We start from the raw sequence: 144,179 nt of genomic DNA on the forward strand, positions 1-144,179 counted from the left end.
GTGAATAGTCAGTTAATTTCCTGCTCTGAAGATGGTTCATCGTTAAATGCCCAAGGTTCAGCTAATACATGTTGTTTCGTTTGACGGCATGAAAGGGAAAAGTGGAATGGGAATCTGCCCATACATTCATTGTCATCAAGATGTTACCACATGTGGACAATAGACGTTGACACCCAAGACATGCCGATATATATCAACACATGTCGAACATAGAGGTAAGGACCTAGCAGTCTGTGTGTTTACTTGTGTGTGTCTGTTACTGCTGTGTCTCATGTCTTTGTGAAACGGGAGTTGCTCAGAATTTGTTTGATCAAGGTTACAACATTCAGGGCTTCAGTAAAGCTTTCAATAAGTTTTTAATTTCCGTATTCTTGCTACAATACTCTTTGAACAGTCCATACTCAATGCATATGCGTACAGTATTGAGTCAATGCAAACAACGAAAAGACAAATGAATATCTCTAATTTTGAAGAAAAAAAATGCAATACAGTGTAAAATTTCCAAAAGTTTCTTTTTCAAGCGCAGCCTTTCGAGCACAGCAATTGCTTTCACACCTAATATATTTTGCTTGATTTCATCTGGACATCAGTGATGTTTGTGTTTCAGATGAATGTGAGCACTGTCTAATAAAGCTCTTCGGCGTTCGTGCATTACTAAAACATACCAATCGATTCCAGGCTTATGGATGACGTTAAGAAGTGCCCTTGGTGATTTGAAGAAACGCGCTCGTTACCACACGTTCCTGATTTTCTCAACACAAACAACTACCAAACCCAAGAAGGGGTCAATGTAGTCAATAATATATGTGGGCTGTGTGAGAGCAGGATGTACTGTGAAGGGTCTGGGCAACGACGGAAGACCTTCGGGATCAATCATTTCCCAAAACACCTCTACATCCTCCGAGGGAGGAACTGTTGCAATCGGTTTCAATAAGACAAGCCAATTACGGTCATTCAGCCTGAAAACTTCTTTTTCTGTAAGCGATGTGATGAGAGCTACCGGAAGATCCGATTTCACACGAGTGTGACCTCGTAATTCATTCATGCGGAGATCTTGGCACCAATAGCAGAATGCCTTGAATCACGCGTTTGGTGTTTCCGTGACTATGTGCTATTCAGAAGTGGCTCTCACGAACCAACACCATCTCGTTATAGTGCGTACTTCAGCGTGGAGGCATCACTGACACCAATACCGTGTGTGACCGTCTTGCACTCAAGTGTTTATCTTAAAACATTATTTATGACTGTTCGAAGGGGTCAGTTGGATTTTGGGAAAGCCTGAAGAAATGGAGATCTCTGACGCTCAACACTTTGGTAAATCCCGCAATCACCTTCATGGTGCTAACTAACCTAGAAACATTAACAGGCCAACAGGATTCAAACCCACAAATTACTGCAGTGCCTCAGAAAGCTGGGCCACATATTTTGCCATACCCATGGAGATCATATATCGAAGCCCATGAGGCCAATCACTGGAATGTCTGGTCGAGACTCGATGTGTACAGACTACCGTCATATTGCTGGAAAATTGCTGAGTGCAGCGATAAACAATAAAATTCCCATTTGGCTCTATGTTTACCATCACGTGTGCTAAAGAATTTTATAACAAATGACGCACACATCTTAATGGCGTTTAGCGTATATGACCTAATCTTAAGATTTCCCAATTTTGCTACATGTGATGCCGTCAAGGACAATATTAACCACAGTTCTAGGCAATGTTACACTGAACCTTAAAGAATTGGAATCCAGGGAAACAAGAAATAGCAAACTGTCAGTGCCTCAATGGAACCAGATTGACATGGTGGCCTGTGAACTGTTCTTAACATTTTTAGTGTTGAGATGTATGTTCAGTGAACTGTTCTTTACATTTTTAGTGTTGAGACCAGATTGACATGGTGGCCTGTGAACTGTTCTTTACATTTTTAGTGTTGAGATGTATGTTACACACTGACACATGGTGGCCTGTGAACTGTTCTTTACATTTTTAGTGTTGAGATGTATGTTACACACTGACACATGGTGGCCTGTGAACTGTTCTTTACATTTTTAGTGTTGAGATGTATGTTACACACTGACACATGGTGGCCTGTGAACTGTTCTTTACATTTTTAGTGTTGAGATGTATGTTACACACTGACACATGGTGGCCTGTGAACTGTTCTTTACATTTTTAGTGTTGAGATGTATGTTACACACGGACACATGGTGGCATGTGAACTGTTCTTTACATTTTTAGTGTTGAGATGTATGTTACACACGGACACATGGCGGCCTGTGAACTGTTCTTTACATTTTTAGTGTTGAGATGTATGTTACACACGGACACATGGTGGCATGTGAACTGTTCTTTACATTTTTAGTGTTGAGATGTATGTTACACACTGACATGGAAGGTGGTAGGTACATTGTGTAGTAACTCTCAAACAGAATCATATGCAGGTAAACTAAAGTTAAACCATTATGTACATTGAGAGAATTAGTTTATCATAAACGGTTTGACTGGATAATGTTAATACACCACAGTGAATGATTGTAACCTTTAAAAAATCACTGTCCATGGTTTACTGAGTAGGTTCATACCATGATTCGTAACTAACTGGACATGAACTAGTTTGTATATGTCACAATTCGTTATTAACAGGACATGACCTAGTCTGTATATAACACAATTCGTAATTACTAGTAACTGGACATGACCCAGTTTCTATATGCCATTATCCGTAATTAACAGGACATGACCCAGTTTCTATATGCCATAAACTGTATTTAATTGGACATGACCCAGTTTCTTTATGCCATTATCCGTAATTAACATGACATGACCCAGTTCGTATATGCCATTATCCGTAATTAACATGGCATGACCCAGTTTCTATATGCCATAAACTATAATTAACTTGACACGGCCTAGTTTGTATATGTCAAATCCGCAATTAACTGGACATGATCCCGTTCCTATATGCCATAATCTGTACTTAATTGGACATGACCCAGTTTCTATATGCCATAATCCGTAATTAACTCTATATGACCCAGTTTCTATCTACCATAATCCGTAATTAACTGGACATGACCCAGTTTGTATAATTTAGAACATATTTTCTCGTTAATTGTGAAAACAACATGCACAGACACAATCAGCATGGAGCAGATGAATTGGCGCCTTGACACGAAGACAGGCAAGGTCTGTAGGTCAAGGCGCTACCATTGATTCATCAGACAGCAGTGTCACCCATGAGCAAAGCATCGCCCACCTCCCTAACCTGACGGCACGAGATAGCCCTTTGGTACACAAATACCTATGTTTGTTCTATATTGTTTGAATTTATACACTATCAAGTTTATCAATATACACTGTCAAGTTTGAAGTGGTATTCGTTTGGGCGGATTTTCAATTATGTCCTTCACGAGCATCAGAAATCCTATTGTGCCATTCTACAAGGCCAGTGCCTCTCTTCCAACCTAATGATGCTCCCATACCTGGTCGGCAACGGCCGTCAATCTGCCTCCTTCATCTACCAACCCTCCTTGTGACAAATGTCTTGTGTAAAAAGTAAGTTGTAATGAATTCGTTAAGATCTGACGTATAGCTTTCATTTTGTTTAATAAACGTCCTCCTATTTGATCAAAAACGGGTATGACCGACAGTAGGTAAATTAACTGAATGATCTGAGTGCGTGATAGGCATACATTTGAGGAGTAATATATGAAGCAAGCATGGCAAGCAAAATAGCAATGTATAGATAAAAGTATGGAAGGTTTTTTAAATCAAATTGCAGCTTTTAATGGGGGGTTATACTACAACAGATTGCGATGTCCGAGTGTATGAAAGGCAATATAGACTTTTGTGACCGGTTTCAGTTGTTGACTGGCGATTAGCGTGTATTGCTATCCAATGTGTATAGTTGCATAGACACACAATAAGTTCCAACATGCTGCCGGGGGGACGCGTGATGAATCTTCACACAATGGATACAATAATATTATACTGTATGTCTTTCCCTCTAAAACAAATACTTTAGAATGTGGTAGATATAAAAACACTTGGTAACTCAAAGCTACTAGGGGCGTTTCAAAAAGCTGCGATTTGGAGTTGAGTGAGTGAGTGAGGTAGTTGGCTTTTACGCTGCTTTTAGCAATGTCCCAGCAATATCACGGCGGGGGACTCCAATGAGCGTTAAACATTGTACCCATGTGAGGAATCGAACCCGCGCCTTCAGCGTGAAGAGCCAACGCGATTTGGAGTTGACTGACAGCATTGCTAAATGAGGATTACCTGGACATTTTACTGAGTAGATTATTTATAGTATGTTGATAACTAATCTTGGTGTCTTCTAGCGGAATTGTTACTCAAACCTTACATATAAGGACAGGTCGTTTCTTTGATTAGTCTATGCCATACAGATCACATCTGTTCTTCTTACCTCGATCGATTAATTCCTAATGAAGGTATCGTCGTGTTGGTAAATTAATCCAATAACGTGTTTACAGTCCATTACCCTCATTGCAAAGTGGCAGCTACACATACGAATTACTTTTACTGAGAAAGTATGTAGCGTTCAATGCTTTGTTTTGCTAGCTTTAAGTATAGAGTGAACAGGACGACAAGACCTGCTGGATGTGTGTCGAGTCACTTGGAAGTGTCGGTCTTCTCATATATAGCTCAATCGATGTCTGTTTATAGTCACTTAAAGACATGACACACTCTCCCCGTGACATCCTGTACACATGTGTACGAACTTTTATAAGTTCCACATTTATGTGCACAGTTTCTTTGGCTGTCTGTTAAATGTTTTATTACTATCATGTAAAATCATTTTGTTAACAAGCGTGAATTTATATATTTATACACTGTTAACCATGTTTGCATGTGCCCGGAACAGTCTTTCCCGCTTGACCATATCCTTGTATTTCACGTTCTCTTTCGTGAGGTGTTAACCTCGGCATCTCTGTCCTCGTTTCACAATCGTTAGTGAAGCAATGAGAATCGGTTCTCATACACCCGCTTTTAATGTCACAGTCAGTATGATTTCAGAATGAAATTCGCGCTTTTTTCATGGATTGGCTGCATGTTGATGCATTTTGGAATTAAGAGTCATACTGTGGACAGGAATTTGTTTCTAAAGCATTTTTTCAACTGGACATGCCCTTCGACGTTTGATGCGTAGTATATATTCTCGATGTCCAATGTTAGAAGAGCTTCCATGTTATTTTGAAGGAATCATTAGCAAAGCTATATCCAAAATTTCACATATGTCGGTAATGTGGTTAACGAGATATTAGTCATCACAACACATCGTTTTTTTGGGGGGGGTACCAAGATAAAGAATAAAAAATATGGGGATCGTGAGGCTGGAACATGGCAAAAGCAATTTGTTTGACGTTTAGAGATAATATGTAGAAAAATAAAGTATAAAAGCAGCTGCATTTGTATAATTTTCTGGGTGATGCTGACTACTTGTGGGACGCCCCTCGTATGTAGCCACTGTGAGTAAATTTTGAAGACAGTTTCCATGCAATGAAGTACAGAAAATTGGTGTGTTTCTTTCTGTATGTTTTCCATTTACCGTTTCTATTTTTTTATTTTTTTTGTTGCTGTTGTTTATGTTTCACTAAACTTCCATTAACTAATCGACACACGCATGAGCTATATTGAGGTATACTCCATTCACATCTTTATTATTACTGGACCGTCATTCGTATTCATTAAGGAATGAACAACAAAATTAATTATACCAAAGATGGGGGCCAAACGAGGGATGCCAACAGTTAACTGGCGTTGAACGTACATATGCTCTGTGCCTCATGCCTTACGAAGGAGTAAGTATATACTCCAAAATGTTGGGTACCTCATTATAAAGTTGACAGCCACAAAACTCTCTTCCTTATGTATATCGCTTCTAAAAGCCATTCAAAGACCCCTTGGCGGGTAATCCGTTAGTTCCGCTGATTGTCTTCGTAGCTTCGTCGAACGTTTGCAAAATGTCTGCAAATTACTCGTGTTGCCAAGTAAATGACTTTTTCGTGGTAGTGTAGCAAATGCAAAGTTGTTGCTGATATATGTGCTAGCGCTTGTTTATGGCATACAACTCCCTAATATAACTAATGTTTGTGAATGTGTGAGGTTTAACCCGACTTACTTCAAACCAACACTTCGAGTTGGTAGGAATCTCGGTAGAGGCGCCGTCCGATGTTTCAGCTGCACTTCAGACTTATCAGTAAGTCAGTTGTCTTTACGTTGTTTATTAAAAGAAATTATAGAATACTGTAGAAGTAAGAAATAATTAAGTGGGGTTCTTTATACTATTTTGAGTAGCATACTTCAGTTATATACGGGAACTGCACTTGAGCAGGTCCTTCATGTTTCTTAGTTTGCTGAAATACCGTAAAGCGAAGGAACGAATCCACAGTTAGAACCCACAACAGCGGACCTGTGATTGGCAAAGGTATGTAACTCCCAAACCAGTTAAAAAAAGATTTAATGATGTGATGGAATGGGTCTGACACAATGTTTCAGTTTTATCACAGCGTGATAATTTAATGTGGGGAGGTAGTCCAAAATGGTGAAGCCAGTGAATGTTTATCACTCTGTTTAAACCCACAAGCAGAGTGATATAGACTATCAGGGATTCGAACCCACATCAAGAAAGACAGTGGTAAGGGAACATATGTCTTCTGTATCCCATACCTTTAACACGTTCATGGTCCTTGTAATTAAAAGTCGAATTCTGTTATATTTGTTCTTTAATGCTTTGTTACACATAATATTGGCCATATTATTCATAAAGCAAATATAAAATGGCACAATGAGATAACGTTCACCTTTTCCCGCACGTCGTTCCAAAGCTAAGCAGAATGAGTTAAAGTTTCAAACCCAAAACAAAATTCATCATTTCTTACTAAGTACATGAACACATCCGAAAGGCGTAGAGAGTAAATGTGAACTTGCAATATTTAAGTATTGCGGCTGTATATGATACAATAATACAACCTGTGTATTATACTGAAGGGTAAAAGAAAGTATACAATTAACCCTTGGATTTTGAAAAGTTACAAAAGTGAAAAGGTATGTAAACAGTACTCATGAAAAACTTCGCAAAATCTGTCGTCCATCTTGATGTTGCTACTCGTATCAAATACATCACCATCGAAATACCAGTTCTTGTTGTTTCAGTTTTACCCACAATCAAACAGTGGTGTATATCTTTTTCGCCGACTGTTTATATTCTCAACAAATGTAATGTGATCCAATGAGATTATTGTTATACACGATCAAAGGGATACTATTCATCAATAACTTAATGTACACTGACAAATTTTAAATCAATACAATTTACAGTATAAATAGGGCAAAATGAAACGCATGTCGACATAATTACAGTTATCTGCTCTTTCTTCCTCTTTAACCGTTTCTCTGTCTGTCAAAATATGGAGAAGTAAGGGGGCCTGCTTACTTCTCCGTATGTTTTCATTCTTTAAACCCTAAGAACAATGTTGTGTTGAACCAGTTATGGCAAAGGCATACAGTTAAACGTCCTCAGTTTTGGTGACAAAAAACCCAAACAATGGAGTCTTGCAGGCTCTTAACAGGTCTATACATAGGCTGGGTGACTGTTCACATCTTTGGTACAAACGGAGCACATGAATCCCACTTCTTTCAAACTTTTCCTGAAGTTTCTACTGAAACCAATAAATAGGAAGAACTTCACTGAACAATGTGAGTAGGAGATGAACAGCAGAAACAGATGGACCAATGCTGCGGTGTGGGACATCTGTGTCGGTGCATTGGTGCTGTCCCGGAGAAGGTAGTACAACCTCATGCAATGTAAGGGAGCATTCATTATTAAAAATGTCGTTGAAAGGGCAAATAGCATTTTTGTCACTCGGACTTGTGGACTTTTTATACATCTCCGTGCACTGTCTGTCCGGGGGCTGTTTTTTCTCCATCGAACCGTATTGGCTATAGAGAATCCCATGGCGACGAGCATGAACCCTATACTTGACACCGGAAGTAGAAGCGTCACTATGGAATCAACGTAGGTGAACACAGACACCAGGAAACCAAAGTCCGGGTTCTGATCACACAGCTGTTGGTTATAAGAACTCGTCCTCACATGAGTAGTGATCACAGTAACACAGTACATCAGCATGCCAGCGGCGGCCAGAATAACCACAACAGCGCTTGCGCGGTTCTTTGTACACATGACCTTCACCTTCATAGGGTGGCAGATCGTAATGAAGTTCTCCACCGTTATACACACCATATACCACGCTGAGAGGAAGCTGCACACATAGGTCAGGTATACGAACAGCTGGCATATACCCTGCATATGATTGATTCCAAATCCAAGAACTTCCAACCACACTGAAAGGAGACACAACAACGTCCCCGTGTCTGAGATGAGGACAGCGAGGACGTACACGCTGGAGGAGAGGCGGCGTAAATCCTTGCCCACGAACACCATGCAGGATATGGTGTTCCCCACCAGCCCCGTGAACACAATGATGGGCAGTATGAAGGTGTTGAGAATCATCGCGATGCTGTATATCAACATCTGTTCGGCAGGCATCGGTGATGTTATGTTTCGTGAACTGTTCATAATGAGCGTTAGGAGACACCCCATTGCATTTTAATCTCACTCTGTGATTCAGTCACTCACAATGCCTTCACATGGTTCAGATATGTTTCATTTCTTTCCATTCCGTAAGTCTGGCATATTCCTGCAGTAGATGATTCCGACACAATGTGGACACAGCTGAGACGCTTAAATAATCAACACAGGATCCGTTCCAAATTTCAGCTTACACAGTTGAAATCCTGGCTGGCTAATTGAAGACAACACTATGCGATATTTGACACGCTTGCCATCATATAACTTAATATTCCAGCTTCAGAAATGAATAGCACTCGCTTCTGTATTGACAAACTTGCAATTTCAGTTAAATATAAACACTCAAGATTAATGGAATGTCCTTTGACATCTCGCCAGATTAATTGCAATTTCCACTTGCAATTCATCCGTTCTTGCATCTTTCACTGAGTCGCTGTGCTGGAGGAGAAATTTTAGACACGATCTCTCACTGCCATTATTTCCCGACTTTACAATGAAATGTTTCCTGATATTTTTGCTGTATTTTTTTAGGTAATACAGCAGACTTTTGTTTGGAATTTGATAAAAATCAATTCAATATTTATGTTATGGCGCGTATTCCATATAGAACTTAGCAACGACTGACATTTTATAAAATATGTAAGAATTTCAATTTCAATTTCCAATCTTGTGCAGATATTATGAAGACAGAATTCTAAAATTGTGGCTTTAAATGTGAAATGTAAGGTCTGTGCACTGCTGAAATCACCTTACTGTACCGACATACATGTAATCAATAAGGTTTGTTCTTTCTTTCAAGATGTTTTCATACAAGTCAGATTACACTTCAAACAGACTTTATGCGGTATATTAATATTTAGCCAACATTTATATCAAATTTCATGTTAGACAGAAATTCTAAAAACTAGCATGTCGCTTCACGTCAACGCCGTGAACATCTTGACGGAAGACATCATTGGTCGTCCTCAGGGACAGCAGATTTGAAGAAACTCGAAGAGTTTGAATAAGACCTGGGACTAACACCTTGAACAGAACCTTGCATAAAGCGTTTTACTAACGTGTTGGTCACAAGCCATGAACAATTCCTTGATACACGATACGCCCCTTGTACACGCTCCTGAAACAAATTTCTTGGGCACACTCCTTAAATGAAAACCATGGACAAATGCCTTGACCATATAAGTAGGTCATCTGAAACAGGCGTAAAGAAACGACGTATTTTTGGTTCTTTATCCATATTGATTGGAAAGAATCTTCATGTCCTGCAAGTAAGTATGAAACTCCCAGTGAATTATCAGTAACTGATCACGTGTTTATTCCGGACAAGGAAGTACTATGTTCCGTACTAGAAGATGAGGTAGAAGAAGTTCAATGGCAAGTCGTGCGTTAGCTGTTTTCAGGACGACTACAAAAAGGTTTTACAAAACACCGTCTTGAGCTATTTTCTCAAGCGCATACTTCAAACACGTTTTAAGGATACCAATCGATACCATTATTGTTCCAGTAGAGCTGAAATGCAAATGGTTGTTCCTTAACAAACGAGAGCACCTCATCACGGTAGGCTCTTCAGTGTATTGACATAAGTTTCCAATTCTCTGGTCCTAATCTGGTAGAATTGTTGCAACACAAACGTCACTCGCTCGTACAAAGACTTGGTTTTGTTTGAATGTCTATCGCTGCACTTGATTTATTCGTCTTCATGTAGTGTATTGGCAACCATGGACCGTCTGGTGAATGTATTCCGCTATAATCAACACTGTCATTTGCACTAAGCACAAATGTATCGACTTTGGAAGCTTTTATCCAACAGCCAGAAGTCTCCCCTTGACCCTAACACACAACACTTGCGAACCACTTCCACGCGTGCTTAATAGGCCGCGAGTTGAGTTGTTAACCACGTCGGAAATACAGCACTGGGTCATTTCTGCTTAACGTCGGTGACTCCGGATACAGGTAACAGGACGATCACTGTATCTAGGGTTGGCTGCACATCAAGCTCCATCCGAATTGATTGATGTCTGGAAGGTGCGTCTTCCTGGTGTTACCTTAAAAACAAGAGTTAGTAATACTAATTATTCACTCACATAAACTATGTAATCGGATCTAGGAAGAAATGATGTGTTACTGTCACCGTCACCAGACACTTCTACATGGATAGAAAATGCCTCATTCTAAATATTCAGAGACTGTGACTTGCTGATGGAGTTTATATTAGCAAATGTATGCTACCAACTATATCAAATAGATTGTGGAGGGATGGCCTGACTACCGAACAATTTGTTATCAAAATTAGGTACATAGTACAGAGGTTATACATTAATCTCTTTTTGCAGAACAGCAATATTTTGATTGGTGGCAAAATAGTCTTTCACAAAAATTGGGAGGAAAATGGAATAACATGCTTTAGAAATATTGGAAATGGTGACGACAACATGCTGTCGTTTGAAGAATTGAACTATCAATACAAAATTGATGGTGATTTTCTTACATACCAAGGTCTTAAAAGAGCAATGTTTGAATATGTGAAAAACAGAAATTTCACTTTCACCCATGTTGAAAACATACTTGCCTATCCTATTTTCCCCTTTAATATTTCCAAAATAGTTAATAGTAAATATCTCTATAAATCACTATGCCTATTTTGTTTTAATAAAACTAAGGGCCAATTAATATGGGAAGAAACATTGGACATCGAATTCCAACAGAATGAATGAGAAAATATCAATTGAATGGCTAATTGATGTACTCAAAGTGTTAATTGAATATGTTTCCAGCACAAGATAACTCAGAATATTTTTCAATTATTTTCAAAGACAACTAATATTTATTGCATAAGATTGGATACGTTGATTAACCTGTATATCCCTTTTGTAAACAGGTGCCTGAGATTATTATGCATGTGTTATATGATTGTATTCATTCATTCATATGGAACGAATTGGCTAAATGGTACGAAAAGTTAGCTGAAGGATACATTGATTTAACACCAGAAATAGTATATTTGGTCTCAAGGGGAGGTCTCTCTCTTCAATGGTGAAACACAATATTTACACTATGAGCAGAAAAGGGGAAAAAACAATTTTAAATGTATCTAGAAATAAATATTTAGATACTATCAGGCATGCAAATATATTGCCTTTACAAATATTAATCAGCCCAAATTCTTTGCATTTTGGCCCTCTTTCCACACATTAGACGCACTGTAGACTTAATTTTTGAATTGTTATTTTCAGAGAATATGTATCTTATGTAACATTGATGTATACCTAGCATCCTATCAAATAAGGTTAAGCCTGCAATAGCCTCACTACATAAACATATGTATAATATTATGTATGTATGTATGTATAACTATGTACATGTACACATCTGACGGGCAATAAAAACATAAATAATAACAGTATATACTGAACATCATTGAAAACGCACCACCTGTATTTGTTTGGATTTCCAAGAGCATAAATGAGCAATCGGTGTAAATTTTACATACTTTTGTAGTCCAATGATTGGTAAAGAAAAGAAACAAGAACCAATCCAGCAAAACAGTGAAGTTTTAATTCAGCTGACCATGAAAGAAAGATGGGGTCAAATTGGAAAGTCAGTAACGTGTATGACCACCGTTAGCAGAAACACAAGCTGTGCAACGTACGCGTCTCCTCATTGAACTGATAAGTCTCTGAATAATGTTTTGAGGCAATGCATTCCATTCTTGTTGCAAGGCATTCGCAAGTTCCCTAAGGTTGTTGAACCCCCCACACCATAATGCTTCCTCCACCCCACCGATCTGTTTGCACAACACAGTCCTGATGGTAACGTTCTCCCCGTCGACGCCATACCCGTAGACTCCCGTCAGCATTTCGCAAGTGAAAACGTGACTCGTCGGAGAACACAACACCATGCCAACGTCGTAACAACCCAAAACGATGCTGTTCAGTCCATCGTCGGCGTTCACGGCGATGTCTATCAATCAGGATGGGTCCAACATAAGGGCGTCGACACCGTAATCCTGCCGCACGGAGACGGCGTCGGACGATGGAAGCACTGATCAAACCACGTCGGCCTTGGACAGCGTTGGCGGTTCCCGAATATGGCGCCGAACAATGTCTTGATCTTGGCGAGGGGTGGTAACACGTGCCTGGCCAGGACGTTGGCGGTCCCTGGTGGTTCCTGTTTGTTGGTATCTCTTGGCAAGTCTTACGATGGTGGAATGATGGCAACCAAATCGTGTGGCAATAATCCTGCTTGATGTGCCAACCTGCAACATGCCCAACGCCCGTTCTCGTTCCTCTGGTGACAATCTTGGCATTGCAAAATAAACTTTACTTGCGGAGGTACAGCTAAAATGAGAACGTTTTTTTGCCAACGGTCATTTTAATTTTAATGATGTTCAGTATATAATTTCATAATCACGGAAATATTAATGAAAATCAATAATCGCAAAGAAACTATATGACCTTAGTTCACATTTTACTACGCGGGATTGGTTTGCCACGATTCTTGGCACTAATGGCGTACTTTACAGGTACGAGTCTTCTTGTAGGTTCTGAAAGAGGCGAGTAGTTACGAATGTTTGATTTGCACATACCGTCGAACGGACCAATCAAAAAGCGTGTTACAAACCAGCCTCACTATCACACAATACCTGCTCCATTGATTGTCATGGAAATTCAACATGAAAAAAAACGTGACTGACACACGAAAGAAAGCCGTCAGATATCTCATGTTCATTAAAAACCGGAATTGGCAAGTTCTCTGTTACCCATTTTGTATTTATTGCAATCTCGACGTTTTGATTGGTTGGCATAATAGTAGGGGGAATCGTAGGTGGATGTTTTGATAAACCCTGGAATGGATATAGTGTTTAGAGTTGGTTTATCGAAAGGCGAGCCCTAGGGGTGCAGAGGGAGCATATTGTAGCATCACATCTCCATAGCCTACCGTTTCTTTATTATTCGGTTCCTTCAGTCAAGTATAACATTACGATGGTTTGTCTCTATGACAGGCCCGACTCGACACAAGCACCTGCTCTCGGCTCTTACTGTAATGACGTTAATTAAACGACGGCGCCGGTTGTTAAGTTTGGAGCTGACAGGGCACTGGCAATGTTTTGATGTGTACGTCGCGTTGGACGTTGCTCTACATTTTGCTGACCGTGATGACATTAATGGAAACTGTTGAAGGGGGCGTTAAGCCCAAACTCTGTTATTCCCTGGCCCAAGGATTGGAGTGGGTGAGTGAGTATTGTTTGACGCCGCGGTTTGCAATACCCTAGTCATATCAGGACGGGGCCCACCAGAAACACATTCCACCTATGTGGAAATCGAACCCGGGTGTTCGGTATGTGGAGTGAACGCTTTAGCTACTAGGGTACCACCACTTCCCACTTATTGGGAACAATAAGAATATGCAGGGGTATAATTAAAGCCATTGCGTGTACAGTTTCAACTTGCACTACAGTTTTGAAATGAAATTAGAAGTCGGTGATCGTTTTCAGAGATCGCGTGATGACATAAGTAAACTACATCCGTCAATCGACCCAACATTACTCGTACTCAGCAATATCCCATCTAAATGACAGCCGTCTGTAAATTATCGAGTCTGGATCAGAAAATACAGTGATTAACATCATGAGCATCGATCGCAGTTGTTGTACGATGGCATATATCAACCAAGTCAGCGAACCCTTGCACCCAGAAGTCCAGGACCTATACGCTGATAAGTAGATATATAACATCAATGACCAGTTCAGTTATCCTCAGGGCCTGTTCGATTAATGCGAAACTGGTTTTGGTCTCTGAAACTGGTTTCTCCTGTTATAAACGGTGAAACTAGTTTTTAGTTTTATAAACGAGTGGATGGTTTCACCATCCGGTTTCAAAATGAATACAAAATAAATTTCTCAGCTACTATATATGAGGAACAAATTGAATGACAGCATTACCGAAGGTGATATTTTTGTGGGTCATTTTATCAGGGAATTAACAAATAATAAAGAGATGAGATGCTTTTGGAGGTAAATATTTGCGTATATGTAATTATACTGTTACAAGTAATTATATCTATACAAGTTACATAGAACACTCATGTTCAATAGACTGAGGTTTTAAATAATATTTTCCAAGTTCTCAGTTGATTTTTATCATTATTTTGGTTACAGAAACTACTGCTCTTTTTGCCACCAAGATCAGCTGAACTTCGTTTCCGCCATGTTTGTTGTGAGAGATCGCGAAACCGAAACTGCGAAATCTGCCTCGGAGATGATTTCGAAGTTTCAGAACCCAGTTTTAGGTTTCGACATAACCGAGTGCATGGTATTCAAGAAACCAAAACCGGGTAAGCCCTTAATCATGATCCCAAACCAAACCACCCACCAAATCATAGTTGCATAAATGCCAGATAAATCACCTCGTGAAATGAGCACCAACTGATAACTGAAAATGATTAAAAAAAAATATTTTTTTAAAAATGATAGGTCATTATATTGTAAGAACATCATTTATTGTTCACAAAATTCAAACTATCAAAAGTTAGATGTCTAGGAGAAGATCGCCAATCATGATTGGGTACCCATGATTGGCTAACCTAATTTGCATAAATTGATCATCAAACTTACTATACAGGGTTTTTTCTAAAAAACTATGTGTTACTGGAAATATATTGTATAAGTATTATATTGTGATAAACAACAAAACCTGGCCACTATACAACTTGAATACAAATCTTGTAATCTACGGTACCGTAACTCTACCATATATATACTGAGTCAAAAAAGAAACTTCACATTCTTTCTTCAGGGCACTATAAAAGAACAAGAGATGGTAAGATGGTTAAATTGTAATTATTTCATTGCTGAGATCTGTGGGATGTACTCGATACAATGACAGTGCCATAATCAGTTCCATTAGGCTACACCGCCGTTCCAAAACATGGGTATGCAGAATGTCAAGTCACAAGAATAAAAATGCGAAATGTCTCAGTTCAATATCGTGTATGGCCGCCCCGTGCATTCACCACTGCCAAACACCCTCTCCTCATCGACTGCCGGATGCTTGTGAACACGTGGTTGGGGATTCTGCGCAATTGCTCTTGCAAGGCAGCGCCAAGTTCCTGCAAATTCTGAGGTTGGTTCCTAAGACCACGAAGCCTTCTCCCAAGTGCATCCCAAACGTGCTCTATTGGATTAAGGTCAGGGGACCTCGATGGCCAGTCCATGACGTTGATTCCAGCGTTTTGAAGGAAATTTCGTGTCAACATCGCGGTATGCGGCCGAGCATTATCATGCTGGAACTGTAGACCTGGGCCATGAGCCGCCATGAAAGGAACGAGTTCAGGGGTGAGCACCTGGTCGCGGTAAGCAGCAGCTGTCAGGTTTCCACGGATGACCAGAAGTCGGGAACGGTTGTTCCCACAGAAAGCACCCCACACCATGCAACTTCCGCCCCCGAATCTGTCGACTTCCTGTACACAACATTGGGCATACCGTTCACGACGTCGTCTCCAGACTCTATGCCTTCCGTCCGCGAATCTGAGGGTAAACCTGGATTCATCGTTAAAGACGACTCGATTCCAGTCTCTCTGGGTCCATCGGAGGTGACGTTGGGCCCACAGCAGACGTTGACGTTGATGAAACGGCGTCAATATTAGCCCACGATATGGACGTCGAGAATAGAGATTGGCAGCCCGCAACCCATTTCGAATGGTCTGTGAGGTAAGGACAGTCGACCTCTAAACATCTCAGCCCTGGTTCGTGTAGCCGGCAGAAATCTGTCACGTAGGTGACGTAGGACGATTTGACGGTCTTCTGCTCGTGACGTCACACGCTGACGACCCGACCTTGGGAGATCAGAAGTGGTGCCAGTTTGTTGTAGACGACCTCGAAAGTCATACACAGTACAACGGCTGCATCCCATTGCTCTTGCGACGTCAATAACTGATCTTCCCGCTTGCAACATGCCAACGGCACGTTCACGTTGCACATTTGACAATCGTGGCATTTCAAGTACCGTTAGAACTGTGGTTTCAAAGTGTTTTTTCAATTCTTGAGGCCAATGCAAACACGTGTATATGAAGAAACCTTCGATGCGAAGATCACGTGATCGACTGCACCTGCAAAACCTGATTTGGCACTAACGTCATTTGCACGAGGAATGGATGGGTTTGAGTGGGTTTTGCTAACGTTTTTCTAGAGTCAACAGATAGGGATCCCATTTTGGATACATAGATGTATCATCAGAGAAAAATTATTCATTATTTTTCAAATTACATTTTGTGAAGTTTCTTTTTTGACTCAGTATATATAGAAATTTAGAAAAATTACTGGTGAAATGTTGCTGTTCTATTACACAGACTTACATTAAAAGATACAATAGAGATTAACTTCGTTTATTCGTTTCTTCGTTTCATTCATTATTTAAAGTACACACAGTACATAAACACAGTGAAAATTCATCCACACTGTAATCACGTTACCTGTTTAGTTTGATGTGGAATATCAACATTCATAAGCCAATTCAAAGTAAATAATAATTTAATGTTTAGAAGAGTCGATGCCATAACTTAAAATCCATAAAACTGACTTACCTGAGTAGCCCTGATAGTGTGTGGTCAGTTCTACTCAGGTAAGACAGTCACTGGACAATCGTGCACATTTCAATCACGCCACTGAACAAAATGTCCGTCATGACATGTGTTTTGGCACTTGGATGCCTGCACCAATATTACTTCTGGAACCAGTGGATGGTACGTAACTATTGTGTGTAATCCGAGAAAATAGATGCTGCTGCTTTGGAAATGAGGTCACGTAGATTACATAACGTAGATTACACAGACGTCCTTCAGCACCCACCAAACGTTTAAAGTGTAAAGGAAGAGCATCTCCTTCACTTAGTTATTACTAACTAACTGGTGCCACTAGGTGTACAGCTTTTATCTAATGGTGGTCACGTAGATTACACCCTTAACAAATCTGTAGAACTTTAAGTCTGTGAAGTATCATGGAGAGAAATCGGCTGAAATTCAGTGGCTATGAGATTGATAATGTATTGTCCCAACATAAAAATGTAAATGAGGAATACTATCTAATGAATACATATAAGTTTTATAATAAGTGTATGGTCATTTCCATGAGGTAACGGAGATTACACTTTTTTGAGACATCATATTAAGCATAAAGTCTAAAAAAATTAAACCTTTATGAGTGTGTGAGTGATTTTAGTTTTACGCCGCACTCAGCAATATTCCAGCTGTTGGGCGGCGGTCTGTAAATAATCGAGTCTGGTCCAGACAATCCAGTGATAAACAGCATGATCATCGATCTACGCAATTGGGAACCGATGACATGTGTCAACCAAGTCGGCGAGCCTGACCACCCGATTCCGTTAGTCGCCTCTTACGACAAGCATGGGTTACTGAAGGTTCATTCTAACCCGGACCTTCACGGGTCTAAACCATTATGAAGATAGGAGAACGAACCCTTGACGTGAGGTACAAAGACTTGAACCACCAGGCTACACCATAACCCTCTCACTGAGAAAGTTCACTAATTTTGCTCCACACAGTAAAACTATATATGTGCTTTTCTGACCACAACATGTGAAATGCATATTTTGTAAGCTCCATGGCACAATATTACAACAACAACGAGTGTATACATCTGTGGCGCGCCATTTACACGCATTAAAGCCTGCATATATTATTTACGGTATTAAGTTTAGATATTTTACATAAATATTGTCAAACTGATCTCGCACTATTCAAGAAACTGTGGACTTATCACATTTCGCTTATTGTGAAAACACCTAGGTAGCCAAAAATATTGCCATTTCAAAATACTCAAAACAGAAAATGACAAACCTACCTGTCGGTCACTGTGATCGGTTGGACCTCACATGGTGATTGCCTCATGAATGACTGACGCCCTACTACTCACTGCCTCTATATATAATACGGTTGACACTGGAACCTAACTTTGTCCACTCCTTGAAATGCGGGATCCTGTTGATGCATAGTTCCTATGCACTCTTGTGATCAATATAGCTATCTATAGAAAATATTGCGGAATGGACGTTCCGGCTGACGCTGATTGGTGGAAACAGCTGGAAGTTGTTGTGATTGGTTAATATAAATATGCTGTTATTTCCGACTAATTTCACGGTCCTAGTACGTGTCTTAGAACTGCATTGTTGAATTTATTTGTGTAGGGTACCTGTGTTCTGATAAGCGAGAATGACATCGCAGATCTAATCATAGATCGCTTTGTCGGACCTGCTTAGTAATGTAAAATAGCGTGACAAATCCATACATACATTTTCTCACTTATCAATTGTTTCCTATTGTCTTACACTTCAGTGTATTTAGGTTGTGTGCACTGAAACAAGTAACTACACGGACATTTACTCAGTTGATTAAGAGGAAAATATATCCTCATAGAAAGATTAATCAATAACTTATGTTATTTACAGACATGGCCAAGTGCACTTCAATGGCCCCTATTATTTCACTGGAATATAAATGCGGAAGAATTTGAGCTTCTTCGATTTTACTTCTTTATATCGTATTACGGAAGAAATGAGTAGCTTTTCGTGTTCAGGTTCACGAATGCCTGATAGCGTGTGCAAGTAATTTGTCTGATCATTAAAGCATTTATTTTGAGAATGTATACGTCATGGCCAGTCATGTTTCTGATGTGAAGTATATCCTGCATGAGTGGACATTGATTCAGTTCGCCATGGGAGGTGAAGTTTAAATGTTTCCATTGAATATTGCTGAGTAACAGTGCGGTGTAAAAGTAAACTCACTCACTCACTCACTCACTCACTCACTCACTCACTCACTCACTCACTGATGTCAAAGGACACAATAATGATAATCACTTTATAACTCAAAATCACTCTTTGTCCATAGGTTAAATAACATTCTACAAGTTTAATAAGCGTGATGATCTTTTGAGATTACATTTCAAACTGCAATAATGCAACAATGACTGTGTTTTGTTGTTTACATGACACTGGAATTTACCTTTCTCAAAGAGTTCCATTTCTCACTGCCATTGTTTCTAATGCTGGTACTGTAGTGGAAGCGTCGTTTACGCCAACACATGACATTGTAATTACAAGTAAACTGAGACGTGCAATAAATCATGATTTCTGTCATTGAACAAATTGAGCGACTCGGTTAATGCCGCTATTTGATAGAACAGGAAGAAATGTATCAGTAAATACAGTCAGGCCACGTTAATCCGAACAGTGCCGTTTTTCATCAAAAATGTTCCGATAGTGAAACATGCGGTTTGGTGAAACAAGTCCAGTACAACACACTGCGGTAGTGTTTCATTCCGTCCACTTGACCGACAAAAGAACGTATACATGTATCAACTGATTTTATTACACATAACAACTTGGATATATAAATAACAAAACACAAATAAATATAACACAAGGTGTGACCTGTAAATTATTAAAATCACAAACTCATGACTTGTTAAACAATATATAAATTGCCATTGAAGTTTACCGATAATGAGCACCGCTATTGTTAGGCAATATGGCCGCCTTATGAATGAAGCAAAAACAGGTGAAATTAGCTAATCCGTTACCGATAACTGTATTGTCAATAGTCTATTAATTTCATGCAGTTATGCATATGGTTCATCGTTAAATGTCCAAAGTTCAGATAATGCATGCTGTTTCATTTGACGGCAGGCATCACAGAGCCAAGACTTGCTGATATAATTATATCAACACAAACAGAATATAGGAGTACAACCCAAAACTTGCTGATATATATCAACACAAACAGAATATAGGAGTACAACCCCAAACTTGCTGATATATATCAACACAAACAGAATATAGGAGTACAACCCCAAACTTGCTGATATATATCAACACAAACAGAATATAGGAGTACAACCCAAAACTTGCTGATAATATGAACACAAACAGAATATAGGAGTACAACCCCAAACTTGCTGATATATATCAACACAAACAAAATATAGGAGTACAACCCAAAACTTGCTGATATATATCAACACAAACAGAATATAGGAGTACAACCCAAAAACTGCTGATATATATCAACACAAACTGAATATAGGAGTACAACCCAAAACCCCTCTGACATATATCAACACAAACAGAATATAGGAGTACAACCCAAAACTTGCTGATATTTATCAACACAAACTGAATATAGTACAACCCCAAACTTGCTGATATAAATATACACAAACAGAATACAGGAGTACAACCCAAAACATGCTGACATATATCACCACAAACAGTATACAGGAGTACAACCCAAAACCTGCTGATATATATCAACACAAACAGAATATAGGAGTACAACCCAAAACCTGCTGATATATATCAACACAAACAGAATATAGGAGTACAACCCAAAACTTGCTGATATTTATCAACACAAACTGAATATAGTACAACCCCAAACTTGCTGATATAAATATACACAAACAGAATACAGGAGTACAACCCAAAACATGCTGACATATATCACCACAAACAGTATACAGGAGTACAACCCAAAATCTGCTGATATATATCAACACAAACAGAATATAGGAGTACAACCCAAAACCTGCTGATATATATCAACACAAACAGAATATAGGAGTACAACCCAAAACCTGCTGATATATATCAACACAAACAGAATATAGGAGTACAATCCAAAACCTGCTGACATATATCAACACAAACAGAATATAGGAGTACAACCCAAAACTTGCTGATCTATATCAACACAAACAGAATATGGTACAACCCAAAACTTGCTGATATATATCAACACAAACAGAATACAGGAGTACAACCCAAAACCTGCTGACATATATCAACACAAACTGAATATGGTACAACCCAAAACTTGGTGATATAAATATACACAAACAGAATATAGGAGTACAACCCAAAACATGCTGACATATATCACCACAAACAGTATACAGGAGTACAACCCAAAACCTGCTGATATATATCAACACGAACTGAATATAGTACAACCCAAAACTTGCTGATGTATACATACACAAACAGAATACAGGAGTACAACCCAAAGACTTGTTGATATATATCACCACAAACAGTATATAGGAGTACAACCCAAAACCTGCTGATATATATCAACACAAACTGAATATAGTACAACCTAAAACTTGCTGATGTATACATACACAAACAGAATACAGGAGTACAACCCAAAGACTTGTTGATATATATCAACACAAACTGAATACAGTACAACCCAAAACTTGCTGATATATACATACACAAACAAAATATAGGAGTACAACCCAAAGACTTGTTGATATACATCAACACAAACAGAATATATTAGTACTACTACAAGACATATTGATATATATCAACACATGTTGAATATAGCAGCACGTACACCCATTGGATATTCCGATTTACATCAACATATTTTGGATATGGAAGTATAACCCTGTGACTTGCAGAGACACTTCAAAATAACTTGAATGTAATAGCACATCCCACAGGATGTGTTTTCGAAAGTTACATTGATGCGAATGACTTCATTACCAAATATAATCCTTCGTCCTCAGATTAAGAAACAACCTACAAACGTAATAAGCGCGTTGACCTTTTGAGATTACATTTCAAACTGCAATAATGCAACATGGGACTGTGTTTTGTTGTATACATGTCTAAATGTTTCCAGTGACATTGGCACCTCCCTCAAAGAGTTCCATTTCTCAATCTCAAATGTTTCTAATGCTGATACTGTAGTAGAAGAGTCGTTTACGCCAATACATGACATTGTAATTACAAGTAAACCGTGACGTGCAATAAATCATGATTTCTGTCATTGAACAAATTGAGCGACTTGGTTATTGCCGCAATTTCCGAATTTGACGTGATAGAACAGGAAGAAATGTGTTAATAGATGTTGCAAATAGTCACTTAATTTCATGCAGTTATGCATGTGGTTCAACTTTAAATCCGATAAGTTTATACGACATCAAAGGGAAAGTGGGATATGTATCTCCCCGTGCATCCATTGCCATCAAGATATTAATTAACACATGTAGAAACGAGAAGTAAAGATCCAATCCTACGTCACTATGATATGACCTGATACCTATGGAACGGTTGTTCCTGCAGCAGTATTCACCTCGAATGAGTGAGTTTAGTTTTACGCCGCATTCGGCAATATTCCAGCTGTATGGTGGCGGTCTGTAAATATTCGAGTCTGGACCAGACAATCCAGTGATAAACAGCATGATCATCGATCTACGCAATTGGGAACCGATGACATGTGTCAACCAAGTCAGCGAGCCTGACCACCCGATCCCGTTAGTCGCCTCTTACGACAAGCATGGGTTACTGAAGATCAGTTCTAACCCGGACCTTCGCGGGTTGTATTAACCTCGAGCATCCACTATTGGGATATATTGCCAGCTGTGTCGTGACGTTGATGAAATACATTAAATAAAATAGTTTTAAGTTTAAAAGTAACTTAAACTCAGAATCCTGTCTGTTATATTTGAACAAGTAACAATTCAATCTCAAATTTTGTTTCTCTTTTGACCGTCACAATTGGGTTATACAAAACAATAACAGTTAAAACAAATATAAATGTGATTCCCTGTGCTGCATCTCTCTATTGTATAGCATCGCCTTCTGCTCCTGCAGATGTACTGTCCGTTCATATACTGTTATGAATATAGATACGCCTCGGTCTGTATTACGAATATGGATAAAGCCGACACCAGCTGTCAAGGAACGGATTGTGTGCGTCACGCCGGTGTTGTTGTTGATGAAGGGAAGGTCGAATGTGTTGTTACTGATGCAAATACATCATGAGTTGTTGGGTTCTGCCTAATACTGTGCATCGAATATCTATTGATATGTATAAGGAATAACTGGGAGATCACACTCTAATGAATAAGAATCCTAAATAAATATAGTTGCGGGCAACGATGAGGTCTCCTTGGCTTTACTTTCTATCTATTGTATCTGAGGGCCAGATATCATCGTCCAAAACGGAGCCAGAACACATGTTTTGACAGGCGAGCGGATCTTCCAAATACAGCCGGGGTCACAGGGGTGATGTACCTTTTAAGTAGTTCCGGAGAAGAAATAGTTCCCTCTTTAAAAGGCTGTATCTCAGTTGTTCTTGGGTCTATGTCCAAAACAATTTGTGTTCTGGAATCACCAGGACATCATCTACCATACTGGCACTTTTGCACATTTTGGGAGCAAACTACTCAGAAAAACTGAAAACAAGGCAAAATTGTTGGGTATTCGATTGTGCATCTGTACAAGAAATTTGGAAATGTCGGAACAAGTAGTTCTTGAGATATTTGCTGTCAAACGTTGAAATTTTGGAATTAATTTTGAATTATCGCCCCTTTGCTATTGGGCCAAGAGCCTAGAGATTTTAAGGGGAATATCTACACCTCGGTGCGCATCTGTGTGATTTTTTGTCAGTGATTCGGAGCTTTGGTTTAGGAGTTATGTTTGGTACAAAAATCGGCGGAATAATAAATAATAATAATAATAATAATAATCCGAACGATTACAATAGGTCTCCTGCCTAGAGGCAAGGAGACCTCAATATATTTCAGAACACTTTTGTTAATAGTGTTCTGTAATAACGCAGAATTGTAGAATTTTCACTGTCAATGGAACATAAGGACCTAATCCCAGAGACTCATATGGGAGAGCTGAAGGTTAGAGTGTGAGAGTGAGAGAGACAGCGCGTGTGTGTGTTTGAGAGAGAGTGTGTGTGTATGTGTCTGTGAGTGTGAGTGTGTGAGTGTGAGTGTGTGTTTGTGTGTGTGTGTGTGTGTGTGTGCGTGCGCGTGCGTGCGCGTGTGCGTGCGTGACTGTGTGTGAGTGAGTGTGCGAGTCGTAATAAGGGTGTTACTGAATCTGGGAGGGATCTATTCTACCCAAAAAACCTACACATCGTGAAGTATGGGTGCCATGCCATGCCATGCGATGAAATACGATGCAATGAAATGCCACACCATCAGCATGTTGCCCGGTTCGAACTCAGTGGATACAATAATCAGTGCTTCATGAGACTGGATGAAGACTTGGTGAAACTTGGGGATCTACAGTAATCATCTTTAAATGTCACAGTACGAAGAAGAGTTTATTGCCTTATCACGAATTGGCCTTAAGACACATCGACATTAAACATTTAACAAACATTTAGGTACTGCCAATGTTCATTCATTATGGTATCTACGTACGGGAAATCGAATCGGGATCGTTGTCTTGACGAGCGGATGTGTTTTAGTGTTTTTATACTGTAGGTTTTGGACAAATGGAGTATTTAGACCAATGAGGTTTCTGCACGAACGAGGTTTCTTGACTGTTGGCGTTTCGGAACTAAAGGGGTTTCTTTTGTTATGTAGTTTTGGGACTAATTTCTGGACTAATGGGTTTTGCTTAACTAAAGGGGTTTGTAGACTAGCGAGATTTCTGGTGTAATAGGGTATCTGAACTGTTTGGGGTTTCTGGACTCATTGACGTTAATGGACTAACTGGCTTTCGAGAGAAATGTCGTTTCTGAACGGATGTAGTTTATGGACTACCAAGGTGCTCGATTTCCCGACAATCTATTCAAAATATTCCGATTCAAATTATTTTAATATTATTCAAACCAGAAATATTTGCATATTCAAAAACATAGTGCAGGTTTAACAAAATTACTCTTTCTTTTTTCCCCGTAGAGAAAATGAATCATTATTCCAACTGCCCTGAAAACCCCATTTGTGTCTAATTTGCTCGACTGTAATAATGACTTTCTTGAAACAATTGTGTCGATAGTATTTCTTAGCTTCCTGATAACATCCAATTGAATATAACATAATTAGGAAAGGTTTGATTCGAAACAGTCACCACTTATACAACCATGGTGGTATTTGAAAGTGTCTTACAACCATAGTGGTATCTGAGACTGTTTTACAACCATGGTGGTATTTGATACTGCTGTACAACCACGGTGGTATTTGACAGTGTCGTACAATCATGGTGGTATCTGACACTGTCGTACAATCATGGTGGTATCTGACACTGTCGTACAACCATGGTGGTATCTGACAGTATTTTACAACCATGGTGGTATCTGACACTATTTTACAACCATGGTGGTATCTGACACTATTTTACAACCATGGTGGTATCTGACACTATTTTACAACCATGGTGGTATCTGACACTATTTTACAACCATGGTGGTATCTGACACTATTTTACAACCACGGTAGTATCTGACACTTACAACCACGGTGGTATCTGACAGTGTCGTACAACTATGGTGGTATCTGACACTGTCCTACAACCATGGTGGTATTTGACACTGTCCTACAACTATGGTGGTATCTGACACTGTCGTACAACGAAGGTGGTATCTGACAGTGTCGGACAACCATGGTGGTCTTACAGCCATGGTGATACATGTGTTATCTGACACTGTCGGACGCTGTTATGTGACGTTACTTTACATCCATGACATTAGCTGACATCCCCATGCAGAAACCGCCTATTGCAATAGTATACATCCATAGTGTTATCTGATACTCTCAGCTGACCCAGACGTTTCAGTCAGATATATGAACAGATCGATGAATAAATTCTAATAACGTTCATGTCATATAACGTTGTACATTACAATCGTGTTCAGTATCATCGACCGGCTTGTCTAAATGTCAGACAACTCGTTTATTGTAAAATAGAATAGAGGAATATATCCTTTGATTTCACTGCCTCCCTTACGACATGTGGTCTTGGATTCAAATCCAAGAATATCCCAGGGTTTAATTTGGGATCGTCAGCAGTATTACTTGTTCACAGATCTCACGTTAGTGGTTCATGTCTGGGTCGTACATTACCCCATCTCTACACTCATGTTTTATTATAGTCTGTTTGCAGTGACAACGTACCGATGAATTTTACTTTAAACAAAAAAGTAAATCAAATAAAGTGATATTAAGATTGTTAATCCTCATAATTTTACCTTGCCAACTGAACATCAGTTCACCAAATCTCAGAATTTTATTCAACTTAGGATAAAATTGGTTAACGAAAGATCATAGATTCAAATTATTGGTTTGTATAACAAGGGGGTAAGAGCAGTAGTTGGAAGAGTGAAACAAATGTACGTGCGGTACGTGATGAGCGTTAACTTAGACCAACCCAACTTGTTCTCGGTCTTTCATTTAATGTGCACACCCCCTTGTAATACAAAGAGATAATAGTAATTTGAATCTATGATCGTTTGTTAAACAACTTTTATCCTAAGTTGAATATAATAGTGAGACATACATTTTCAATTGGCAAGGTAAAATTATGAGGATTCGCAATTTTAATTTCACTTTATTTGATTTACCTTTTTTGTTTAAAGTTAAATTCATCCGTACGTTGTCAGTGCAAACAGACTATAATGACTTCCACACAGGGGTTACGCCTTGTGTTCGCGAAAAGGCAAGCTCATCCAGCCCAAGTTGCAATCGTTGAAAGCACAAATACATGTTAAAGGTCCTTCACACTTATTTCGAATTGACAGGAATCAAGGAGAATCAGCCAGAAAAAAAATATTTCATTCGGGAGAGAATGTCAAAATAAAATAAAAAATCAAACTTTGTAAGAATGCTGTTGGAATGCTTAGAACGCACTTCGAATCCGCCTCGAATTATTCTTACTCATTCCAAATGTACTAGATCACGAATGCAGCTCGAATGAATCGTATTACAATAGGAATAATTGGAATGCCGTTAGAATACACTAAGAATACTTAAAATGAATTTCGACTGTCGTACGAGGCCGGTTCGATTGCTGAGTGAATAGCACTCGAATTTCAGTTGGAACGTACCTCGAATGCTGCACGAATTTACATAGAATGCATTCAGAACCCTCTTGGAATGACCCCCGAATATGGATAGAATGTTAAAGACTTAAAACAGAATGCAGCTCGAATATTTCAAATGTCCTTCAAATGCACTTAGAATGTAACACGAATGTCCGAAATGCATCAAGAATGATGCTGGAATGTTCCACGATGGGGTATAACAACCTCTTGAATCTGGACTATTCATCAGTCACTGCCCAACTCCTATACAGTATGGACCCCCAGGACCATGTTGCGTTGCCTCAGATTGCTGTCCTCCAGCAAGCTCTGATTTAAAGAAATGTGGAGGAGACCAGGAGAAGAAACAGGAGAAGGCCCAGGAGATTCCAAACCAGACCATGGCTGACAGAGGAAAGGAGGAGGCCGTATGGACATTACAAGACTGATGGAAGAGCTCAGAGTTGAGGACACGCAGTCATTTTTCAACTACCTTAGGATGGAGCCTGCCATGCTTGATGAGTTGGTGCAGAAAGTGGGACCAAGAATACAGAAGCAGGCTACATATATGAGAAAGGCGCTACCTCCAGGCTTGGAGCTAGCAATCACATTGTGGTTCCTGGCTTCAGGTGATAGGTACCCCAGCATCATATACAGCTTCCGCGTGGCAAGGAACACAATCAGCCTAATCATCCCAGAAGTATGAATGGTCATTATGGAGGAATCCAAGGATGAGGTTATCATGTGCCCTACCACTCCAGAAGAATGGGCACCCATTGAAGAGGTATTCAGAAACAGGCAGAATATTCCTCATGCCGTAGGATCTTTAGATGTCAAACATGTGGCCATTAGGAAACCTGCCAAGAGCGGCTCATTGTACCACAACTACAAGGGTTTCTTCTCTGTGGTCCTCATGGTCCTTGTGGATGGAAATTACAAGTCCGCCTCAAGTGTGAAGGGGGTATTACCAAAACAAGCTAATACCCCCTTCACACTTGAGGCGGAATGAGCCAGAATGCCGTCGGAATGAAAATTCCTGGAGATTCCTGGAAATTCGAACTGCATTCTGAAACTTCTTACTCCTTTCCGAATGCACTCCAACTATTTGTGTCAATTATTGTAACATGCCCGAATGTTTTGAACATGTTCAAAACTTTCGAGGTACATTCGAAGTGGAAAAATATCGAACAGCATTTGAAGTGCGTTCTAACTGCATTCTAAGTATTCTTACTGCATTCTAACTGCATTCTAAGTTTTCTGAACGTATTCGAGGGAGAATCGAAAAAGCAAGCCACTTCAAATCCTGCAAGAATGTCCCGAATGCGCCTCGAATATACTTCGATTGCAGGTGGAATTTAGGTGGAATACTCCTCAAACGTATCGGAATATTTCGATTGCACTTGGAATACAGCTCGAATGTACATCGAATGCACCTCGAATACAGTCAGAACGTCTCGAATGCTCTTCAAATGATCCCTGGAGTCATCAGAACACCGCCGAATCCCTTAAAAACGTCACTGAAACTTCAGACATCATTCACACCTTCAAGCTGCGTAAGTTGTCTCCAGCCTCCTGGCACCACGTTGTGCTGCTCATCTTCCTCATCCACCATACCATTGTGGAGATTAGGATGACGAGTCCTCATCAAGTTGTGCAGGCAGACACAGCATTCAATGATGTCCTTCACAACGGAAGGCCTTGGCAGCATGGTGGTGAGGAGGATTTGCCAACTGTGGGCCATGATTCCAAATGCATTTTCCACTACCCGTCGGCCCCGACTGATCCTGTAGTTGTTGATTCTCTCGTCTCTCTGGAGAGTCGTATGACCATACGGTTTCATCAAGAAGTCTCTTAATCCAAAGGCATCATCTCCCAGAATAAAGCATGGCATACGCTAGTCATCTTGTGGTAAGGCGAACGGATCAGGAAATCCTATGCTCCCGTCTTCAAGACAATCCTTGAGCTCGCACTTGTTGGAGATCTGAATACTGAATGGGTGTCCATTCTTCTGGAGTGGTAGGGCAGATGATAACCTCATCCTTGGATTCCCCCAAATGACCTTACATACTTCTGAGATGATCAGGTTGATTGTGTTCCTTGCCACGCGGAAGCTGTACATGAGGCTGTGGTATCACCTGAAGCCAGGAACCTCAATGTGATGGCTAGCTTCAAGCCTGGAGGTAGCGCCTTTCTCATATATGTAGCCTGCTTCTGTATTCTTGGTCCCACTTTCTGCACCAACTCATCAAACATGGCAGGCTCCATCCTAAGGTAGTTGAAGAATGACTGCGTGTCCCCAACTCTGAGCTCTTCCATCAGTCTTGTGTAATGTCAAACAGCCTCCTCCTTTCCTCTGTCAGCATGGTCTGGTCTGGAATCTCCTGGGTCTTCTCCTGTTTTTTCCACATCTCTTTCAATCTGGGATTGCTGGAGGACAGCAATCTGAGGCACCGCAACATGGTTCAGGTGGTCCATACTCTATGGGAGTTGGGCAGTGACTGATGAATAGTCCAGATTCAAGAGGTTGTTATACCCCATCGTGGAAAACTCCGGCAGCATTCTTGATGCATACCGGACATTCGTGTTACATTCTAAGTGCATTTGAAGGACATTTGAAATATTCGAGCTGCATTGTGTTTTAATTCTTTAACATTCTACCCATATTTTCGGGGTCCACTCCAAGAAGGTTCTGAATGCATTCTATGTAAATTCGTGCAGCATTCGAGGTACGTTCCAACTGAAATTCGAGTGATATTCACTCAGCAATCGAACCGGCCTCGTACGATAGTCGAAATTCATTTTAAGTATTCTTAGTGTATTCTAACGGCATTCCAATTATTCCTATTGTATTCCGATTCATTCGAGCTGCATTCGTGATCTAGTACATTTGGAATGAGTAAGAATAATTCGAGGCGGATCCGAAGTGCGTTCTAAGCATTCCAACAGCATTCTTACAAAGTTTGAATTTTTTTTTATTTTGACATTCTCTCCCGAATGCGGTTCGAATTTTGGAGAAAAGAAAATTTCTTGCTGATTCTCCTTGATTCCTGTCAATTCGAAATAAGTGTGAAGGACCCTTAACGGTATATAAACTTTACCATCTACCAACGTACACCAACACTTAAAGCAATACGTCTGTTGAAGTAAATGATTACTCTTCTCTCATTGTTCCACAGAGCAATCCCTGCGTCCGACCATGTTAACTCCCATTCTTGGACATGGTCGAACCTGTAAGTGTATTTTTGTGTATACTTTAGTTTTCATTATGACCTCCGCCTTGATAATCAACAGGTATGACGGACACGTTTCTGTGGAAGGTTACACAATGTATGGGTGCGTGCATGAGTTTAGTTTTACGCCGCACTCGGTAATATTCCAGCTATATGTATATGCGGGCTGTCTGTAAATAATCGAGTCTGGACCAGACAATCCAGTGATCAACATCATGAGCATCGATCTACGCAATTTGGATACGATGACATGTATCCGAATCAGCGAACCTGACCACTCGGTCCCGTTAGTCGACTCTTACACTATGTATGAATGAGTGAGTTTTATGCCGCTTTAGTAATATTCCAGCAATATCATGGCGGGGGACACCAGAAGTGGGCTTCACACATTGTGCCCATGTGGGGAATCGAACCCGGGTTTTTGGCTTGACGATCGAACGCCTTAACCACTAGGCTACCCCACTGTCCTCCACTCCTACCCAGAGTTCCATGCGGCCAGCCAGCATAGTACCTCTGCCACAGGCCAGAAAGATGTGACGATTCGTCACATCTTGCACCGTCCATTCATTATAATGTACATATTTCTTAACTCTTTTATTTTTGACGAGTCTACACATCTAATTAAACATCTTTGATAGAATGGTTTAGTTTCACTGGGAAAATATCCTAAAACATGTCACACTATTTCGATTTGCGTAGCGATCTTTTGTTTACATAGGTTGTACGGCTCCACGTGCTGTCATCGAAGCCGACAGAGAGCACACGATGCAGCCAGTTTGATATCTATTATGTACTGCCATAAACCTTGCTGTCGAAGTTGAAGAAGAATATTTATGTAACCATGTAAAACATTGTGAAGAGCGCGTCGAAAAGCTTCCTAATGTCCCGTTGTTTGGGTTGAAGTCTCCCGTTACCGCTCGTGGCTTACTACGCCTTCTATGTTTTTTATGTGTTTTATATTTCAATGTATATATGCTAAGTATATATGCTAAATGAGACTGAAATAAAACACTATCTCTATACATATATTTGGCTCGTTTTCTCATTAGGCGTGCTCTCATTCGCATAATCCGGAATATCCTCTTCTATCAACACGTAGACCTATCGTTGTCTCTATAATCCAATGTTAATTTGCTAACAGACGAGCATCAACATTTCTGTTAACTCATCCGTTTGGATCAAAGGTCGATAGAGGGGAGTTTCCATGTATATTCTCACGCCGTTATCAAGATAAAAGTTACTACAACCGGGTGAATAGAAGTATATATGCATAGTGACAAGCAGCAAATTAACAACAGGTAATTCAGCAAGTAGCACATCGTTGGGGCCAACAGGAGAGAGGAAGATCAACAAGTCTAAATCCACTCCATTCTCCAAGTGATGGAATCAATCAACATTCAATCAGCTTTTTTATCCTGAACGTTGTACATCGAAATGCCGCTCTATGCAATAAACAGGGAGTTGTTATCACGTAAGTGGTATGTTTCGTTGTGTATCCCCATACTGTTTACTGCAGTATAAGTAAGATCTGCTTCACTTTGCGAATGACCAATCTTTTGAAGTTGATTTAAGTTCTACTTTAGTAAACTGCTACCTAACAGATTGATCTCAGATTAAAACATCTCATTCCAAATTCGTGTTTTCTATTTCAGGTACTAAGAAATACTGAATTTTTACGTATTAGATATACATCTATCGGTACCAGTTTGACGTGTCTGGTCATGAGTTAACTAACATAGTGATTATATATTTTTGACCATTACATGTGTCATTCACACGTCATTTATGCCATGATAATGTTCTCTGATCCATTTCATCATACAGCATTTATTTCATTCAATGTTTTGAAGCTCATATGAAAACATGAAAAATGTTACTGTTCCTCAAGTCTTCCAACAATATAGTCATTATGGTTACAAACGACCTGATTTTAATACCTATCAAGTTAGATGTTATACACGCGTGCATGCACACACACCCACACCCACACAAAACATCCGTAATTTGTGAATTCTGTTCGGACGATAAAGAAATATCTAATTTGATCAGAATCAGTATATGAATTATCTTCCCTTACTCTGAGAGAAGCATGGCATTATTCGTTCATTTTTTTATAATTTGATCTGCATAAAAGAAGGTATTATCAAAACTGTGAAACAAACTTGCGTATACTACCATATCACTAACATTGCGATATTGACCATGGAATAAATGTTAAGTTTAGTCTGTTTTCAATGTCATAATATGTGAGGTTCCTCATTCACACATGCATACAAACTGACAGCATAACACAAAACAATATGCAACCAACCCAATGTAATACAATACAAGTTTCACCGCCTGTGCATACAACACTGTTGACGAATCTCTCAGGTGTGTTAGAGCGATAATCACACCGCGACATGATTAACAAGCCTACAGCTCAGCAGATTTTAATAACTTACCTTTTTAATAAGAAAAGCAACATTTATAGATGTCAACTTCTTTATTGTGAATAACACGAAGTTTCGGAGAATATGCTTGCTCCTTCATCAGGTGAAAATCAGGTCACAGTAATGCATTCCACTTCTTAATGCCCATCAAAGATTTAACTTACTTCCAGAGGCTTCTTTAAAGGTCACATGCAACGTAAAACACAACTTTGCAGATTCTGATACCTTTCGGTATGGACTTACTGAAACAAATCATCAAAAATGCAAATTCAACTAATAAAGTTGAAAAATAACGCGATGAAAAAAAACGCGCGAAATCGGAGTTTAAACGATTCACTAATTTTCCCCCGAAAATTTCGGGGGAAAACGGGTTTCACCACCTGGGCTGCGCTCATAGCATGTGCGCAGTGAAATAGGTTCGCGCAACTTGGAAGCGGGCTTTCTGGTGAATACTCGGTGAAGGCTTTGGTGTGAGCTATTTTCATAATGTTTTGTTGATATCTCACAGGCGCGAGCTTTTTATATGTTATGACAGTAAATAAACTGTTTATATAATTTCATCTGTCTATTTCCCCACACGTTCTTCTTACCGAGTCACTTTCTCAGTTCGATACTTAAAAGCAATGTCATTATTTAGCGTTGACAGAATTTCTAACTGTGATATACTATGTAGATATGTCGTTGTCACAAACAAAACTCAATGTCTTGTTTTATTGACACCTGTGTGTCTGCCTGCCTGTCTGCTAATGACAATATTCAATACACAACTGCGATCACTGACCACATGCAATTTGAACTTAACACCAATCAGGCTATACACCATAAACAAAACGCATTGATTTATGGCCCGAGTTCGGTCTCTGTCACATTATGTAATTACACAGACAGGCAGGTGTGATACTTGAACACATGACATGTTATGATGTCTGTTGATTGCAAAATGTTATACACAAAAAATGAGCATGTATTTACAAAACCCAACATCTCTATATATACACACACAATCAGCCGTGAGGGCATCTGCAAATGAACCAGCCGTTACACCAGCCCTGACTGGGTTCGGTATCCCGGCTGCTTCGTTTCGAGGGAGGTAAACCCAAGTACAAAATATTGCACTTTTGATTTGCGATTATACGCTTATAATTTTGTTTATTTGTTTTTTCATAATCAGCAATGCATATTATATGTCATGAAGAAGTGATAATTGTGTTTTAATTATGTTTTCGATTTTTTGGTTGCATGTGACCTTTAAGAGGTATAATAACTTGTTAATTAACATGGCAGTAGGCCTTGTTAATTGGTGACTATTAACTGCAGTGACTCACTCATCAATCAACAAGGGATTAGGTCCCGGGGCGTGCAAATAACAATGATTTACCATCACCCACCAGTTATCTCCCCTTGTGGACATTTCCAAAATTGTAAATCTTTGGAAACATCATCTTTCCAAAATTGGAAATGTCTTGTAAACATGGACTTTTTTTCCAGTGGTGTTTCTAAATGTATCCAACTTATTTTTGCTCTTAAAATATGTTTTGAAAGAACTCGTTGTAACATAAATTGTATCTCACAGGCACACGTGTAGTAAGCTATATTGCTTCTTGATTGTGACATCATACCGAACCCGTTATCAGTTTCTGGGTAAATGAAACATTTGTCTAAAGATGGAGTTGGCGAAACAACAAGAAGGAGAAAAGGTCGTGTTTATTCGTTTATGTGAAAGTGAGAGACTCGGGCGGTTAACGAATAAACAGATTGAATGGCATCAGGCCAATGGACAGTGAAGAATGGAGTCATTGTTAAAACGAATGAGTGTGCCTTTCAGATAAACGCATTTCTGTCAGTTCCATTTATTTCATAATATGGTGGAGATTTGTCTGTGGAGTCACGTCATGCATTTGGACTGTTATCCATCGCGTCGTTGATTGACATGTGTAACAGATCCACTGACAGCCGGGACGTGACGTAAGCTCTCGCTCAGGACATGATACCTCACGAACACTGATTCCATTGTTGGCTGTGCAATGATCGCGTGTACAGTGACGGGGGTATACGTGCGGACGGCACCAACAGACCACTTTACCGTCAGATCCTGTTGTCAACGAGTGCAGGTAATGCTATCAGATTAATTGAGTTTACCTACGCCGTTGTTGGACTGGGATATTCCTCGCCTGTAAGTGCTAAGCCAATTGTCAAATAACCTGGCCCATTTCCGCTGGTGATGTTGCCCTGACCGGCCTTAGATGTGGACGTATGGCAATTACGGTTGTTCTTATTTTCGTATGTGGGTAATGGCTGCATTAACTGTTGACGTATTTGGTTACAGCTGTCGTGACGCTACGATGTTGACGTATGTGGTTACAGCTATCGTGACGCTACGATGTTGACGTATGGGTTACAGCTATCGTGACGCTACGATGACATATGTGGTTACAGCTGTCGTGACGCTAACATGACGTATGTTGGTTACAGTTATCATGACCCTCCGATGTTGACATATGTTGGTTACAGCTATCGTGATGCTACGATGTTGACGTATATGGTTACAGCTATCGTGATGCTACGATGTTGACGTATGTTGGTTACAACTATCATGACCCTACGATGTTTACGTATGATAGTTACAGCTATCGTGACGCTACGATGTTGACGTATGGTAGTTACAGCTATCGTGACGCTACGATGTTGACGTATGATAGTTACAGCTATCGTGACGCTACGATGTTGACGTATGATAGTTACAGCTACCGTGACGCTACGATGTTGACGTATGGTAGTTACAGCTATCGTGACGCTACGTTGTTGACGTATGGTAGTTACAGGTGTCGTAAAGTTAAGATCTTGATGTATTTAAGTTACAGGTAACGACGTATGTGGTAATGGCTGCATAAACAGTTGAACAGTTGGCGTATGTCAGTTGCCACTGTTGCGCTAAGATGTTGAAGGTATCAGTAACGTCTGTTATTACGTTAAGATGTTGCAGCTGTCGTGAGGCTTAGATGTTGAAGTTGTCCTTTACGTCTGTCGTAACGCTAAAATGTTGAAGGTATCATTAACGTCTGTTATGACGTTAAGATGTTGTAGCTGTGGTGAGGCTTAGATGTTGAAGTTGTCCTTTACGTCTGTCGTAACGATAAGATGTTGAAGGTATCATTAACGTCTGTTATGACGTTAAGATGTTGCAGCTATCGTGAGCCTTAGATGTTGAAGTTGTCCTTTACGTCTGTCGTAACGATAAGATGTTGAAGGTATCAGTAACGTCTGTTATTACGTTATGATGTTGCAGGTGTGGTGAGGCTTAGATGTTGAAGTTGTCCTTTACGTCTGTCGTAACGTCATGATGTTGACGTATGTGGTTACGTGTGTCGTAAAGCTAAGATTTTAACATAACGTTACAGCTCCTGTAACACTAGGATCTGGACACATATTAGTTACAGCTCCTGTAAGATGTTTACGTATGTGGCTACGTAACGCTAAGATTTTGACGTACTTGATTAACATTGTCGTAACGCTAAGAGCTTGATATATTTAAGTTACAGCTCCTGTAACGCCAAGATCTTGACGTATGTGGTTGCGAGTCCCTTAATGCTAATTTTAGCCTCATCTCGCCTCATCAAGGAAGTCTTCATTCAAGATCATGTCTGCTGGCTGCTAATGTTAATGTCACTTCCACGGAGATAGACATTGTGAATATCTGACAGCGATGACATTTAGGCAAACACGTTTCAAGTATCACTTTACTCCAGCTATATTTACGCAAAGGCATTACATTAATGTTTCATATCTAATACAAACCATTCTCAGTAGGACTAGTGGTGGTCTGTTGCAAGCATGCCTGCCTCGTTTTTCTAAGGCCATCGAAAATGCTGGGGTTGGTTGGGCAGCCCCGTGGTTAAAGTGTTGTCCGTTCGTTCGATACACAAGGTTCGAGGCCACTGAGTAAGTGAGTGAGTTCGGTTTTACGCCGCACTCAGCAATATTCCAGCTATATGGCGGCGGTCTGTAAATAATCGAGTCTGGACGAGACAATCCAGTGATCAACAGCATGAGCATCGATCTGCGCAATTGGCAACCGAAGACCAATTCTAACCAGGATGGTCACGGGTATACTTAAAGGTACAATGTCACACATTTTCGAGAACATTTTGGCCTATATATATCGGGGCATATGCACTCACTTTAGGTTCCTATTGATGCAATGAAAGACTTAATTTATCTCGTACGATTTGCCTGAAATCGATAACTGCGAACAGTTTCCAAACAGAAAACACTTGCCATATATGGAATGTTAATTTGTTGGGGGAATAAATAATATTGTAGCTTCGATGAGGGCTAATCATCATCATCATATAGTTAGTATTACTGAAATAAATGCATTATTCATTTTTAGAGAAGTGTGGTGTGATATAGTTCCTTTAAGTAAGAAAATACAAGCGAGAGACAGAAATTGTATTATTTTCTAACATGAGTGAGTGAGTTTAGTTTTACGCCGCACTCAGCAATATTCCAGCTATATGGCGGCGGTCTGTAAATTTTCGAGTCTGGACCAGACAATCCAGTGATCGACAGCATGAGCATCGATCTGCGCAATTGGGAACCGATGACATGTGTCAACAAAGTCAGCGAGCTTGACCACCCGATCTCGTTAGTCGCCTTTTGCGACAAGCATGGGTTACTGAAGATCAATATTCTAACCCGGGCCTTCACGGGTCTTTTCTGACATGAGTAAAAATACGCTTTACGTTAGATTTAACACTCCCGGATCTTCACGGGTTCTCGAAAGAAGGCATATTGTTGACTGAGATAAAACACACCTTCATACAGACTCACCGATTTTTCTCATTCATGTATGGAGATACGGAAATTCGAAAATCGATAACCAAATAAAAGCCTATACGTCTCCATTTTTCACCAAATTATACCGGCTATTGACCACTAGTATCCTGGGTTTGACATTTCGATTGGTCGCACTGAAAAACAGTATCAGTCAGAACTGCAACAAGCAGTCACACTCACTCACTCACTCGTGCACGTATACATGATATATATAATGTAGATATAACGAAGCATAACAAATACTTAAGTGGCCTGTACAACGAGGGCATTGTGTATATAAACACAGAGAAAGTCGAGTCTCAAATGCTAAAATATAAACCACATAAAGAGCTCTAAATGCATACATTGCAAACTGCAGCGACAGGTATTTTCCTAAAGCTAAGCGATTATTTAACAGATTTGTAATAAAAGATGTGTATCATCTCACTGATTGCATAAGAAACTGACAGCATTTTCTGGACCGCCAAACCTTCCTGCCAGTCGGCGTATCGTGGTGGTAAATCCATGGTATGTGCTAGGGCTACCATAATTTGGTCTTAGCATAATCAGACTATCCCGTGAACAATTAAAACATGTATAGTTTATAGATGACAACTTCTGTTTTTGGATGCGACAGCTCCGTAAAAATATACAGATAATAATACAGATCTTTGTGACCAATTTTTAAAATGACAGGGGCACTGGGTAACCTAGTGGTTAAAGCGTTTGCTCGTCACGCCGAAGACCCAGGTTTGATTCCCCACATGGGTACAAAATGTGAAACCCATTTTAGTTGTCCCCTGCCGTGATATTGCTGGAATATTTCTAGAAGAGGCGTAAACCTCACACCCTAACTCTAAAATGACAAAAAGATCATCATTATTCAGCCAGTGTTTCTATAATTATTTCTGTAATTTCGGGGAAACCCAGTATCCGGTGTATACTTACTTGACGCTGTTGACTTAAAACTCAACCTTTCTTTTCTGGCAAGAGAAGTACAAGGCAGCAACTGAACACCGTTGTAGACATATTTACGATATCACATCATCACTCGGGTGAAAACAATCCAATCCCATTACACGTTAAAACACTCAGCTGAAAACACTCTTATGATCCAGGAAAAGAAGCTATAAACCCTTGACAAACAAGTTCCAGAATACACCGGTGATGCGATGTGAAGAACGCTTGTGAGTGATAACGTAACTATACCAACCTGAAATATAATGCACATGCACTCTCTCTCTCTCTCTCTCTCTCTCTCTCTCTCTCTCTCTCTCTCTCTCTCTCTCTCTCTCTCTCTCTCTCTCTCTCTCTCTCTCTCTCTCACTCTCTCTCTCTCTCACACACACACACACACACGCACACACAGAGAGACATATGTACATACAGACACACATACAGAGAGAGACGGGGGGTTGGGGGTTGTTGGAAGAGAGCATTCCTGTGACGTAGAATGGGACCGTGGGACGGTGTTAAGAAACGCAACTGTCCACAATGTATTGAGGCACCTAAGTCGACCGGGCCACCAGTAGGCTACATATGAACTCTGTCATGAACATCGCCTTCACCATTGTCTCGAAAATATCCTTCCTCGATAACATGCTAGTCAGACCCTATAATGAACCAGAAACAGATATACTCTACCAACCAGTTATCTACTTGTCATCTACCCCACTGCATGAGAGGTTAGTAGAAACCAACATATTTACTCTACCAACCAGTTATCTACTTGTCATCTACCCCACTTCATGAGAAATTAGTAGAAACCAACAGATATACTCTACCAACCAGTTATCTACTTGTCATCTACCCCACTACATGAGAAGTTAGTAGAAACCAACAGATATACTCTACCAACCAGTTATCTACTTGTCATCTACCCCACTGCATGAGAAGTTAGTAGAAACCAACAGATATACTCTACCAACCAGTTATCTACTTGTCATCTACCCCACTACATGAGAAGTTAGTAGAAACCAACAGATATACTCTACCAACCAGTTATCTACTTGTCATCTACCCCACTGCATGAGAAGTTAGTAGAAACCCGCGAGGGGAATCTGGATAGTAGTTTCAGCAACAGAAACAAGACATGAACGACTTCAGTAGTCAAGGGACTACATGAACAACTCGGATGTCATCACTCCCTGTTAATGGGATGGTTTAATAAGCTGAGGCAAAAAGACAATCCCTGCTATACAGGTCGAGATAGAGTCAATACTGTTATCAACACTCGTGTCCTCCCACCACTGATATCAGGTGGTAATTTCAAACAAGACAAACGTTTTCAGTACTTCAACATGTCCAATCTTATTAATGTCAAAAGGGTAATCAGATACGCGTGTTGGATATAAAAGTCTGCGCGTATCTTGGTTAACGCCGCGCTTAGCATTATTCCAGCAATATGAAGGCGGTCTGTAAATAATCGAGTCTGAACCAGACAATCCAGTGATCAACAGCATGAGCATCGATCTACGAATAACGGCCTGGTCATTTGATTTGGGACAGGGGGGCATTTGTCTTTGAACTGTACCCGCCTCCATTTGCAACTTTATTTTGAAAACTTGTAACCGAGACATTTGTTCATGCACCCCTCCACCAATACAGTCTTGATGCATTTTGAAGACCCCAAATCACTGCATTATCAGGCGCAGACTATTTCATTCATTCCAAACCGTCGTCATGGAATAAAACGAGGCGGTGGGGTAGCCTAGTGGTTAAAGCGTTGGCTCGTCACGCCGAAGACCCGGGTACGAATCCCCACATGGGTACAATCAGTGAAGCCCATTTCTGGAGTCCCCCCGTCGTGATATTGCTGGAATATTGCTAAAAGCGGCGTAAAACCAAACTCAGTCAGTCAGTCAGTCTGAGTGCCTCATGAACACAAGAGTGTAAACCTTCACCAGCACAAATAGATCAGCAATATATTGACTGTTCAATTAAATATGCATCATCAGTTACAAAGCGAGAAGAACGTAATGGCCAGAATGTCGGGCAGACAGACAGTGAGACAGACTGAGATTGATAAGATAAACACAATCGAACCTGAGTGCATTCCTAAATGCAAACTTGGATTCCTGAACTTCATGAAAAGACACAAAATTTAACAATTCCGTTATATCAGGGAATAAAATGTTCAGAAAACATAAAAGGAAATATCTTCGGATATCCCAGCAGATATATATATCATTACGCCATGCCTTCGCCCGCCTACAGAAACTTCAAGGAAATATACCATTCTGTTGGCAAGCGTTTTCAGTTCCAACGACCCTCTTCAGGCAATGGATAAAGAATAATGACCCATTATTTAATATTTAATAACCATTATCCGTTATGTTTTGGCTGAGGGGTTCGTTGGAGTTAAAACACTCGCCTGTATGAAGGTCAGCTTGCCGCAAGTTTTGCAGATTCGTTTCTGGCCTGTCTGAGATGCATCGTCAATCTTAGAGGATACCCACGTACGCCCGATGTAAAATGTCGCCATGATGTCCAAAATAAGGTTTCACGAATGAATTGTGAAACTGCAGTACTTAAATCCCGGAGTTTTGCAGTGATAAGCAAAACAGCCTTTTAGCTTGGATTTTATCACGTAATCAATTTCTTTTTTCCAAATAGATCATTCTTTCCAAAAGGATCAAGTTCTTAATGTCAAGATGGAGATAAATCTCGTTCAGCATTTCGCGGGAGAGATGTACACTGTTAAAGAATTCGATTTTCGTCGCCGGGAGTTGCAATACCGTCTATACGTAAGGACACCGCGTACCTCAAATACCAAATGTTCCTACCAATGCTAGTATCATATGGTAACTTAACGTCAGGCATTATTTCAGTGAGTGGGTGGTGAGCGGCAGACCGTATTCCAGTCAAATCAAGTGAGATTAAATCGGTTTAAATTCAAATTCAAATTCACGATTTTTGTAGCAACATGTAATATTGTACTCACTATTGGGGGATGGAGATAGGGAGAAAGAAAGAATGATTGAGAGGGCTATATGAAAGAGTAGGGCTTTTACAAATGCTACCTCTTTTCACAATTGATAACGTAACTGTGAATAATAACTTCGGTATCCTAGAAAATGAATTTCATCTACATAGGTATATATAGGTAGTTTGTTAGGTACGTCTGCATGTATGTATATATATACTGAGGGAAACAAATAAAGGATCGCATGAAAGCAAAAGTGTTGCTTTATTTTTTTCGAGGTTTCTTGACAAGTTGTGCGATGCAAAGCTTGTGAAGAAACCTGGAAAAAAATAAAGGAACACTTGTGTTTTCATGTCATCCCATATTTGTTTCCCTCAGTATATATGTGTGTGCGTGCGTGTGTGTGCGTGTGTGTGCGTGTGTGTGCGTGTGTGTGTATGCTTGAGTTGTGACAGTGCGCATGCACGTGCACGTGTGCGTTTGTGTGTATGTATACTTGTAGTGATATGGGCTAATGTCCGCTTCATAGTGCTGATCCATGCCACAGATTTATATGGATACCCCATTCAACCACAGTGTACTGACTCGGGGCCGATCTATACGTATTACCGAGCGATAGGCAGGGTGTCAAAAATTACCTTCTTAACGTCTTTGGGTATAACACGGCTAGGTATGGAATCTCCGACCATCCCTTCTCGGGGCATCCATGTATCCATTGACCCATCCATCCATCCATCTGTCCGTCCGTCCGTCCGTCCATCCACCCATCCATCATCCGTCCATTCATTCATCCATTGATCCATCCATCCATCCATCCGCCCGTCCGTTCATCCACCCATCCATCATCCATCCATTCATTCATTCATCCATTGATCCATCCGTCCATCCATTCATCAATTGAACCATCCATCCATCTGTCCGTCCATCCACCCATCCATCATCCGTCCATTCATTCATCCATTCATCCATCCACCATCCATTCATCCATTGATCCATCCATCCATCTGTCCGTCCATCCGTTCATCCACCTATCAATCATCCGTCCATTCCTTCATCCATTGATCCATCCATCCATCTGTCCATCCATTCATCAATTGATCCATCCATCTATAGAGGCTACCCCGAATTATGTCCCGCCATGCAAGTTGGATGGGGTAGAGAGGCCAGGTGGTGCCGGGCAGCCTGTAAATGCTTATCATCGTTATAAACTAAGAGACTAAAAGCTAATTAACGGCGTAAATCGAACGAACGGTCGGGGGATCATGTGCTCAGTCACTAGTTTACTCTGGACGAAAGCAGCTTCTTTATTTTTACAAAGAGATCGTTACAACTTGTGAAATGCAGTTACTTCTTTTAAGACAGCACCCCTGAACATCCGGGCCAGAACTGGCCTTCACCAAGGTTGGTTTGTTGTTTAACGAAGCACACTTTAATTCCAGCTTTATATCGGCGGTCTCTTAATAATCGAGTCTGGACCAAACAATCCAGTGATCAACAACATGAACATCGATCTACGCAATTGGGATGCGATGACATGTGTCAACCAAGTCAGCCTGACCACTCAATGCCGTTAGTCGCCTCTTACGACAAGCAGGGGTACTGAAGATCAATTCTAACCCGGATCTTCACGGGGTTGCGACTAAAGACCCGGGTTTGATTCATCACATGCGTACAATGTGTAAAGCCCATTTCTGGTGGTATTGCTGGAATATTGCTAAAAGCAGAGTAAACCAAAACTCACTCACATAGAGTTTGGTAGTCTGAAAATTAAATGTGGAGGGCTGTGCATAAGCATGACTGGCTTACATAGTCCTAGGCCAAATGCAAGAAAAGTAAAACTTATCCATTGATTAGTATGTGATAAGGACAAACTCTAAATTTCAACACTTTACTTTGGTATTTTTAAGAGTGGAGGAGGATAATTTATTATTATTTTAGAAACTTCGCAAACCTTTATGATGAGCCTAGCCCGAACGCCTATTAAACGTTTAATGATCAATTAATCAGTCACTGGCCAACTGCATGAATATTAACCCCCTGGTTTAAAGGAGGGTGACAAGCACTGGTGCTCTACATAGTCCAGATGTCCTGGGTATGTCAGAAGGCCAGGTTCTGCATATCGCCTGATTTTGACATTGTCTCTACATTAGGCCAAGAATGAATGCAAAACCTATGGTTGGTGGCACATTAAGTGTGGTAGGTTGTACATAAAGTATGGTAGGTGGCACATTAAGTGTGGTAGGTTGTACATAAAGTATGGTAGGTGGCACATTAAGTGTGGTAGGTTGTACATAAAGTATGGTAGGTGGCACATTAAGTGTGGTAGGTTGTACATAAAGTAGGGAAGGTGGCACATTAATTGTGGTAGGTTGTACATAAAGTACAGAAGGTGGCACATTTATTGTGGTAGGTTGTACATAAAGTATGGTAGGTGGCACATTAAGTGTGGTAGGTTGTACATAAAGTAGGGAAGGTGGCACATTAATTGTGGTAGGTTGTACATAAAGTACAGAAGGTGGCACATTAAGTGTGGTAGGTTGTACATAAAGTATGGTAGGTGGCACATTAATTGTGGTAGGTTGTACATAAAGTACAGAAGGTGGCACATTAAGTGTGGTAGGTTGTACATAAAGTATGGAATGTGCACATTAAGTGTGGTAGGTTGTACATAAAGTATGGAATGTGGCACATTAAGTGTGGTAGATTGTACATACAGTATAGAAGGTGGGACATAAAGTGTGGTAGGTTGTACATAAAGTACAGAAGGTAGCTCACTAAGTGTGCTCAGTTGTACATAAAGTATGGAAGCCGGCACATTAAGTGGGGTAGGTTGTACATAAAGTATACAAGGTGGGAAAATTAAGTGTGGTAGGTTGTACATAAAGTACGGAAGGTGGCACATTAAGTGTGGTAGGTTGTACATAAAGTATGGAAGTGGCACATTAAGTGTGCTAAGTTGTACATAAAGTACGGAAGGTGGAACTTTAATTGTGGTAGGTTGTACATAAAGTATGGAAGTGGCACATTAAGTGTGCTAAGTTGTACATAAAGTATGGAAGGTGGCACATTAACTTTGGTAGGTTGTACATAAAGTACGGAAGGTGGCACATTAAGTGTGCTAAGTTGTACATAAAGTATGGAAGTGGCACATTGAGTGTGCTAAGTTGTACATAAAGTACGGAAGGTGGAACATTAATTGTGGTAGGTTGTACAAAAAGTACAGAAGGTGGCATATTAAGTGTGGTAGGTTGTACATAAAGTATGGAAGGTGGGACATTAAGTGTGGTAGGTTGTACATAAAGTACGGAAGGTGGCACATTAAGTGTGGTAGGTTTTGACATAAAGTATGGAAATGTGGCACATTAGGTGAGGTAGGTTGTACATAAAGTATGGAAGGTGGCACATTAAGTGTGGTAGGTTGTACATAAAGTATAGAAGGTGGCACATTAAGTGTGGTAGGTTGTACATAAAGTATAGAAGGTGGGACATTAAGTGTGGTAGGTTGTACATAAAGTATGGAAGTGGCACATTAAGTGTGCTAAGTTGTACATAAAGTACGGAAGGTGGCACATTAAGTGTGGTAGGTTGTACATAAAGTATGGAAGTGGCACATTAAGTGTGCTAAGTTGTACATAAAGTACAGAAGGTGGAACATTAATTGTGGTAGGTTGTACATAAAGTATAGAAGGTGGGACATTAAGTGTGGTAGGTTGTACATAAAGTACGGAAGGTGGCACATTAAGTGTGGTAGGTTGGACATAAAGTATGGAAATGTGGCACATTAATTGTGGTAGGTTGTACATAAAGTATGGCAGGTGGCACATTAAGTGTGGTAGGTTGTACATAAAGTATGGAAATGTGGCACATTAAGTGTGGTAGGTTGTACATAAAGTATGGAAGGTGGCACATTAAGTGTGGTAGGTTGTACATAAAGTACAGAAGGTGGAACATTAATTGTGGTAGGTTGTACAAAAAGTAAGGTAGGTGGCACATTAAGTGTGGTAGGTTGTACATAAAGTATAGAAGGTGGGACATTAAGTGTGGTAGGTTGTACATAAAGTATAGAAGGTGGGACATTAAGTGTGGTAGGTTGTACATAAAGTATGGTAGGTGGCACATTAAGTGTGGTAGGTTGTACATAAAGTATGGTAGGTGGCACATTAAGTGTGGTAGGTTGGACATAAAGTATGGTAGGTGCCACATTAAGTGTGGTAGGTTGTACATAAAGTATGGAATGTGCACATTAAGTGTGGTAGGTTGTAGATATAGTACGGAAGGTGGCACATTAAGTGTGGTAGGTTGTACATAAAGTATGGTAGGTGGCACATTAAGTGTGGTAGGTTGTACATAAAGTATGGAATGTGCACATTAAGTGTGGTAGGTTGTACATAAAGTATGGAATATGGCACATTAATTGTGGTAGGTTGTACATAAAGTTAGAAGGTGGGACATTAAGTGTGGTAGGATGTACATAAAGTATGGAAGGTGGCACATTAAGTGTGCTAAGTTGTACATAAAGTACGGAAGGTGGAACATTAATTGTGGTAGGTTGTACATAAAGTATGGAAGTCGCACATTGAGTGTGCTAAGTTGTACATAAACTACGGAAGGTGGAACATTAATTGTGGTAGGTTGTACAAAAAGTACGAAATGTGGCACATTAGGTGTGGTAGGTTGTACATAAAGTATGGAAGGTGGCACATTAAGTGTGGTAGGTTGTACATAAAGTATAGAAGGTGGCACATTAAGTGTGCTAAGTTGTACATAAAGTACGGAAGGTGGCACATTAAGTGTGGTAGGTTGTACATAAAGTATGGAAGTGGCACATTAAGTGTGCTAAGTTGTACATAAAGTACAGAAGGTGGAACATTAATTGTGGTAGGTTGTACAAAAAGTACAGAAGGTGTCACATTAAGTGTGGTAGGTTGTACATAAAGTACGGAAGGTGGCACATTAAGTGTGGTAGGTTGGACATAAAGTATGGAAATGTGGCACATTAATTGTGGTAGGTTGTACATAAAAGTATGGAAGGTGGCACATTAAGTGTGGTAGGTTGTACATAAAGTATGGAAATGTGGCACATTAAGTGTGGTAGGTTGTACATAAAGTATGGAAGGTGGCACATTAAGTGTGGTAGGTTGTACATAAAGTATGGAAATGTGGCACATTAATTGTGGTAGGTTGTACATAAAGTATGGTAGGTGGGACATTAAGTGTGGTAGGTTGTACATAAAGTATAGAAGGTGCGACATTAAGTGTGGTGGGTTGTACATAAAGTATAGAAGGTGGGACATTAAGTGTGGTAGGTTATACATAAAGTATGGTAGGTGGCACATTAAGTGTGGTAGGTTGTACATAAAGTATGGTAGGTGGCACATTAAGTGTGGTAGGTTGGACATAAAGTATGGTAGGTGGCACATTAAGTGTGGTAGGTTGTACATAAAGTATAGAAGGTGGCACATTAAGTGTGGTAGGTTGTACATAAAGTATAGAAGGTGGGACATTAAGTGTGGTAGGTTGTACATAAAGTATGGAAGTGGCACATTAAGTGTGCTAAGTTGTACATAAAGTACGGAAGGTGGCACATTAAGTGTGGTAGGTTGTACATAAAGTATGGAATGTGCACATTAAGTGTGCTAAGTTGTACATAAAGTACAGAAGGTGGAACATTAATTGTGGTAGGTTGTACATAAAGTATAGAAGGTGGGACATTAAGTGTGGTAGGTTGTACATAAAGTATGGAAGGTGGCACATTAAGTGTGGTAGGTTGGACATAAAGTATGGAAATGTGGCACATTAATTGTGGTAGGTTGTACATAAAGTATGGAAGGTGGCACATTAAGTGTGGTAGGTTGTACATAAAGTATGGAAGTGGCACATTAAGTGTGCTAAGTTGTACATAAAGTACAGAAGGTGGAACATTAATTGTGGTAGGTTGTACAAAAAGTACAGAAGGTGTCACATTAAGTGTGGTAGGTTGTACATAAAGTACGGAAGGTGGCACATTAAGTGTGGTAGGTTGGACATAAAGTATGGAAATGTGGCACATTAATTGTGGTAGGTTGTACATAAGGTATGGAAGGTGGCACATTAAGTGTGGTAGGTTGTACATAAAGTATGGAAATGTGGCACATTAAGTGTGGTAGGTTGTACATAAAGTATGGAAGGTGGCACATTAAGTGTGGTAGGTTGTACATAAAGTATGGAAATGTGGCACATTAATTGTGGTAGGTTGTACATAAAGTATGGTAGGTGGCACATTAAGTGTGGTAGGTTGTACATAAAGTATAGAAGGTGCGACATTAAGTGTGGTGGGTTGTACATAAAAGTATAGAAGGTGGGACATTAAGTGTGGTAGGTTGTACATAAAGTATGGTAGGTGGCACATTAAGTGTGGTAGGTTGTACATAAAGTATGGTAGGTGGCACATTAAGTGTGGTAGGTTGGACATAAAGTATGGTAGGTGGCACATTAAGTGTGGTAGGTTGTACATAAAGTATAGAAGGTGGCACATTAAGTGTGGTAGGTTGTACATAAAGTATAGAAGGTGGGACATTAAGTGTGGTAGGTTGTACATAAAGTATGGAAGTGGCACATTAAGTGTGCTAAGTTGTACATAAAGTACGGAAGGTGGCACATTAAGTGTGGTAGGTTGTACATAAAGTATGGAATGTGCACATTAAGTGTGGTAGGTTGTACATAAAGTACAGAAGGTGGAACATTAATTGTGGTAGGTTGTACATAAAGTATAGAAGGTGGGACATTAAGTGTGGTAGGTTGTACATAAAGTACGGAAGGTGGCACATTAAGTGTGGTAGGTTGGACATAAAGTATGGAAATGTGGCACATTAATTGTGGTAGGTTGTACATAAAGTATGGAAGGTGGCACATTAAGTGTGGTAGGTTGTACATAAAGTATGGAAATGTGGCACATTAAGTGTGGTAGGTTGTACATAAAGTATGGAAGGTGGCACATTAAGTGTGGTAGGTTGTACATAAAGTACAGAAGGTGGAACATTAATTGTGGTAGGTTGTACAAAAAGTAAGGTAGGTGGCACATTAAGTGTGGTAGGTTGTACATAAAGTATAGAAGGTGGGACATTAAGTGTGGTAGGTTGTACATAAAGTATAGAAGGTGGGACATTAAGTGTGGTAGGTTGTACATAAAAAGTATGGTAGGTGGCACATTAAGTGTGGTAGGTTGTACATAAAAGTATGGTAGGTGGCACATTAAGTGTGGTAGGTTGGACATAAAAAGTATGGTAGGTGGCACATTAAGTGTGGTAGGTTGTACATAAAGTATGGAATGTGCACATTAAGTGTGGTAGGTTGTAGATATAGTACGGAAGGTGGCACATTAAGTGTGGTAGGTTGTACATAAAGTATGGTAGGTGGCACATTAAGTGTGGTAGGTTGTACATAAAGTATGGAATGTGCACATTAAGTGTGGTAGGTTGTACATAAAGTATGGAATATGGCACATTAATTGTGGTAGGTTGTACATAAAGTTAGAAGGTGGGACATTAAGTGTGGTAGGTTGTACATAAAGTATGGAAGGTGGCACATTAAGTGTGCTAAGTTGTACATAAAGTACGGAAGGTGGAACATTAATTGTGGTAGGTTGTACATAAAGTATGGAAGTGGCACATTAAGTGTGCTAAGTTGTACATAAAGTATGGAAGGTGGCACATTAAGTTTGGTAGGTTGTACATAAAGTACGGAAGGTGGCACATTAAGTGTGCTAAGTTGTACATAAAGTATGGAAGTCGCACATTGAGTGTGCTAAGTTGTACATAAACTACGGAAGGTGGAACATTAATTGTGGTAGGTTGTACAAAAAGTACGAAATGTGGCACATTAGGTGAGGTAGGTTGTACATAAAGTATGGAAGGTGGCACATTAAGTGTGGTAGGTTGTACATAAAGTATAGAAGGTGGCACATTAAGTGTGCTAAGTTGTACATAAAGTACGGAAGGTGGCACATTAAGTGTGGTAGGTTGTACATAAAGTATGGAAGTGGCACATTAAGTGTGCTAAGTTGTACATAAAGTACAGAAGGTGGGACATTAATTGTGGTAGGTTGTACAAAAAGTACAGAAGGTGTCACATTAAGTGTGGTAGGTTGTACATAAAGTACGGAAGGTGGCACATTAAGTGTGGTAGGTTGTACATAAAGTATGGAAATGTGGCACATTAAGTGTGGTAGGTTGTACATAAAGTATGGAAGGTGGCACATTAAGTGTGGTAGGTTGTACATAAAGTATGGAAATGTGGCACATTAATTGTGGTAGGTTGTACATAAAGTATGGTAGGTGGCACATTAAGTGTGGTAGGTTGTACATAAAGTATAGAAGGTGGGACATTAAGTGTGGTGGGTTGTACATAAAGTATAGAAGGTGGGACATTAAGTGTGGTAGGTTGTACATAAAAGTATGGTAGGTGGCACATTAAGTGTGGTAGGTTGTACATAAAAGTATGGTAGGTGGCACATTAAGTGTGGTAGGTTGGACATATAAAGTATGGTAGGTGGCACATTAAGTGTGGTAGGTTGTACATAAAGTATGGAATGTGCACATTAAGTGTGGTAGGTTGTAGATATAGTACGGAAGGTGGCACATTAAGTGTGGTAGGTTGTACATAAAGTATGGTAGGTGGCACATTAAGTGTGGTAGGTTGTACATAAAGTATGGAATGTGCACATTAAGTGTGGTAGGTTGTACATAAAGTATGGAATATGGCACATTAATTGTGGTAGGTTGTACATAAAGTTAGAAGGTGGGACATTAATTGTGGTAGGTTGTACATAAAGTACAGAAGGTGGCACATTAAGTGTGCTAAGTTGTACATAAAGTATGGAAGGTGGCACATTAAGTGCGCTAAGTTGTACATAAAGTACGGAAGGTGGAACACTAATTGTGGTAGGTTGTAGAAAAAGTACAGAAGGTGTCACATTAAGTGTGTAAGGTTGTACAGAAAGTATGGAAGGTGGCACATTAAGTGTGGTAGGTTGTACATAAAGTATGGAAGGTCGCACATTAAGTGTGGTAGATTGTACATAAAGTACGGAAGGTAGCACATTAAGTGTGGTAGATTGTATCTAAAGTAGGGAAGGTGGCATATTAAGTGTGGTAGGTTGTACATAAAGCACAAAAGGTGGCCTATTAAGTGTGGTAGATTGTACATAAAGTAGGTAAGGTGGCATAATAAGTGTGGTAGGTTGTACATAAAGTATGGTAGGTGGCACATTAAGTGTGGTAGGTTGTACATAAAGTATGGAATGTGCACATTAAGTGTGGTAGGTTGTACATAAAGTATGGAATATGGCACATTAATTGTGGTAGGTTGTACATAAAGTTAGAAGGTGGGACATTAAGTGTGGTAGGTTGTACATAAAGTATGGAAGGTGGCACATTAAGTGTGCTAAGTTGTACATAAAGTACGGAAGGTGGAACATTAATTGTGGTAGGTTGTACATAAAGTATGGAATATGGCACATTGAGTGTGCTAAGTTGTACATAAACTACGGAAGGTGGAACATTAATTGTGGTAGGTTGTACAAAAAGTACGAAATGTGGCACATTAGGTGAGGTAGGTTGTACATAAAGTATGGAAGGTGGCACATTAAGTGTGGTAGGTTGTACATAAAGTATAGAAGGTGGCACATTAAGTGTGCTAAGTTGTACATAAAGTACGGAAGGTGGCACATTAAGTGTGGTAGGTTGTACATAAAGTATGGAAGTGGCACATTAAGTGTGCTAAGTTGTACATAAAGTACAGAAGGTGGAACATTAATTGTGGTAGGTTGTACAAAAAGTACAGAAGGTGTCACATTAAGTGTGGTAGGTTGTACATAAAGTACGGAAGGTGGCACATTAAGTGTGGTAGGTTGGACATAAAGTATGGAAATGTGGCACATTAATTGTGGTAGGTTGTACATAAAGTATGGAAGGTGGCACATTAAGTGTGGTAGGTTGTACATAAAGTATGGAAATGTGGCACATTAAGTGTGGTAGGTTGTACATAAAGTATGGAAGGTGGCACATTAAGTGTGGTAGGTTGTACATAAAGTATGGAAATGTGGCACATTAATTGTGGTAGGTTGTACATAAAGTATGGTAGGTGGCACATTAAGTGTGGTAGGTTGTACATAAAGTATAGAAGGTGCGACATTAAGTGTGGTGGGTTGTACATAAAGTATAGAAGGTGGGACATTAAGTGTGGTAGGTTGTACATAAAGTATGGTAGGTGGCACATTAAGTGTGGTAGGTTGTACATAAAGTATGGTAGGTGGCACATTAAGTGTGGTAGGTTGGACATAAAGTATGGTAGGTGGCACATTAAGTGTGGTAGGTTGTACATAAAGTATAGAAGGTGGCACATTAAGTGTGGTAGGTTGTACATAAAGTATAGAAGGTGGGACATTAAGTGTGGTAGGTTGTACATAAAGTATGGAAGTGGCACATTAAGTGTGCTAAGTTCTACATAAAGTACGGAAGGTGGCACATTAAGAGTGGTAGGTTGTACATAAAGTATGGAAGTGGCACATTAAGTGTGCTAAGTTGTACATAAAGTACAGAAGGTGGAACATTAATTGTGGTAGGTTGTACAAAAAGTACAGAAGGTGTCACATTAAGTGTGGTAGGTTGTACATAAAGTACGGAAGGTGGCACATTAAGTGTGGTAGGTTGGACATAAAGTATGGAAATGTGGCACATTAATTGTGGTAGGTTGTACATAAAGTATGGAAGGTGGCACATTAAGTGTGGTAGGTTGTACATAAAGTATGGAAATGTGGCACATTAAGTGTGGTAGGTTGTACATAAAGTATGGAAGGTGGCACTTTAAATGTGGTAAGTTGTACATAAAGTAGGGAAGGTGGCATATTAAGTGTGGTAGGTTGTACATAAAGTATAGAAGGTGGTAGATTAAGTGTGGTAGGTTGTACATAAAGTATAGAAGATGGGACATTAAGTGTGGTAGGTTGTACATAAAGTATGGAAGTGGCACATTAAGTGTGGTAGGTTGGACATAAAGTATGGAAATGTGGCACATTAATGGTGGTAAGTTGTACATAAAGTATGGAAGGTGGGACATTAAGTGTGGTAGGTTGTACATAAAGTACAGAAGGTGGCACATTAAGTGTGCAAAGTTGTACATAAAGTACAGAAGGTGGCACATTAAGTGTGCTAAGTTGTACATAAAGTACGGAAGGTGGAACATTAATTGTGGTAGGTTGTAGAAAAAGTACAGAAGGTGTCACATTAAGTGTGGTAGGTTGTACATAAAGTATGGAAGGTGGCACATTAAGTGTGGTAGGTTGTACATAAAGTATGGAAGGTCGCACATTAAGTGTGGTAGATTGTACATAAAGTACGGAAGGTAGCTCATTAAGTGTGGTAGATTGTATCTAAAGTAGGGAAGGTGGCATATTAAGTGTGGTAGGTTGTACATAAAGCACAAAAGGTGGCCTAATAAGTGTGGTAGATTGTACATAAAGTAGGTAAGGTGGCATAATAAGTGTGGTAGGTTGTACATAAAGTATGGAAGGTGGCACTTTAAATGTTGTAAGTTGTACATAAAGTAGGGAAGGTGGCATATTAAGTGTGGTAGGTTGTACATAAAGTATGGAAGTGGCACATTAAGTGTGCTAAGTTGTACATAAAGTACAGAAGGTGGAACATTAATTGTGGTAGGTTGTACAAAAAGTACAGAAGGTGTCACATTAAGTGTGGTAGGTTGTACATAAAGTACGGAAGGTGGCACATTAAGTGTGGTAGGTTGGACATAAAGTATGGAAATGTGGCACATTAATTGTGGTAGGTTGTACATAAAGTATGGAAGGTGGCACATTAAGTGTGGTAGGTTGTACATAAAGTATGGAAATGTGGCACATTAAGTGTGGTAGGTTGTACATAAAGTATGGAAGGTGGCACTTTAAATGTGGTAGGTTGTACATAAAGTAGGGAAGGTGGCATATTAAGTGTGGTAGGTTGTACATAAGGTATGCAAGGTGGCATATGAAAGTATTGAAGATGGTCCATTGAAGGCTATACATAAAGTATTATATCTAGGCTGTTCCTTGAGTTTCGTAGGCTCTACCATGGTAGGCTGCAAATAAAACGTGCAAGGCTGATTGTAATGGCGATACATAGTTACGTTGATTGCTTGCATGTGTTACCAGCATGAATTGGTTAGAGGGGAGTCAACATTAAAATAAAGAGCTTAGAACAAATCTGAAATTCAGAAGTCGATTTTTGCCACAATGCGACTGTTTTTGTCTGACCTTGTGATAACCTACGTCAAATATATCTGCATTAATTTCACAACAACTGTCACCAGAATCGATACAATGCAAATCATGCCATTGTATAACTAATAACAAGTATAGATCAGAATAATTTATAAATATTTGGGATTAATGTTTGGTCCCCAGAGATTTTTCTGTCATGATTTATGGTATAGCTAATTATGTGTGCTATGAAACATTTGATTCGTTTTTTTAGTGTCCGGGTATAATTACTACCACCACACTATTGCGAGATAAGAATAATATTATTTTATATTATTTATCAGCGTGTTTTTATCATAGCGAAAATCTGTTATTCCTTATTGACCAGGAGGAAACAGCTGTTCTGTATGTTTCTTGTTAGGTCAGTTCGCCCGAATACGCCCGTTGCTATACGGTGTGCACATGGTCTGTGTGCTGACTGCAGTCCGTTTGAGACAACATGATACCGATGAATTGCAATCTAGCACAAAAACAAATAGACATAAAAGAATCAAACCAACGCGGAGTGCAAAACAATAGACCAGCCCTAGAAAAAAATTGCATAATAAAAAATTAAAAGTTGAGATGCAATTTGTCAATCAGCAGTAATCGCATGTCTCTGACGTCACTAATGCACGTGCATCTCGCTTTTCGCGCTGTTTCTTTAGTTGCCAATGCGCCCTTGTAACAAACTTGGAAAACGCACAAATAAATGATGACAGTTCTTTAAACAACTTTTATATTTTTGTGACAAAAATTATGCAATTATTTTCTAGAGTTGGTCTGTTGTTTTTATTGCAGTCGGCGTTGGTTTGATTCTTTTGTCTATTTGATTTTGTGTTAGATTGCAATTCATCGGTATCATTTTGTCACAAACGGACTGTACATCGTTGAACAGTTGAAACGTTGTCGCAAAAACTATATTATCGCAGAGACAAGACGCCTATAGCTCTCCAGTCAGGAGTCATGGGGATTAAGAACTGCCTCATTCTCACTGTGTGAGTGTGAGTGTGAGAGTGAGATTGAGCGTGAGAGAGAGAGAGTGAGAAAGATTGTGAGAGCGCGTGAGAGAGTTTGAGTTTGGGTGTGAGCGAGGGTGAGTATGAGTGTGAGAGCACGCGAGAGTGTGAGAAAGAGAGTGAGAGCGCGGGTGAGAGTTAGAGAGCGTGAGAGAGAGAGTGAGTGTGAGGGAGAGTATGAGTGTGAGAGCGCGTGTGAGTGTGATAGAGAGTGAGAGTACGGGTGAGAGGTAGAGCGTGAGAAAGAGAGAGTGAGTGTGAGAGAGAGTATGGGTGTGAGAGAGTGAGAGCGCGTGCGCGTGTGTGAGTATGAGAGAGAGTATGAGCGTGAGAGAGAATGAGAGAGCGTGTGAGTGTGAGAGAGAGTGTGAGAGCGCGGTGAGAGTTAGAGCGTGAGAAAGAGAGAGTGAGTGTGAGAGAGAGTATGGGTGTGAGAGAGTGAGAGCGCGTGCGCATGTATGAGTATGAGAGAGAGTATGAGCGTGAGAGAACATGAGAGCGCGTGTCAGCGTGAGAGAGTGTGAGAGCGTGAGAGAGAGGGTGAGAGCGCGTGTGAGTGTGAGAGAGAGAGTGAGAGCGCGGGTGAGAGTGAGACTGAGTGTGATGGAGACAGTGAGTGAGAGAGTGCGAGTGAGCGTGAGTGTAAGTGTGATAGAGAGAGAGTGAGCGAGTGTGAGTGAGTGTGAGTGTGGGAGAGAGTGAGCGAATGTGAGTGAGTGTGAGAGAGAGTGGGCGAGTCTGAGTGAGTGTGTGTGAGAGAGAGAGTGAGCGAGTGTGAGTGAGTGTGAGTGTGAGGGAGAGAGTGAGTGAGTGTGGAGTGTGAGAGAGTGAAGCGAATGTGAGTGAGTGTGAGAGAGAGTGAGCGAGTGTAAGTGAGTGTAGGAGAAGTGTGAGTGTGAGGTGTGAGTGAAGTGTGAGTGTGAGAGAAGTGAGCGAGGTGTGAGTGAGAGTGTGAGAGAGAGTGAAGCGAATGTGAGTGAGTGTGAGAGGAAGTGAGTGAAGTGTGAGTGTGAGTGAAGAGAGAGTGAGCGAGTGTGAGTGAGTGAGTGTGAGTGAGAGAGAAGTGAGCGAAGTGTGAGTGAGTGTGAGTGTGAAGAGTGTGAGGGAGAGTGTGTGAGTGAGTGTGAGTGAGTGAGAGAGTGAGCGAGTGTGAGTGAGTGAGTGTGAGAGAGAGAGTGAGCGAGTCTGAGTGAGTGTGAGTGTGAGAGAGAGAGTGAGCGAGTGTGAGTGAGTGTGAGTGTGAGGGAGAGAGTGAGTGAGTGTGAGTGTGAGAGCGAGTGAGCGATTCTGAGTGGAGGTGAGTGAGAGAGAGTGAGCGAGTGTGAGTGAGTGTGAGAGAGAGAGTGAGCGAATGTGAGTGAGTGTGAGAGAGAGTGAGCAAACGTTTGAGTGAGTGTGAGAGAGAGTGAGCGAGTGTTAGTGAGTGTGAGAGAGAGAGTGAGCGAGTGTGAGTGAGTGTGAGAGAGAGTGAGCGAGTGTGAGTGAGAGAGTGAGCGAGTGTGAGTGAGTGAGTGTGAGAGAGAGAGAGTGAGCGAGTGTAAGTGAGTGTGAGTGTGAGAGAGAGTGAGCGAGTGTGAGTGAGTGCGAGTGTGAGAGCGAGTGAGCGAATGTGAGTGAGTGTGAGAGAGTGAACGAGTGTGAGTGTGAGAGAGAGAGAGAGAGTGAGCGAGTGTGAGTGAGTGTGAGTGTGAGAGAGTGAGAGCGAGCGAATGTGAGTGAGTGTGTGTGAGTTAGGAAATAAAGACATTCCTCCAGATTGTCAGTTTTCCAACCCTTACAGACCCTTGTTATATGTCTTGTCACTGAAACAGTTCGTTCGGTAAGCTAAGGTTGTGGATATACCAATGACACCTGGTTATGTCGGGAACAGGCGGTTTTGTAGTAACCTGGTTCCTTCTCTTTCAGACTGATGACGTTATCAGTCCAGACACGTGACAACACCCTCTACACCCCTACTGGGCCTCACACTGTCGGACAATGGGCACGGTTTAGTTTTAAAGCGGGTTTGTTTTCCATAGGGCCCATTTGATACCACATTTTGGCAATCATATTCGATACCATTTGGGAAATAAATGACATTTGCTTTTGTCAACTTTAATTCTTCTTTTGTATTTTCTGTTCTCTGTGAAATGTGGGTACTCATTGACTGCGCTAAGTGGATAATTGAATTGATAATTGAATTAGCAGTCAATGGAAGGATCAAATGGTTTGCACTGATAGTAAACCCTCGCTTTGTCCCTTAAATCGCATCAATTACAGCTGGTTGTGATCACAGCAGAATCAGCCGGCAGTATTTACATGAACCGTCGGTATGTCAATAGATAAATGCGATAACACCGTTTCCATAATCATAAAAATATCGGTTGAAAGCAAAGTCGATTGTTGGAAAACATCAATATCAAAAGCATCTGTTCATGAATCACTATGAAATAGCAATGATACCAGGTGTTCGTGCTATCAGTGGAACCACAATGTATTTTATGTTATGAGTGTAGCGATAGAATTTTCTTAAAAATCCATTGCTTCACCGATCTCGTTCAAATTTGAAATATAGGTTAATCATAATTCATAAAAACAATATACGAGTGCAAAAGTCTCTATTTTTATTCTTTTAAATTATTGTCCAAACAGTGATTCGAACCCCTGTGGGTGGAACAATCACAAATACATGGGATTCAGCTATACACACACGAGAACATATGTTCCAAGTTAAAATAGGGAATGCTATCTCACTCCATCTCATAGAATAGTTATGTCACAGTATGTCATACAGACCCTGAAACAAAAATATCCAAGGAAGCCCATGCAAGTCTAGACAATGTATACGTGGCAAGTCTAGATAACAAGATGCTAGGCTCCTTTTCATTATATTTTATCATTATAATTAATGAATCGTTTTTCTGTAAAAAAAACTGAGAGAAACAAATAAGGGATCACATGAAAGTACAAGTGTTCCTTATTTTTGTTTCGAGGTGTCTTCACAAGCGTTGTATCACATAGCTTGTGAAGAAACCTGGAAAAGAGTATGGGAACACTTGTGCTTTCATGTGATCCCTTATTTTTTTCCCTCAGTATATCTTCATTTCAGAGACTAGATGTTAGTCTAGTTATGACAACACACGCTCGGCAATAATGTACCACGGAATAACCTATAATATTAAACATCATTCAGTTATATATTAAGGGGGCCTTCAGTCTTCAAGGTATCCGCACAGACGCAAAATGATGGCTGAATAAGGAATTCTCTGGGCCAAGGTTCAACTTCGACACAACAGCGTGTTCGACACAGCGGTGTTTGCAAGGACACACACATATTCGAAATCTATACACTGCCTCAGGTAGGTGGTGCAGATATAACGACTGTTTGCAAGTACACACACATATTCGAGATCCATGCACTGCCTCAGGTAGGTGGTGCAGATATAAAGACTGTTTGCAAGTACACACACATATTCGACATCCATACACTGCCTCAGGTAGGTGGTGCAGATATAACGACTGTTTGCAAGTACATACACATATTCGACATCCATACACTGCCTCAGGTAGGTGGTGCAGATATAACGACTGTTTGCAAGTACACACATATATTCGAGATCCATGCACTGCCTCAGGTAGGTGGTGCAGATATAAAGACTGTTTGCAAGTACACGCACATATTCGACATCCATACACTGCCTCAGGTAGGTGGTGTAGATATAACGACTGTTTGCAAGGACACACACATATTCAAGATCCATACACTGCCTCAGGTAGGTGGTGTAGATATAACGACTGTTTGCAAGGACACACACATATTCAAGATCCATACACTGCCTCAGGTAGGTGGTGTAGATATAACGTCTGTTTGCAAGTACACACACATATTCGAGATCCATGCACTGCCTCGGGTAGGTGGTGTAGATTGTTTCAACTTGCTGTACTAAGATCCCTCTACTACCAGTAAAAGGAAACGATTGACCAGTTTCACTTACATAGACAACAAGAATATCAATCACAAAGTGGCTTTTAAAACTGAAACGGATGCTTCTTGACGCGAACGTCAAGTTCAATGAAACGATATTCGATGTAATTACAGGAACCTGATATTAATGTCAGTGTGTGTGGGAGGGTTTGAAGCAAATCGGAGCAATAAAAACGATATTTGAACCGGATAATGTATAGAACAGATAAATTTCATTTTTTTAGCTTACAGGAAGCTAGCAACCATGTTACAAAAATAGTCTGAAAATAATATAACCAGCAAAATCGTGTCACGGTGAAACCTGTTACCGATTTCAATGACAATGCTTTGTAACAAATCTTACCAATTGTGTGGAATATGTGACATAATTTCAACTCCAAATATCATAACAAAATGTCGCCACACGATTGTCCTGTAATACTGACTGACTGACTGAGTTTGGTTTTACGCCGCTTTTAGCCATATTCCAGCAACATCACGGCGGGGGACACCAGAAATGGGCTTCACACATTGTACCCATGTAGGTTGTCCTGTAATAGGAGCTGTGGACTCGTATTAAAATACGCGTGAAAAAAGCAGTTCCACATTTGACACATAGTGAAGGGAGGTGGGATAGCCAAATGGTTACATCATTCGATGGTCATGACGGTCATGAGTTCGAATCCCCATGACTACAATGTGTGAAGTCCATACCTGGTGTGAGAGCTTCAAACGGGGTACATATAAGATCAATTCCTGTCGATTACCCGTCGAGACAGATTCCGCTGATCAAACATTGCATTCACAATTATATGACTGAACCACTTAAAATCAGTTATCACAGCCTGTGTTCGCGAAACGCTGAACTTGCCCCACCGGTAACTCCTTCCTAAAAACGTAGATTTTTTGTTTATTTATTCTAGGCATTTACACAGTCTTGCATGATAGTCCGACGCTGCAGCAGCTGTTGCTGTCATCCTCACTCACTAACTCATTCACACACTCATTCATTCTCTCATTCATACACTCACTCACGCACACGCTCACTCAACAGTGCCCTACGGCATCGAACATTACTGAAGACGACCAGTAAACGTTTTGCGTTCGGAAGGCCTGATGCGAAGCTTTCCGTTGACGCTTAACGTTGAAGCGAAACAAGAAATCAGGTGAAACTGCTTCTGATGTAAACTTCTAAATATTAATCCGAAGTGATGGAGAACTTTGCACACAACCCAACTCGAGGACATGTAAACAAACAAAGGTATGGAAATAGACTTGAATATCGAAATATTTCTATTTTGACATTTTGCTATTGCATGTCTTGGCCTTGGGAGATCAATAACAGATCGCGGATACGTCTAGTCCTCTCTACTTCAGTCGCTAATCTCATACAGAAATACAGGAGCTCCTATCTATTTGAAGAAAATGCGTTGAATTTGATTAAAATGGAAATAGAAGCGGAATGTCTAATCTCCTATAATGGCAACCGTGCCTTAGCCCCTACCACTATGCTTCAAAGGTATTCGAGAATCAGCATTCCCCTGATTTCAGAAGACAAGCTTCCTGGTACACAATCATTGGCAGGCTGTTTATAACAATTAATAAAATGTTGACCGTTGAAATATTTAACGGGAACATGTTCAGTTTAACTTTTAATATGTCTTGATGCTGTCATAGACTAAACCATTTCAAAGAAACTTATTGAAATGGTTTAGTCTAGGACAATGGTAACATATTAAATCGGCAAATGTGTGCAATCATCATAACGGATTTCAGAGTACCTGTTAATGAATTTACATCACAAGTTTGCTTCCAATGCTGAAGTGAAACATTTTCGTCGGATAATCGAGACTGAGTATTCTCTGAAGTTAATGGTGTATGTGTTCAATTCAAAACTACGTTTTATCCAAAATTGACAACTGGAATTCATTGTGCTGCCATAGCGCTAATTAAAAAATAACACAATTCGGACTTTCTTACCACTAAAACCTCAAATACCAGCACAGGATTGAAAGAATGAATGTATTAAAGCTTTAAGGTAGGTAATAAACACCGCTGACATGTCAGGATTTGATGAAAGGAATGCCTGGCGAAAGTCCTGGACGTGTAGCGTTCCCAAATGAATTACTTTAAGCGCCCGTTCAAAAAGTAGAAAAACAAACAAAATTGGTATATATAGTTCTACCTACCAGATCATCCCAAAAACAAAAGGCCATCCATGTACATGATCCACTTTGAGAAGCGAGTATCGATCTTACCTCCCAACAGCCCAGCACGTCAATGCAGCGGACAACGCAGTTCTCGTGGCTGGCGAGACTAGCGTCGCGTGATTGGCCGACAGAGGCTTCGGTAGTGTTACACGCGGTGAGCGGGCTCAACCTTGTACTGAGTTACAAGTATGTGCCTTGCAGCGAAACGAATGTGATTTCCGCCAAATGTTGTTGTGAAAAACGTACGCTGTTTGTCATCAAAGCGGTAGATATGAGTTGTAGATGATAGTTAGGTAATAGTTAAGTGATGTGTTATATTAGTACGGAAGTGTGTTATTCAGGTGGGTTAAACACGTCTGTAATCTTTTAAACGAGAAGATAATTAATACATATCATAGATACAGATGACTCTTGTTATGAGGTGTTTATCAAAGTTCGGTACATAAAGTCAGTGAAATCGTTTGTTATTTTATAACGGTAATTTATTGTAGGCATTGACGTCAAGAATACACTTAATATATGTTACTTGAGAACGTTAATGTCAAAGCGATAAGGGCAAGAAATTGAAGCCATAAGTGAAAACGGGAATTTGTTACCGGAGTATGTCGAAATCCGTTGAATTGTTTTTTGAGATTTTCACGCCATGATGTTGAGCGCAACGCTACGGGAGTAATGCCAGCAGGTGGCGCCACCTAACAGCGCACTGACGTGCGATGGAGAGACACACACGGATGGTCTCCGAGTCACAACACAGTGAGCCCCGGGATACAAGACTAATTAGGGTTGAATTGAATTTTCTATTGCTTCTCTAGAGCACCAGAGGCAATTACCCGGCCAGAGTCTTTTCACCTATGCTGTAGATGGGCATCCCGGTGCGTCGGATAGCTTTGGGCTACTGTCTGGGTTCAAACCTGATGCGAGAAAGGGACAGGTTTCGCTGGTTTGTCTCGCAGGCTGCTGGGGAATTGTGTTCGGTTGGACCTTCCAGGCATGCACAAATGTCAACCTCAAAAGACAGAAGAGTATTTTAAGGACAATCTTGTGTTCTATATCGGTGACCATTACGATGGGGCTCCGCTCCGCTGCCGTGCGTCAGAGTGGCGTATTTATGTGCATACTTACATCCACAGAATACCAACGCCCCCCTGTTGGAGAAAGAGGATGAGTTACTCTTTACGATAACGAATGACGTAATAGATTCACCTAGGGTTCACCTAGTTTCAGATTTGATGGTTGTAATTCCCGTCTGCAATCGAAAAAGATTCCGAGTGTATCTAGACTAATTACCAAGCCGTCTGGAGGTAACATAGCTATACACCATCAGTAATTCAGCCGTGGGTATAGACAAGAAAACGGAATAATAAACAAGCTCAGACAATATTTGATGGTGTGTCGCTGTGTTTTGTTTGATGTTTAACGCCTTTCGCAGCAATAGCCTTGCTCTACGACGGCGTTCAGTTAATAATCGAGTCTGGAAATCCAGCTTCTGACATAACCTGACCCCGATCCAGTTAGTCGCCTCTTACGACAAGCACGAGTTACTGAAAACAAATTCTTATCGGATCTGCATGGGGCGTTGGGTGATATCCATGGGTTGTCGAAGACCGATACGAACGCGGATCTTTACGGTATAAGGTAATGGCGCAGAAAGCAGGTAAGATTGCTTGCGTGATTTTAATCTACTCACCACATTCAGACAGGGTCAGGGTCCTTCAGTTCTGTCAAGACGGGGATGACATGATCATTAGATATATATTAAGTAATATGATCATTACCTTATCGTCATATGAACAAAATATTGTGACATTATTATCATAAGTTTCTAAGACTACCATAATTTTATGATAATTACCATATGGTTTGGTTTGTTTCATATTTCCCTTTATATATGACCGCCTCCGTAGTGTAGTGGTTAGAGCGTCCGCCCGGAGAGCGGAAGGTCGCGGGTTCGATCCCCGACCGCGTCATACCAAAAGACGGTAAAATATGGTACTTGTTGGTCCCTGCCTGACGCTCGGCATTAATGGGTACAACAAGGACCGGTCGGCTCGGAGTCAGTATAATGTGTCTGAGTGGGGTATTCATGCTTCACTGTGGCATGGTATCTCAGTGGGCAAGCACTATAAAACCAGCTTAAGTCTGGGCTAGTACACGCAGCCGCATATACACATACACACACATGCACGTCACACTAGAAACTTCCTCCAGAACCACAACATCAATGTGCTCCCCTGGCCCTCAAGATCACCGGACCTAAACCCGATCGAACATCTGTGGGATGCCCTGGACAGACGGGTGCGACGCCGTAACCCTCAGGCCCAGACACTTCAGCAACTCGCACAGGCACTTCAGGCAGAGTGGGCTGCGATTGGGAAACACGAGGTTCTGAGACTGATGCGTTCGATTCCGAGGCGATGCCGTGCTGTTCTGGATGCCCACGGTGATCACACGAGGTATTGACTTCAGCGCCACCACACGTCTCCATGTGACACTCAAACTGACTTTCCTCGAGTTGGTGCCAAAGACGGATATGTCTGCATTCCCAGTGTGCAATTTCGCTATATTTCATTGACTCATAAAGCCTACAAGATGTTTCAAAATAAACATAAAAATACAGTTGAAATTACTATATGCGTTTCTTTTTTTGGAAAGTATATTATTATATTTCAGTCTCGCCATACATACAGTGTGCATGGATGAAACACTATTATATTTTCTATAACAGATTATAAATATATTATTGTTTATAAATGTTGGGGTTTTTTAAATACCAAGGACAATAAGACATGGAGCTTGCACAATTACTGTTACTGTGAGTGAGTGCTACGCCGCTTTTTAGCAATATTCCAGCAATGTCACGGCGGGGAACACCAGAAATGGCCTTCACACATTATGCCCATGTGGGGAATCGAACCCGGATCTTCGGCGTGACGAGCGAACGCTTTAACCACGAGGCTATCCCACAACCCCAAACACAGTTTGAATAAGGAATATATTATGTGGTTCCTCAGATTCAAATATTTCTTTCAGAACTGTTTCAAAATGCATTTTCACTTTTTCTTTAAACTCTGTAACATTTATTACCCTAATTACTGTATTTACTGTTATTCTTCCCCTTGAAAGAGTGCTATCATTTGTTAGTTATAACAGGGTCATGTGTTTCTGATAATATTTCTGAGTTCATAATATTATTATTATAGGCTGCTCAAATATAAAACGGCAGTGAAAAGAGAAAAAAGAACAATCTTCATTATCCCCGGGCAAAGATTTCTTTGGTTATAAAGTGAAAATAAATATGGATCAGTAAATGCATCACCAGGTGTCCGCAAAACGTTTTAGCATGCCTTGACTCTCTGCATCTTTGATGATTGCAATGTCATGGAATTAAAGCATTAATGAATATAATTTGTACCAAATTCGCGATACCTCGTGAAACTAATATAGTTTTATTAATCTGACGTATGTAGGAACGCACAAGCTCTGTCGTCCTTAGCAGTCTTAATGAAAACACCGCGTGAGATACTTCAGCGTTTATACGTTGCCACCCCTCACACTACCCTCGTTATCCTACCACTGCATCTACTTTCACAGCTGACGCTGTGGGTACCTCATCTAACGATCCCCCGAGGGAAATAAACACCAAATTGTGGACAATTGCCTGGCGCCTCGCAACAAACACCTGGAACTAGTCACCGTATACAACCCGTCGCTATTTTGAAGATACTGTCTGTTTTGTTACTGACACAGATCATGCATTGTCATCACACCGTGTATGTCTGGCAAAGACCCATGTCAGAGCACCCTGACATAAAATTCCGACAAAAACAGCAATTCCGACAAAAGCAAACTGCGATTTTTTTTCACGGTCTGTCGGATAAGACATGCAGTTAGAACATGGTGAATCTCAAGATTTCCCAAGACATGCGCTCTTTTCATCTTTCTAGACTGTGAATCACTGATCGAATATCTCCTATTGGATAATGAAACTACACCTGTATTCCATCTAGTTAATACTCTAATATCATATATACTCTTCACAAAAAGAAACGCATAAGCGATACTGGGAATATTGGACTCGTGTGTCTGCGGCAAAAACAATACAATTATACGATTTCTTTCCAAAAAGTCATCTGTGTGTAATTGTAAACAGCGTCAGCGCCAAAACGCGACAATTCTAACTTTTCCCCAAGTTTTAGAAGCGTTTGCAGAAATATTCGTCAAACCCTCACCAAGTAAACATGCAAAGCAAAATTCATGTGCAATATGCAGAAAAGCATGGGGTATCGATCACTGTAAAAGCCAAACGTTGTGTTTAAGTTTGTCATTCATTCTTGCCTGGAAAAAAGGGAAATCATAGTGCCACGACTGAGTCCCGCCAATCGAAACATCAACATATAGGCCGTCTTGAAGCTGGGGAGTCACAGTCTGCAGTTGCCCGACATTTCAACGTTCATCAGAGCAACATATCTCGCCTTTGGGATCATTCTATTTTCCTGCAGACTAATTCCGCCCAAGATCGCCCGAGAAGCGGTCGGTCAAGAGTTACCACCCAGGCCCAGGTCTGCTACATCCGGGCTGCTCACTAACGTCATCGTCTTGTCACAGCCGTGGAGACTGCTCAGCGCATCCCTGGATTGAGAAGTAGTTCCGACCAAACTGTCAGGAATCGATTGCGTGAAGTGGAGATTCGACAAGAAGGTCATTTTTCGAACCTGTTTTGAGAGGCTTCCATCGGCGCAATCGCTTGTGGTGGTGTCGTAGAGTCCGGAACTGGAACCTTAGACTGGTTAAGTGGTGAATCACGATTTCTTCTTCACCGGTGAGATGGAAGACAGCGCGTTTACCCTCGGAGAAATGAACGTTTTGCCCCCAATTGCATTCGACAGGTCAACATGTAAAGGCTGGATATTTTGTCCTAGTCTTTTGCACAAGTAACCCAATATCCTGCCCTTTACCAGTTATCTGATAGGGTTCTGGGGCTCAAGGCACTGGTGCTATGGGTTCCATAGCAACAGGTTTTTTTAGCTAATCCCCAGGGGCTATGTTGTCACATGACAGGGGCAAGAGGGAGCGTGGGACCCCCAAGCCTGAAATCCTCCTCTTTCTGCCTGCACTGTCGAGGTGACAACAAGCCAACTTGTTTTTTAGGTAAGAACCCCAGTTTGCTTCCATATGGCAACTGGGTCTTCTGTATTAAATTCCTATGCATAGTGATGTTGTTAGCAGGATAAGTAATTATCTGCGGCTTTTAAATTAATGTATTATTTAATTTGATAAATTACAATTAAAACAAGTGTTGGGTCACTATCATCAATTATTCTTGCTGTGCCAAACTGGCGAAAGGTCACTCATCTCTGACTGTCCAAACGTGCACTCGATGGCAAGAATAAATGACATGTACTCATTGTACTATATTTTCATCTAAAAATTCATTTTAGTAAGGTACATTGTGTGTTTAGCATTAATTTGCTTATTTGACCTGCCAGTTAAAATTGTCTCTAGCTCATTGCTAAATTCAAAATTCCATTTATTTACAACTTGTTGCTGCTAACAACAGAACTCTTTTTGCCATTTTAATCTAAATTAAAAAGTGGCTGTATCACTGTCCCGGTTTCCAAACCATGTGCTCAGTTAGAGTATCATGGTATCATCTGGAACCAATTAGTGGCGGTCATGCTCACTGACCAGTGCTGACCTCTCCACTGAGCAGCACACAGCCTGGGCTGTCTTCGGCTCTCCTCGGCATTCTCCGGCTCCCGTCCGGCTCCATTACAAAATGGCTGCACCGGATGTAAACAAAACTAGGGTCCGTCGTCTGCTTCATGGTTATCTTAACATAGCGTTGACTACCTGTACCATGCAACTATATCAATCATATTTTAGTATGTTTCCCCACTTGATGTGAAAGTGAAGTCACAGTTTATTCAATAATAATATAATGTATTATATTATATGGCCGATAATATGCCTACAAATTGTAGTAATATAAATTATGTAATATCCGTTTATTACATATTGTCAATTTACTTACTATAATTAGGTGTTTATTCTGGGTAGCCCCAAGTGGTGTACCTACTGGGTGTATTGACGTTCTGTTGGAGCTAGCCTCATATTGACTAGTATGATCATCCAACAGGCAGTCATACCCCATTTCCTTTAGCCGCATGTGTCGTACAGGCCAGGTGTCCCGTCGTGGCTATTGGGTATATCAATTAAAGCCGGTTTTCTGCATCATATATTCCAAATGTGTTGGGTATAGATATTGCCCCACTTTGTGTATATATATGTATTTTTATATTTCCCATTGGCCATTAAAGTTATTGTGACTTTCACCTCACCTCAGGTGGGGTCCCATATAAATCCTCTGATATGAGGGGTGTGACGATTCTTTTGGGTTATATAATTAAAGTTATTTATGTAAATACTCTTTGGGGTTGTGTGCTCATATATGCACATATACTTTTGTTCCAATATTGTGTTTATATATTCTCTAATAATATTGTTTCCCCTAATAAGTATTGTCGTCACATCCTATATATCAGTCGGATTATTATTTATTTTCATTATTGTATCTGTACAATGGCTCTTTCTGCCTGCACTGTCGAGGTGACAACAAGCCAGCTTGTTTTTTAGGGTTCACCTGGAATGTGCAGTCGGAATTTGCAACTCTGTAACCAAGACCTTTTATTTTAATACACATTATTACTGTCTTTTTGTGTTGTGTCATCTTTGACTGGAGCACTTCGCGCAATAGACACACTTGCCCATCCCTTTTACCGTGAGACGTAATTGTTACGCAAGCACCGCAATTACCCAAGTCTTACAAACAGATTCGGTGGAGACAGTGTCATGGTGTTGGTTGAAATATCCAGCACATAAAGATCTGATTTAGTGGTGGTTCAGGGGAATTTGACAGCAAATCGGTTCATCAACGAAGTCCTTGAATGTCACATGCAAACGATTATGGACCGACAGAGCGAGTAGTTCCAGCATGACAACGCTACTTCACATACAGCACGCGTCACGGTCGGCTACCTTGCCAATTCTAACGTCAATGTCTTGCCATGGCCTTCCCGATCACCAGATCTAAACCCGATAGAACAATGGGATGAACTCGATCCACGTGTACGTCAACATCAAAACGCATCAGACACTTCCACAACTGGCTATCGCATTGCAGGAAGAGTGGGGAAGAATTCCACAAGAGCAACTTCGTCGACATAGCCAGTCTGTGCCAAGACGGTTCCGAGCAGTAATTGCTGCTAATGGTGGCCATACAAAGTACAGACTTAGACACCATCCTGTGGACTCAAGTAAACAGAAACACAACAATAAGAGCTGCTGTTGTGTTGGCGAACTCTTTGTCTATAGAGGTGTGAGTTTTCACCTTTTTACCATTGCAATTACATGAAATAATTGCTGTTGAACTAACGCAATAAATTCTTCTAAAAATGGCTTCTTTTGGAGATTGTATATAGTTGTTATGTCATGTTACCGAGCGGAAAGCCACAGATATCGGGAAACAGGCGACCATACATATTATTTAAGAAATCTTTTTATAATAATTTTCTGATGACGTAAAAATGAAAATATGAAGGAAAAATCGCCATAGTTTTTGCTTCTTTCGTGGTTTATCTGGACGTTATAAATGTAAGCTTGCATTTTCATTCAAAAATAATTTTATTTAAGTTGTAGTTGTATCAAGGGGAAGTAACTCGGTGCATATACTGTGGTTTCAGCAGTACGAACGTTTCACTATCCGAACGGTTTTTTTAAAAAACCAAAGTGTTCGTATTAACGAGGTCTGTATATATATATGACCACAAGTACCTAATAGTATCAAAGATGGATGATTCATTGCTCTCCCATCTCACCGTCTAATCCTATAGGTACAACTCGAGTAAGTGAGTTTAGTTTTACTCCGCTTTAGCAATGTTCCAGCAATATGAAGGCGGGGGACACCAGAAAGGGGTTTCACACATTGTACCTATGTGGGGAATCGAACCCGGGTCTTCGGCGTGAAGAGCGAACGCTTTAAACACTAGGCTACCCCACCGCCCCGTTAAAATCGGATGAGTAGAGGTAACAGCATATTTACATTGTTAACACCCATCCTAGCCTGTTTGGGAATAATCAAGACTGGTTTCTCTCTGGCTTTAACCTTTGGATTCTGAACATGTGTGTATGGGGCCGACGTCTTTGAAACACCCAAGCATCAATCGCAACGATTGTCATCCAACTGCTTTCAGGCACCAGCTTTTCCGGGCCTACTAAAGGCCAGGTGTATTACTAAAGGCCAGGTGTATTACTAAAGGCCAGGTGTATTACTAAAGGCCAGATGTATTACTAAAGGCCAGGTGTATTACTAAAGGCCAGATGTATTACTAAAGGCCAGGTGTACTACTAAAGGCCAGGTGTATTACTAAAGGCCAGGTGTACTACAAAAGGCCAGATGTATTACTAAAGGCCAGGTGTATTACTAAAGGCCAGATGTATTACTAAGGCCAGGTGTATTACTAAAGGCCAGATGTACTACTAAAGGCCAGGTGTACTACTAAAGGCCAGGAGTATTACTAAAGGCCAGGTGTACTACTAAAGGCGAAATGTATTACTAAAGGCCAGGAGTATTACTAAAGGCCAGGTGTACTACTAAAGGCTAGATGTATAACTAAAGGCCAGGTGTACTACTAAAGGCGAGATGTATTACTAAAGGCCAGGTGTATTACTAAAGGCCAGGTGTACTACTAAAGGCCAGGTGTATTACTAAAGTCCAGGTGTACTACTAAAGGCGAGATGTATTACTAAAGGTCAGGTGTATTACTAAAGGCCAGGTGTACTTCTAAAGGCCAGGTGTATTACTAAAGGCCAGGTGTATTACTAAAGGCCAGGTGTACTACTAAAGGCCAGACGTGTTACTAAAGGCCAGGTGTATTACTAAAGGCCAGGTGTACTACTAAAGGCGAGATGTATTACTAAAGGCCAGGTGTACTACTAAAGGCCATTCTCATTACCATCCTTATAGCGAGACCACGGCTGAAGCACCATGAGACATTTTCTAGAGCCATCCTCTACATATTGGGAAAATAGAACATATTTTGCCGTCTTTACCTTTTGTTATGAGAGTATGTTGGGTTTTTTGTAATTTGTAATATCACATTGATTAAGTGATAATTATTATGGGTCACAATGTTTAAAGTTTTGACTGTTGGGTTTGGCTCACATCTCGCATCAATAGTATTTTTAGCGGTACGCCTATTTTAAAGCACTTCAGAGTTGCCTCCCTTGGCTGGCTTTATTTTGACTTCCGGTCGCATGTTCGAGAAAATCTAATAACGTTCTGAGAGAATAATGATGGAACCAAGCTTTGCTAGAATGCTCGAGAACTGTGCGTTGTTGCGTTGTGCAACGGGAGTTTTCACATGACTGGATTTATACACATCTGTCTGCCATCGTCAAGCTGACCTACATTTCAAATCTGTCCGTGCTCGTCAATATTCAACTGTTGTCATTGTAAACAACCTTCAATCGGTATATCTTCTCTGAGTCTCACTGTAAATGTCAAGACTCTGTTTAGTTAATATCTTATATTTGTGACCCAATATTTTAGATTTGTGACTCCATTGCATTGTACTAGAAATCTCTATTTCCAATCATTGTAGCTTGCTCATTGTTTGCTCAATATATTATTAAATATTTAAGACTTGTCAGTGTTCTATTTTGCTGGTTCAAAGGGGATTTTTATACCTTTTGTCGCGGCAAATTATTAACCGTAACACTTTGGTAAACTATTTACGAATTGTGCAGTATATGATTGTCAAGAAGTGTTAACATAATATGGGTGAATTTAAATCAAATACTAATGGATATACAATTCGTGCTGGTGACTCTTGTCAAGGGGCTTATTCTATCGTTTTTCTGGCAACATGCTTTGGAATACCTGAGGCTTTTTACAAATGCAGGCAACATTGGACATAGACATTACGAAACAGTTCCACGATGTCGGCAGAGATATCTGTGCGAACATCTGATGTTATCACTCAATTTCAGTGCATGTTTTGTACTGACGTATGTCTGTCCACCTAGCCTATCTAGTCGGTCTGTCTGTCTGTCCACCTAGCCTATCTAGTCGGTTTGTCTGTCTGATTTATAGAAAACTTGCATTGTTTCTGTGTGTGACATCCGTCTACATTTTGTACATGACAATGTAATGTGACTAGGCAGGCGGCAAGGAAGTAACTCCGACTGTACCAGAGCGGCTTACCCTTGACTTTCATAATGAGCTATTACGCTCTGGAGAGCACCGATGGACTGCTACGACACACTATCACTGAGAAATGGATAGTTTTGCTGTAAAACATGACATTGAGTAACTATGTGAAAGTAATTTTCTTTATGTCCAGATCGTTCTCACACCCCTGCACGCGGAACAGTCATCTGAAAAGTCAGATTCCGTTTGCAGAGATTCGTTACTCAGACAAGAAATAAAGCATTCTTGACCGCCACGATCTATGTTGATACTTAAATGATACCTTGGGGAGATATATACCGGAGATGTATCTATTCACTGTAAAACGTACGTCAAATACCGACTTGTGTGGCGACCAGTATTGCAGGCAGGCTCTTCTTTGCCTAACAGAAATTTAGTTTTCAATTTGATCTGAGTGAGTCAGTGAGTCAGTGAATGAGTCATTGAGTCAATCAGTCATTGAGTCAGTCAGTCAGTCAGTCAGTTTAGTTTTACGCCGTTTTAGCATTATGACGGCGGGTCACACCAGAAATGAGTTTCACACAATGTAACTATATGCGTAATGAAACCCGTGTCTTCAACGTGACGGGCTAAAGCTTTAACCACTAGGCTACCCCATCGCCCCGCTTTGATCTGAAGTCTGCCGTCAGGTGAGTGAGTGAGTTAAAAAATACTCCAGTTAGATAACGGTGTGTCTGTTTGGTGTGTGAGGTAAACCCGAAGTGATGCAGATCTCAGACGTTCACCACTTTGGTGAAAGCAACGAGCACAGATAGATATGGTACTGAAAAAAATAAAAACATAATCTGTGCGAGTCGGGTTTCGAGTCCATAATCATAGGTTCCTGGTGTGCCCAAGGGACGCAACTCTGAATAGCGACTTACACGACTTGGTCCCCTGTGCCCAAGGACGTAGTGTGTACAATGATAATAGGGATACCCGCAAGTACTGCTAGATGTCTTTTCATGGGTTCGAATCCCATGTAAGCTCCGATGATATTATTATCTGTTTAACTAAGGCGATAAACGTCTGAGATCTGCATTACCTTTGTCTTATGTGCCACATGTAACATTAAACCCCACATGTCGTGATGTAAACAGGCATGCTGTTCAGTTCGGAGTTGAACCCAAGTGAACCACTCACTAATTAGCATGACTGCTAGTGCTTTATTTAGTTACGATCGACGAAGGAAACATAATTACATATACAGTATACTTCAGTAAGTTTGTTAATTTTACACCGCCCTTAGCAATATTCCAGTTATATGGCGGCTGTCTGTACATAATCGAGTCTTGACCAGACAAACCAGTGATCAACAGCATGAGCATGTGTCTACGCAGTTGAGATACGATGACATGTGTCAACCAAGATAGCGAGGATGACCCCCCGTCGCCTCGTACGACAAGCTCGGGTTGCTGAAGACCCGGATCTTCACGGGTTTACTTAGGTAAGAAAATACAAGCGGCAGACAGAAATTGTATTAATATCTGGCATATGAAAAATGCACTTTATAGTTGGATTTAACACTCGCTCTAAACCTGTGAACTCAATGTCCAAAACAGAACCATATTTCCAGTATCAAATACATCACCGTGGAATAACCATTCACTGCGCATGATATTTTTGGCCACCATCAAAAACGTCTCCACAATTTCCGCTAGTTTATTTAGAGATGGTGCAATATATGTGTTTGAGCAAGTACAACTGACAGCTCGCTGTGGCAAACTGGCCTTTTATATCGGAACTCTTCCTCTCCGCCTCCATGAAACTGATGTCGTGACGATAACAGAGGAGACAAAATGCATAAACCCCAGTTATCTCCCCTTTGTCGAATAAGTCGTCGTGTGTGACCCGACAATATTGGCATGTTCAGTCGTGGCTGTGTTAGAAATATAACTTTGCCGGATCATTCGATGAGATAACAATATTATTCATACAGAAAAAAGACAACGTGCGTGATATTAATAACGATCTTCACTTGTTATTGGGACTGTCTCCGTGGTGTAGTGGTGAGAGCGTCCGCCCGGAGAGGGGAAGGTCGCAGGTTCGATCCCCGACCGCGTCATACCAAAAGTCGTTAAAATATGGATTCGTAATCTTAATTTCACTTTATTCTTGTTACTTTTTTTATTACAGTGAAATTCATCGGTGCGCTTTCACTGCAAACAGACTATACACACACTGACCGCCTCCGTGGTGTAGTGGTTAGAGTGTCCGCCCGGAGAGCGGAAGGTCGCGGGTTCGATCCCCGACCGCGTCCTACCAAAAGACGTTAAAATATGGTACTTGTTGGTCCCTGCCTGGCGCTCGGCATTAATGGGTACAACAAGGACTGGTCGGCTCGGAGTCAGTATAATGTGTCTGAGTGGGGTAATCATGCTTCACTGTGGCATGGTATCTCAGTGGGCTAGCACTATAAAACCAGCTTCAGTCTGGGCTAGTACAAGCAGCCGCACATACACATACACACTCATCCACGTCGTCATATGAGCGAAATATTCTCAAGCACGACGTTACCCCCAATTTCACTTCACGTGTGATTGGCTGGTTTACGTCTCCTGGAAGGAAGTAACGCGAATGCGTTGCATCGCTATATGTCCGTTTAGCGTGGAAGGAGAGATCGGTGGACGGAACAGCTCCGTGATGAGTCTGGTACTGTCCGAGCGAGAGTCATAACCCAGGACCATGTGACAATTCCAACAGAGAAATCTGTAAAGGGGAAACATCTATTGGGTCGTTGATTGAAATTCTGGTTTATAGTTAAAGTTATGTTGCCTTGAAATATTTATTACATTTTCACGTAACGTGAAGTATTCTCTGCGATCTGCAACCTGATTTACTTCACAGCTGACGTTGTATCGAAAAGCAGCGTTCTGTGTGGGTTTTCTTTGTGTTTTTGTTGTTGTAATTTTTGTTGTTGGGGCCTTTGACTGGCATTTACACATAAGGTAGAGAGTTTTTATAGATGTCAACTTCTATATTATGAGGAACACAACGTTTCGGAGTATATCCTTACTCCCTACACCTGTTGGAAGAGTAAGTATATATACTCAGAAAGATTGTGTTCCTCATAATAAAGAAGTTTAGTTAAGTTTGTTTTGTTTTTTTTTTTGGGGGGGGGGGCTTTATTAATGTCTTTTTTTTTGTTTCCTTGTCTTTGCAGTGATGCGGGTGGGTTTAGAGTTGTCTATTTTAAGCTGTGGCATGGTATCTCAACGGCTAGGACTTAAGACGGCGTTTAAAATTCCCGCCTGACCGACCGTCCGGAACGGTTTATTTTCATCTCGGACGGTCAAATTTCAAAAGTAGCCTGTCCGGTGGTCTGGTAGATATTTTTTTCCCTTAGAGTGAATATTACACAATATCAGACAGGTTCTCTTGTCATCAGTTTGAGGCGTTAAGGGTTTATGATATTTGGGTTAATCTACTTACGATTGGGCAGTTCATGTTACGATAACCAATCACAAGCATGTACTTTCAGTTTACCTAAACTCGGTGCATTGTCTGTTAGTGCTATGTAGTTCATTGCCATGCCTACAAACAGTGAATGGAGCTTGCGCGAGTTGGACATAACAGACACAGTTTTTAATTGTTGAAAACCGGACAGGCAACTATGTATCCGGACTGGTAATTTTTTTAAGTTACCAGTCCGGCTGTCTGGCTTGGAATTTTGGGAGTTTTAAACACTGCTTAAGACCGGCATTTTGCCGGGTTTTACGGACAAGTGCAATACAACGCACAACGGACAAGTATACGCATACTTAAACCACTAGGGGAAGTTAAGTCCATTGTTCTTGGAAGTGTTTTATTAGCATAACTGGATAAATGACCAAGGGCAATTATTTCTATTTAAAAACAATACAATTGTACTCTTTTTGATAATCTTCATCACGCCTAATACATTACACGCGTATTAAATAAGTATGCCCTCGTGGTGTAAGCCGTTTAATCACCCTCACTACGGAAGTTATTTAGATAAACTCTGCTCGGGTTAAAGTCCTCGCAGAGTTTATTTAAATAACTACCTTGTAAGGGTGATTAACCTATACAAACACACATGGGCGTGCGCGCGCGCTCGTAAAACACACACACAATCAAACGCAATATGCATCAACACGCGGGCATAAGCACACAGACACACACTCACAAACATACATACAAACACACGCGGAAACAAACACAAGCGCACCCATGCATTAACAAACACATATTGGGGCGGTGGGGTAGTCTGATGGTAAAAGCTGTCCGCTCGTCATGCCAAAGACCCGGATTCGATTCCCCACAGGGGTACAATGTGTGAAGCCCATTTCTGGTGTGCCCCATCGTGATATTGCTGGAATACTGCTAAAAGCGGCGTAAAATCATACTCACTCACAAACACGTATATAAACACGCAAAAAGGAGTGAGTGAGTTTAGTTTAACGCCGCACTCAGCAATGTTCCAGCTATATGGCGGCAGTCTGTAAATAATCGAGTCTGGGCCAGACAATCCAGTGATCAACAGCATGAGCATCAATCTACACAATTGGGATGCAATGACATGTGTCAACCAAGTCAGCGAGCCTGACCACCCGATCCCGTTAGTCGCCTCTTGCGACAAGCATGGGTTACTGAAGACCTATTCTAACCCGGATCTTCAGGGGTTTCAGCACAATGGCCTTAAACATATACATATCAATATGGACACGTGCTTTGTTGTCAGAAAGAAAAGCGAGGTAAATATATCAAGTGAAGACGGTTAGTCAGATGTCGCTACGGAAGGACCAGGGAACACAGATTTCTAATTTACGACGTAACGCATTCTTTTAGATTTCGATAGAAATAAACTTTATTTTGGCTCTAATGTTAAAAGGGGCGGTAGCCTAATGGTAGCTGGTGTAGCTGGGGGCACCAAAAATGGGCTTTACACATATGGTGAATCGAACCTTCAGCTTGACGAGGGGACGTTTTAACCATTAGGCTACCCCACCGCCCCGAGAGCACAATTGAAGAAAGATGACGTGTTAACTAAGTCTGAAAAGAAAGAAAATTTGACGAACACAATTTGTCGACGGGAAAACTTCGCTGATCACTTTCAAAAGGCATGCAGGGTGAACTATTCGACAATATTTAGTAAGTCTTTGACGAAATGGTCTTGAAAATCTGGAATCACAGTATCTATGAGTCGTAAAATCAATAAAAACCAAATTATTTCTCGTATAAATATTTTTAGATAATGGTTAATGCTCACAGCCACTACACACATAGTTTTAAAATAAAGTCATTATACTTGATATAGATACAGATGTGTCAGACATCGATAATACATAATATGTACACGTATTGTACACGTTGTCGCCTCGGGAACTACACTAAACGCCAAAAGAAACGTTACCCTCCTACCTTTATGAATTACTGAAAAACTATCAAAGATATGTTAGAAGGTATTAGTTTACAAGAAAGCATAACAACACAGCTGTATGTAAATCACGAAAACACATTCTCAATTGCATTCATATTTAGGTGAAATGCATCTTTTTCAGAAGAGTTAAACTGCCCTATTTTCGTCCATGCCGAAATAAACCAATAACAGTGATTCATTGATGTCCAAAAGAAAGGTTGAAATAAAATTCTGCTTTGAGACAAAGATAAACCATTTAAAGTCACCATTTTTCAACTATTAAAACAAGAAACAACTGTTGTAGAGTGTGTAAAATAATCATTCCTATGATTTCAGTCTTTAAAACATTTTCTGCTGATTTGCATTAGTGAAAAAAATAAAACATGCCTTTGATATTGTGAAAAAATGTCTGGAACATCTAAACTTATCTTTGTTCATATTTTTGCTTGCATAGTAACATTTTTCCATTTTTTGTTTACACATAGCAATATCAATCGCAAAAAACGCAGCAGCATTCAAGCCGTATTTGCCTCCATTTCACGTGTAGAATGATTCTATAGTGTATGAGGAGAGGCTAGAATACATGATATGATACACAAGTACGAGACATATGCTACAATTAACAGCTGAAGAGAGAGAAAGAGCCATTGGGATGGTCGACATACAATGTTGTTGCCAACACCCTCGGATGCCACCGTATCAGGGTAAATATAATGATAATAATGAGAATATTTATAACGCGCGTTTTCCAGGCTAGATATCCTGCGCAAAGCGCACAGTCTGATCATTATTACCCCGGATAACCCAAGCTGCCTGTTAGGCGCTAGGAGGTTAATAGTCTCACGACTTATTTCACTGGGTACCCATTCTCTGCTGGGTGAACAGAGGCAATTTTGAACAAACTCACTTGCCAAAGGTGAGACAACATGTATCACATGTGCTTCGTTGTGTGGCAGGACTGAAGTCACAGAAACACTCAGGGGTTAACCTGCCAACACGGTCATATAAGACTTATTCAGGGCTTTAGACAGACTGGTGTCACCGTAGACAGACCAAGAATTGGACGTCCACGCATCACAACGCTAGATGAAGATATATAGGTACCTAAGGAAGGAGGGTAATGTTTCTGTTGGCGTTTAGTGTATGTTTTACAGATGATGGGTGACCGTGTTGGGCAGCTTGACTCCTTGCCCCACAACGAGGCACATATAATACACGTGGTCTCACCATTTGGAAACTTAGTTTGATGAAAATTGTCTCTGTTCACCCAGCAGAAAATGGGTAAACCGGTGGGATAAAGTCACGTTACCTTCTAGCGCCTAACAGGTTATCCGGGGTAATAATAACCAGATTGTTTGGGCACTTCGAGTATGCATTGTGGGTAAGCGCAGTAGTTGGAACAGTGGAACAAATGCACGTGCGGTACGTCATAAGCGTTAAATTAGACCAACCCTACTTTGTAATACAATCCAATAACAGCGATTTGAAACTATGATCGTTTGTTAAACAACTTTTATCCTACGTTGAATAAAATCTCAAATTTTAATGTTGAATTGGCAAGGTAAAATTACGAGGATTCGTAATCTTAATTTCACTTTATTCTTGTTACTTTTTTTATTACAGTGAAATTCATCGGTGCGCTTTCACTGCAAACAGACTATACACACACTGACCGCCTCCGTGGTGTAGTGGTTAGAGTGTCCGCCCGGAGAGCGGAAGGTCGCGGGTTCGATCCCCGACCGCGTCATACCAAAAGACGTTAAAATATGGTACTTGTTGGTCCCTGCCTGGCGCTCGGCATTAATGGGTACAACAAGGACTGGTCGGCTCGGAGTCAGTATAATGTGTCTGAGTGGGGTAATCATGCTTCACTGTGGCATGGTATCTCAGTGGGCTAGCACTATAAAACCAGCTTCAGTCTGGGCTAGTACAAGCAGCCGCACATACACATACGCATGCACGTCGTCATATGAGCGAAACATCTCAAGCACGACGTTAAACCAAATCTCACCTCACCTATACACACACTAGACGATATACAATTATTACATAACATTTATTTGTAAAGAAAACAGATTTAGCCTCAGTTCCAACTCAATGTTTGATCACAAGTAACAATGTTTTGACAAATAATAATCTTCAATCTACACCTTGCACAATCCTCAAAAGAATAGCTGTCTTGCGAAAAACACAATTTGCAAGAAAATTAGTCATTAGGTTGGGTGGCGTTTAATGTATTGTTCACAGCTATACACTCCCAGTTCTACATGCAGGGTACACGCGACCTTCAGTCACACTTCAAACAGAAGATATACCTGTGTGAAGTAGAGTGAGTGAGTATGGTTTAACGCCGCTTTTAGCAATATTCCAGCAACATCACTGCGGGGGACACCAGAAATGGGCTTCACACATTGTACCCATGTGGGGAATCGAACCCGGGTCTTCACCGTGACGAGCTGACGCTTTAACCATTAGGCTACTCACCCGCCCCTTTCAACATTAGAGCCGAAATATAGATTATTTCTATCGAAATCTAAAAGAATGCTTTACGTCGTATATTAAAAATCTGTGTTCCCTGGTGTTTCCGTAGCGACATCTGACTGATCGTCTTCACTTGATATATCTACCTCGCTTTTCTTTCTGACGTCAAGACTATTTCAACAAAGCACGTGTCCATATTGACATGGACGAATATGTGTAAGATCGTTGTGCTGAAACCCGTGAAGGTCCGGGTTAGAACTGATCTTCAGTAACCCATGCTTGTCGCAAGAGGCGACTAACGGGATCGGGTGGTCAGGCTCGCTGACTTGGTTGACACCTGTCATCTCTTCCCAATTGCGCAGATCGATGCTCATGCTGTTGATCACTGGATTGTCTTGCCCAGACTCGATTATTTACAGACCGCCGCTATATAGCTGGGATACTGCGACGTTAAACAACAAACCACACAACTCTTGTGCTGAAAATCAACATTATCATCTGTGTTGCAGTATTAAGCTTCTAAGCACTGTACATGTCCTGGAGACCGACAACATTTCAACTCTCCACTATGCCGTCATGGCACGTGATCGCATCTCTGCTCAACTCTCGGTAGATTCCCGAACGAGAAAGTCTTTTTCACATTTTTGCCAAGAAATGTTGACTTCAGCAAAGCAGTTTTTCTTCAGAAACTTGTTTTATATTCTTTATAAATGATTTGATTTCAGTTTCGTTCAGCGTATCTCCTCTAAACCACGTTTCTACTCAACTAATCTCTGAAATGCTGATGACACGAGATATATTTCCAATAAAACAAACTAAAAAAGTGTCCTGACTACATAGCGTTGTCTTTGTTGTATCAGTCAGTGGAGCATGTCTAAAGCTTACTCTGGGACTGGGATATCCAAGTGAAAATGAGATTACATTGGGGAATCATTCATCCGACCAGGAAGTAATGTTGCGTTTAATCAGGTAAATGTTGTCTTGTTCAATTACTCATGCTTTTACAGATGTTTACCCTCGATGCCCTTGACAAGCTGGCCCACTGCCCACGTTTACGCTGGATCAAGCTTGAGATCGTTATGTTGGAACGTTTTTTGTCTATATGGGTATGTACGCTTTAACCTTCGCCTCTGCCGCCACCACTGAGTGGGAAAATCTATCAAAACTTTATTATTTGTTTTTTCATTATTGTATTATCAAGTACGTTGTTTTAAATAGTTGAAATTCAAACCAGTGTCAGAGAGACATTTTCCGACCGTTTTAATAACAAAGAGTTATTTTGTGAGTTATTATCGTATCGGGAATGGAACCCGGGGTTTCGGCGCGACGAGTCAACACTTTCACTGCTGGACTACCCAGTTAGTGTACGTTAAAAGGACTAAATGTGAATCCAGTCCCGTCACTATGGAGGATTTATCTAATCATACAATCTGTCCATGATAACATTAATTTCCAGAACGTCTACAACATCGAATTGCGACGCCCTAGCCACGATATGTGGATCCGACATGCATATGGGAGACAACTCTGTCGATTGATTCCGTAGCCACAATAAGCGGATCCCGACATGCATATGGGAGACAACTCTGCCAAGTGATTCCGTAGCCACGATATGTGGATCCGACAAGCCCATTGGAGACAACTCTGTCGATTGATTCCGTAGCCACAATAAGCGGATCCCGACGTGCATATGGGAGACAACTCTGCCAAATGATTCCGTGGTCACGATAAGTGACTGACTGACTGACTGAGTTTGGTTTTAAGCCGCTTTTAGCAATATTCCAGCAACATCACGGCGAGGGACACCAGAAATGGGCTTCACACAATGTACCCATGAGGGGATTCGAACCCGGGTCTTCGGCGTGACGAGCCAACGCTTTAACCACTTGGCCAACCCACCGCCCCCGATAAGTGGATCCCGACATGCATATCGGAGACAACTCTTTCGAGTGATTTTGTAGCCACGATAAGCAGATCCCTTTTGCATGAATATGGTTTTGGATACATTTGGGAAAGACAAAAAGTAGATTGTGCTGAAGTTTTTCTTTCAGAGTTTGTTTTCCGTTTGAAATGTTCATATGAACAAGAATGGCGTACATGTTTGGTTAAAAGCTCTAAGTACATACATACAACTTTTTGAGGCAGAAGTTTATCTTTCAGTAATTACAGTCCATAAGTTTCGACTGGCACTTGCAAAATTTCGTTGTAGCTCACATTCTCTAGCCATCCAGGAAGGCAGATATTTCAATGTACCAAGAAATGAAAGAATTTGTAAAGTATGCAATTGTGGCTATATTGAGACAATACCACTTTTTATTGATCTGTACTGTTTTTAATAATCTACGTCAACGATATATTTCCAAAAAATATTACGAATATCCTACTGTGACAAAATATAATATACTCATGTCTTAGCTTGTTTCATTTACCATGCCTCGCAGCTTAGACGTGCAATAGTAAAGTGATCCCGGTCAGTGGATCCCGACATGCCTATGGGAGACAACTTTGCCAAGTGATTCCGTAGTGGCCACAGTGGCGGAGCTATAAGTAACACTATTTACGAAAAAAACGTCCAAAGCGTGATGGCATGAAACTAAAAATTGAATCATCCGTTATCCTTGACGGGGGCGGTCGGGTAGCCTAATGGTTAAAGTCTAATGGTTAAAGGGCTCGATTCCCCACATGGGTACAGTGTGTGAATCCCATTGCTGGAATATTGCTAAAAGCGGCGTAAAACTAAACTCACTCACTCACTCCATGACGGTATAAGAGTGACTGACGGGGAGATTCAGTAATCACTATGTGCTTAAACTGTTACTGACAGCGACAAGAAATTAACTACAACGTTAAATTTTCATTATCATGTGCGTCCTATCTGCGAGCTATAACACTGGGTGGAAACATACCGAAATTCATCGAATCTGATAAATTATTCACTGAATCGGTCCCATTAATATGATGATTGCATTAGTGTTGGGAATTGGTTAAAATCTCATAATTGATGATTGGTTTATTACAACCGATCAATCATCGAAAAAAATTGGTAAGCGTCATTAATGAAATTTGTTAATGCAAATAAAAATAAGAAAAAAACATGTACATGTAGTTCTTTTGGGTTTTTGGCAAAATTTCACATATTTAAAGGATGACTAGTATGTTAGGAACATAAATTTCTTGGAGTCTTTAAGATAAATTCAATCATGACTTGAAAACGAGCTTGTAGTGCTTATGAAATGTAACAGACAAAACCAACCTTCTGAAAAATATTGTTTATGAAAACAATTATTCCAGAATTGTTAAAAAAACATGCTCCAGAATTGTCCAGAAAACAGTCACTGCGACCAATCTTCGATTATTCCAATTAATCGGACCACCACTAGATTGCATGTGCTTAAACTAGCGATAAGAACGTACACATACACTCCCTACGAGGATAATATATATTCATTATAAACTGCGTAAACTGTATGAAATTACGTTATAACAGTGATTGACAGGGAGATTTGGACATCAGTGTTGACATACATATGATTTTTGGTCTAGTGCGACTACAATCAGATACCAATTACAGAAATTGCTGCGTCAGAAGATTATTTCTAAGCATATACAGGCCGATTTAGACCACCAGCTCCCACAAGCATCATTGCACTTCCACTACATCTTAATAGGAAAATAGAGACATACGTTGAATATATACTCTCCCAAAAAAGAAACGCATATAGGAATTTCAACTGTATTTTTATGTTTATTTTGAAACATCTTGTAGGCTTTATGAGTCAATGAAATATAGCGAAATTGCACACTGGGAATGCAGACTTATCCGTCTTTGGCACCATATCGAGGAAAGTCAGTTTGAGTGTCACATGGAGACGTGTGGTGGCGCTAAAGTCAATACCTCGTGTGACCACCGTGGGCATCCAGAACTGCACGGCACCGCCTCGGCATCGAACGAATAAGTCTCAGAATCTCGTGTTGCCCAATCGCAGCCCACTCTGCCTGTAGTGCCTGTGCGAGTTGCTGAAGTGTCTGGGGCTGAGGGTTACGGCGCCGCACCCGTCTGTCCAGGGCATCCCACAGATGATCGATCGGGTTTAAGTCCGGTGATCTTGAGGGCCAGGGGAGCACATTGATGTTGTGGTTCTGGAGGAAGTCTCTAGTGTGACGTGCTGTGTGGGGCCTGGCATTGTCCTGTTGAAACAACTCCCTCTGGCGGTCAATGATTGGAAGGAGGTGTAGGATTTCGTCACAGTGCCGTTGAGCTGTCAGGCTGCCTTGGATCATCACCAAAGCACTTCTCCTACGGCAGGTGATCCCTCCCCACATCATAACACTTCCCCGGCCGAATCTGTCCACCTGGGGAACGCAAGCGTCGGCGAAATGTTCACGTCGACGTCTGTACACCCGCATTCTTCCATCGCGTCGTTCCAATAGAAATCGTGATTCATCACTGAACCCGATTCTACGCCAATTCGGTAGGTTCCAGGCCTGAACGTTGGTGCACTATTGAACTCGATGTCAACGATGTAGTTGTCGAAGCACATGGCCAAAATAAGGTCTTCTGGCACGTAAACCATCCCCTCTCAACCTGTTCCTGACGGTCTGTGCAGAAAGCCTCCTCAATCCGGGTATTTGTCGAGCGATACTGGTCGCCGTAGCTGTTCGATGACGCAGGTTATGTACCCGGATGTAGCGATCCTGCGCCGCAGTGGTCGCTCGAGGTCGCCCACTAACAGGGGCATCTGCTACCGCATTCTGCCGGCGATATCTCTCTTAGAGACGTGAAATGGTGCAATATTCATGCGTCGGGCAACTGCACGTTGAGACTGGCCAGCTTCAAGCAAACCAATGGCGATATGACGGTTGGCTTCACTTAGACGTGGCATTTTGCGTTCGTCAACAATATTCCAAATAAAGTGAATAATCGACAGACAGCGATCAACCTTTTATACCCATCATTGAGACTATCTGATCCCCAACTTTCACGTGCATTGCATGTGAATTGTGTATTCTGTGACACTACACGCCGAAATTGAAAATCATGCTACGGGTTTTTACGGATGGTGCGTTTTGTTGTGGTGTTTCAGAACATAAACACCATAGGACTCATAAACAGAGCAAAACCTTTTGTAAAATGAATCACGTTTTAATTCATTGCTACATGAAATTGCTATTTTCATGATGCGTTTCTTTTTTTGGGAGAGTATATATATTTCCTTTGAGACACCATTCCTGACAGTGATGACATCTACAAAGGTCTGTGATTTTGAGACCTGAAATATTTTCACAAAACGGAGAAACAGTATCGTATGGTTCAGACATTCGTCAAACATTGGCTATTTGAACACTGACTTTGACTTGACATTTTTGTAACAGTGTTCCCGTTTTTGCCAAACTGTCAACATAATGCCGGAGGAAATCACGAAACCCACCTTGGTCAAACACACGCGTGAGTGAATGACTGAGTATGTTTTTCGCCGATTTTAGCAATATTCCAGCAACATCATGGCGGGAACACCAGCAACTTAATCTTGTATATTGATTGTTTAACACAGCACTGGGCAATTTTGTGACTGCAGTCTGTACGTAATCGAGTCTGGACCAATATGATCATCGGTCTATGCAATTGGAATACAATGTCATGTGTCAACAAAGTGGGACCCTGACCACCTATTAGTCTTTATGACAAGTATGGGTTGCTGAAGATGAAAATTCTAATCCGGATCTTCACGGGTGCAACTCAAGAATGAATATGCAAGTATAGTTGGTTTTATTGTTGTGAATCTATGTCAGTCTACCTTACGTGAAGAAGATCTGGCTAGAGGAGGAGACTGCTTGTAGAACAGATACACCTGCATACAGTGGAATCCGGTTATCTGGCTAGAGGAGGAGACTGCTTGTAGAACAAATACACCTGCATACAGTGGAACCCGGTTATCCGGAACTTCAAAATGCTGCCGCCAGAGTTGTCACTAAAACATCCAAATGGACTCACATAACCCCAATCCTCCAGAGTCTGCATTGGCTGCCGGTTGAAGCCAGAATTCATTTCAAGATCTGCACTCTTGTTTTCAGCTGCAAACACGGCCTAGCTCCTCCATACCTCTCTGAGATGTTGTCAACATATATGCCTACCCGTTCTCTCCGCTCCCAGAATCAACATCTTCTCTCAGTTCCCCAAGTTCGTCTCAAACACTTTGGCCATAGGTCATTCAAATTTGCAGCACCAACCCTATGGAACAGTCTTCCTACTCCCATAAAAAATGCTTCATCCTTAGAAGCATTCAAATCGGGACTCAAAACCTTCCTCTTCAAAAAAGTCTACAACCTATAACTGCGAAATATTCTCATGGTCATTTTGACGAATTGTCATATCTTCCTCTTGAACTCTAGTGACTCTTTTTATATGTAGCTCTTTGAGCATGCTCTGGATGGACTATGGCGCATAAGAAATATCCATTTATTATTATTATTATTATTAAGATACCGAACACCTCGACGACCCGACGATGTTAACGTGAAACTAAATATTTGAACAAGACAGACGGGGATCATGAAATATACATGGCAATATGGTATTTGAACAAAGGTAAGTGTTGACGGGAAACACGCCATGTAGGAAAGTTGATGTCCTTTAAACCTAACACAAAAGTACATCAGATTGTATGCACGTTCAGCACGGAGCAGCGACGCACACGGGCTGGGGTTGTCATTTTGACACTTTCAGGGACGATTGATTCACTTCTGTTGATCATGTTTTCTGTCACTCGTGCTGATTCTGTTTATCATGTATGAATGAAGTTGATTTCATTCATTGTTTGTGTATTAAACAAACGATCATAGTTTCAAATCGCTATTATTGGTTTGTATTACAAGGGGGTATGCACTTTAAATGAAACACCGAGAACAAGTAGGGTTGGTCTAAGTTAACGCTGATCACGTACCGCACGTGCATTTGTTTCACTGTTCCATCTACTGCGCTTACCCCCTTGTAATACAAACCAATGATAGCGATTTGAAACTATGATCGTTGGCTAACAACTTTTATCCTAAGTTGAATAAAATTCTGTGATTTGAATGTTCAATTGGTAAGGTAAAATTATGAGGATTCGCAATCTTAATTTCACCTAATTTTATTTACCTTTTTGTTTAAAGTGAAATTCATCGGTACGTTTTCACTGCAAACAGACTATAAATGGATCGAAGCTGGGGTATTGGTCGTTGGGGATTTGTTTGTTTTCAGAGTCCGAGTTTACCTTGCACCTCTTCGTTGGCGTGGTTCTCTTGCAACGTAATGAGTGAGTGAGTGCGTTTAATTGCACGCCGCTTTTAACAATATTCCAGCAATATCACGGCGGGGGACACCGAATATGGGCTTCACACATTGTACCAATGTGGGGAATGAACCGAGGTCTTCGGCGTAACGAGCGAACGCTTTAACCACTAGGCTACCCCATCTCCCTGCAACGTAATGATGGTTACGCCAACGTCAACGTCAACGTCAACGTCAACCATCAGAACCCATGACACATGATTCGTTGTAACAGTGATGGTGCGGTTGGCATTCCCATGACTTGATGAACCTTATATCATACAAAGACTGGTCACTTGACAGTGACATCTGTACACCCCGCTGAGATTCTTTGTTCTTCATTTGTTTCAGCACTTTCTTCCAGAGCCTCAAGCACGTGTTTTAAAATGTTCGTCCACAGCCTCAATCATTTTTCCCCACATTCCTCATAAAACATAACAGACGATCTACACACACAAGTTGAATTCTTTTTACAACGAGAAAGGAAAACAATACTGTTCAACTTAAATAAATTTGGATGCAGGATGTCACTTTGTATTTATTACTGACGAGAGTATTTTTGAATTTTGAATTAATGCGTTCGTCGATTGGAAATCCCGAGTCTGATGTTCACACACAAATATCTCAAAATACATTTAAATGTGGGAAGTGTACACTCGCAGATCTGAGCATTGATACTTTTGATATTTAATGGAGCATTTTTTCAATCAAATACATCTTTTTGTTATACTGTAAGGAAATCGCTCCTAGTATATAGTTGAAATGTCAATTGTCTGCATTTCGACTTCATGTCTCGTTACGTGCCCAGAGCACTGTGATAAAGTATATGTGTATTTGATGGCTGTTGTATCAGTATCATTGTAATGTGTTTCAATGATTTAACAGTTGCTATTCAGTCTAAATGCTACGCTGATCGGAAAAATTAGAACATACCTTTCACACTTGGCAGCGGTCAGTTCCGTTCTTGGAAGGAAGTTCAGACGACCTCGCCCACACAGGTTGGACACATCGACATTTGGACCAGAATTAGTTGCACTGAAGAAAAGAAGACCCACATGAGCAATTATCGACTGAAACGGAATCATTAGCTTGCCTTCGAGCTGCTGCCGCAAAGGATCTTGGGAGAAGAAGGTGAACAGAAAACCAGTTATGTTAGGCAGTTGTGCGCTACTTCACTTTCCGTTTTTAACTGAGCAACTCATAGCCAGCGTGGATCGATGCTCATGATGTCAATCACTTGATTACCTGGTCCAAACCTGATTATTTACAGACCTATGTGTGATGGTGAAATGAAACAAGTTTATTATTGTATTCAGTATGGTAATGGGTTTATTTCGGCCTTACGTTTGCAGTGTTTCGGCGTCGTTTTAAGCCAAGGGACGTTTGGTGACAGAAGGGCAAAACACAACATCTTCCAAGGAAGACTCTTCTTATTCGGTCAAATCTATTTTCCAAATGTATACTTTCTTTTACCTCGAGTTTATATGTATATCAAGTATACAACCATGACATGATATGCCAACTTTCGGAGAGCATGTGGAACGAGTGAGGGCATTAGTTTTTACTCCGATTTTAGTAATATTCCAGCAATATCACGGCGAGAGACACCAGAAATGGGCTTCGCACTTTGTACCCATGTGGGGAATCGAACCCGGATCTTCGGCGCGACGAAAGGACGCTTTAACCACTAGGCTACCCCACCGTCCCTGTCAGGGAATGATGTATCAAGGAATGTACAGCAACTTACAGTTCTTACTTATTAGTATTTATACTTCACTGTTTATCGCACGTCGGGCCTGACTAACCATTTGCTCACGAACACAGTACATCTGTATAACTCCTACCAATCTTCATCACAAATATATATCCCCTTGTTCTCGTTAAAAAAGTACTTGTGAAGTTGGTATTCGAAGAAGAGAAGTAACTCAACACTAATAACAAATGCAAAATGATATTCTGTAAACTTTCAGCTTTATAGTAGACACACCGTTTATGAAAAAACATATGTATTTCTAACATCTAGTCTGAGGTATGCCCCTCGGTTAGGTAGTTCTAAGATATGGGTTACTGATATTGGTTGAAGATTTGACTGACTGACTGACTGAGTTTGGTTTTACGCCGTTTTTAGCAATATTCCAGCAACATCACGGCGGGGGACACCAGAAATGGGCTTCATTGAAGATATGAACGGATGTCAGTCGGACTACATTATAATGATACTTGAAGTAAACGAAGTCGACGTAATGATATGTGATAATAGTGATATACACTCAGGGGCAAAAGAAACGATACCAAACTTTTTGAAATTATAATTTGTGTTTGGGTTTGATATTTTGGGTATTTATGGTCAGAAACATTCAGCCGAACGCATCCAAACTGACTCAATGAAAGAGCGATGCACGTGCAAAGCAAGAACCCAGAAAAGTGAACTTATTCACGAAAGTTTCGTGCACGTGCACAAATGACACATGCGACAAATATTCGGTATAAAAGCACGTGAAAATGTTTATGGACATCTACATTTTACGATTACATTTGCGACCATGCCGAGATTATCGAAGAAGAGTGAGAAAGGGCAATCGGCGTGGTCCAGCTTGGCGCTACCCACAATCACGTCGCCAGGATCTTCAATTGTAGTCGACTTACAATTACCAGGCTGATGACCCGTACAGACAGACAGGACACAGGACAGGCCGAGAAGTGGCAGACCTCGGGTCACGATCCCAGCTGAAGACCGGTACTTGCGTACCCTGCATTTGCGCAACCGATTCCTCACTGTGACGTCATCAGCGTCGACTGTGCTCGGTCATCCTATCAACCGAAGGACGGTGTCCAGGAGACTCCGTCAGCATGGTATCCGAGCCTACAGACCCCACCGTGGTGTAGCACTGAGGCGCCTCCATCGACGTCGACGTGTGAGAGGGGCACATATCGTTCAAGGTTGGCAGCGCAGACAATGGGACAGAGTCTTATTTACTGATGACAGCAGATACCTCTTCAACAGACCTGACGGCAGGACACGAGTGCATCGACGCAGAGGAGAGCGGACGGCCCGTTGCTGCGTGCAGGAGGTTGAGCCGTTTGGCGGTGGTGGCGTTATGGTGTGGGGAGTGAGTAGTGGTGACAGAAAGACAGATCTGGTTGTTGTCGATGGGAATTTGAATGGGCAGCGTTATATCGACCAAGTCCTTCGGCCAGTTGTTCTACCCTTCCTACAATAGAATCCTAAAACCGTATTTCAACAGGACAACGCCCCATGTCACACAGATCAACGTGTTCAAGGCTTTCTCAACGCCAACAACGTTGTTGTCCTGCCATGGCCATCACGCTCTCCGGACCTTTCACCCATTGAGCATTGTGGGACCATCTTGGGAGACAGATTCGTGCCAGACAGGTCGCCCCAGTGAACAGACAAACCCTCATCCAGGCTTTGAGGGAGGAGTGGAACAGGATACCTCCTCACGTGATCAGACGTCTGACCTCATCTGTTCGACGTCGTGTTAGAGCCTGCATCGATGCCTGTGGTGACCACACTCGATATTGACTCACAGGAGTGTCTCTGTGTCACTGACATTTACTTATCTCATCATACTAGAGTGATCGAATACAAGACATATGAATATTATGTGTGTTTTTTTGCAATTATCTCAAACAATTGTTGGCCTCGATTAATGAATATGATTGTCCATGCTCCTCACCTATTTGTCTTCAAATTACAACATTGATTTTCTGTTTATCTTTTGTCATCTTTCATTAATTAGCCTCAATAATATGGTATCGTTTCTTTTGCCCCTGAGTGTACATAGTAGTAATATAATGGTCTTACCTCGTGAGGTGTAACAGATAACTTGAACACGTTGACAATAACATATGATGGTTTGGAAAATATCTCTCGACACCTAGGTAAGGGCACATATACTTTGCAAATCCTGCAATTGACGGAAATCTGCACGCCAGTTCACCATTTCGATTTCATTTCACGAATGTGATTGGACTATGCAGATTCATTAATATATAGCGAAATTCTAACTGTAGAACCGTACTTAAATGGACAGTTAAATGCAACGTTCCGCAATCAAAGGGGAATATTTCCCTCTTTAATTGGTGAGGGGCGTGTCACATAACGTGGGTTATGTGGGTATGGTTGTACGCCGCCGTCTCAGCAATAAGATCTCCGGAGGCAAAATAAAGTTTTGGTGCTGTTCCGGAACTTTTACCATACAAAATGTTCAGTCCGAACACCATTAACGGGAAATGTGTCTGGAAATAATTCCCTGGCGTGTTACCATTTAATGCAAAGCATGAAATCAAATCACAAAAACCTCTTTAAATGAAAAGTGGATTCTGAATTGAGCTCCATAGTACTGGCTTCGTAGACAAAAAGAAATATGTAAGCTGAAAACATCATCGATTGGCGCCGCCATTCTACAGACGAATAAATCTGTTGCATCCCTGTTTGATGCATCGTGTACATGCAAAAACTATATGGCCCCGGAGCACAAATACTGACACAGCAAACCAAATGAGGAAGGAATTGTGTCGTTTTCTGCACTATTAAATTTAAATGCTCAATGCAAATACGAATAAATGTCCTGCTTCCTCATTTTTTGTCTTCAAAACAGGTTCGCTTGATTGAAGTGCGAGTCCTTCAATAAAGCCAGCTGATTTCACAATCCAGTACATACAGTTATATATTTTTTTTTTGATCTCCCAAATGAGACGCGCGTTGTATCAAAAGGCACAATTGCTCTGCTAGTGGGGAATCAATGGTTAATGCGCAGGAGCTGATTCACTATCCTCCATCAGCTGTTTGTTCAGTGACTGAGATCAATGGTTTCACGTTCTGTTACAATATGACACTCATCACAGAGGTAATCTTTCAGGAGGCTATGAAATGAGACAGGGGCTATTAAGCCGCGTTCAAGGGGTGATTTGACAGAGGCACAACAATGAACTGCGTTAGTGGCGGATGAGTCTGAAGATCAAAATAAACACAGGATGTTGTGATTGCTTCGAGAAAGATAACTTTGAACTGACGCGAAGATAGAAATCAACTACTCGAACGTTTAGATTAGGGCTCCATAGGCTTGAAAAGACTACTTTAACTGTTGCGGTGGGTAGCCCTGTGATTAAAGCATAATTCTAACGTTGACCTTCACGGAATTTGTAAACTCCCTGGGAATCCCGTAGTATAAGCGTGCTAGAAAAGTGAGTGGATTCCAGTTTCATTACTGAGACACATTTTTTCAACATAATTTTATGACAGGAAAACTTTGATATGAATCATTCATTCAATTGAATGTATCAAATTCCATGTACAATTTGAGAATTTCCCTAAACTGTTTATTCAGCACAAGTATGTTTAAAACAATATGGACAATACTGGCTTCATGCCATGCTCTGGTTTGACATCGAAATTGGTTTTAACTAATTTGCGATTACATCTTTAATATGTGTAAAATGAATTTGATACACACGCATATCCACAGTAAAATAGGGTAGCAGAGTGGGTAAACCGTTCGCTTGTCACGCCGAAGACCCGGGTTCGATTCCCCACATGGGTACAATGTTTGAAACCAATTTCTTGTGCCCCCCGAGGTTGTATTGCAGGCATATTGCTGAAATTGGCGTAAAGCTGAATTCCCCTCACTCACTCATTATCAACTGCTGTGGATCTTGTTACACACATCCGAGGTACATATGTAATTAAGCTAAGCAAGCCAACCTTTGATCGTCACAAGAGGTGGTGAGGTAGCCTAGCAGTTAAGGCGTTCGCTCCAGACGCCGAAGACCCGGGTTCGATTCCTCAAGTGGGTACAATGTGTAAAGCCCATTTCTGGTGTCCCCCGCCGTGATATTGCTGGAATATTCCCAAAAGCGGCGTAAAACTGAACTCACTCGAAGTTTCAAGTAATGATCCCAATCTGTAACCGGTTTGACCGAATGTCAAGAGATCGGATTAACATAAGTGGAGGATCACGAGCTTCACGTGCAAAACGCGGGTTCCAAGCATATGTTTTCAACCAGGCTTAAGTCTCCAAGATTTTATCACATTGTTACCTAAGCAATTTCCTTTTCAGTGGAGTAAAGATATTTTTATGATGTCATTTATTGGAAGTCTCAGTTTTCCGTGTATCGTTTGACAATTCAAAGGGTTTTTTTAATTTAAAAGGTCCTTCTGCAGCTAGGTCATTCAAATGAGAGTTCAAATTTAACTCTCATTTGAACGATCCAGTTACTGGAGCAATGACATTTACGGTTCGTTTTGTTGAAAGCACATTAACCGACATTACGCAAAGGGAAAAAGGATATTGTGTTAAATGATGGATCTGTTCATATGTTTAGAGTTAACGAAATTTGCATATTCTAAATGGAAAGGGGTGAATTATTCAAATTACTTTTAAATGTCAGCGATTTCAATCTTTTACATTACAGGCACAGAACCGGCATTATCCGGATCTTCTAAAGAAATAATTATCAGAAGAATTGCATTTGGGTGCAGTGGTGAAAATGTTTGCTCGTCATGCCGAAGGGTACAATATGTGAAACCCATTTCTGGTGTCCCCCGCCGTGATATTGGTGAAATATTACTAAAAGCTGTATAAAAGTCCACCCGATAACTCTTCGTTACATTATTAAAATTTTACAGTATAATATTATGACTGACTGAGTATGGTTTTACGCCGCTTTTCGCAATATTCCAGCAACATCACGGCGGGGGACACCACAAATGGGCTTCACACATTGTACCCATGTGGGGATTCGAACCCGGGTCTTCGGTGTGACGAGCCAACGCTTTAACCACTAGGCTACCCCACCGCCTCTAATATTATGAACAGTTACTTGTAATCACCGCAGGCATGTTTAAAACAACATGGACTACTAGCATCAATTTATTTCCTGTTGTATATTTGCCACCGTGTTTGTGACTACTTTACAATTGCCTCCCTTACATACTGAAGTAAACGCAGTTATCGCCTCCTGCGGCCGATGTAGGTCACGTTGTCTCATAAACACTGTCTCCATGATACCTTTGCTGTAAAATTTAATACATCACTTGTTTCAAGTTAGAAATATTGGCCTTCAGTAACCCATGCTTGTCGTAAGAGGCGACTAACGGGATCGGGTGGTCAGGAACGCTGACTTGGTTGACACATGTCATCGGTTCCCAATTGTGCAGATCGATGCTCATGCTGTTGATCACTTGATTGCCTGGTCCAGACTCGATTATTTACAGACCGCCGCCATATAGCTGGAATATTGCTGAGTGCAACTTATCATCGAACAAGTTTAGTTATGGAAGAGTGTCGAATGACGCTTGCTCAAAACTTGTTTGATCACTGTTAAAATATTCAAGGCTGTAATGATGCTTTCAAAATAAATGGTAAAATTAGACGATGACAATACAAAATATAACGCACGCGTAACCAAACATGATGGTCCTGTGTCAACTTGTTCCATATGTTGGCTTATTGTTGTTTTATATTAATTTTTTTCAGGCGAACTATTGGGTTTTCTTTCAAATGTAATTTATGTTTTTGTGACAGTTGCCACAGATGGGACAGGGTGCGCCCACACTTTCGACACCAAACACCAAATACACTGGCCCAAAAAAGAAACGCATAGGTGAAAATCCAGTGTTATCAGTAATGCTTTAATAACTTAAATTACACAAAAAGTAATAATAATTGAGCAATAAAAATTCACACTGGTAATGGGACATGTGTATCCAAAAACATACAGTCATACACAGTGGTATTGAGAGTCTGTTTTTGATGGCACGGTCACAAAGTCAGTATCTGGTGTGACCACCACGAGCCTCAATCACTGCTCTGCATCGCCTGGGCATAGACTGTATAAGACATCGGATCCGCCGTTGAGGGATTCTTCTCCACTCATCCTGCAACGCATCGACAAGCTGTTGACGTGTCTGTGGTTGCGGCTGTCGGCGTCGTACACGTTGATCCAATTGGTCCCACAAATGTTCAATTGGGTTAAGATCCGGAGATTTTGAAGGCCATGGAAGAACTGTAATGTTGTTGATGGCACGGAAATATGTTGTAATGCGTGCTGTATGCGGTCTTGCGTTGTCATGCTGGAAAATTTGTCTTCTAGCGTCAATTACGGGAATAACATGACGTACCAGGATTTCATCACGATAGCGCACAGCATTCAAATTCCCTTGGACATGCACCAGCTCTGTTCTGTCATTCACAGATATGCCTGCCCACATCATTACACCTTCGCCGCCGTGTCTGTGGACCTCACGAACACACTGTCGAGCATATCTTTCATTTCGACGTCTGTAAATCCGCATCCTGCCATCATGTCGATACAGCATAAACCGCGACTCGTCGCTGAACCAGATCCTCCTCCAGTTCAAGAGGGTCCATGGCCGAACGTTCCTGCTCCATTGAAAACGTGACTGACTGACTGAGTTTAGTTTTACGCCGCTTTTAGCAATATTCCAGCAATATCACGGCGGGGGACACCAGAAATGGGCTTAACACATTGTGCCCATGTGGGGAATCGAATCCGGGTCTTCGGCGTGACGAGCCAACGCTTTAAGCACTAGGCTACCCCACCTCCCCTGAAAACGTGCACGACGATGGTGGTGTCGCAGAATGTCCCGTATGTGGTCGCATCGGTCGGATTCCATGCTCTCTTAGGCGATTCCTGATGGTTTGTGCAGAGACTCGACGCAGCCCAGGAACATTGTCGGCGGCGTACGCTGCAGTGACGGTCCGATTTCGCAGATGAAACACCCGGATGTAGCGGTCTTGCGCTGGAGTTGTCACCCTTGGTCTCCCACTCCTAGGACGATCTCTGGTCGAGTTGTGCTGCGTGTAGCGCAGCCAGAGACGGGAAATCGTACTCTGCCTCACGTTTAGATGTCTGGCAACTGATGACTGGCTTTCTCCAGCTTCCACGTGTCCAATGGCTCTGTTTCTGCTTTCTTCGTTTAGTCGTGGCATCTTGAGGGTCGCATATACAGAATTTCGGAGAATGAATCGCAACAGGACTGCTGGCTTTTTATACCCATCAGTATCAAGATTCAGATCCCGTATTTGCACGTGCATCATGCTTCCAGATTTTTCTACATGCAGTTTATACGGGGATTTTGTCAAGGTGCTGTGTTTTGGCGAATAATCACCAAAGGTTGTGTTTGCGTGTATTGGATAATTGTATGGGCTTTATTCACACTTAATATTAACATTGACAGTCATTCCATGCCATATTTTTCGAAACAATCTACTTTGAAGATCAGAATTCAGCTATGCGTTTCTTTTTTGGGCCAGTGTATGATCACCATTGATACAGATTAGTCCATACATATACTTACTGTCGACTCGGACAATATTGTTTTTATACATATTTTAATTTATGTTTAATTTGATTTGTTTTGGGGTTTTTTACATTCATTTCCTTATTTTCATTACGATTTCGCTAATGGTCATGTCGCTTGTATTATCATTCCAAAGATCCGCAAGATTGCATACTACGTGAGTGAGTGGTTTTACGCCGCTTTTAGCAATATTCCAGCAATATCACGGTGGGGGACACCAAAAATGTGCTCTACACATCGTACCCATGTGGGGAATCGAACTCTGGTCTACGGTGTGACGAGCAACGCTTTAACCTCTAGACTACCCTACCGCCCCTCAAACTACGTAATATCGTGGCCATGAAATATAACCTATCGATATTTAAGAAATACAGTTCGCTCTACCACCATGTATAGTGTAATAAAACACACTTTCGCCCTGAACTATTATAGTTAATGTATGAGAACGCTTGCGTCCGAGTGCTTTAACGTCATAATAGTTCAGGGCGAAAGTGTGTTTTATTACACTATACATGGTGGTAGAGCGAACTGTATTTCTTTTCTAAGATGCCAAATTTAATACTTTCTAAGGATAACTACGATTAATTTAATGCAGAAAACAAACGACGGTGTCGGTGACCTAAATTAAGAATCCTCCCACAGGGCTAACTGGCGCGCTGTTCTATTGATGTGTCTGCCCCCCTACGTTAAGACGAACGTTACTAGAAAAACAAATGATAAACAGTTTGATGACGGTTTACGTTCGGATTAAATATCTTCTCTAAATTATTTTAATTACATCTGTGATTAACGTAAACCATGTGAACGTCGCATTTCTACTACCAACGTATGTTTAGATAGTACATCCAGACGAAGCTGTGTAGTCAAGCGACATTCCACGATTGCATTGTGGGAATGTAAACATTGCGAACGTTACCGTGTCGCCGAAAACTTGTGAGTCGAATTGAGACATTTAAAATGTCAGAAAACATAAACGTAATGTTTCCACCAGTGATGTTAGGTGAGTGAAGCAACTGCAAACCAAGAAACGGGATGCAACGGAGTAGTTTACTGTACGAGGCTGTACGAGGCGATGACAACTGTCATGCATCGTGACGTCGCTTACATTGTGACGTAATGTAAAATGGTTCGATTACGAGGGGGCACACTAGAATGGCGCAGTGACGGGATAACGTCATTCAATTTTTACGTCATCAAAAAACTATACCTTTATTGTCTGATAATGGGTTTTTTTCGATTGTTCTAACCGCTAAGCATCTTAGAATGGATATTAAAAGCGTATCAGTACCAATATAAAGCAAGCGGTCATATAGTGACAGTTCTGTCCATCGTTTGACCATGGGCTTCCTCTGACCAATGGCCCCATTGTTGTCCCAAATGTCTCAATGAACTAGACGCAAGATGCAGCCGATTGATATTATCTCCATTATCGCGACAATTCTATTTTTTGCAAGCATTGGAACCACAGATCGATACCGGAAAGAAGGGACAAAATGCTCGTTCAAATGTCAAGCTAAAGAATTAACCATATAAAAACGACATTTTACTCGCATGTTGTGATTTGTTTGTCAGAATCAAAGTTCGGTAAGGCATGCTGTTGTCATGGCAACGGGGTAACGCGAGTTAAGTTGATAAAACAGCACGGAAATCTTTAACAAGACATCATACAACGAGAACGGAGGTCTAGTATTTGCTGAGGTGAGCGAGTAAGCGAGACTTGATTATCCACATCGGCTATCAAAGAACTGGGCTAAGTGAGTGAGTGAGTATGGTTATACGCCGATTTTAGCAATTTTCCAGCAATATCACGGCGGGGGACACCAGAAATGGGCTTCACACATTGTACCCCTGTTCGGAATCGAACCAGGGTCTTCCGCGTGACGAGTGAACGCATAACCACTAGGCTACCCTACAGCGCAACTGGACTAAGGCTTCCTGGGGCGGCATCAAACAATATTCCCTCGGTTGAAAAAATTGAATACGTCTTGTTTACTGCAATGTGGCGTTTTCCAAATCTGTATATTCCGACAGAAATTAATAATACATCGAACGTTTTACTCCTGGGTCATTAAGTGCTGTCGTGATATATCCGGCACCACCACAAACACCCCGACCCACGCACCCCAACACACGGACCCCAGTCCACGCACCCCAACCCTGAGTGAGTACGGTGCGAATGACGCAACGCTTGGGACGGCCGTCAAATATAAGTATGATCGAGTGATATTTTGATTTGACAGCAGCTGTACAGAAACGCCTGACGGTCAAGTCAAGTCAAAGGTGTATCAGCGCATATACAAGTTTACATAAATACACTGGTTGAGAATATACAGAAAATGGGTCTATTAGAACAGAATGATATTATTATAATATTCTCGGTCATAGAGTGTGACGCGTATTCAAGCAATGTGATTGAGGTGGGCCTCAAAAAATTGTCCTAGAGGATCTAACGAAGTCGGCCTAACGAAGCAGGGCAAACCGAAACATGAGTCTCATTAGCCTATTCAGCCAATGACCTACTTTTCAGCTGATCCGAATTTTCTCGTGTGAAAGTGAAAAGAGGCACCACAAACAACTTTGGTTACACTGAATTCCAATTTCCTGTTTCATACGAAAATGGTATTTACAAATTAATTTTAAGTTTAAAGTTTAAAACCACCGTATTTCTATATTTAATGTCGAGGTTTAGGCAGCATGTCGTTAACTAAGACGTCACAGACTGCCCCTGTTTGAAGAGGTCGTACACTGACTCATAATTCATCTGGCTCACTGGTTACACCTGTTATGTGTTCTTTGCGCTTATCAAATGTATTTTTGTAACTTACAATGTGATTGATATAATGTCAAGTCTGTACTGCACGACGTGTTTGCAAGGATAAGAAGGAGCGTAGTGTTGCAATATACAAGTGATTATATGTTTCTAATAATACTGATTAATATCTGTATATCCAGTTGAATGAGTTGGTCTCAAAATTCTGGACTGGTTATCGTACTAAGTTGCGCATTAGGACAGAACCCAGTGAGCAGGAAACGAGACTGTTGTTTAATCAATGTTTTGACTTGTATGACAACTGTACTATTGGGCAAAAGAAAGTTTTCATTTTAAATTTGATTTGATAAACTCTTTAATTATTATATCTTTTATCAAATCCAATTCATTTTTTAAACTTTTGAAGTGGAATTTTAGACGTTGGGAAGTACAATATAAACAAACCTTATGGACAACAACTTTATATCGTAAGTGCGACGTTTCGATACAAATTCTTGTACTGTTGTCAATCAGAATTATTGTACAACTGTACAATCTGTATCGAAACGTCACGAAATAACGAAATAAAGTTTGTCTATATATATATTTTTTAAATTATTTATAAAAGATACAATCTTTCATCCAAACGTTTCTAAGCTTAGAGACCCGTGAAGATCCGGGGAAGAATAGGTCTTCAGCAACCCATGCTTGCCACATAAGGCGACTATGCTTGTCGTAAGAGGCGACTTACGGCATCGGGTGGTCAGGCTCGATGACTTGGTTGACACATGTCGTCAGTTCCCAATTGCGTAGGTCGATGCTCATGCTGTTGATCACTGGATTGTCTGGTCCAGATTCCATTATTTACAGACCACCGCCATATAGCTGGAATATTGCTGAGTGCGGCGTAAAACTAAACTCACTCACTCACTCACTCTAAGCTTAAAACCATCGGCGAAAACTGCAAATGCCGAAAACACCACCCAGAGACCGGCAACAAATACATCGCCACGGATTCCTAACCATTCGATCCAACTAGTGGATTACACAACTAGCACCGTGTTATGGCGATATATACCTTACTTTCCTCCCATCAGTCGGCGAGTAAACACTTTATTGATCCACATCCGGTTTGATACCTGTAGCTATGACAACCAAAATCTCTTTTTTTCAGGAACATAACATATCATTTACTCTGCACTGTAATGGAACGTTTTTATCTAATGTATATTTTAATACAGGATTTAGTTCCAGAAAACCTTGGAATTCCACGTAACAAAAAGGACTTGCATGTCTTGTTTTGGCTTCAGGATATTTCCGGGCTTCACAGAAGTTCTTAAGTTTTATGCATGATTTTAATGTTTGATATTTCGAGTGGGGTTTTGTTTCGGCAGTGAAACTAAATGGATTTTAGCATTACATGTAACGTCACATTTTAAGATCGATGTTTCTCTTTGCAACGATCAATTCTCTAAGTGTCTGTTTGGATTTTTCGGAGTCGAGGCGTATGCAAACTTTTGTAGGGCAAACAGCCGCTCATTCTCTGCTGTAAAAGCCTCGAGATAAAACGGTGGATAACCTACTTAACACCCATCGCTATTTCTGTTGTGCGTTCAGGATCTTTAGAAATATGGCTCAGATATACAAACAAAATGGAATTTCATCCTCGCATGAGCAATCTCGATGGACCAGAGAGTTTATAATCTATAACTGTGGTGGCTGAAAAGTGCTGTACTGTGGTGATGAAGATGGTTGCTATTTGTTTCAGCATAATACCCTCTTAGGTTCACATACTTTGTCACTTATGCTGGAGTGTTATCATATCCCAATGGTGTACAATGCTGGTGATGTAAACAGTCCTCAGCAGCATTAATTAAGGTTATCTTCAATGTATCATGCATATCAGACTGTTCCAAGTTCAAGTTTTCACAATGCTGAATCTGGTGAATACGGACAATGTTAATGATTTGAAAATCACAGTAATACAAGGCAGAGACTAGGGCACTAGAGCACAGGTGCATTGTCTTGGTGTAACAAGGTAGATTTCGTTGCTTTTCCACTACGTTTGGCCTTGATATTCTCATGCAGCTGTGTTGACAGAGTAGAATATTATTGGCCCTTGGGGGCATGAAGATCCGTGTTAGAATTGATCTTCAGCAACCAGTGCTTGTTGAAAAAGCGACTAACGGAATCGAGTGGTCAAGCTGGCTCACTCAGTTGATGCATGTCATCGTATCTCAATTCCATAGGACTGTCTCCGTGGTGTAGTGGTAAGAGCGTCCGCCCGGAGAGCGGAAGGTCGCGGGTTCGATCCCCGACCGCGTCATACCAAAAGACGTTAAAATATGGTACATGTTGGTCCCTGCCTGGCGCTCGGTATTAATGGGTACAACAAGGACTGGTCGGCTCGGAGTCAGTATAATGTGTCTGAGTGGGGTATTCATGCTTCACTGCGGTATGGTATCTCAATGGGCTAGCACTATAAAACCAGCTTAAGTCTGGGCTAGCACAAGCAGCCACACATACACACGCATGCACGTCGTCGAAATACTCTTATGTACGACGTTAAACCCCATTTCACCTTCACCTTCAATTGCATAGATCGATGCCAATGAGGCCAATCACCGAATTGTCTGGCCCGGTTATTTACATACGTCCGTCAAATGAATGTAATATTGCTGAGTACGGTGTGAAGAAACAAACAAAGTAAAACAAACAAAAACAGTTATATATCTCACCGCCGTGATGTTGCTGGAACTGATAGTGTGACGTCTTTAATACCCAAGTCAATATTCCCCTGCAGCGATGTGCCTACGACGGTGGCCACTGTACATCTTTGAATGACACAGGACATAGACCTATCGGAAAGGAAAGCATAACTTAACTCAAGAGCCCATTAATGTCGACGACCCCCTTTCATCAATGCCAACGTTTTTGTCCCATCAACTGATATACACATCCTTTTTGCAGTAATAATGGGCTCAAAAGGTAACGAGGGTCAATACAAAGTGATGCTATGTCTGACCTGTGGGAATGTGTGTCAGTGGACGTCGGTTGTAGCTCAATTGTAGGTCACATTAGAAGGACTGTGATTTATCTCCAGGTCGTAAATCTCAGGTCGTCGTTATACGAGCGGCACATTGCAAACTGTGGCGGAACACAACAAGCACACTATATCTGCTATGTGCTGCTGAAGACCAGGATCTACTTGCGAGTGAGTGAGTATGGTTTTACGCCGCTTTTAGCAATATTCCAGCAATATCACGGTGGGGGACACCACAAATGGGCTTCACACATTGTACCCATGTGGGGAATCGAACCCGGGCCTTCGGCGTGACGAGCGAACACTTTAACTACTAGGCTACCCCACCGCCCCCAGGATCTACTTGCACTAAGCGATCTTAGCACTACGATGATCGTAAGTCTATGTTAAAGTATACGAGTTACGATCACCTTAGCGCTAAGACTGCTTTGTGGAAGTGGACCCTGTTCTATTATATTAAATATAACTTAGAATAATTCAAAATATGTCACCTCGATGTGTATGCTGCGCTTGCGCTGCTCTGACCATGCCAGGGGCTGAGCAATGGCGGCCTCCACTACTGAGTGAGTGAGTGAGTGAGTGAGGTGGGTTTTACGCCGTTTTTAGCAATATTCTAGCAACATCACGGTGATTGATACCTGAAATGGGATTGTACCCATGTGGGGAATCGAACCCAGGTATTCGACGTGACAGACGAACTCATTAAACATTAGGCCACGCCAACACCCCAAACTGACGGGCAACACTGTACATTCCTCACCGGTATCAGTGAAGCACCGGGAAGACATACACAGGGAACCAGACTGTCACCTTGAAGGCCTGGGTGCCATGTGTGGAGTCCGCCTCTGGTGTTGTGCAATAAAATGGATCGACTACCGACTAGACAAATGACATCGCAGATTAATACCTATGCCTATTTGTAAGTAAATACAAAATATATTTGTCTTGAGTGAGTGAATGGGCGAGTTTAGTTTTACGCCGCACTCAGCGATATTCCAGCTATATGGCGGCGGTCTGTAAATAATGGAGTCTGGACCAGACAATCCAGTGAACAACATCATGAACATCGACCTACGCAAATGGGAACCGATGACATGTGTCAACCACGTCAGCGAGCCTGACCACCCGATCCCGTTAGTCGCCTCCAACGACAAGCATGCGTTACTGAAGATCAATTCTAAGTTCTAACCGGGATCTTCACGGGTCCTATTTATCTTGAGTGCAATTGATGCGACGTCCTGTTGACGAGAGATGTATATCGAACTATTTATTATCTGTTGAAACCAACCTGCAATACTAACTGCGGAAGAGCGAAAGCATGAACTCAGCGCTCGACCCAAAACTGGATAGTCTACGAGGGTCGATCAAAAGGTACGTAGCCTGACTATATTCTCGATGTCCAATGTTTGAACAGTTTCCATTTTATTTTGAAGGGATCGTTAGCAAAGCCATATCCAAAATTTCACATGTGTGGGTAATGTGGTTAACCAGATATTTGTCATCACAACACATTGGGGTATAATATTTCTAACAAAATTGCAGAAAATGAAAAACGATTTGTCTATTGGTACCTCTTGGATAATGGTATGCCCTCAGATATTGTCATATAAAATATGTTCAGTATAGTATTGGATGACTTCCCGTCATGATGAAGAGTCAAAGATTTGGATTCCCTGATTTATATTTAGTCGGGAGCTATTTTTTAATGACACCCCCATTTTAATCTTTCAAAAACATTGTGTCCAGAAATTCAAGCTGGCACTGATTACAATATATTGTGAGCTGACATTTGTGTGACCATTCAGTATTTAGTCTGAACCCTTGGCATCATGTATGCATAAGTGAAAACATTAAAATAAGCTATGCCCTTATGATTACGTCATCTGAAAGAGGGATGGGTAGTGTCTCCAAAACAAGCTCTTTCAGTCAGCACGAAGGGGGGAGTCACTTTAACAAGCGATTGTAATTTCAAATTGCTTTTTGATGAATTTTAATATCTAAGTGTGATTCTAGCTGTAGATTTTGCGTTTTTTGAGGGTACCAAGATAAAAGGTCAAACAAAATGGGGAACGTGAGACTGGAACATAGCAAAACCAAATTGCTTGAGCTTGACAGATAATATGTAAAAAAATAAAACATAAAAATAACTCAGGATCGTTTTCTTGGTTTTCTACATACTTTTTGATCGCCCCTCGTATACCTTCACAAGTTCAGAATTGGTATGTGTATCTGTCATATGTGTAAAAATGCTATAAAATGATAACATTTGATTCCAAAAATCCTGCTGGGGGCGGTGGGGTAGCCTAGTGGTTAAAGCGTTGGCTCGTTACGCCGAAGACCCGGGTTCAAATCCCCACATGGGTACAATGTGTGAAGCCCATTTGTGGTGTCCCCCGCCGTGATGTTGCTGGAATATTGCTAAAAGCGGCGTAAAACCAAACTCAGTCAGTCAGTCAGTCCAAAAATCCTGCTAATAAACAATTCTAACAGCCAACCAACATCCACTACTCCGACTAGTTTGCCCCAAATGACAACAAAACAGCATGCAACTGACACCATTTAGCAATGGCCCGACAAACATAAAGTCATGGGGAATACTTAAATAACAGACAGATGCTGCTGGTTGTTTTTGTTCAATTTGGTTCGTTGTTGACCGGGGAAACATGTTCGTAATGTAATGTAAAGCAATCAATACAGTTTACATGGAATTACACCGTGTGCGGAAACATCCTGCCATTTAGATCAGGAAATATGAACCGCAATAATCTGGATTGAAATGAACAGTGGCAATCCCTTTGAATGTTGTTTCAGCAGTTCACAGCAATTTGGCGACACATCAACAAAAAGCTTGAGTGAGTCAGCCAGTTTGGTTTTACTCCGCATTTAGCAGTATTCCTTTAGAGGCCTTCAGAAATGGGCTTCACATTCTGTGCCCATGTTGGGAATTGAAACAGTGACGAGCGAATGTCTAACCACTAGGCCTCTCCCACCCCCCACATTTATGCGAGGAGACAAGAGTTATCTCTTGGCCACCTATTTGTAACTTAATATCATGTACTGGCTCGTCAATGTGTCAACCAATCTCGTCCCCAAGCATGTTAAAATGATTCACAAAATGACCAATTAAAAACTTCCATGCCGCAAAATCTTTTGTCTCTGAGTACAGTCCTGTTAAGTCTGAGGGAAAATGGTTTTTTTATGGATAACTGTTCAAATGTTTCACTTAAATGTTTAGTTTCCTAAAATTACCTGTGACGTCCCGCTATGTTTTAATTGTCCAGTTTTATGTTCAACAAAACCTCAAAGTCAAAACATTGATTACACAACAGTCTCGTTTCCTGCTCACTGGGTTCCGTCCTACAGCGCAACTTAGTACAAAAAGCAGTCCAGTGCTCTTACAAACGGAAGTCTGGAAATCGTGGAAATCTCATAACGAGGCTCGGCCGCTAGAAAAGTTTGGCGGTCTGGTACAGACTTGACATTATATCAATCACATTGTAAGTTACAAAAATACACTTGATAAGCGCAAAGAACACATAACAGGTGTAACCAGTGAGCCAGATGAATTATGAGTCAGTGTACGACCTCTTCAAACAGGGGCAGTCTGTGACGTCTTAGTTAACGACATGCTGCCTAAACCTCGACATAAAATATGGAAATACGGTGTTTTTAAACTTTAAACTTAAAATTAATTTGTAAATACCATTTTCTTATGAAACAAGAAATTGGAATTTAGTGTAACCAAAGTTGTTTGTAGTGACTTATATCACTTTCACACGAGAAAATTCGGTTCGGCTGAAAAAAAGGTCATTGTCTGAATTGGTTAATGAGACTCATGTTTCGGTTTGAAGCTTTGACACTCTCAGTTTGAAATTCCTAAAACGTGTCAGACAATGTGTTCCAGTATTAATGGGAGGAAACACTACAACAGTTTGTACAATCGACGTCCTGTCCAGCCTGCAACAGCTGACCACAGCAAACACAACAGCTTGTTTTCTTTTAATTGTGTCGGTATTGACACACATTCAGTTCATCCTTTTTCACATTTATTAACATTAAATTTGAATTAACAACATCATTATTGTACTTTTAATAGTGTTCTAAAAAACCAAACATCCAACGTGCACTAAGTGAATACAATAAACATTCAGGTTTTTTTCAAACCATTGTTTGCAACATGTTGTACTCTGGAAAAACTGAGGCTTAGTTCAACAACACAAAGCACGTGCGTTTCAGTGTTTGCAATGTCATAGTTGTGTACTTTATCTAAAAATTATTGTAAAGATGTTAGTTGTTCAATTTTATGTTTTAAACGCTGAGATGTGTGCAATGTGTAAGAGAGTTTACCGCTTTTATGGTATGTGTCTACCTACCGCTACATGTGGACTGAAATAGTTTCTACGTTTGTTTACTCTGGTGGTGTGATGCATGTCAGCAATTGAGGATGTAATCGTAAAATACCTGGTGTAGGTGTAACACTGAATGAATTAACGCCAGCATTGTTCATATTGTTTTAAACATGCCTGTCTTATATCTGGGATTCCACTTTCTCAGTAAAGTACAGGGTCTCTCTCTCTCTCTCTCTCTCTCTCTCTCTCTCTCTCTCTCTCTCTCTCTCTCTCTCTCTCTCTCTCTCTCTCTCTCTCTCTCTCTCTCTCTCTCTCTCTCTCTCTCTCTCTCTCTCTCTCTCTCTCTCTCTCTCTCTCTCTCTCTCTCTCTCTTTTGGAGAGTCTGATTGAAAATTTTGAAGATCCTGATAGTTTCAGTTCTGTGTCTGTAATGTACAATATTTATTCGCTGACATTTACACGTAATTTGAATTAAGTACTCTCTATCCATGTAGAATATTTAAATTCATTAAACTGCAAACATATTAACAGATCCTTCATATAACCAGTATTCTTTTTCCACCTGCTTAATGTCGGTTAATGTGCTTTCAACAAAACGATCTATTATCGTCATTGCTCCTGTAATTGGATCATTCAAATGAGCGTTAATTTTGAACACTCATTTGAATGATCAAATTGCAAAAGCACTTTTTAAAATTAAAAACTTCGAATCGATACGAGAAGTGTGTTGACCTTTGAATTGTCAAACGATGCATGGAAAACAGACATCCAAAAACGGACCTCATTAAAATTATTTTTAAGGAAATTGCACACGTAATCATTTGATGGAATATCTCGGACGCCAATCATCTACACTGAAGACTGGTTGAAAAGACATGCTGAAACTAGCGTTTTGCACGCGAAGCTCGTACTCCTCGCCTCATGTTCCTTGACATTCGGCTGAACCGGTTACAGATTGGAGTCATTGGTTAATGCTTCGATTTCTTTGTTGTTATTTACGAGCCGTTTTGACTGAAGACACGTGTCGGGACAGGCCCATGTGTTTACATTTCCACCTGGGTGGTCCTATATATAAAGTGTCCACGTATGAAGCTTTGGTTCGATTCCGAAAGGGGCGATGTGGTTCGTTCGTCATGCTGATGACCCGGGTTCGATTCCCCACAGGGGTACAATGTGTCAAGCCCATTTCTGGTGTCCCCCGCCGTGATATTGCTGGAATATTGCTAAAAGTGGCGTAAGACCAAACTCACTCACTTTATTCCAAAACTGTCCACTGTCAGTAGAATCGTTCTAATAAAATGATTTACACTTTTCAAAGCGAGTAGATGTGTGTGAAATTATTGTGCGAAAATGTAACCATGAATTCACATTTTCATATTATTGCGGCTCATAAAAAAGTGCCGCAAATTTGGAATATCTGAACTTTATGGTGCATAGCACTTTACAATCATTAAAATCAGTTTCATTGTGCTAATATGATACTTACATTTGCGAGTAGTTTATTCTTGACTCACTCACTCACTCCCCCGGCAACCTGTATATCTGTTTTCTTTATTTTGGAACTTCATTTCTTTAAGTGACATTTAAACACTGTGGTATTTTATAAGACATTCATATATAAGATTTAAGCTTTTATTACTTTCATGTTTCTGCCGTGGTATCAGGTTTACTGATATCACCTTATACCTGTAGCACATACATTACTATATTGAATAACTATTTCGTGTTTGGTTCAGTTTTAGCCACCATTCAACATGGATATGTACGTTTTTTGCCAGTGTAACACGTGGCCGATAAATGAGGGAGTTTGTTTGTTTGTTTGTTTGTCTGTTTGTTAACGCTGCACTCAGCAATATTAAGTTTTATGACGCAATTGGGATACGATGACATGTGTCAAGCAAGTCAACGAGCCTGACCACCCGATCCCGTTAGTCGCCTCTTACCACAAGCATGGCTTACTGAAGACCAATTCTAACCCGATCTTCAGTATTAGAATCCATGAATGATGATGCTCACCTGCTACTGTCAGTCTATCTTTTCTTAAAATTAAACTTGTTTAGACTGGACTGCTTTTGTGTGGCGTTAAATAACTAACAATCAATCAGACTGGTTTTACTTGAGATTTTGTTAGATGATACCACAACAGCTGCAAGAAGGAAATGAGATCTGTTTATAGGAAAAGCAAGATTTTATGGATGTCAACTTCTTTATTGTGAATAACACGACGTTTCGGAGTGTATGCTTGCTCCTTCATCAGGTGAATGGTGAAAGAGCATGCATACACTCCGAAACGTCGTGTTATTCACAATAAAGAAGTTGACATCCATAAAATCTTGCTTTTCCTATGTATTCCACTTCTAAATGCCCTTCAAAGATTTGAGATCTGTTCATATGTAGGGGCACCTGTTACAGCTCTACCAAACAACAACAGCTGTGTTACTTGGCATTGTTTAAGTGGGAATTATTTACCTCCATTCTTAAACACAATATCATGGCATCTTAATTGCGTGTCTATTTGTAAGAAGATAATACAGCACTGGTAAGCCCACGTGTCGAATGTCGACATTGCTGCGGGTTTTTTTCTATCTCCTCAGACGCCAAATTAAAGTTTTCCTTCCAGAATGGTAGACGCGGTATTAAGGAAGAACGCATATAGAAATAAGAAGCACCTAACTGGCGTGGGAATTGGGTGATTACAACTATGACATCAATATCTCTCTTAATACCAGTCTGAAAAGGCCATCTAAAGTTACTAGATATTACGTTGAAAAAGAACTCGTGACATACGATAGAGACGTCTGTGTCATTGATATATGAAATACTATATATTGCTAGGTTGCAGTGAATGACGCTGGAAATTATATCTAATAATATGAAATGTGAAACAAACTGTAGAAAGGTTTATGTCATTAATAAACTGTCTGGCAAAGAAAAGTACATACTCTTGGTAAATATAAATGACACAAACAAGAAACGTTATTTGATTGATGTTTTGTTTGTTTACTGTTTAACGCCGCACGCAACAATATTCCAGCTATATGGCGGTGGTCTGTAAATAATCGAGTCTGGACCAGGCAATCAAGTGATCAACATCATGAACATCGACCTACGCAATAGGGATACGATGACATGTGTCAACCACGTCAGAGAGCCTGACCACCCGACCCCGTTAGTCGCCTCTTCCGACAAGCATGAGCTACTGAAGATCAATTCTAGCCCGGATCTTCAAGGGTATGTGGTGGTGTATGTGATGAGGGTGTCATTAGGCAGTTATTTCAGCCTAAAACAGTTTTGATAGCGTTTGTAATTTCATTCATTTTTCAAGTATATATTTATTTTAACGTATATGAGAGGTTATATAAAGTTTTTGAATGACATTTAGAAGTGCCACACATGCAGAGAAAACAAATGGCTGTCATGTTCTCTACTATGAGAGACATGACGTTTCGGAGAATATTCTTATTCCTTCGTCAGGCGAAGTGGATGAAACAATTGACGATAATGCCATGCCCTCTTCTAAGAACAACGTACATTTGTGATACTGGTTTTAGCTTGCAATGCAGATGTATTGCCATGGTCCATAATGCGATGCTGTCTTGATGAAAAAGCTACATTTGTGATGAGGATCCATGTGCAAGAATCATGACCACTGAGCCTCCAATAGGGTTGTGTTCAGCGAAGCGTGTCCTCTATGATCACAAAGAAGGACGTTCAGAAAACCTCTCTAAAACTCCTATTTTGTATTATAATACAATACTACCCTGCTGCATGTCGTATTCACATTTATCTGTTGTTTTAAATGATATATTTTACATAATTTTGACATACCTGAAAATCCTGTTCCTTTGCGTTACAAATACATGACCTTGCATGTGCAGTTAAATGCATGTACACACGGAAATCATGCATTTTGGGCTACTTTCACACAATCTGTCGCAAGTACGAAAGTAAACACATCATTTCCCAGCTTCACAACTTGCAGTTATATCACATGTCCACCTGTATGTAAAAGAACACACCCCACAGCAAGATATTAAATACTGTACTTTGTACCTGAAAATTCGGGTCACCTAAGACAAAACTGTCTAATTACCGGTATGACAGAGTTGTATCCCTTAGGTTAACGCACCACTTGAATCCCCGCAGATTCATCTTTGGTATTCACGCGTCTTCGCTCGGTTCAGTTGGAAGCAATACTATAAACTGATTTTGGAAACTCAAATGCTTTTCAAAAATGGTTTTTGAATAAAAGAAAACTACTCTCGCTCTATACCTAGGGTAAACAAATGAAATATTTACTTGAGCAGCGATAGCAATGTGTAGAAATCTGCCAACAGGCACAAATAGGACGAGACATTCTTCTCAAGAATAAAGTCACCTCTTTCTACTCTATGTCACTTATCTACTCTCTGTCGTGAATCAACTCTGTCAAGTTACATATAATGCCAACTACGACATGTATATAACTGAAGCACATCCCAGCGTGGGATATACCTTTCCCTTGCTCAGAAGGGACCGTTCAGAAGACATCTGTGTTTGTGATTTTTGTCATTAACAACTGATTGTATAAGACGATGAATCTTCGTACACGAGGGAACACAAATTGGAAGCGCATACACGAAGGATCACCAATACAATCTTCTCCCCGATCGCGATCAAGATCAGCTCTACCTGGATTGTTTCAAGTTGAACGTTTGATCACTCGTCGTAGACTCAAAGAGGTAAGAAGTCATTCTATGTGATTATTAGATTATTAGAAGCACTATCTTCCAACTTAACACCAACAGTTCGTTAGTAAGGCGTTGTTGTTTTTATTGAATTAAGGCTGTATTAAATTAATCAGTCCATTGTCAGTCCATATTATTACACCGAGATATCCACACATTTGCGTACGAATCATTTATGCATAACGGAACCTTGATTGCGATACTCATATGCAATGATACTTTCAAGTTGGTATTCGCGTAGTCGAGATAACAAATAATAATAATAATCTAAGGGACAAAGGAAAGTGTATCGGGTACAGTTGCTTTTCTGTATACATAAATGAAAATGGTTAAAGATATTGTTACAACAACAAATGAGAGTTATTGGTGAATGTAGGCAAACGGAGTTTACAAAGTAGTATTCTGTCCTCATGAAATTGATCGTAATTAACACACACTTTACAGATTTATTTCAAAGTATCCAATTTGTTCTTGTGATTCTTACGAGGATATACACAATGTCATGTCAGCATGCTGCAAAATGTGACATTCGTATACATATCATGTTTAACTGTGTAAATTGATAAGACCATCAGCCAATTGTGTTTAGAAATGTTGATAGAATGGAAAAAGAACACTTTGGAATGATTCAGTCATGTCAGTCATTACATTTTCCAATAACATTTTTGATTTTTTGTGTTGTGATATATCTTTGATTTATAAGATACAATTGTTATCACTTAATTACTGTAACGTGCCTTTACAATTACTTATGGTCAACTTGTACCCGGATTAACACTTCTGAGACATGATGCATCATCACAACCTTCAAGTCATCAAATGGATTACATTACATCTCATTTAAAGCAGAGCCCATATACCGATAGATTGTCCCTGGTAAACACAATCAAAGTTGATGCTATGAAAACACAGAAAAGGTTTAAATAAAGCATGTGTTGTTTTCTTAATGTTTAAATAAAACATCTGTGGTTTTCTTAAGCTACCTTATGCGTATAAATTATTATAACAACACCACTCCTCTTGTTTGTTCACCACAATTAAGTTCATCTACATCAGACAATGATGACCTGAAGAACACATCAACAAAATTAAGACCAAGAACAAAATGAATTCGGTAAATCAATGTCTTATTCGGCTGACTGCATTTGCATGTTGTCACACGTGAGAGCATGTTAATTCTGTCCTTGTGTTTTGTCAGTCAAGTGTGATATAGTCAGAATGTGAGTGAACAATACATCGAAATGGGCGGAAATGAAGACAGAACATACGGTCATTGTAGCAAATGTTTTCATTACCGCAACAAACCAGTTAATACTTAATTACGTTAATACGGTTCCCTTACAAAAGCAGGATTAACTCTGGTATTTGCCTTAACATCGTTGATTGAGGTTCGTTTGGTTCATTGTGTGTCAGGTGGTTAATTATCAAATAGATAGAATAACAATTACAGATCTATCTAATATAATTTGGAATCAATTAGCACTGTGTAGTGTTGTTTTTACGTTGAACAAAGTGAACCCACTCGTCGATTTGAAAACGTCATGTCGTAAATGTATAAGGAGCCTGTGTTAATACATGTTTTTCCTCCTCTGTTTAGGGTACAGAATATCTTGTCAAGTGACAGGGGTATCCTATTGAGCAGTCGACCTGGGAACCGGATCAGCACATTCCAGCCAGCATCCGACGCTCGTACGACCAACCCGAGATCTCAGATTGTCAACGAGAGACCTTTTCCCGTGACGTTGGGCAGTCGTTTCAGTCAAGACTGAAGACTCGGGGCCTAAAGTTTTCAGTCCCCTGTCATTTAAACGTGTTTAGGGCCTTATTTAGGGCTGACAGAGAAACTCTTCTTGGTAGAGAAGAGCTAGAACATCTGTGTCTCCCACCCTACTGGTGGTATAACATTGACAAACACGGCGAAGGCACATGTGTTGAGTTTCCGGTCAGGGCCAAACCCTGCCTGAGACAAAGGACCAAGTACACCGTGCATGACGGCCGAATCGCCAAGATAAGCATCCCTGTGGAGACAGTTGTGTTTCAGGCTCGCACACGAGCTTGCACCTTGGACGTGATCCATCATTAAACAATAATCATTCTGATATATGTACAATGTTTTGAACATTCACCCTGTTGAGTTGTTTGTTTCTTTGTCATTTTCATACTATTTTTAAGCTATTGAAACATACACAATGTCAGACAACCTGAGTAACTTACAACTGAGTAAGTTCAAGGACACTGTTTCTCTGAAAGGGGAACCAAGCCCATGTATCAACTCAAAATACCTAAGGAAAGATGATAAATTCGCAGTGTCTTTGCAAATGACAAATCTCTTCCTTAAAAACTTAAACAAAGCAAAAGAAGAGTATGGCAATTTGACAATGGTTGACATCCTCAACTCTCAGCTTGCATACATCAAGATTCACCAGAATGATAGAATCGAAAACAGGCTAGCTACACAATGTGGAAACGTGTGTCGCAAATTGAAGAAAATGAAAGGAGGGAAACAGAAAATCAAATGTGAGAAAGACATATACACTATGGCCGTATTTGAAAGGGAGTTGGTGAAATCCTCGGAAATGAATAATGATGAACGTGTGTCACAATTTGACTCAAAGAGAGTGGAAGTGGAAGCTCAGTGTGAGGAAATATGGTGTTCTTTAGCTGAAGACGCCGTAAACATCCCAGTAGATAGTGATGATCTCACCCAGCGACAGTCTAGACGACGACTCACGCATATTCGAGATAAGTCTGAGAAAACCCTGATTTTTTTAAAAGAATATGGGTTAACACCCAAACGGCTAACATTGTCGAATGGTCATGCTGCGGACATCAACATTTCATATAGCAAAAGTAGCTACTCCAAGCTACCAGAGGCTGAGAAGGAGACCCTTCGCTCCTTAGTTGTTGTGCTGGACAGGTTTGGAGTGAGTTCATCAGCCTATCACGAAATTGCCCAACTGTTTCCAACACTTCCACGATCTCATTCAGTCATCAACATGAAGAATGACATGACATCAACGACAGAAGTGAAGCGAGTTCCAGGGAATGTGCCAGGGGCCATGCTAAGCTTCAAGCATGAGCTGCAGAAGAAAGTGGCACAGAAGCTAAAAGGCGAGCCTTCAATGCAGATGTATTGCCATGATCCATAATGCGATGCTGTCTTGATGAAAAAGCTACATTTGTGACGAGGATCTTGGCCTGCAATGCAGATGTATTGCCATGATCCATAATGCGATGCTGTCTTGATGAAAAAGCTACATTTGTGATGAGGATCTTGGCCTTCAATGCAGATGTATTGCCATGATTCCTCAAGCAATTGTTTTTATCGAATTCATTTACAAGTGTTTATGGTTCATTTTCTCTGGCAGTTTTATACATTTGTACCTTCCCACATTCCAGCCTGCCTAACTCCCAACATAGATCTGCTACGTATGTTCAATAAAACACTTATTTCTCCCAGGTAAGATGAAATCAAGATGTGTTTTATTCATCAAAGCACCTGTGCAGTACTCATTGCTAGCCATAAAAACCTATCAGTTTAATTAAACTTGCACTTCGTATCCATTGTTTTCTTGTTGTAAAGGGTCGGTGGGGTAGACAAGTAGTTAAAGCGTTTGCTTGCAATACCGAAGATCTGGTTACAATAACCCTCGTGGGTAGAGTGTGAAGGGCGTTTCTTGTGTACCCCGCAATGATACTGTTGGATTAGTTCTAAACGCGGCACAAAACAATATTCTCTCATTCACTCATGGTGTCGACCACTAGTTTATTACATTCATAGTGAAGAGGCTAGAGGTCTGACGGCGTCGCAAAACAACACTTTGTGTTATATGTTCAAGTACATGTAATGCAAAATTGATGTTGTTTGTTTGTTGTTTAACGCCCTGAATAATATTCCAGCTATATGGCGGCGGTCTTAATAATCGAGTCTGGACCAGACAATCCGGTGACCAACAGCATCAGCATTGATCTACGCAAATGGGATACGATGACATGAATCAACCAAGTCAGCGAGCCTGACCACCGGATCCCATTAGTCGCCTGTTACTGAAGACTGAATTCTAACCCGGATCTCCACGGGTCAAAGTATAACATTAAACCTTAAGGCATATGAACTTAAACATATCCTACTTAAATGCTAGATTAAACCCACTGCCTAATCTTCCTTTCTTTTTAATGTCCAAACAGTCAGTGTCAGCGGTGGTCGGTCCTTACTTCATCTGATACTCTTGTGAAACGCATCCCACAGAACCTTGCCTTCCGGACAATATACGAAATCAGCTGAATTTATTCTACAATACATGCATATCAGAACTTGCCCACATTATCTAACTATACCTCATGTTGTCTACACACGTGCGCTGTCTTATCGTTTTGACACTTACAAAAACAAATTATTGAAAATATACAGAATAGTATCTATGGGTCAATCAAAACAACATATATTGTCGGCATGCATAGGCCTGAAACCAAAACATACTCCAAGTCCTGATACATATGTCTTTTAGAAGAAAAAAAGGTTTATGTGATACAGGAAGGAAGAACGAAATGCATTAAAATAATGCATCAGATGGTGTATTATGTTATCATTGAAAGAAAACCAATAGAGAGGGTGCTATATGAAGGAATGGGGCTTTTGCGAATGCTACCCCTACCGGCCATGGTATCATTGCGGGGATTCTGGGTAGATTAGGTCTGCAATGCCGAATGTTTACCTCTGATTATTCTGTATGGACCCAGTACCGAATGTCTGTCTCACCGAGACAAACATTATGTGGGTAGAATAGTTACCCATCAAGGAAATCCAGTTCCTGATGGAACAGGCCCCCAATACCGAAACTTGTCACAATGAAACTCCAGGCAGAACAAATCTCCACTACCAATTACCAGGGAGACTATATAAGGGGGTGTTGTAGAGTAGCTCTGCAATTACACATATCTACTTTGAGACTATTATAAAGATCAGATGGTCCGAGTGTTCGAGCTGACTGCCAGTCTGTTAGATGGCTCTGCTACTAACTGATAATTTGTCGCAGTTATTCACAGGCCGACACAGGATTGGCAGCGATGTTGCCCGGAAGATCATTCCACGTAAGTTATATACACATGTTCAAATGGTTTTGTCACCGTTAATGGCGGTTAAGCGTTAGCGCTGTGGTGGTATGTGGTTCTGTGCATAGAGCTCAGGTCACAAATCAGTTGAAGTTAAGCAACGTTGGGCGCGGAGAGTCCTTGGATGGGTGACCGTGTTTGGCATTTTGATTCCTGAGAGTTTCTAGGACTTCAGTCCTACCCAACAACGAAGCTCATGTGATACATGTGGTCTCACCTTAGGCAAGTGAGTTTGTTCAAAATTGTTCACCAAGCAGAAAATGGGTACCCGGTGGGATAAAGTCAACTGACTATAACCCTCTAGCGCCTAGCAGGCAGCTTGGGTTATCCGGGGTAATAATAATCAGATTTGGGCGCTTCGAGCATGCATTATGCTTGGAGCAATGCGCATAATAAATGGACTATTATTATTATTAAGCATCGTTTTGTGACTCCTCTAATTCTATTTTACATTTTTTAACTTTTTCCCGCTTTTATATATATGCTTGTGTTGCCGATATCCAGAGTATGATTTTAACGATGTAGACTGTCATGAGATTATCTCTATTAAATCTCTCTAAGCATCTGTCAGCATAGTAAACGAAGCCACAGATACTGACACTGTCGGGCGTCAGAAATGCAATATCAGAGGCGTTAATTATTTCGAGGCTGTGATCCACAAAAACCCACACCATTAAGACAACACACACACACACACACACACACACACACACACACACACACACACACACACACACACACACACACACATGTATATATATTGGTCATGTATCAACGAAAAAGCCTCAGTGGTTTCACTAACACAAACACACTTACCTTGTCGTCGCCGGCAGGTGCAATGTGACAATGCACGCAACATCACAATTCAATGTTCCTGACGAGACCGGGACCAGTCTTCAGTGTGAGATCAATGCCCACGATTAACACTTATAGCTTGGGCTGACACACCTGCGTTGGATGGAACTCAGTTTACATCCTGGTTCTTATCTACATAACTACGTCACACGTGTTTCTTATATTCCAGGGGCGGTGGGGTAGCCTAGTGGTTAAACCGTTCCCTCGTGACACCGAAGGCCCGGGTTCGATTACCCACATGGGTACAATGTGTGGAGCCCATTTCTGGCGTCCACCGTCGTGATACTGCTAGAAAATTGCTAAAAGCGGTGTAAAACCAAACTCACTCACTCACTCATATATACTCGAACCTCGTTAATCTCACCCTCGTGTATCTGCAACACCGTTGTTGGTTCTTCTGAATATGATTCAAAGAATATTAACAGCCATTCGTGTTATACTGGTAATAAGGATTTCAATGGGATGAATATTGTCTCGGTGAGTGGTGTTTGGTGTTTGCAGATCTTCACAAATCGAACTTACAAACGTAAAGGCCTTCGTTATAAGGCTAATGTTTCACATGTGTGTTAATCCTTGCATGATGTTTGTCTTTTATATTTGTCATTACATTTTTATGCACGGACAGCTAATGCTCAATCACGTGCGAGAAAGACAGAAATGTCTTTAATCAGAACTGTTGGCTTTATTTAATCAATAATAATCAGGAAATTATTTCCCGTTACGACTTGAAGTTCTTGCAAGATCAAGACAAAATGTAATGGTGAACTGATTTCATAAACTGTTTATCGATGGATGCCATGGAAACAGTTTTGAAGTTTTCAAATTAAACTTTTACTACGTCGCAGGAAAACGATTAATACTTTCTAATCACGCACAGAGGGGATTCCCAGGTTTGAGGATTTGGTTTTCAGTGCAACGTACTTTTTAAAAGCAGATGACCGTGATCTCATTTTTTCTCATTAACATTTACTTTTCCAAATGAGAACATGTTGCCTGATTATCAGGTTGAAATGCTCAACAAATTCGGTGTGAGATTTGGATTTGAGGATTTTTTAGGAAGTTTCTTTGTGAAAAGGTGAATCTAAGGAATATTTTCCTGCTATCTGTAATCGGTTTAGGTCGGTGTGAAGCCAGTGGCTTTGAGTAAGGTGGTTTGAATGGCAGATGATTTAATTAGGATCTTTTGGCTGTTGAAGGTTTTTATACCCTATTGAGCTGACTACCTGTGATGTAACTAAAATTTGAGAGGATTGTTAGAGTCCTCACATCGTCATGCAACGCCCGTCAGGTAAAACTTTATGCGGAAGGATCTGTCGTTACACTGTTTATAGTGAAATATCACTACACGAGGTATCTAATCGTGAACTGCTCGGAACAACTGATCTCTTAAGAACCTAGTTTATAACTTACCAGAGAGGCGCCCCCTTAATCCCCAAATCAGCTTGCTTCATTTGCCAAAAAGAAACAAAAAACAGAAGTAGACATCCCGACCAATCAGACCCGTCTTTTTACAGCATGTTTTGTAGTGACGTCACGTTAGGAAAAACCCGGATGTCTCAGAAGTCAACTGCACTGCATCATTTTGTTTGGCTGGAAGAGGAGCCGGATGTTACCTCTTTATCATCCGGAGAATGCGGATGTTGAGATAACTCGCCAGTTATCAATACCTGTGTCAGTTTGTAATGGAACCGAACAGGATGGCGCCACAATGATATATCGCAGGCGCCCGTGATACAACAACAAGTGGGAGATGTTAATGGATGGATATGTCCGTGAGTGGGTAGAAGGATGTGTACGAGAATACATGGGTTGGTGGGTGACTGAGTGAGTGAGTTTAGTTTTACGCCATTGTTAGAAATATTAAAGCCATATCACGGTGACGCACACCGGAAAGGGGCTCCAAACATTGTCCCCCATGTGGAGAATCGAACCCGGCTCTTTAAACGCTATAACCACCAGCCTACCAGCGAATGAGTGAATGAATGAGTTGATGGATGTTTGGATGAACGGGGTGACATACGTGTAGGTGTAACTAGTGGCTGCGTGAACGTACAGGTGCACGGATGAGCGATGGATTTGTTTTATTTCCTTGTTCTTTAACGCCTCAATCAGCAATATTGTAGCTGAATGATGGCGGCCAATCCAAGCATAGGTTGTTGAAGACCAATTGTAACCCGGATCTTCACGGGTTGCGGCATCTTTTGTGAGAGATTATTTGTAAAATAACCATCTCTTCCGGGAAAACAATAGGCTCCTCCTTTAAAGGAGAAAGGAATTGTCAACAAATATACACAACCAAATCATTAAACGTCAACTCATTGGTTATGTCCACTGGACCGACTGCTATTATAGTTTCGAGCAGTGTCTCCCGTCGCATATCGCAGGTCCCCTTGCCCTACTTGTCGCTATGGTTGCCGTCACGCACGTTGAACCCTACGTGCTCAGGTTTCTCTAGCGGATGTGCTGAATGCCCAAAATACCAGTCTTGTTTTAAACATGAACGTGTCGGTTTCAGCTAATGGGAATTTAGTGTCCTCAAAGCCACGTGTTCGTCTGCTACTGTCGCTAACGATTTAATTCGACAGATAGTATGTCTGATGTATTCATTTTTGTTGCTTGGTAACACCTATAAACAGCCAAATTAACTACGTTTACGGATGTTTTCGGAAACAGAGTCGATTTTTGAAATATGATACGATTACGTGACGTATGTTTATTCTAAACTGATATCTGATCGGCCGAGCGACACAAAAGAGAAGTTTGACATGAAAGAACAGGGCTAATGGAAGCGTGACATCCTTCCAATATTGACAAGCTGTTTATCTTGCTGAAATCTATTACCTGTGGCACGAAACCAAACAATACTTAACCTAGCTTTGTCCGTGGAACAATAACACAATTAAAGCATATGGATCACCTGTGGTACGTGTGTGCTTCTGTGACTGTCAACAAGGAAGTTTCACAATGTGTCTCTGTGTGACTCTTACTGTGTCTATGGCTGTTTGTTTCTTTTCGCATGTATCTGTATTTATGTCCCTCAATGTGCATACATTGTACATGTGTTGGTGTCTCTCTTTGTTTCTGTGTCTCTATGGCTGTGTCTCTCATTGTCTCTATCATGATGAAACGTACGTTTCTCTCAGGCTAGTACCCGACTTGTAAGAAGTCATACAAGTTATGTCTCTCATGGTACACACCTGTGTTTGTGTCTCTCATGATTGTGTATATCTGCGTTTTGTCTCTCAATGTTTCTGAGTCTCTATGGCTGTGTCTCTCATTGTCTCTATCATGATGAAACGTACGTTTCTCTCAGGCTAGTACCCGACTTGTAAGAAGGCATACAAGTTATGTCTCTCATGGTACACACCTGTGTTTGTGTCTCTCATGATTGTGTATATCTGCGTTTTGTCTCTCATTGTTTCTTTAGCTGTGTCTCTCATTGTCTCTATCTGTGTTCATGTCTCTCATAGTACATACCTGTGTTTGTGTCTCTCATGATTGTGTATATCTGCGTTTTGTCTCTCATTGTTTCTATAGCTGTGTCTCTCATTGTCTCTATCTGTGTTCATGTCTCTCATGGTACATACCTGTGTTTGAGTTTCTCATTGATTGTGTATATCTGCGTTTTGTCTCTCATTGTTTCTGTGTCTCTATGGCTGTGTCTCTCATTGTCTCTATCATGATGAAACGTACGTTTCTCTCAGGCTAGTACCCGACTTGTAAGAAGTCATACAAGTTATGTCTCTCATGGTACACACCTGTGTTTGTGTCTCTCATGATTGTGTATATCTGCGTTTTGTCTCTCAATGTTTCTGAGTCTCTATGGCTGTGTCTCTCATTGTCTCTATCATGATGAAACGTACGTTTCTCTCAGGCTAGTACCCGACTTGTAAGAAGTCATACAAGTTATGTCTCTCATGGTACACACCTGTGTTTGTGTCTCTCATGATTGTGTATATCTGCGTTTTGTCTCTCATTGTTTCTATAGCTGTGTCTCTTATTGTCTCTATCTGTGTTCATGTCTCTCATGGTACATACCTGTGTTTGAGTTTCTCATTGATTGTGTATATCTGCGTTTTGTCTCTCATTGTTTCTGTGTCTCTATGGCTGTGTCTCTCATTGTCTCTATCATGATAAAACGTACGTTTCTCTCAGGCTAGTACCCGACTTGTAAGAAGGCATACAAGTTATGTCTCTCATGGTACACACCTGTGTTTGTGTCTCTCATGATTGTGTATATCTGCGTTTTGTCTCTCATTGTTTCTATAGCTGTGTCTCTCATTGTCTCTATCTGTGTTCATGTCTCTCATAGTACATACCTGTGTTTGAGTTTCTCATTGATTGTGTATATCTGCGTTTTGTCTCTCATTGTTTCTATAGCTGTGTCTCTCATTGTCTCTATCTGTGTTCATGTCTCTCATAGTACATACCTGTGTTTGAGTTTCTCATTGATTGTGTATATCTGCGTTTTGTCTCTCAATGTTTCTGAGTCTCTATGGCTGTGTCTCTCATTGTCTCTATCATGATGAAACGTACGTTTCTCTCAGGCTAGTACCCGACTTGTAAGAAGGCATACAAGTTATGTCTCTCATGGTACACACCTGTGTTTGTGTCTCTCATGATTGTGTATATCTGCGTTTTGTCTCTCATTGTTTCTTTAGCTGTGTCTCTCATTGTATCTATCTGTGTTCATGTCTCTCATAGTACATACCTGTGTTTGTGTCTCTCATGATTGTGTATATCTGCGTTTTGTCTCTCATTGTTTCTATAGCTGTGTCTCTCATTGTCTCTATCTGTGTTCATGTCTCTCATAGTACATACCTGTGTTTGTGTCTCTCATGATTGTGTATATCTGCGTTTTGTCTCTCATTGTTTCTATAGCTGTGTCTCTTATTGTCTCTACCTGTGTTCATGTCTCTAATGGTACATACCTCTGTTTGTGTCAGATATAATTTCACTCATCCGAAAGATATTTCATCGTCTTGATGACGTTGAATGAGTATCGTACCACATCCTTCTTTTGGTTTTACTACACCAAATCAGAATCCGTAGTTTAACGAGTACTTTTAGTTTGGAGCCTTAATGCAAACTAAATCATTAGCAGACTAAAGCATCTTGCAGCTGTGATTAGATTTTATCTTTTTAAATGTACATCCACCCAGGAATTTAAACTGACCATAGTAGTTAGTGCATATTGTTTACACATGATAACTCACGCTGGATGTAACCACAGGCACTTTCAAGCGGGTGATATTTTGAGCGGAACTGGGGTTGGCCTGTTCAGTTGAAACAGTTCCTGGAAAGGAACTGGGCGCCGTTGCACAAAACAACCTTAGTGCTAAGATTGTCGTAAGCGTATGTTAAGCAATGGCAGTTGCGATCATGTTAACGATAAGGTCTATATGTACAATGGCACCCTGGTTGAGGTAGTCATTTTTTATCTTTATTGGCTGAACTATGATCATATGTAATAGCCTTGAGGGCTGAGGGGTTTTTTAACAACGAAAACGTCACCATAAAAGTCAATGGGAAAACCTGTATTTTTTCACAATGTGTTTTCATTGTCACTGCCGGCAAAAAGGAACATAACTCTAGTAGTATAGTGAGTGAGTGAGTCTGGTTTTACGCCGCTTTTAGCAATATCACGGCGGTGACACCAGAAATGGGCTTCACACATTGTACCCATGTGAGGAATCGAACCCGGGTCTTTGGCGTGACGAGCCAACGCTTTAAACCACTCGGCTACCCACCGCCACTAGTAATATAATACCCATTGCAATATAGTAACAATAAATATATATCGCCCATTACATTTACCAACATGGTGATGATGTTACGCGTTGCTGATGACGTCCCAGCAGTTCAGAGAGTACAGCCGCCTCACTGTGGCGTAGTAATTCCCAGCACCCTGCACGGAGTAATCGTCGGCGCCGTACTCCTATAGTGCATTCACCGTAATCAGCAGCGTGAACACTCCGCTACAGTACTGTGGAAGAAACGTCCTCTCCACAGATATGACACGGGATCCATTTTCAAAGAGGTGTACTTATATCAGCAGTTCTCTTTGTTTCTATTTTCGTATGTAGAGCGTAATATGTTTTTCAGATCTAAATTCGCAATGTATGAAAATGCAAAGAGTGCACTCAATCCAGCCATTCCCCCATTGTCGGTCAGTGAGTCAGACAGTATTAGAGTGCAGTCTTTAAAACAACTATGAACCAACAATCAGCCGTTCATGAATTTGCAATTTCGATAAATTTGGTTGGTTGGAACATAGTATTGCTAAAATGCAAATATTAAAGGCCAATTGGGCTAAGCGAGAGAGTGAGTGAGTTTACGTTTACGCCGCACTCAGAAATATACCAGCTATATGGCGGCGGTCCGTATATAATCGAGTCTGGACAAGACAATCCAGTGATCAACAGCATGAGCATCGACCTACGCAATTGGGATACGATGACATGTGTCAAAGTTAGCGAGCCTGGCCACACGACCCCATCTAAGCGAGTGACTGAGATGAGGTTATGTAAAGACATGCGAGTAAATGTCCTCCGAGTCGACCGCCAGGCAGAGTAACAACAAGTAACGTATTTTAACGTTGCCGCGGCCGGGATCGAAACATGGACCTTCCGCTGTCTGCCCAGACGCTCCTCCACCACACCACGAACGTGGTCTCAATTCAGGAAAGAATTCAGGAAAAGCCTGACAAATATCTTGACGTCGCCTTTGAAAATGTCTCGCTCGGATACCCAAGTACACTCTCGCCAGACTACCAATCGCTCTCAGTGTCCGTGGTTTGGTGGCTCCTGATCTCTTGGCGCACATCAGGAGAGTGCCCAGGTTCTGCACCTGTAGCACAGTCCTTCTGACACTCTGGTTAATGCAGAAGGCTGCAGTGTTGGGGAGTCTACATATTCTCGAGAAGGTTCTCAGTGGATACCAACAAGTAATGTCTTTGAACGGATATCGCTCATGGATCGAACCACGGACCTTCCGCTATCTGGACACACGCCCCATCCACAATACCACGGACCTTCCGCTATCTGGACAGACGCCCCATCCACAATACCACGGACCTTCCGCTATCTGGACACACGCCCCATCCACAATACCACGGACCTTCCGCTATCTGGACACACGCCCCATCCACAATACCACGGACCTTCCGCTATCTGGACAGACGCCCCATCCACAATACCACGGACCTTCCGCTATCTGGACACACGCCCCATCCACAATACCACGGACCTTCCGCTATCTGGACAGACGCCCCATCCACAATACCACGGACCTTCCGCTATCTGGACACACGCCCCATCCACAATACCACGGACCTTCCGCTATCTGGACAGACACCCCATCCACAATACCACGGACCTTCCGCTATCTGGACAGACACCCCATCCACAATACCACGGACCTTCCGCTATCTGGACAGACGCCCCATCCACAATACCACGGACCTTCCGCTATCTGGACAGACGCCCCATCCACAATACCACGGACCTTCCGCTATCTGGACAGACGCCCCATCCACAATACCACGGACCTTCCGCTATCTGGACACACGCCCCATCCACAATACCACGGACCTTCCGCTATCTGGACAGACGCCCCATCCACAATACCACGGACCTTCCGCTATCTGGACACACGCCCCATCCACAATACCACGGACCTTCCGCTATCTGGACACACGCCCCATCCACAATACCACGGACCTTCCGCTATCTGGACACACGCCCCATCCACAATACCACGGACCTTCCGCTATCTGGACAGACGCCCCATCCACAATACCACGGACGTTCCGCTATCTGGACAGGCCCCATCCACAATACCACGGACCTTCCGCTATCTGGACAGACGCCCCATCCACAATACCACGGACCTTCCGCTATCTGGACAGACGCCCCATCCACAATACCACGGACCTTCCGCTATCTGGACACACGCCCCATCCACAATACCACGGACCTTCCGCTATCTGGACAGACGCCCCATCCACAATACCACGGACCTTCCGCTATCTGGACAGATGCCCCATCCACAATACCACGGACCTTCCGCTATCTGGACACACGCCCCATCCACAATACCACGGACCTTCCGCTAACTGGACAGACGCCCCATCCACAATACCACGGACCTTCCGCTATCTGGACACACGCCCCATCCACAATACCACGGACCTTCCGCTATCTGGACACACGCCCCATCCACAATACCACGGACCTTCCGCTATCTGGACAGACGCCCCATCCACAATACCACGGACCTTCCGCTATCTGGACACACGCCCCATCCACAATACCACGGACCTTCCGCTATCTGGACAGACACCCCATCCACAACACCACGGACCTTCCGCTATCTGGACACACGCCCCATCCACAATACCACGGACCTTCCGCTATCTGAACACACGGCCCATCCACAATACCACGGACCTTCCGCTATCTGGACAGACGCCCCATCCACAATACCACGGACCTTCCGCTATCTGGACACACGCCCCATCCACAATACCACGGACCTCGTGGGCCAGTGTACATAATGGTATTATAGGTATTTGATTGCTGCACAAACAACTGGAATCATTGATATTATAACAAATACAATGAGCACAATTAAACATTAAACACTTTTGGAAGTTTTGTCAGTGATCTACAACGACACCAGAAATGGGCTTCAAACAATGGGGGAATCGAACCCGGCTCATCTGTTTGACGGGCGAACTCTTTAACCACTAGGCTACTCCATCGCCCCCGATTTTTAGAACCTTCGCCGTTATATCACTTGAATAATGTTAAAGGCAACCCCATACTATAGTCAACCGTGAAGCAAGACACTGTCCGTATGCCCGGGAACGTCACAGTGACTGCCAGGGGTCATTTCCGGTTTGAACATAACTTACGATCAACGGCCTCTCTCAGTTAATGATCAAAGCTTTGAACATCACATCGAGAAAGAATCCCAATTTACTCGAGATTCCCACTTTTACAGATCTAGTTGGCTCGTTGATATGTAACCGTTGTCGCCTCCCATTAAATCAGGCATGTCCATAACTACCACTGTTATCTCCCGCTGGGATCGGGCTTTATAGAAAATATAATGTACAGGAAGCGGAAATAGGTTATATTTTATGTTTTGCTAAAACGTTATTGATCAGGATTTGATGACACAACGAGAGCTTGCGTGAGGCGAAGTAAACTTTGTTACATAACACATTATTTTTCAGGAAGTTCTATGTAACAAGAATACTGAAAGCACCCCAGGAATAGTTAAGCAGCCCAAATGACATAAACTGCATTAGCTTATGCGTGTTATTGTTCAACAATCTAAAACATATACATTACAGAAATAATATTATTTTTCCCCACAAAAATACTTTACGTGTTTGTTTTCCGAGCGCTGTGAAACATTAATCTGCATGGATTTCAGCAATGGAAGACTCATGGTGACGAGAATGAGCGAATGAATATTGGTTTATGCCGCTACATGACAACGTGCAGTAAACAACTGAGCCCCGATAAGGATGTCAGTGGTTGAAAGACAATCTGCGAACAACAGAAACTGACCGGGAAGAGAGAATTATTACTGGAAACTCGAAACCAATTAGCCTCACGTATCAAAGACATGTACAGTTTCATAAGGCTTGTGGTGCTATGAGTTCTGCAACACATCTCAGATTACACAAGCATTTATTAAGCACCAACCTGGATATTGTCTACTGCGGTGTAAGGGAGTCTCCATGTTCTACGGAAAGGTCTTGGTGGGTTCGGCTGGGCAGCGCCTCCTGAAAAGTCTCATTGTGTGGGCTGTGTGCAGAGGGGTAAGGGGGTAATATTTGTGTGATCCGATATTGCAAAAGCGACAAAGAGTACCAAACAAACAAATTTGCCGCCACCCCTTGCTGGTGCATCCTGTTAGGATATCAGAAATGTGTGTCGTTTAATGTTTGTATAAGGACTTTACTGTTGTGTCTCATTTCATGTTGTAGTTCTTAGTAGTTACAGGGTTTTGACAGCGATTATAAATGACGCTTTTGGCTAATTACTACGTTGAGTCAGTTTAACTGTTACTTTTCTTATCGCCGCATCACACTTGCTGTACTTTAAGTTTATGATAAAGTGATTTTGTCGTTGGGTATGTCTCTCTCTATGAGAAAAGCACTAGCTTTGTCTGGATGTGTGATAGCGCCGCTTAGAAATGAAACTACAAGAATTTGCTTTTACTGTAAAGATTTTATTGAAGATGAGTGTCATGTGTTATTGCATTGTCCTTTGTATGCTGATGAGCGATAACTTTTTTAAATCTGGCTATGTTGAAAAAGTTAGTTTTTTTCTAGCTTGTCCAGGTGTATCGTTTTTATCTGCCAAAACCTGCCTTAATAGCGTACTGCAAATTTGTATACGAGTATCTTATTAATGTCACTTGTACCCTTATTATTGCATTTTTAATATTCATATATTATACTATGTTTATTGTGGCACAAGTGTCTCTCATAATTCCGTACGGAATGGCTCAACATTTTACTGTGACATAGCATTTAAAAATTTAGCGAGGTTTTTCAAAAATGTTGTTTTCTTTATTGAAAATAGACGTTTAAGTTTAAACAAACTAGGCCATTCATAGAAATAACTTGGAATATACATCATTCCGCTGTTGAAGAAGAGCTTTGGGATATGGGTTTGGGAAGGAAAAGGTATTTTGTCAAAGCACATATTTCATGTTTGTCCTCAGCGTCTTCTCTCCTCGAATGATGTGACAATGGACAAAGAACTGTTTCGATCTCCACACAGCTGTGATTTTCGAGTCGAATTGTGGTGGTCATGGTTTTCAGAAATGTAACTGTGGTCCTAACCAATGTAAATCGATACGTTGTAAATGTTTTAAAGTGCTACTGAAGTGTAATAGCTTATATCATAACAGTCTATCTTGTCCCGACAAATGATTTTTTTATCAGGATATACTCTGTACTAGCATTATAAATTTAGTGTTCTCTATTTCAATAAAGGCTTATTTTCAATCAAGGCTTACAGGGATTTCATGAAATCACTGACTCTTTTAGGGATTACGTGAAATCCCTGGTTTCACACATTCCCTGTAACATATACATATTACTTTGGTTTGCTACTTATACTCAGCGGCGGCGGGTATCCTAGTGGTTAAACCACAAAGCGTTCGTTCGTCACGCCGAAGACCCAGGTTCAATTCCCCACATGGGTACAATGTGTGAAGCCCATCTGTGGTGTCCCCAGCCGTGATATAGCTGGAATATTGCTTAAAGCGGCGTAAAAATATGCTCACTCACTTATATACTTATAAGTTTGAATGAATATACATACAACTAGAACACGCAAAGACTTGCTAATCTGAAATGTGTCACTCACATCGTCCGAAATATCAAATTTTGAAATTAATTAGACATGTAAACGTAGTAATGTGCCTTTGATTGAAGTTTAGAAGGGCGAGAACCAAACCATCCAGTCAGCCAGCTTGACCATCCTGGTACACATAACACACGCATTAGCAAGTAGAACGATTGGTTGATTGACAAAGCAATTTACAGGCGAAGACGCAGATGGATATGTATCTTTGAGTCAACTCGATTTGAATGGTCAACGGAGGGCAGGCTAACACAAGCCGTCTAGACTAATTAAAGTAATCTGTCAATAATAATTAAAGTCAATTAGACATTTCAAGACATCAATACGATGTTCCTTTTAGAAACCACACAGGGCTTTATTATCTCTCATATCAATAGAAGGAAATTGTATTCGCTTCTTAAAATACGTGTTGTATGTGCAACTAATGCGCGGGATTTCGTCCCCAAGAGCTATCAAACACATCAGTCTTAGTGTCATCCAATGTGTGTGGATTTTAACTGAACTGCTACATCTTGTCAGTCCCAACATTAACATACAATATACGTGGGGTACTAATGAGTTAATTGATATGAGAATGATTGATTTTTACATTTGAAAAATACTTCGAAAGCGTACACAACCCAAGTCGCATGTGAGGCCACAAAAGGTTAAAAGTCGCAACACCATCTCGTCCTACCGGGTACCCATTTACTGCTGGGTGAAAAGGATCATTTTTCGAGCAAACGCAGTAGCCAAGTAGACACCCCATGTGCTACGTGTACTCCAGTGTGGGGCAGGATCGAAGCCCTGGACACTCTCAGGGGTCAAGCTGCCGTGTGTGGTCACAACTGTGAGTGCTCTTACCCGAGAAGATCCGGGTTAGAATTGGTCTTCAACAAACCATGCTTGTCGTAAGTGGCGACTATCGGGATCGGGTGGTCAGGCTCGCTAACTTGGCAGACACATGTCATCGTATCTCAGTTGCGGAGATCCATACTCATGATGTTGATCACTGGATTGTCTGGTCCTGACTCGATTATTTTCAGACCCCCTCCATATAGCTGGGACATGCGGCGTTAAGCATATAAACAACCTCACAAACAAAACTATGTGTGTCCGATGTTGCTAAACTTCACTTCATTTACGTCCTATGCACAGGGGCGGTGGGATAACCTAGTGGGTAAAGCGTTCGCTCGTCACGCCGAAGGCCCGGGTTCGATTCCACACATGTGACAATATGTGAAGCCCATTTCTGGTGTTCCCCGCTGTGATATAAAAAGCGGTGTAAAACCCAACTTACTTACCATGCAAGGATTTTATCAGCTGGCGACTGGTCAGCTGACTTCATTAACAAACGTGAAGAGTTATTTACCCTGAAAAGTCCTAGCTGAGTTAAATCTCGATTGCCTATACTGGTCACAGGAAAACAATGGGAGGGGAAGGTTCCGTGGAGAACATACATCGGCCACAAACGTTATGTACAAGCGTTGTTGAGTCCACACACACAAACGACGTCCAAAATAAACTTGGAATATATTTGATTGTCCGGACAGCACTCACCTCGTATACATGAGCCAACATGAACCAGGGCAATATAAGCTGGAAATGTTGTAATGGGGTTACTTGAATCCTAAATCGTCCATTTTGAATTTATAATGAGGTCCATGGTTTTGAGTCTATGTTTAGATGATGAGTCACTGCTCTCTATTGTATATTGAGATCTATGGTGTGAACATCTGGTGTTTCTATTTTTAGACCATCAGTCTTTGTCTCAGGTCTATAGTGAGATCTATTGTGTGAACACCTGGTGTGTCTATTTTTAGACCATCAGTCTTTGTCTCAGGTCTATATTTAGATCTATGGTGTGCACACCTGGTGTGTCTATATTTAGAGTATGACTCATGTTGTACATGGATTTTCCCACAACTTATTTTTAGACACGGGTGGGTATATAAACCCCACCAAACAGCCTCATGTCATACTCAGTCTCTGAAGTCATTAGTGGATATACATTCAAGTGATTTCACACATTGTGGATATACCAGAGTGCATTTCTCATTGGATTATACTGTGTGCACTGGATTACTAAACAACCTTGGATTATACTGTCTACTGGATATATATTTTCATCAGCCTCTCAACTATACATCAACAGAACATCAAGGTAAGTTACCCTTCACATTTGTGGAAACATCAGAACAGGGAATTGAAGCAACTTACCTCATGTGATCCATAGGAAATCCTCAGCACACATACGTCCATGAGCACATATGTCCATGAACAGCACAATTTCACTTAGAATAGTTCCATGAACAGTTCGATTCACACACATATCCATTGTGTCCACACATATTTCCATGAATACACATATGCATTGTTTCCAGCAGCACACCTATGTCCATGAATGGGTATATCCATTATTGAGGCAAACAGTGGTGGTAAATCTAGATGTTCAGAGGGGTTGGAACAAGTAACCCATTCATGTGAAGAAACAGACTGATTCATACTGTACTCCAACAATGAATGACTCATTTGCCCACCCGTAAGTCCGACCTACAGCCATTCAAAGTTATGTTTACGGGTAGGGAATCCCCTCTCCCACCCAAGCATGAAGATTAAGAAAACAAGCGTATAATGGAGTGAAAAATAAATAACTTCAAATACGTGTTACCGAGTGTCCATGTTAATACTTTCTTTTAATTTGCGACAGCCTCCGAGTGAGGTGAGCCATGTTCATTCTACCATAACATTGCCTCTCCCTACGTTCAATGAACCGAGAAGCATGACGGCCTTCACGCCCCTTGAAGAAACCAGATCATAGATCGCGTCCCCCGCCGCCATTTTGAAACCCAATGACACTATTGAAATTATAAAAAATGAAAATCGTGGAAATCATAGTTTGTGCAGAATATTAGAATCCCTGTAGAATCGCTATGCATACAGAATATTAGAATCCCTGTAGAATGAGCAACATGTGTTATGTCAATGCAACACAATAATATGAATAAACTTCGGTGTGTCATACAAATGTACATGATATACACTATTCATGCGAAAATTATGCGTTCTGTGTACTATGTTTAACGTTCGCATTCAAAACAATGACAACAACATGCTTAACTCTCCCCAATATCTAGATGAAAGTATGTCACTATTACGTGTCAGGCTGCCATATTGAATGTTAAGACTTGCACAAATAAAATGTTAGTATTTTTAACATGAATTCGAGCTCCGTACATTGGGAATGTAACACAAACTACCTGGACAATCCGACACCCAAAAAAAACATGTCTTAAGACAAACTTTTTTTTCCTGTTTGAAATACGTACAGAAATACAAAATACACAGAATAAACACAACCTTAGCATGTATAACTAAATGTACATGATATACACATACGAAAATCAACTTTTACAACTGTTCTGTGTGCTATGTAACACCCATAACGTCGTTAAAGGCATCCAGACCATGAAAACAACGTGCTTGAAATACTGTTAGACACTGCATAGATCGACTTACCAGTCCAGAGTTAAAAAATCCACAATACATCCATCACATTTGTGTATTATAATCCACCAAGTCACAGAGTAACGCATCGTACCACCCTTTACCTCTGCGCGCTCACTCAGACAAAGACCCCCATGTGCCCTCACTCGAACAAAGACATTTTCGCGCGGTTTTAAGGACACGCGTGTCTCAGTCTAAAAACCGGTTCTATGTCAAACCGGTTCGCATACGACACTTTCAAAACGGCCACATAACCAAACCGGCTACATATCCCAAACGACTGCTCACATTTCTAAATGAAGTCTTATTTTAAGTGTATATATGAATAATAATAAAGACATACTATTTATTTGGCATGTTAGCACAAGATGGATGAAAATGACACAATATTGCATAGCATGGTTCAGGGTGAATATTTGTTTTATTTCAGATGGATCTCCAAACCAAAATCGATTCTTTTGATGACTCTGCCAGCTTGATCAAGTGGGCAGAAGAACATGGTCTCTCAAATGATGAGCGAGTGAGTATGAAGTCCATATGCTTGCTGTGTAGGCAGATGGAACATCAGTCGGCAGCAACAATCAAAGACAACAAGATGGAGGAAATGTCCTCATTAGATGGTCCCAGCTCTGATGACAGTCCCTCCTTGGAGAGTATTGATCCGACATTAAACAAAACCAATGATCGGCGACAGAAGGGTTTACCATGTTCCTTCTGTGGAAATACATTTAGGAGAATGCCTGATCTCAGAAAACACAGGATGACCTGCCCTAAACGTCCATCTGAAACACCCTCATCAGCCAAGCCCAGTACCTCTAAACAAACAGCTATAGTTTCTTCAGGGAAACGTTCAGGCTCTCCAGCACCAGGACCATCCCCAAAACGTATAGATAGGGGGTCTCAGCTGTCATTGAACAACTTGACTCAGGATAGTCTCTTTCAAGGGGATCTTGATTATGATACATATTTATCCAGTCCAGTGGGGGCGAATGAATTAGATATCTATTTGGGCAGTCAACAGGGAGCTGGAAATGGGGAGGAGGTTCAACCTGCTTATGAATTTCACCTTAGAAAAGAAAGAACCTTTGCAAAACATGCGGCTGTAGAAAGGGTGTACAAAGTAAGATTTAACGATCAATGGAAGGGTCAAAATTTACAAGATTTGCAGGATAACTTACATGCCATGTTTGACGATGTGTTAAGGGAAGCTAGAGGAAATTTACAAGATGAAGATTTGGCCCGAGTTGTGCTTCACCATCAAAATTTGCAAAATCCCATTGTGGTCCCACTAAGACCATTGCAAAATCTGAATGCCAATGTGATTCTGAGTCATATAGAAAATGTATTAAAAAGTCACAACAATTTGGCCTTGGACGATTCTTTCGATATTGATATTGGATTTCTTGATATACCCAAAGGAGGTGCAAGACATAATATATCCAATGTTCAAGAAAGCGTGAAACAAAAACTGTCCCTAGTAGAAATAAAAAATAAAGACAACATGTGTATGGCAAGAGCTTTAGCTGTATGTTTTGCAAAAGTTCATCAAGTGACTAAGGCTGAATGGGAGGATCTTATCAAGGTTCATCCTTTAGAGCAATGTGAGTGTCGGTATCTAGTCATGTCTACCAATGACAAGAAAAATACTCATATGGCTCATTTGGCACTGGAGCACAAGAAATGTCCGCCCAAGTTGTACACCAACTTGCAAAAGCATAACAACCATCAGACTCTCTTTGCCAAAACCATATGTGACAAAACAGGTGTGTCCAAAGAAAGAATGGCAAGCTTGACAGATATTCCAAAATTTGAAGCTGTCTTAGGATGTCAGATTTTGGTGGTCAGTGCATCACTGGGCAATAAATTCATGACTAAAGGAATCAAAGATGACAGAAAACAATTGTTTCTCTATTTAGTGGACAACCATTTTCATGCCATCCCAAACATCAGTGGATTCTTCAGTCGCAGTTACTTTTGTGACCACTGTCTCACCCCGTTCCAAAGTAAAGACAAACATGAATGTGACAATTACTGTAGGGTCTGTAAGAGGAAATCCTGTAAGGCCAATGATACTGAAAAAACTTGTCCTGACTGCAACATGCAGTGCCGATCGGAAGCTTGTTTTGTGGCTCACAAACAACCCAAAAAGTCCAAAAAGGGTGACCTCCCATCAGAGTGTGAGACCTACTGGCGTTGCCCTCAGTGTTTCAAAGTGCTGAACATTTGGCAGAACAAGGATGGTCAACATGATTGTGACACTTACATGTGTCAACCGTGTGGTAAGAGGGTGCCCATGGATCATCATTGTTATCATGAGCCATTGCCCATGGATGACAAACCCAAAGTCAAAAAGTTTATCATGTTTGATTTCGAATGTTCCCAAGACGAGGTGTCTGCCTGTGCAGAAGGTTATCTACCTTCCCCTTGTTCACAGTGTGGACCAGAAGATGATTGCTCACACCATACCCCATGTGACAATTGTCATCAGTCGTGGTGTGGGCGTCAGGAACACAAACCTAACTTTGTTATCGCCCAGTCTGTCTGTGATGTGTGCAAGGATGAACCTTTGACACCTGAGGTCAAATGCAATAGCTGTGGATCTCGTTGTGATCAATGTTCTAAATGGCACAAGCAATTCAAATGTTTCAAGATGCCTCCTTGTCCAGACACTTGTGGTCATCGAGAAGTCAAGTTCAAAGGCCCATACACATCTACATTATTCTGTCAATGGCTTTTCACAAAAGCTCACAAAAACTTTTCGGTGTTTGCCCACAATTTGAAGGGTTACGACGGATATTTTATTTTGGACTATCTCATTCAGAATAGTATCCTACCTGACAACATTGTGTACAATGGGTCCAAACTCATGTCCATGCATGTCCCTCGGGGCTTGAACATTCGACTGTTGGACAGTTTGTCCTATTTTAGTACCAAATTGGCCAGCCTTCCCAAGATGTTTCATCTGGAAGAGTTGAAGAAAGGCTATTTCCCGCATTATTTTAACACCTCTGTCAACCAACGGTATGTGGGACCTTATCCTGATGCTTCATTCTATGGAGTGAACAGTATGTCCACCAAGGGTAGGAGTGAATTCCTGCAATGGCATGCCGAACAAAAGGACAAAATCTTTGACTTTGGTCAAGAAATGGAAGACTATTGTCGGTCCGATGTTCAGATCTTGAGGGAAGCTGTTATGACTTTCCGACAGTTATTATTGTCTGTCACTGCAAAGACACACCTTGTCAAGGACCCTAAAACTCAGCAAATCACTGAGAAGAAAGAACCTGGCATCGATCCTACAGATTACATTACCATTGCCAGTGTCTGCCATGGGGTATTCAAGCACAAGTTTTTGACCAAGCACAGCCATGTGAAATTACTGTGGCATGGTCACATTACCCCTTGGCTTTCTGTGAAAGAGGTAAAAGGACAGCAATGGGTGGAAGTCAAACCTGGGTCCTGGCTAACCCTTCAAGCAGTACAAGAGGCAGGGGCTGTGATTCATGAGGAAGAAACCCTTCCCAGTCCCATTGCCAAGGTCCCCGGAGATGGATACACCAAAGACCAATACAGTCTGATTTCCATACAATGGCTGGAATGGTTGATCCACTCCCAACACAATCACATTCAACACGCTTTGAATGAGGGAGAATATCAGATCCCAGGGGCCAAATATAAGGTGGACGGGTACTGTCGTGACAGCAACACTGTCTACCAATTTGACGGTTGTCTCTATCATGGTTGTCCTACATGCTATCCGCATGACCGGGACAAAACAGTACTGCCTCACACCAAGCAGTCAGTCAGTGAGCTGTATGCTCTGACCATGAAAAGAAATGCAGCCATCAAAGAGAAGGGTTACAAGTTAGTGACCCTTTGGGAACATGAGTTCAGGCAAGAACTGAAAACCAAACCTGATCTGAAAATGTTTGTGTCCACCTTAGATCTTCAGGAACGATTAGATCCCAGAGATTCATTTTTCGGTGGACGAACCAATGCCTCCAAATTGTTTTATGAGGCTCAGGACAAGGAAGACATTTTGTACATAGATTTCACATCCTTGTACCCTTGGGTGAACAAGTATGGTCAGTATCCCGTTGGGCACCCTCAAATCATAACCAGAAATTTCAAATCCTTGGATCAGTATTTTGGCATTGCCAAAGTCAAGATCCTACCCCCTCGTGGACTGTACCATCCTGTTTTACCCTTGAAGTCTCAAGGCAAACTAAAATTTGCTTTGTGTCACACTTGTGCTGAAACGGAACAACAAAAACCATGTCAGCACACCGATGAAGAACGTTGCTTCACTGGGACATGGTGCCTTCCAGAGCTGCTCAAAGCACTTGAAAAGGGTTACGAAATTCAAAAAGTATATGAAGTCTATCACTGGGCAGAAACCACCCAGTATCACAAAACGACCCAATCAGGCGGTTTGTTTGCCAGTTACATCAACACCTTCTTGAAAATCAAGCAAGAATCTTCAGGTTGGCCGGCATGGTGTCAGTCAGACGCAGAGAAACGAAAATACATTGACAATTATCTAAAGAATGAAGGCATTAAGTTGGACAAAGAAAAAATTGAGAAAAACCCTGGGTTGAGAGCCCTGTCAAAACTAATGTTGAATTCATTCTGGGGTAAATATGCTCAAAGACCCAATATGAGACAGACCAAATTTGTTCATAGTACTAAACTAGAAGAATTGTATCAACTTTTGACAGACTCCAAAAAGATCCTACATGATTTTCACATTCTAAATGACCATGTAGCCCAATTCCAGTGGACTCATGACTCAGAATTCATTCCAAACAGTGATGTCACCAACATCTTCATTGCCACTTTTACCACCTGTTATGCAAGGCTAAAATTGTACAATGTGTTGGACATGCTACAAGAACGTGTCTTGTACTATGATACTGACTCTGTCCTCTTTGTCTCTGCCCCTGGTGATGTGAATCCACCCTTGGGGGACTATTTAGGCGAACTGACCGATGAATTGGAAGGAGACCCCATTCGGACCTTTTGTTCAGGAGGGCCAAAGAATTATGCCTACAAAACAAAATCTGGAAAAGAATGTTGCAAAGTAAGAGGATTTACACTGAATTATACCAACTCACAATTAATCAATTTTGAGTCTGTCAAAGACATGGTGTTTTCTCACAACAGAAACGATTCCCCCGAACAAAAAACTTTAGAAGTGGTAAATCCTTCAAAAATTACAAGAGACAAATATTCAGCAAAAATATACAACAGGAAAGAAACCAAAACCTATAGAATGGTATATACAAAACGTGTTATTCAGACTAATTTTGATACTTTGCCTTATGGTTTTTGAGGTCAGAGTCAGCTGAGTACTTGTCAGGAGCATTTCTATTGTGTCAGTGCCACCTGGGAGCTACAGGGAGCCATTTGGGAGGTATCTGGGAGCCATAGGGAGCCACTTGGGAGCCACAGGGAGCCATTTGGGAGGTATCTGGGAGCCACTAGGGAACCCTTTGGAGCCACAGGGAACCACTAGGGGGTCACTAGGGAGCCATAAGGAGCCACTAGGGAGCCATAGGGAGCCACTTGGGAGCCACAGGGAGCCATTTGGGAGCCACTAGGGAGCCACAGGGAGCCACTAGGGAGCCACTTGGGAGCCACTAGGGAGCCATTTGGGAGCCATAGGGAGCCACTTGGGAGCCACTAGGTGGTCACTAGGGAGCCATAGGGAGCCACTAGGGAGCCATAGGGAGCCACTTGGGAGCCACTAGGGAGCCATTTGGGAGCCATAGGGAGCCACTTGGGAGCCACAGGGAGCCATAGGGAGCCACACTATAAATAGGATTAGTTTTATACAGGAAATATATTGAACAAGATGGGTAGGTTAAGAAAAGACTGTCCTGTACCTGGTTGTTCAGCTCGACATTTATTGAGACTTCCCTTACATCTATCCAAAGTTCACAAATTAGATTCTGATGGGAAGAGGCACTGGCTCAAGAAGAGGGAGGACATGACTGAAGTTCAACCCACTACACCCAAGTCAGCCATTACTTGGAGTCCTAAAGCTGTGATTGATCCGACTAAACCTTGGTGGGAAACACAGAGTTTAACACCTTTTGAACCCTGCTCCAGTATTTGTGTGTCTGGACCCACAGGAGCAGGAAAGACGCAGTGGGTGTATAGACTGTTGCAACATGTGAATGGCATGTATGTGAAGGACCCACCCCAGAAAATATTGTACTGTTATGGTGTTTATCAATCTCTGTTTGACGACATGGAAAGAACCGTGCCAAACCTTGTGTTCCAACAAGGATTACCCACCGAAGCAGACATTGAACAGTTTTCCTCTGATGGACAACATGGGCTCATCATCCTGGATGATCTTTTACATCATGTGTTAAGTTCTAAAGACATGGAGTTGTTATTTACACAAGGCTGTCATCATCGATGTCTGAGTGTTATCTTTATAACTCAGAACTTGTATGGGCAAGGCAAGTCAGCACGAACCATAGCCTTGAACACGTGGTACCTGGTCTTGTTCAAGAATGTGCGTGATACCTCGCAGATAATGACCCTTGGAAGACAATTATTTCCTGGCCGGGGTGGTGTATTAGTGGAGGCATATACTGATGCTATGAAACAGCCTTATGGATATTTGGTGTTGGACATGTCTCCTCGTACAGAAGACAAACTACGACTCAGAACCAGCATTTTCCCAGGGGAAGATCCCATTGTGTATGTGCCGAGAGTATAAATAGTCGTCATTAAGACAGACTTTATCATTTGTAGACATGGAGTCTCAAGCTGACGACTGTCACGTGTCTCTGAATATTCCCACAACAACCAACGTGGAACTCCCCCCTGTATTGAAACGTACCATTATCTCTATGGTGTATACTTGTGTTGTTAATAACTGTGGGATACATACTAACTCTAACATGGAAGGATAGAAGCATATTGGTAGGTAGTCCTCTACCCATGGACTACATTGTGAATGACAGTGACTACACATATGACTCAGTTGGAAGAGACTATAAATAGCAGTGACTTTGTTTGTCATGGTCAATGAGGGGAGTCATCCATGAGTCAGAGAGTTGTGCTTATAAATTGTGTTGAACATTGAATGGAACGTCATTATGTCTAAGACACTCAGACAGAACGGATATTTCTTACGGTTTTTGCAGGAGAATACATCCCCTGTTCAAAAGAGGGTGCTGTTGCAAAATGTGACTGGTGACCAGTTAAAAGCCTTGGTAGAGATTATTTATAATCTGTTACACTCAGATGTATCTCTGTCAAAGAAACATTTGACTGCACTGAGAAAAACATAGAAAGTACTTCGGTTTCTCGGTGATAAAACCATATCTAAGACAAAGAAACAGCAATTACTACCCAAAAGTGTGGCTGTCATTAGTTTAGTGTTGAAGGTTGTTGGACCTTTATTGAAGACTTTGTAATGGAGCATATCCAAAAACAGGTGCTCATTCCTATGGATAAATATAAACGACTCTTGAAAAATCGTGTGAATCCACTGAGTGGTGGTGGTGCAATGGATACGTCATCAGATGTGACTCATCATACCACCATTGATGAGTCAGAACCCATGGATACCAGTTTGATTCTGAGTGTTCTCCCCAAACCTTACAGACAGAGAGGTGCTGCTTTATTGAGACACATACAAAATGATCCCGACCAAAGACTGTCATGGAATCGGAAAGGTGTACTCGTCTACCAGGGTCAAGTCATTCAGGGCAGTCATATTGCAGACTTACTCAAGGACTCACAGTATCTATATAAACGTTTTCAACCCAAGGGAATGACTGAATTCTATCAGGCCTTAAAAGACATACACGTGCCGCAAGGACTTGTAGGCAACAGACAACGTCTGGAAGTGGAAATGAATTCCAAAACACCTGAAATGACACTGAGGCCTAAACCTCCGGGAATACCAGCGCATACTCAACAGAGGAAAAAGAAGAAGCCTTTCAAATGGATTACATTGTAAATTTATGTGATTGTAAAGTAGACTGTGGGTTGACCCCTAACCTGTAGTTCTACTCCTGTGAAACGGGGTCATTAAACATTGAAAAACATGTATATTTTGTTGTTTGTCTGTAGACATCTATAATAATAACAGAACACAGTGCCATACCTCCCAACCGTCCTTCTCCGATTGGGGACTTCTGTGGGCTAGCTAAATTTAGGTTTTTTTATGTTTATTTCCAAGTACATTATCTCATCACTATGAACATGAAACATAGTTAACCATCACTAAATCTAGATAGTATGGACAGTTTTACATACATGCATTAAAATACTTAGAAGCATAGTCATACATCATGGCATCATTGACCATTGTATTTGAAGTGAAACTACTTTGAATGTCATACAACACATATCCTCTACATTTCATCATAATGTAGTAAACACAATACAGTCCACAAGTAGAGCTGTCACTGCTTTGAAGTACTTTGGTATTGTATTCATAACATGATCCATTTTTAATTAAAAAGTCTTGAAATTCTCTTCGATAGTAACTGGGTCTTTCTCCAAAGCTGTCAAAGAATTCTCCATAATTTGGTGAATGTAACCAAATAGCGATCCAATGCTGACCTCGTTGTGTTGAATCGTGGGTATTGACGATAAAACCTCGAGGGTAGGAGATAATTTTCTTTGGAAGTTGGTCTGCTGCACCTATTTTAACATTAAACTGTTTTGTGATTCCATCCGCATCAAGGGCACACATCAGTTGGAGTGAATTCATGGTGTAGAGTACAATATATTTCTTGCGTTATCCACTGTCAGCATGAGATTATCCTCAGAATAGAGAATCAGATTTGTTGTCTCAGGTAATGCTGTACTAAACTGAACATGTAGCCTTACGCTTCCTCTTTTTATCAGATCCAAGTAGTCGTCTTTCAAATGATAAGGTTCTAGACAAAACTGGTACAGAGCATATCCGCCGTTAAAGTCGTCCCTGTTGATATCCAACCCTCTGGATGCTCTTCCTTCAAACAAAGTATTATAAGCTGCAATGTACTGTTTATCAGTTACTCGTAGGGGTTCCCTGGTAGTGATTCTCCATCCACATAAAGAACAATAGAACTGAGATTATACATTTGAAAATTAAAGGGAGATTTGGTGTAACTTCCATTGACGGCTTCTGCAGATACCAACGCTACTACAATGTTATTGGGGACCTTGTTTTGAAACAAATTATCCACTGTGTAGTTCAGCTGTCCTTTGGGTAAAGATACAGTTTTATGTCACTTTTGGTGAAAGGATACTTTGCAGTGTGATGGGTGAGAATTTTGGCATGACTGGTGATGATGGCTGAGCTGGGTCGAATCTTACACATTCGCAGATAGATATCTTCTATTTTCACCTTGTAACTGGGTGAGTCTTCTCCAGACATGAGATTAAACGCAGCAGGGTGCGGAACATTCGTATTTGTAAATCCACGCCATTAATCAAGTAGCGTTTTGAATCCATCAGATCTTCATAGAGAGGTCCACACATATCCACGGTTCCAAGACGAGTGTATTCATATCTTCCAAATAAACCTAGGTTGCTTGAATTAGGGATCGGGTTCGTCCAAATAATCCGCACTGTCTTTGTAATAGAGTTGAGACTGTAGTAGAGATTGTTTCACTGATGTGGTTTCGTTGAGAAGAACCTTGATGTAACTCTTGTAAGGATATAGATTGGTCGAACTCGTAATGAGTTTTCCATTGAGAGACAAATCCACTTGAGAGAACAGACTTTGAAGCCATAAATTGACTGGTGCTGTTTTTCATCTGGTGTAATGTCTGTTCCATCTGTTTTGAGTATCTTGGCTTGCACATGTAAGTGAGTTCTCCTCAAGTCAATGTAATCTACCCCTTGTCCTGAGATGTTAAATTCAATGGGGCTGGAATCGGTTGTAATTTGAGACGTTGGTCTGTAGGTCATGTAATACTGTTTATCTACCGCTGCATAGGTAGGAGGTACAGTGAAGAGATCAAATTCATCAGTGATAGCTTCAACGGACACACTTTCTGTGTATGAAGCCATTATTTCTTCTTTTGACGGGTATGTCCAAGTTATCTCCAGAGCCACTTCTTTTAGATGTGTACAGTTTGCGCTTCTGGGAAGAACTGTTTTTTCCAGCTTTAGTTCCCCTTTTTATAGGTTTCTTCTGCATCTGAATAAGAGCCTTGGCCTGTTCGACCACTTGTTGAGTAGGGGTAACGAAATTAATCTTAGGTTGCTCTGTGGTTTCTGGTTTTGTTTGTCTTTCTTCCACTCTGGATCATACAGTTCCAAATATCGATCGACAGACATCATGGCAGATTTTTCTCCTCCACGTGTTATAGAATGATAAGGGTCTCCTTTCCCTTCAGCCCTGAGCATGTAATATCGTGTCCATTTTTCAGCATCGGGTACGAAGAGTTTGTATCGTGGATTATTCATGATGAAAACCAAAATGGGAGCGGCCTGAGGTGAAGCGTCACTGTCACTGGTCCACGGATAAATGAAGCTTGATTGCCCCTATGGTCTGTTATATAGACATCCACAGTCTGAAAATCTCTGAGATTCATAGGGACATACTGACACTGAGAAAATGAAAACGAATGTTCTTTTCGGTTTCCTATGAGACATAAATGTCTGAGTAAAGGTTGTTTTGTTTCCCCTACATGTGATGAATCGCACAATGAGGAATAGACATATAAGTCACGACGTTCCGATTTTGTTTTATCTATGTCCAAGGACAATATAGATATTTCTGTAAGTCCTATCCTCCACCTTTGGTCAAGATGTAATGGTTCATTCAAACTCACTCTGAAGTTATAAGGTTTGTTGTTGGGATAGAGGTGTTCACTATCTGTACTTCTGATCGTAATGTATTTATCCATGTTTTGATTTAATCTTGGGATTTGGTAACAGGTATCCTAGACTGGAACTGAGGAGAGCTGTCCACAAATTGGAGTTTCCTCTGCCCAAGGACAAATTGACAATACACGTAATCACCACAATGTAAATAATGATGATTTGAGAGAAAAACACTGTTTCTGTTTTGGCCACTTTTCGACCTAGCAAAGTCCAACTTTCACCAGACCTGCTGCGTGAGAGAGGATGTGTCTCTACTGTCTCTTCCATCATAAATGACTTTGAAAAGAGTTTACATTGTGTTTTTATACTGTTTCACTTCTGCTTCTGGGATCCAAGAATTGTATTTTTTCGACCAATGGAGCCATTTCACTAAGACTTCTTTCCGTTTATTTCTGGTCCTCTTTTTGACTATATCTTGAATTCTATACTCCTGATCTGGGTTTTCTATCACTGCTTGTAGCTCTGATGAATAAAAGGCACCTTCAATAGGATCACCACCCCAATCTTTCAGCTTGTACATGTCATTGTCTTGTGACCAATATCTTCTGATGACTGTTAAGATTTCACCGGACCATTTCTCCTGGTATTCTCTGTCAAAAGTTCTCTTCAGATGACTCACTCTGACTTTGTCACCCACCTTGAAGGTAAACTTCTTTTTACTGAGTTTAAATGTTTTGGGTTGAATAAAATACTGAGAAAGTCTTACTTCATCTTCATTTTTATGAGTTACACTAACAGGCGACTGTCCTAACATTCTGTGTTTGGTATGGTTGTAACTCTTGACTACATCTGGTAAAATATCCACATATCTGTATGTAAAGTGTTTCAACATGTAACGATACAGTCTCATTTTAATGGTTTTAATCACTCTCTCAGCATAAGGGGCCTTGGTTTCATTCAGTGTAAACATCTGGGTTACATTATGCTTTTTCCAAAAGGCTTTTACCCATCGATTCTTAAATTCTGTGCCCATGTCAGATTGAAATAGTTTAGGTTTTCGTGTTTCGGTTTTCCATAAGTTGGTTAATGCTTTCACCACGTCTTGACTTTTGTAGACATGAGTGGAATTACCCACAAGTAACGTGAAAACAGATCTATGATGACTAAGAGGTATTTGACCCCATCATTGTACTTTGCTAGTGATACCATATCCATGAGATCAGACTGCCAGTGACTGTCTAAACCTTCCACCACATACTTATTTCTTGGAAACTTTCTCCTAACTTGATGAGTCATGGTATAGTTCTCCTGACCTTTCAGCCATTTCTTGATTCGATGTAGACCAATTTTAAACTGACCCTCAGCTTTGACACAGCTTCGTATAACTTCTTGGGTCCAGCATAACTACCAGGATGTTCTGGATCATAATAGATCCTATTCAAGTAGTCTTCCCAAGGTGCCATCTCAAACACAACTAAACATAACTCACATACATCATACTATTTAAGCAAAACCCAAGACAAACATACAATACAATATTTTATTCACAAAAGACAATATTTACAACAACAGCTTTTCACGGGCATACATTAGTGTTTTTCCTAACAAGTTT

At 41.0% G+C, this 144,179-nt stretch overlaps 1 protein-coding gene and 1 long non-coding RNA gene across 2 annotated transcripts; both read right to left on the reverse strand.

Moving 5' to 3' along the window:
* Window positions 1–7,595: 7,595 nt before the first annotated feature.
* Window positions 7,596–8,573, reverse strand: LOC124277019 (somatostatin receptor type 2-like). The gene has a single exon (XM_046712672.1). It carries the CDS (start codon window positions 8,571–8,573, stop codon window positions 7,596–7,598), a length of 978 nt encoding a protein of 325 aa, XP_046568628.1.
* Window positions 8,574–9,902: 1,329 nt separating this feature from the next.
* Window positions 9,903–61,373, reverse strand: LOC124277039. Its single transcript, XR_006898725.1, has 2 exons — window positions 61,280–61,373; window positions 9,903–10,660 (listed from the first exon to the last, which is right to left on the reverse strand). It is a non-coding gene; the product is annotated as an uncharacterized LOC124277039 (long non-coding RNA).
* Window positions 61,374–144,179: the final 82,806 nt, after the last annotated feature.

This window comes from Haliotis rubra, unplaced genomic scaffold (assembly GCF_003918875.1).
Source record: "Haliotis rubra isolate DU_JTF1 unplaced genomic scaffold, ASM391887v1 Scf217, whole genome shotgun sequence".
NCBI lineage: Eukaryota > Metazoa > Mollusca > Gastropoda > Lepetellida > Haliotidae > Haliotis > Haliotis rubra.

What these genes read in the sequence shown, in the direction of transcription:
- LOC124277019 (XM_046712672.1), bottom strand. Translation starts at nt 8,573, where the DNA reads ATGCCTGCCGAACAGATGTTGATATACAGCATCGCGATGATTCTCAAC.